The sequence below is a fragment of the Argopecten irradians genome, chromosome 8 (assembly GCF_041381155.1).
Source record: "Argopecten irradians isolate NY chromosome 8, Ai_NY, whole genome shotgun sequence".
Classification (NCBI taxonomy): domain Eukaryota; kingdom Metazoa; phylum Mollusca; class Bivalvia; order Pectinida; family Pectinidae; genus Argopecten; species Argopecten irradians.
Window position 1 is genome coordinate 8506564 of NC_091141.1, and position 144179 is coordinate 8650742.

The 144179-nt window shown below is 35.6% G+C and overlaps 5 protein-coding genes and 2 pseudogenes across 6 annotated transcripts; 4 read left to right on the plus strand and 3 right to left on the minus strand.

Moving 5' to 3' along the window:
- The first annotated feature begins 2401 nt into the window (after nt 1–2401).
- On the plus strand, nt 2402–5633 carry LOC138329274 (uncharacterized). Its single transcript, XM_069276139.1, has 2 exons — nt 2402–3114; nt 3845–5633. The coding sequence occupies exons 1-2, from the start codon at nt 2876–2878 to the stop codon at nt 4746–4748; spliced, it is 1143 nt and encodes a 380-aa protein (XP_069132240.1). The 5' UTR covers nt 2402–2875; the 3' UTR covers nt 4749–5633.
- Nucleotides 5634–7655: 2022 nt separating this feature from the next.
- LOC138329276 (nucleobindin-2-like) lies at nt 7656–42273 on the minus strand. 2 transcript variants are annotated; one of them, XM_069276142.1, is made up of 12 exons: nt 42111–42273; nt 39778–39899; nt 38873–38980; nt 31799–31925; nt 20669–20760; nt 20198–20383; nt 18273–18363; nt 16383–16441; nt 15453–15635; nt 14438–14563; nt 13528–14178; nt 7656–10390 (listed from the first exon to the last, which is right to left on the minus strand). In XM_069276142.1, the coding sequence occupies exons 2-12, from the start codon at nt 39883–39885 to the stop codon at nt 10289–10291; spliced, it is 1833 nt and encodes a 610-aa protein (XP_069132243.1). In that variant the 5' UTR covers nt 39886–39899; nt 42111–42273; the 3' UTR covers nt 7656–10288. The 2 variants fall into 2 exon arrangements, with proteins under 2 accessions (XP_069132243.1, XP_069132242.1); XM_069276141.1 differs by having other exon boundaries at nt 31763–31925.
- Nucleotides 42274–43936: 1663 nt separating this feature from the next.
- On the minus strand, nt 43937–45895 carry LOC138329278 (uncharacterized). The gene is made up of 4 exons (XM_069276144.1): nt 45757–45895; nt 44897–44990; nt 44639–44747; nt 43937–44278 (listed from the first exon to the last, which is right to left on the minus strand). Exons 1-4 carry the CDS (start codon nt 45768–45770, stop codon nt 44133–44135), a joined length of 363 nt encoding a protein of 120 aa, XP_069132245.1. The 5' UTR covers nt 45771–45895; the 3' UTR covers nt 43937–44132.
- Nucleotides 45896–45914: 19 nt separating this feature from the next.
- Nucleotides 45915–54015, plus strand: LOC138329277 (COMM domain-containing protein 9-like). The gene is made up of 6 exons (XM_069276143.1): nt 45915–46049; nt 48094–48225; nt 48872–48956; nt 49555–49644; nt 52084–52187; nt 53004–54015. Exons 1-6 carry the CDS (start codon nt 45996–45998, stop codon nt 53142–53144), a joined length of 606 nt encoding a protein of 201 aa, XP_069132244.1. The 5' UTR covers nt 45915–45995; the 3' UTR covers nt 53145–54015.
- Nucleotides 54016–54375: 360 nt separating this feature from the next.
- On the minus strand, nt 54376–91626 carry LOC138329275 (uncharacterized). The gene is given in 7 exon segments (XM_069276140.1): nt 54376–60806; nt 61667–61848; nt 63198–64071; nt 64073–64473; nt 65229–65385; nt 73638–73964; nt 91497–91626. Coding segments are annotated over 6 exon segments (2106 nt in total). The 5' UTR covers nt 73779–73964; nt 91497–91626; the 3' UTR covers nt 54376–60455.
- A 6022-nt stretch (nt 91627–97648) lies between these two features.
- Nucleotides 97649–98639, plus strand: LOC138330239 (uncharacterized protein PF3D7_1120000-like; annotated as a pseudogene).
- A 15496-nt stretch (nt 98640–114135) lies between these two features.
- On the plus strand, nt 114136–116241 carry LOC138328960 (uncharacterized; annotated as a pseudogene).
- The last annotated feature ends 27938 nt before the right edge of the window (nt 116242–144179 follow it).

Genomic DNA, 144179 nt, shown 5'->3' on the forward strand with positions numbered 1-144179 from the left:
CAAGTTAATGGATTACCTCTGTTCTTGCTCCCCTCTTTAAAATCTGTACTACCATTTCTATATTTTAATGTTTGAACACAACATTGTGGGTTGATACAGGTATGTTCAAGTGAAGCTGTTGGTAATAGATGCGGATTATAGGATAGGCAATATGTATTGAAGAAAATTCAACGCATACTCAGTTTCCAATGAGGAATTTGTTTGTTTTATATGGTATATGTTGATATATCAAGTATCAAAATAATGGTATGATCTCCATGTCAGCTCATTATTGCAAAGGTTATTCTTGAATAATATTAAGATCTTAACTTTTTCATGGTATTAAACTGTATATTAATACCTTAATCGCATTCACACAGAAGCGAAGTATGGCTTTGTTGAAAGTGGTGAATGTAAGAATTAAAATTAGATAGATTGTTGTTCATATCGAGGTTGACAATGCTGACCAGATACCGAACAGGTGTCACCATTGTACATTTGATAACTGTGACGTAGTAAGTTCTGCAGTCATAAATGTTGTCTGTGTTAAGTGTAGATTGCAAATGATGCAACAGACCGATATGGACGATGTGTTGTCTTGATTACGTCATAAGCGCCCTCCCCCGCGCGCGACAGATGGCGGGAATATGTATGCAGCAAACCGTAAAGCATGTAACAGATGGCGCCAACCACGTGTCGTTTTACTACGTTCGTAGTATTAAAAGCTTCAGAATGGACTAATCAATATTGGAGATTTGACGCGAAGTTCGATGAGCGAGGTACAGTTTTAACCAAAATGTCATGCAGGATCAACTGGACATCGAAAGAGGCAGGTTTTAAGATATGACCGTCGTTTTCATTGGATTTGAACAATATTGTTATCGAATCTTTTGATATTTACGTCATTAGATAACTAGAGTTTTGACAAGACTGACTCATTTTGGCTGCAGGAAGATCTGGAATTAAGATATCACTAACAAGTGGAACGATTCCATTTGTTTATATTTATCAAATGGAGTTAAGGTTTATTGGCGTTTTCAGGCATTGTTAAGTGACCTAGAAAAATCAGATAAAACGAGAACTCGTCTGATTTCTTTCATTAATGGCATGAAAGTCTCTGACAAAATATTGACAACTCCCTCATTTCTTAACCCCATTATCCCAGAAACAACTTAAATTTGGTATGTACCCAAAATATTCTTTAAAATCGATGATATTTTCATCATTTACTCTCTATATGCAAATGTGCAATCTACGCGGATTAATGACGTCGATCGGGTTACTGACACCCTCTCCACTTGGACGCATGAAGGATCAATCCAAGTAAAACCATTTGTTCAGGACTTCATAACTGCCTTGCCATGATGCACAAGGTCACGAACAGGCCATGCATAGAGGGTGTTCATCCGATGACAGCCTGCTCTCGAATCGCCTGTCTACAACTTCTTTTTCTCCTCTCGGCACTAGGAAGCAATGGACAAAGTGCAAAAATATTAATCCAGATGTCGATCTTTAAACGAGTTGTATTTTGTTGTCTTCAATGTAAGTCATATATGGAAGGATAACTTTTACATTTCATTTGGAATTAGACTTTTCATTTTCAGGACAAATCCTTCTCGGCTTGGAGTTTTAATTTTTGTTTTATCATGATAGCGGTATTTGTAGTTTCCCGAGGTTTAGAATCAGGTAGTTCAAAAAATCATATTGCTCAGGCGTGTATTAGTAATAAATTGATCCATTTATGCAACGCTTAAAACAGTCCTTCTATCCAAATTATTTGGACAAGTCCTGTTTTCCTCAATGCTGATACTCCCTTATGGATGAAATCGGGTCCATTGTCAACCAAGGGTTAACGTTGATTCGGCACCAATCAAGTAATGAAGGTAAGCAACAATCTATGGTAAAAAAGCCTACAAACATGACAATTGTGTATAACCGAAACATATTTAAATGACCCAGTATTAAATCATGACCATATCAATATAAAGTGTATCAGATATGAACGCCACACTATTTAATCCGACACTCGCCTCCCGTCTTGGCGTTACACGGCAGTATATAACTTCTTCAGTAATTAGATTAACGGATTTAGGATTATCGCCGGATTGTAGCGTATTAAAGTCCCTAACGAGTACCCGCTATGTGTAATACAGCATGGAACAAGTCTGTTGCTTGGGCCAGTAATCTCGTACATACATTTCTTCTCATAACGACAATATATACATGGCTTCTCCGAACGTAAGAGTTTTAATCTTTAGATATTAATATGGGTATCTGGCAACGTGAAATGTGTATACTAGTGTAATATAAGCTGATACCCCGAACTGACCTTTATTTGTACTGAGATCACAAATTCTGACCAGATCTGTGCGTCTATGGCGATTTGAATGTTTTTTTCGTTAATGTACTCCAGTACTCAGTACTTATTTTTCAAAGGATTATCGTGAAGTTTCTTCATATATTACAACTGTATCGACAGCAACAATGGAGGTGTTTTGTTTGAAATGACGTTGGTGATTTTCGATTACGGAGAAACCATTTTTGAAGGTTGTGGAAATTGGCATTCAGTATTTCGTTGTTGCCATGCATTTCAGACTGAAAAAGGAAGTTATCTTATGAGTTTTTTGCCGTGACTGGTTTTATGAAGAGGTGAATTATGTAATCTGGAGACATTCGGAACATTTTAATGCAACGCCTATTCATCAATATGTCTGAATAACAATTTGTGGCAGACAAATTTTCTTAAAGTATGGATGGAAACAAGAGAAAGCTGCGAACTTCAGGCTAAACAGAGTTTTGAATGTAATTCAATTGTCAGCAGATCTAAATTGTTCTTGCCTTTAGAAGGTGGTGATTTCGTAACTGTGCGACTGAATTTTGACATTGTGGTGCCATCATGGACGCGTCCGAATACCGAACTCTGAACGTGATTGGTCTGGGTACCTCAGGCCGTGGTCTCAAAACTCTCAACAATAAGAATAACTTGGAGGAGCTGTACCTAAAGAAGAAACTTGAACACTTTAAACGAGAACACACTTACTGTATTTCCCATCTGGATCGGGACAAATTCGATACGCATGATTTTCTCAAACATGTCTGTACGATCGAGTCGGACTCGCATCCTGCCGCTATCCAGTAAGTAGTGTGTGGTCTCTTGAACAGTTTTAAACATTCCTCTTAAACAGATGAATAGGACACAGGTGTTAATACAGGTAGATAGATACAGTTAAGTATGTATGAACTAAATAATCTACTAAAACTGCATTGTAATTGTTCAGTTTTTTTAAAATTCTTTTTCATGCCAATAGTAATTTTCATTATCTACTAAGGTGTGATACCCAAATTGTGACAGTACCCAAATTGTGACGGTTTTTGAAGAAATTGATCAGGAGATGATAAAAGCGGATATCTTGGTAACAAACGTCTAAAACATCGTGTAGGTCGTTATGAATTCGATGTCTTTGCTACAAAAAAGGTTCTAGCATACCTTGTATGGTGAATAGCTGCCTTGAGAATGGATACAAATAGTGTAATTTTGACTCCCGGCAGAAAACTGGCCTCCAACAGTAGATTTTCTAAATCAAAACCGTTGTCGATATCAGAACCAATTGACGGGAATGAAAATCTATTGCATACATGTAGCTGGTGTATCGGTAAGCAATCGTTGGTTCTTATTTTGGGGATCTTATTTAATTGAAAAGAAACGTTCCGTTTCGTTTCCTATACCAAAGTGTCGACAACTTGTAATCGACAGAGTTTCAGATGGTATCCTTTCTCCAGCCGTAGAGAATTAGTAAAATGACTTAGATATGTCGGTTTGAAGTGGACATAAATTTTAAAACGTTTCTTTTCGTTTCCTAAACAGGTACCTTGGACGCGATCCAAGCAAGTCGACGCGAGGTACAAGACGACATCGCACAGCGCCCGGTGAGTCTGAGGAAGACTCAGAAAGTGAATACCATCCATCTCCTCTCCCAGTGCGGACACCTAACTTTAATCAGGCTCGTAAATCACTAATGCTTCCACCCACAACGCAAATAGTACCACCAAAAACTCAAACGCAGAACCAAATCAAGGAAGGGCAGCCAGAGGCAGTGCAAGGGGATCAAAAGAACACTCCCAGGAAAGAGACTCTGCCTTCTCTCGACAGAAAGAAGTCTATATACCTACAAATCGCAGCAGTGACGAGCAAGACAGAGGAGAACACGTGTGCCAGTAGTGATTCCGAGTCGGAGCACGACTCCGACAGTGATCTCTTCCATGTAGCCGAAGGTAAAAGCCAGTCATTTATGGCATGGATGCAAGACCAGAAAAACGATAAAGAAAAAATCGCCCTGGCAAGGATTCAATTTAAACGTGTAGACCCAGTCATGCATAGGAGAAACGAATTTCACAAATGGTTAGCGGATAGGAAAGAGCAACGGGAGAAACTTGAACGTAAAAATGCTCATTTGTTAGATTCTAGCGGCCTTGGGGACTCAGCGCATTTACTAGTGCCTCCGAACGGTGTATCTTCCTTGGCACCAGCCGTCAGGAAATTGCCATCATTCCATAGTGTAGGCAAAATGGTTAATAAAATGGCAAAACTGAAAAAGCGGCCTATCAAAGACAGAATGAATGAATTCTGTAAAAAGTGTGATGATCTCAAATTAGAAAACGCAAATTTCGAATTGACAGATGCCCAGAAAAAGAGGCGCTGGAAAATGATGACGAAAGGCGTACGAGCCGCGCTAGCCGACTCAAGTGATGACGACGACGACGATTTTTAATTTTTAGGTGATGATAGTCATTTGTATTCAAATGGACGATTTCAACGTGAGTTGAAGACGAACCGTGAAGTGTTCAATTAAATGATTAACTTAGTCCCTACTACTAAAACCATGGTATCTACAAAAGCCTGTCGGTCGACACCTGTTCATTATGCTGATTCAAAGTACTTCTTAAAACCGTTACTGGCAAAGCTTTATCATTTTCACGTAAAGATTCAGAACTCCATACGTCAAATTGTTTTCACCCTCGGAAACACAGTGTCTCCTCAACGCTCTGTATACCTAGTGTAGACTGATATTAAGTGGGTAACCGACGATGACGTGTTTTAACTTCATTGTCTTTGATATTACGATTGTGACGATGTCTAATTTAATTAACATTCGATGTCCCTCTCTAAACTCAGCATCGCTTATTATTACCGAATTGTCATTTAAGTGAGGACATTTTTTATGATTTAACGTGGGAATAAACGTCACTAGTGCCAACAAATTATTACATTAAGATTTCATCGATTTTAAAAACTGATTTACTTCACTAGTGACGCTTGTCAACAACCATTAGACAGGCAAAAAAGTCAAATCTTTGTGAGATGACGTCATACTACAGATGCGTTTCGATCGATTTGATCCAATTCTCTATGACAATGAACACCCAACAAGTATGTTTCCAAGCTGATTTGGTTTTCTTTAGATTTGGACAGCATCTTATGTAGTCACTGAGTCCGAAAATATTCCAGGAGGGAAAGGTCAATAAATATACATCTGTACGTGATGTAACCCGGTGGGCGGCCATTAAGGTGATGCATTTAATGGTATTGTTCAATTTTGTGTTGAAAATTGTATTTGCTGACAATTAATCAATAAAATATTTTGACTGATTATTAAGTAAGATTTGCGGCTCTTTAAACCATTATCGAACGATATTTTGTGACCAAAATCACAGATCTTCATTTTATAATCAACAGGTATGTATACTCATGAACCTTATCGACCTTGACGGTTTAGGTTTAGGTCATGCAAGTATTCTCAAAGTTTACTGCAACTCTTCAGAAATTATGATTTAAATTAGTACCTTTGACCTTTGGCCTTATATTAGTATGGGGTCCAAGAGACCTAACAAGAGCACCTTACACTTTGAGGTACATAAAAACTTCAAAACAAAAACTACCAAGAGTTTTTATATCACATTTAATTTTTCAATGTTTTATACATTCCGTAATTAAAGCAAATGGAGAATGTACCAGCATATAACATGAGAAACAAGGGGAGATAATGCTTTATGGAATGTTGCCGTTTCCCATGAATATAATTTAGAAATTAAAATAACATGAAATATTTCAATAAAAATTGTAATGTATTCACCATTTACACGACAATGCTTGAAATTTTGAATTTATTTTTCATTTTTTTTTCTCCATGCTCAATAAATAATGCAACTGAAATTCAATCTAGACATCAGCTGTCATGGTTAAATAGAATACAAGTGACCAACATGCACATACACACCAAAGTTATTGATAATGTATCACCTTTAACAATCTGTCAGTAGATGTGAATTTACTCTTATACTCTGATTCGGGCTATTTCAATCTGGTAAGGAATTTAATTTATCATGATTGTATGTTAACAACATCTCTATAATAATACCAGTAGTCGATGCTTGGGTCAAAACTAATAGACAAATAAAAGTTCTATGTAACTCTGGGGTTTAATTCAAGTTTGTAATACCATTACAGGTAACAAGTAAATTTTTAAACAAAATCATAATGTGTAATTTTAATGTTATACCTCAAATCAACAAGAGCTGGAGGAATATGAAGTCAAATAAAACATTTAAAAGCAGTAATATCAACTACTGATATCAGTAACATAGGCAAAATGTATTTGGCAAAAAATTGGATATGGTTGAAACTTCCACCAAAAAAAAATTAATTATTAATGAAATACATCAAATCAACACTGTATTATATTGGTAAGATTTGTAAATAGTAGTTAATACTGCCACTTTCTAATACTTCAAATCCAGCTTTCTTATACATGTGGTTTTGAAATGAGGTAACATGGGAGATGATGAAATACAAAAGCTGCAATAGACATGTACCTGAACCGATGGCATAAAATAAAACGATAAAATTCACATATATTTATCATGGCATCTGAATGTATGTACAATTGTATAATGCATTTAAAATGCAATGTTCATATATATGGCTACTAATCAAATTTATGGTTTAAGATTTGTTCACCCTTGAAATCCCTTAATAAACACTAACAACCTTAGAACTGGTAGAGTTTAAATGTGTTTTCAAAGATGAGAGAATTGCACCATCCAGTTATTATTTAGCTATGCCAAAATTTAGAAGACAAAACTCTGGTGCCTGAGCTAAATTTATGGTGAAGGGTGTCTACTAAGTCGTGTTGAGTAATTTAACCTTATATATTTAATACAAAAAGGGAATACTTTAATAGGATACTTCAAATCATAATAAAATATCTCTTAAGTGGAGTTTTTCATTGTTTATACAGTTTCAACTGTATCAAAAATATCACACTGAATTTTAATTTTACCATCAATTTAAATTAGTAACAATTTGCAGAGGGTGGTGAACTAGTATAACAATCACTGTAAATAGTACAGATTGCAGATGTGAACTAGTATACATCACTTAGTAACAGTTTGCAGAGGTGGTGAACTAGTATAACAATCACAATGTAACCAATAGTAACAGATTGTTGCAGAGGTGGTGAACTAGTATAACAATCACTGTAAATTAGTAACAATTTGCAAGTGTTAGTAACACTTACAGATTTGCAGAGGTGGTGAACTAGTATAACAATCACTGTAAATTAGTAACAGATTTGCAGAGGTGGTGAACTATACAATCACTGTATAACAGATTGGAACTAGTATAACGGTTAGGTACAAATCTTTCCTAGATGTTTAGAATCAGATATGGTCAGTGTATACATCCAATATGTAGGCACTTTATAACGGGCAAGACAAAACAACAGTGCAACGCTCACGCTTCCACAATAACAGGAGCAGACATACAATCATATAACACAGGAGGACTGGGCAGTGGTAATATATATGTTAATAACTTTTTAATCATTTACATCTAATCTGCTAAATCATCTATATTAACATTGAATGTCTGTGTATGGTAAAAACAATGAAATAGAGTTGATATACAGACAAAAATTACCCTGTAGATTTAATATAGACTCCAATATGTTCACTTGTCATTTATCTGGGCTTTAAAAAGTAGATATTTCTAGAGTACAAGTTTTGTTTCTCTTTTTCCATGCTCACATATTTGACATCTACTATATTAAGATAAAGAATGGAATGATTTCCAAACAAATTTGTTCTATCGCTATGGAAATGTACTACAGAAGCCTTTTCTGTCATGACGTCACTATCAATACCCACCCACAAGGGCAGATAACGCTGTAATATACAATACAGAATATTGTATAGAAATGACTATTTGTCTACTGCCATAAATCAAACTATATTTTTTCATTATAAATATATATATATAGATTTAAATCGTACAAAAAAAACCCAACTCTTTCATACACACTCCACACACTCTTCAGACAATATCAATTTTACAGGACCATTCTGTACAATGATTTCCTGACATGATAATAAGTTATTCAAACTAACCATCACGTTAGTTTTGACATGTCACGTCACCTCGTCAACAGAGGTGACGTATATGTAAAACAGTACAAATGACTAGTGTATTTTAGTAATACATTTGTTCATTACTTCTACCTTATAACAATGATATATCTCTACAGAGGAGGGTTTCTAAAGTAGTTAAAATACTGGAATAGCACAAAACGGAAAATATATATAGAAATACTACCACTAGTACATTTTCAATGTCAATTCAAAAATAAAACAAACTACAAATAAAACAACATTTGATAAACTATCTATATCTCTTTTAAATAATCGCACTATCCATTAAGGTCATTCAAGCAGTTATATGTTCTTCCCCTAAATAACAAAGCCTTCTGTGGAGTTAAACGACAGTAAAAAAATGATTTCATCATGTCTATTCAAATTTGTTCAGTCATACTTGACTAGACGAATAAGAAAGAATTTCACTATACAAATTACCTCCCTTGATATGTACCAAATTCAATTTGTTACAACATTATGTTTTTTTGTCATTATTCAATAATTTTTTTTAAAATATTAGTGATATCACTCTAACAAAAATCATCAACAAGATATGAAGTCCAACAAAAATACTGCATTAATATTCTTATCAATGAAGCTTTTATAGAACAATTTCTTTCCTAAGTTTGACATGTACATATCCCAGCACTAGCACACTTCAGCTACCATAAAAAACAGCAGTACTGGTATACCACCAAGCCATTCAGTTCTCAAAACCAGAACACAATGTGTCTCTATTGTTACCATCCAAACATTAAACACTTTAAGTGTGTGACTAGAAGAGTTGTAATAGCACTTAAAATGAGCTTATTTAAGTATTTCACACTAACTGAAACTTTTCTTAATTTCATTGAAATTTTACACATTTAACACATGATTTCATTTCGATAATGCGCTAAATTGACTATGTATGTGTCCAATTGCATTCATACCGCATTTAACACTATGAAAACACTGTTCAATCCTTTTAAAATTTCTCAATCACATTTTTTAAACTGATTTACTTCACCAATTTCTGTTTACCGTGAAAATTACACAAGGATCATCAACATTCATATGTATCAGTAAAATTTTTTTGTAAAGAAGGGAACTTTTGACAACAAAACCAATATTTGACATAAAATACAACAATTTATAAGTAGCAGGAGACTCAAATATCTAGGTATTGAGAGACAAACAACAAACATACCAATAATTTTGAAAAACATACTAAAATTCTACTTATTATTAAAATAAATAACATAAATACAGCAATAAAGTTGATTTTGCTGTATATTTTGTTGGCTTTAAATTTTGAGATTTTTGACATTCTTTAAAGTAATTCTACACAACAACAGTTTTTTTATCAGTCAGATCAGCCCCCTGACTACATGATAAAGATCTCTCCCACAGTTCTTACTTCCTTTACTAGTTCACTTAAGCACATACACACATACACTCCACCTTTTAAAACCCTTAAGAACCTGAATGAACAGTTAATAACTTTATACATATCTTTAATCTTTCATACAAATTTAATTTTCTGCCATTTAGGTCGATATCTTTGGAAAATCAATCAATATAGAGGCAAAATTGACACAAATAAAAGTAAAGGATCAAGATTTTTTTAAGCCTGCAACATTTTTTAATTCCTAAACAACCTATGTATCACAATACTTTCATTATTTTTATAAGGTAGACCAATGGAGACTTTTGGTTAATTTATCTAGTACAATTCAGACCAAAACAACCTTAACAGGTCGCAAGTGTAAAGCCATTGTTTTTTTTAACCTTTTACGAAAAAATATTTCACATATTGATACATATTTCAAAGAATAATCATCCCGTTAATAACATGATCTCATCAGTGTTTCGGCTGTTGAGCTTGTGCTTGCTGTGCTTGTTGGGCCTGGGCGTGCTGTCCTGCTTGAGCTTGTTGAGCTTGTTGTGGTTGAGCTTGGTTATTCTGCAGAATAAAACAAAATCATCAAGTCAATAAATCTGACATCAAATAAGAGTTCAGAGCTAACTGAATTATATCAACATGTCTTGAGCTCTTCTCTTATGTTAAAGCGAAAATTTGGTGAAGCAATTTTCACACATAATGATAATCTTGAAGCAAAAAAATAAATTTTAGCTCTGCATTTTGAACAAAATATTATAAATTTTTTTTGATAAATTCCCCATTATTGTTAAGAAACTAAATTGGTACCATTGAAATTCTTGATCGTATAGCTATACAATTAATTAGGTGGATGTGAATGTCATTCTGTATTTCCATATTACAACAAGTTATCTACCCTTGCAGGTAGGTATTAATTGTGAGGTCATGTGTATGCAAGCGTAACATCATACCGGAGAAAACGATGTGAATTGCACTCACAAAATAATGATGCAACAATCGATACCTACCTGCAAGGGAGCAAACTCTGTTATATGCAAAGACTAAATACCCATAACCGAGTTGGACTCCTGTAAGGTTCACATATACCAAACACAGCTACCTGTGAGTTGCTGATTGTTTCTTTTGTAAAAGTAAAATACTTTTCATGCATAATCATGCATCTAAAATGGTCTATCCCTACACAACTGTAAGAGTGACTGGAGTAGTTGTAGACAGAAGTAACTTTACTCTGCTAGCACAGAATCAGTTCAGCATACAACATATCCCTAATGGCGGAGAGGGAAGCTAGCTTTCACATTGTATACACAGTTGCCCTTATCTTATGTTCAGGTAGCAGCAGCTGTTATCCCTATCCTATGTCAGAGTAGCAGGAGTTGTTTCCCCTATCATACGTTAGCCTATCAGGAGTTGTGTCCCCTATCATATGTCAGAGTAGCAGGAGTTGTGTCCCCTATCATACGTTAGCCTATCAGGAGTTGTGTCCCCTATCATATGTCAGAGTATCAGGAGTTGTGTCCCCTATCATATGTCAGAGTATCAGGAGTTGTGTCCCCCATCATATGTCAGAGTAGCAGGAGTTGTTTCCCCTATCATACGTTAGCCTATCAAGAGTTGTGTCCCCTATCATATGTCAGAGTATCAGGAGTTGTGTCCCCTATCCTATGTCAGAGTAGCAGGAGTTGTTTCCCCTATCATACGTTAGCCTATCAAGAGTTGTGTCCCCTATCCTATGTCAGAGTAGCAGGAGTTGTTTCCCCTATCATACGTTAGCCTATCAAGAGTTGTGTCCCCTATCATATGTCAGTATCTGGAGTTGTGTCCCCTATCATATGTCAGAGTAGCAGGAGTTGTTTCCCCATCATACGTTAGCCTATCAAGAGTTGTGTCCCCTATCATATGTCAGAGTATCAGGAGTTGTGTCCCCATCATACGTTAGCCTATCAGGAGTTTGTGTCCCTTATCATATGTCAGAGTATCAGGAGTTGTGTCCCCATCATACGTTAGCCTATCAGGAGTTGTGTCCCTTATCATATGTCAGAGTATCAGGAGTTGTGTCCCCTATCATATGTCAGAGTAGCAGGAGTTGTGTCCCCTATCCTATGTCAGAGTAGCAGGAGTTGTTTCCCCTATCATACGTTAGCCTATCAAGAGTTGTGTCCCCTATCCTATGTCAGAGTAGCAGGAGTTGTTTCCCCTATCATACGTTAGCCTATCAAGAGTTGTGTCCCCTATCATATGTCAGAGTATCAGGAGTTGTGTCCCCTATCATATGTCAGAGTATCAGGAGTTGTGTCCCCTATCATATGTCAGAGTATCAGGAGTTGTTTCCCCTATCATATGTCAGAGTATCAGGAGTTGTGTCCCCTATCATATGTCAGAGTATCAGGAGTTGTTTCCCCTATCATATGTCAGAGTATCAGGAGTTGTGTCCCCTATCATACGTTAGCCTATCAGGAGTTGTGTCCCCTATCATATGTCAGAGTATCAGGAGTTGTGTCCCCTATCATATGTCAGAGTATCAGGAGTTGTTTCCCCTATCATATGTCAGAGTATCAGGAGTTGTGTCCCCTATCATATGTCAGAGTATCAGGAGTTGTGTCCCTATCATACCTTAGCCTATCAGGAGTTGTGTCCCCTATCATATGTCAGAGTATCAAGAGTTGTGTCCCCTATCATATGTCAGAGTATCAGGAGTTGTGTCCCCTATCATATGTCAGAGTATCAGGAGTTGTTTCCCCTATCATATGTCAGTATCAGGAGTTGTGTCCCCTATCATATGTCAGAGTATCAGGAATTGTTTCCCCTATCCTATGTCAGAGTATCAGGAGTTGTTTCCCCTATCCTATGTCAGAGTATCAGGAGTTGTGTCCCCTATCATATGTCAGAGTATCAGGAGTTGTGTCCCCTTTCACATGTCATAGTATCAGGAGTTGTGTCCCCTATCATATGTCAGAGTATCAGGAGTTGTTTCCCCTATCATATGTCAGTATCAGGAGTTGTGTCCCCTATCATATGTCAGAGTATCAGGAATTGTTTCCCCTATCCTATGTCAGAGTATCAGGAATTGTTTCCCCTATCCTATGTCAGAGTATCAGGAGTTGTGTCCCCTATCATATGTCAGAGTATCAGGAGTTGTGTCCCCTTTCACATGTCATAGTATCAGGAGTTGTGTCCCCTATCATACGTTAGCCTATCAGGAGTTGTGTCCCCTATCATATGTCAGAGTATCAGGAGTTGTGTTCCCTGTCATATTTCAGAGTGTCAGGAGTTGTGTCCCCTTTCATATGTCAGAGTATCAGGAGTTGTTTCCCCTATCATATGTCAGAGTATCAGGAGTTGTTTCCCCTATCAATGTCAGAGTATCAGGTGCTCCCCTTGTCTTATGTCCAGGTGTGAACATTTAACTTGGATTATGTGAGGGTAACATGGCTAGCTGTTCCTCTTCCGTAACATACTATGAATGATCAATCGGTAAGAAACTATTTTTGTACTTTCATATTATTTTCTGGACAGGATGCTTGAATGCAAAGGATGTTAAATTAGGAGAACAGATGTGCATTGTCTTTCCCTGCTAGTGAAAACATCTTGTGATGATTCATATTGCTGGGCCTCCACCGAGACGCACTTCTCAGGAGCTCAAAATAAAAGTAATGATGTTATAGTGTGTATTAGATGTAAGTTCCAGTGACTGTCCTCACCTGAGCTGGTGCCTGGCCTCCCACTACCGGCTGTCCTGCTGGGGGCTGTTCTGCTTGCTGCTGTTGCTGGTTGGCCTGTCCTTGTGCTTTGTTCATCATAGCACTGGCTTGCTGCTGTAGGTCATTGATGGCTTTACTCATGTCATCTGGGATACCCTGCTGTGCTTTTTTGGAGGCTTCTAAATGACCAGCTTCTTGTTGTGACAATCCATGTTGTTGCACCCCTTGCTGTGGAACTCCCTGTTGTGGCACACCTTGCTGTGGAGCTCCCTGCTGTTGCTGCATAAACTGCTGTTGCTGATGTTGTGGCACCTGTTGTGGCATGCCCTGAGGTGGCATTCCTTGTTGTGGCATGCCCTGCATATGTTGTGGTATTCCTTGTTGTGGCATGCCCTGCATATGTTGTGGTGGTATTCCTTGTTGTGGCATGCCCTGCATATGTTGTGGTGGTATTCCTTGTGGCATGCCCTGAGGTGGCATTCCTTGCTGTGGCATTCCCTGCATGTGTTGTGGTGGTATTCCTTGCGGCATTCCCTGCAAGTGTTGTTGCTGTTGTTGTTGCTGGTGCTGCATAAATTGCTGTTGCTGGTGCTGTGGAACTTGTTGTGGCATCTGCATTTCATGGACGTTTTGTTGTTGTGGTGGGTGCATCTGTTGGAATGTAGAAACATAGAAAACATATTTTATAACTAGATGGTTAACTAATTCAACTCTGCTACCCTATGATAAGACCATAGAAACTAAATATTCGCCATCATGCTTCCATAGAAACCGATATTGAAGCATGTGACACATCAAATTACAGTTGTTCATGTTGGAGCGTAAGCTAAGTCTGTCTGTCACACATGATAAGTTATACAAATGCAAGACAAGACAGGATACAATATGTGCCACTACATTTTCCACTCACCACAACTCCTGGCTGAGCGTGCCCATCAAATGCCCCCTGTCGTCGCCTCATCTCCTCCTCTTCCTGTAGCATCTTCTCATACTCAGCAAACTCTTCATCTGTGTAGGGGTCCTGCTCATCCAAAGTCTACAACAAACAAGTGTTATACTGATAGTCCAATCCAGTGTATCGTGCACTACTTTAGTTCAAAAGTAATTTATATATACATCTTACCTTTTCCTTTTTCTGAGCTATGATTTCAATTTATAGCATTAAATCTTTGCTCTCCACCCCTTTATTGTTTCTCAGTTATATGGGAGTTGTGTACAAATGATATCTTAAAAGCCCGCTACCTTTCAGAAATTTCTAAAATGGGAATTTAAAATGAGATTGATAATTTTGTAGATTAGCAAAAGTTATAAGCTTACCGTTAATACTACACTTATAATCACCTTCTGAACAATTTAATTAAAATAAATCAAGTGTAAATTTTCCTAACATGAGTCGACTAATGTTTCCTGATGTTGTCCTTAATACCATGCATTAGTTGATTTTCACTGTGCCAGACGCTAAAACAGCGAAATGAATCTTCAATATTAACATAGATTATGGAAGAAATCTTGCCTTTGTTTGGTGTTGTACCCTCATCTTAGATCATTGATATAAGTTTTCTTATGTTATTATTGTTTTTAAGAAACTTTTAATTTTTGTTTTGGAAAGGTAGTGGGACTTGAAAGCTAAACTTTAAATTGAAATCTTTATCTTAGAATCATCAAAAGTAAGTTACCTCTCCCGTTTCCTTGTTATACTGATATTATTACCTCCGGAGAGGAGATAGACTTTAGTTACTTAGAGCCAGTGTTCGGTCGACATGGAAGGTCTAATAAACCGCTTTTAAGACATATTGGACCTTTGAAATGTGAACAAATTAACAAGTCAATCTTGATATAATTTTAGCTTTTGGTAGTATAATTGTTTCTGCTAATCATTATAATTACCACCAATCTCCATATCTATGTTAACATTGTTTGTTTACCTCCCATCCTTCGTCCTTTTTGAAGTCCTCTCCATGCGTGTATTTCATGAACTCTTCCAGAGACACCAGTTTATCCTTGTTACTATCAATCTCATTCACGACATGTTCTCTCATACGAGCCATCTCCTCATAGCGCTCGTTCATATCATCTTCTGGAGCATTTTCATCGTACACTCGGTCAAGCTGCAAATAAGTACACGGAAATCTACTTTAGTGACCACCTCTGTAAACACAATCTGCTTATTAAGACCGCTTTCTTTGGGTCCCAAACAATCATTTCTAACACAATTTGACCTGTGTGTAAAGACCACTTGGCTATACAGAACACTTCTCTCATGGCCCTTTGGTGGTCTTTATAGACAGATTGGACTACAATTATTTAAACTATGCCGTAGACACTGTGAAGCTACCATTGATGCATATAACAAGTAGAAAGGTCCTGAACATACATACGCATTCTTCCAAATGGAATTAAGACTAAACAGGTTGAGAAAAAGAAACTATATGGGGTGTAAAGACAAGAATAAGGGCCAATGTTTGTGCCCTACCCCCAATTTTATACCATTACATAACTATAAACCATAAGTGAGATGACCAGGTAAATAATATCACATATCCTGTGACCAACTGCTAAATGGAAGTATACACTCGTATTACACCGAAACGTTTTACTTGGTATTTGTATTATGTCATTTTGAAGAGGTGACCGGTTTCTTAACAGTACTTAGCCAATTTGATCTGAAAGACATTAATACTGCTTTTCCTTCATGTACAACTTATAACAAAACGGGATGGGATGTAAGTGGCAGGGACAAAACTGGAGAAAAACTATTCTCTTTACTTCATGGCAGGGGTAAGAAAAGGACATAGTTTGATAAATTACATGTATCCTAAAATTAAATCAGTTTGAAATACATGTCGTAAATCTACCTCTGACTGGAAAAGTGCTTCCACTTCGTCTTCATCCAGGAAACCATTTCCATCGATATCTGAGAACAAAACAAAGATTCACATTTACATGCACGGAATCCCAGCAAGTCTATCTGCTTAGAATCCTAAGAGAGCAGAGAGGTATGTACATGAAATAATAACAAGGAATTCCTAACCAGAACCATCCCTATGATAACCCTGGTTGTTTATTGGACATCAACATCAACAAAAATACCTGATAATGATCCTGGTGTACATTGAGTGAAGTCAAAACTTGAAATAAAGACCACTTGGTTATAATGATTTTTTAACCCCAATTTTACTAGAAACGACACTTATGCCATATCTGGTGTTTCAGTGATACGGCAATCACTATCATGAAATCGGTAATGACGAATTTTGGATGAGTTAAGAAATTTTCGATGGACCCTTGGATTTCGAGATAACAACTTTCGACTGTATTATCATTCTTTAAGTAGCTTCTCTGTCTCAACTAATAACCTCATCCATCCTCACGAAAAAGACTTTGTGACGATGTACACTCTAAACTTCTGTTATATTATTAAGTTTAGTTTTTCTGTTATTTATGAAGTCATTACAAATACACAATGGTAACACAATTTTTGGAGGCAAGATTTTATCTATTGTTCCATTGCCTTCCCTCACAAGATAGACTTTTGACTTGAAAGCATTTCCTCGTCTAGAGGCATTCATACAATTATTTTCAGTAATAGGTGTAATAAATATTCGTTTTGACATCATCAACTATTCACAGATTCAGATTAGCTGATAATACGGGTGGTTTTATTGCAAAATTTGCTGATTCCACTTTTGTATTATTGACAAACCTAGAAATATATTGAAATATTATCCTGATACTTCACCTGAAATTTATTGATTTATTATCAATTATTAATCCACCTATGTTGAAACTATAATAAAACAATTTATAATGAACCTCTGGAGACCAACCAAATCATTTTTTTTATAAATAAGTTCATCATACACATATTAAAGACAACTTGACCAATACTAACTAGAACTATCGCCAGAGTGGACGACTAATACCCCTGCTGCATAAATTTAGTATTAACGCCATTAGTAGGGGAAACTTCAGAACCTTATATAGTTTACTCAACTCCCTTTTATGTTTATGTCAGGTTCTGTGTACCAAATACCAAAAGTCTCTCAAGTAGTTTAGAAGGAGTTCGCCGCACAAAGTTGTGTCTGCGGACAGACAGACAGACGGATAAACAGACGGACAACCCAGTTCTAGTATAACCCCTCCACCTTACTTAACTTTGTTACAACCATGAATTTGTTGTGTGTTCATTATCTATTAACATGTTTTATCATAAATGTTGTAATTTGATGAAAAAAAAATCTTTGGATGTAACAGTATGCAGGTTTAACGATTATTTGACTCTATTTAGAATTTTTAGTTTTATAAAATACATTCATAACATACTAATCCAAATCGATAATTATGTGGGTGATGTCGCAGGTACGACGTCATCAACATCATGTAGCACCTGTTATATTAGTACCACTAATAACCTGCTAAAGGCATGCGGGGAATGACAGTTTTACATAATGCTAGTGTAGTAAATGTTGATAAATTGTCATGGTTTCCATCATTTTCACACATTTGTCTAAAATTTCAGTAGAAGACTTATTTTTTGGTCACTCGCTAAGTATTGGCAAAATTAAGGCATATGATACATGTAATGAGATCTGTTACACAACTAGTGAATAATTCATGTGTGACATTTTAATGACTCGTACAATGTGTACACTAGCTGTCACTTTCATTAGACATAAATTACTTTAGTACTGTTATATTGATGATAATTCCTATCAAACCTACAATACAATCACACGAGTGCTTACCATGGACTTTGAAGAAAGTTTTGGGTTCGAATGAGTCTGGGTCAAGGTGGTCAGTGTTCTCCCAAACATCCTCAAGTTGTTTCTTGCTGCCCTGAATAGGTGAAAAGCAAAATACTCTTACTCAAATTTGATATAATATACAAATAATTTGTTACCACAGCAACGGATGGATGATTACAAAGTTCTGATAACCTTATACTGTTAGGGTTTCTTTCTTTCTCCTACATATATGTAAACAGTGAACATGATTTTATACAAATAAATGTAATCAACACCTTTGCAAGGGGACAAACTCAGGACCTCTGGCTGCCTATTCCAACACTCAACTGATCAAGCTGAAGAATAGGTCTCTCAAGCTGAAGAGAAGGTCTCTCAAGCTGAACACTCAACTGATCAAGCTGAAGAATAGGTCTCTCAAGCTGAAGAGAAGGTCTCTCAAGCTGAGCGGTATATTGTGGCTAGTATTCACCAGGGTTACACAAAAAATATTTTTGATACTTTGGCATAAATGAACGTCACTACATTTATGTATCTTTACAGGTAAAATTATATATTCAAAGCTAGTTGTAACATGCATCTCTATCTCTATGCCATTAGGATATCCTGTACCATCGTCCAGCTACTATTTATAGCAATGTCCAATGCGAGTTTCATTTGTGCATTAAGATTATATTTATGTACACATACTGGCTATCTAACACCAGTTGCTTAGCAATAATAATGATCACTACCTAGTTATAATGGTGTAGCTTGAGTTGTGATAATGGGATATTTCTGTGTACTCATGTTAACAGATACACCTGAACAGCAGACTGTGGAATGATACAAAGACATTAAAATCTAGAGTGAAACAGCAACCACCTCTGTATAATGACCACCAGCTTAGTAAGAGCACTTTCTTGTCGTCTCAATAGTGAGTTTCTGCACAATTTGACCTATGTATTAAGGTATTTTCTTTGCACTTCGGTGATCTTAACTTACAGAATGGTGAAATTTTGAGCAATTTTAACCTACAGAAGTTTTGGGTGATCTTAAACTTACAAAGTTGTGAAGTTTTGATTAATCTTTAACTAACAGGGTTATGACATTTTGGGTGAGCTTTATCTTACAGGGTGATGACATTTTGGGTGAACTTTAACTTATAGGGTTATGACATTTTGGGGGAGCTTTAACTTACAGGCTGGTGAAGTTTTGGGTGATCTTTAACTTACAGGGTGATGAAGTTTTGGGTGATTATTGACTTACAAGGTGATGACGTTTTGGGGGAGCTTTAACTTACAGGGTGATGACATTTTGGATGAGCGTTAACTTACAGGCTGGTGAAGTTTTGGGTGATCATTAACTTACAGGGTGATGAAGTTTTGGGTGATCATTGACTTACAGGGTGATGACGTTTTGGATGAGCTTTAACTTACAGGCTGGTGAAGTTTTGGGTGATCATTAACTTACAGGGTGATGATGTTTTGGGGGAGCTCTAACTTACAGGGTGATGACGTTTTGGGTAATCATTAACTTACAGGGTGATGACGTTTTGGGGGAGCTCTAACTTACAGGGTGATGACGTTTTGGGGGAGCTCTAACTTACAGGGTGATGACGTTTTGGGTAATCATTAACTTACAGGGTGATGACGTTTTGGGTAATCATTAACTTACAGGGTGATGACGTTTTGGGGGAGCTCTAACTTACAGGGTGATGACGTTTTGGGTAATCATTAACTTACAGGGTGATGACGTTTTGGGGGAGCTCTAACTTACAAGGTGATGACGTTTTGGGTAATCATTAACTTACAGGGTGATGACGTTTTGGGTAATCATTAACTTACAGGGTGATGAAGTTTTGGGTGATCATTAACTTACAGGGTGGTGAAGTTTTGGGTGATCATTGACTTACAGGGCGATGAAGTTTTGGGTGATCATTGACTTACAGGGTGATGAAGTTTTGGGTGATCTTTATGCTTTTTCTGCATTTCTTCAAAATTTTGTTCCTCCTTTTTCTTTTCTTCCTCAGTCATATCCTTTAATTTTTCCTGTCGTTCATGTTCTTTTGCCATTTCATAAGTTTTGAATTCCTCTCTTCGTTGTTTATCAATAGCTTCTAAATCTTTGGTTGCCTGAAATAAAAATATGATGAAATCTGAACATCAAGCTTGTTGTTTGTCTTATAATAATAAGAACATGAAAAAAAAAAAACAAATATTGTTTTAATTCTACTCTCTCAAAAATAAAAAATTGCAAAAAAAAAAAAAAAAAAAAAAACCCCCAACAAACTATTCTACTCTGTACAATGTGTCTGCATGATTCAAGTACTATTTTAAAACTAAGGGGAGATAATCTAATGTAAGAAATTCTAAATACACTTTTGACCAGTAAGATAGAATTATACTTGGTTTACATACCTTTAATATCAGTTTTTCTAAATCTGCTACTTCAAATGAATGTTGATTATCAGTGTCTACATGATGAGCAGCACCATCCATCTTCTGGATTCCTGAAAACATCAATTGTCATGGAAACTTGAAATTTTCCATATATTTCAAAGTATCAAGATTAAGTCATTGTATAAATGTTAAAGATAAATAAAAAAAATATTTATATATATAAATATCATGTAGATCTTATATCACTTGTAACCAAATCAGGGATATAATATACTTTCTTGAAAATGCAATGTTTTATTAATTTGTAATAAATAACAGAAATATCTGATACTTTTTTAGTTAAATGGTTTGCCATCCTATTAACACCCATGGTCATTTGAGTTAAAATTCAAGTACAAATAGATCTACTGCATACAAACACCACAATTTCACATTATCTTATCCGTGAGAATGAAGTCTGCCCTTATAATATCAAACCTGTCTATGAAGACTACATACGCAACAAAGGAAAAAACCAGTCTAGTTGTGTTGAAATTGGCCTTTTGGAAACCCAATACATATGTTGTTACAAAGCAGGTGGTCTTTATACAGAGGTAGGTTATAACATAGAAAGGTCTGTATGTCTACAGTAAACCACTTCTTTTCCGCGTATTCCCCAAATAGAATATTTTGTCTTATTCTGTGAATGCCTGAATTCAAAAATTGGGCTTGGATCATTTAGAAAAGTCAGATGACTATTTGATCCCTATAAATAATGTGAATCTTGTGTTATTAAAACGAATGTGTAAGGACAACTCATTGTACATTTTCCTTAATCTTTTATGAAATAAAAATTTCTTATGAACATGATTTTTTTTTTTAAATAACAAAAAAAAAAAAAAAAAAAAATGAACATAAGGGCTTTTAGTGACAAATGAGCTGCTACATAATTGTTTTATTTGCATTCAAGCTCTCTCGCGAAAGTACGCAAAATATTGCATAATGTGAAAATTAAATGGCTTACAAAATACAGTAGTAATCTACCTGTATTTTAGAACTAATATACGTACCCGGCCTACTATACCTTTCGGCCGGGTACGAATTGGTCCCTATGTGTCGTAGTGGAGCACTGCCTCCGAAAATCACTCGGGCACAGTTTTCTATACTTTGTTGTAGGTTTCCAACTATTTTATGCGTATACATGCATTTACATATTATTTTTGTCCAAAACAAACATAACTACCATTCTTAATATCCACCGTACAGCTCACACGACGTCAAATTCACAATTTGTGGACTTGGCATATAAATTCCCTTCAGAAAGACTTTCATATGTATTATGTAAAAATATAATGCTTCGATGAGAATTTTATATGGTTCAGTTTTATTGCCTAGTAGGTTAGCAATATCAAACAAGTACAATAAAATGCAAACAAACGTTTCATAATGGTTTGCATAATCATTACTTTGCTCCATTAGCAGTAATAGGCACCAATTGTAGCTCTAAAGACCACACCATTTTCTGTCTAAAAGTCTTTTGAGCTACAATATTGCAGCTACCTGTATATATACAATATATTGTGTTATATGACTAAAAGGATAAAAATTATTACACAATTAACTGGCTGTATCATTGCCAAATCCCAAAGGATTCATGAAATATTTAAGCAACAACCTTAAAATGACCTTCAGTGTTTTCTCAGAGGGCCTGTATCGCTCACCTGGTTTGTAATGTCAAGTCATGTTCTGAATACAGGTTCATTGTTTCTTTTCTGAAGGAATTTGAATATTTACCTCTTATTTCCCTATTGGGCCCCGCCCCTCCTGCCCCCGGGGGGTCAGAGCCAAAATTTATACAAGTTCTGTTCCCCTTCCCCCAAGGATGTTTGTGGCCAAATTTGGTTACAATCCATGCAGAACTCTAGGACAAGTGGCGATTTATAGGATTTACCTCTATTTCCCCTATTGGGCCCCGCCCCTCCTGCCCCCAGGGGGTCAGAGCCAAAATTTATACAAGTCCTGTTCCCCTTCCCCCAAGGATGTTTGTGGCCAAATTTGGTTACAATCCATGCAGAACTCTAGGACAAGTAGCGATTTATAGGATTTACCTCTATTTCCCCTATTGTGCCCCGCCCCTCCTGCCCCCGGGGGGTCAGAGCCAAAATTTATACAAGTTCTGTTCCCCTTCCCCCAAGGATGTTTGTGGCCAAATTTGGTTACAATCCATGCAGAACTCTAGGACAAGTAGCGATTTATAGGATTTACCTCTATTTCCCCTATTGGGCCCCGCCCCTCCTGCCCCCGGGGGGTCAGAGCCAAAATTTATACAAGTTCTGTTCCCCTTCCCCCAAGGATGTTTGTGGCCAAATTTGGTTACAATCCATGCAGAACTCTAGGACAAGTAGCGATTTATAGGATTTACCTCTATTTCCCCTATTGGGCCCCGCCCCTCCTGCCCCCGGGGGATCAGAGCCAAAATTTATACAAGTTCTGTTCCCCTTCCCCCAAGGATGTTTGTGGCCAAATTTGGTTACAATCCATGCAGAACTCTAGGACAAGTAGCGATTTATAGGATTTACCTCTATTTCCCCTATTGGGCCCCGCCCCTCCTGCCCCCGGGGGGTCAGAGCCAAAATTTATACAAGTTCTGTTCCCCTTCCCCCAAGGATGTTTGTGGCCAAATTTGGTTACAATCCATGCAGAACTCTAGGACAAGTAGCGATTTATAGGATTTACCTCTATTTCCCCTATTGGGCCCCGCCCCTCCTGCCCCCTGGGGGTCAGAGCCAAAATTTATACAAGTTCTGTTCCCCTTCCCCCAAGGATGTTTGTGGCCAAATTTGGATACAATCCATGCAGAACTCTAGGACAAGTAGCGATTTATAGGATTTACCTCTATTTCCCCTATTGGGCCCCGCCCCTCCTGCCCCCGGGGGATCAGAGCCAAAATTTATACAAGTTCTGTTCCCCTTCCCCCAAGGATGTTTGTGGCCAAATTTGGTTACAATCCATGCAGAACTCTAGGACAAGTAGCGATTTATAGGATTTACCTCTATTTCCCCTATTGGGCCCCCACCCTTCCTGCCCCCGGGGGGTCAGAGCCAAAATTTATACAAGTTCTGTTCCCCTTCCCCCAAGGATGTTTGTGGCCAAATTTGGTTACAATCCATGCAGAACTCTATGACTAGTAGCGATTTAAAGGAAATGTTGACGGACGGACGGACGGACGGACGGACGGACGACGGACGCCGCGCCATGACATAAGCTCACCGGCCCTTCGGGCCAGGTGAGCTAAAAATGACCTTCAGTGTTTTCTCAATGTGAGTAGCGTTAGCAGCACACAGGACAGTAGTTTTGTTATCATAACACAGCTAGTTTGTTAATAAGGCACAGAAATTGGAATTCAAAAACTTCGATATTGATTTTTTTAGATCAAAATTAGATCAAGCACCATGCTGAATGATATCACAATGAAATTTGAAATTAATTTTATGTTTTTTCTATAGCTGTTTTTTTCTAATTAGTTATTATGCAAAAGCCATTAAGATATAATGATTTGACAGTCCACAGTGATTGTAGAGTAAGATATATTTGTTTTATATATATTTTATCAAAATTATAAGTGCCTCCCTATCACCCTGGAGTCCCTGTTGGGAGCCTCTATATTTCCTTCCACTCCAGTCAATCTGGGTCAGTTGTCAGTCACCCCCACAAGTCTGTCTTATCTTAAGGAGAAGGAGGGGGCCAAATACAGGGAAATCAATAAACCTAAGACCAGGACAGATGACCACAGACTGTTGTAATCTGCATGAATCACCTGGATTCATTAAAATTTACTCATCTCCAAAATGTTAAAATAGCCTGTCTGTAAACCGAGCCTGGCTACTACTGTAACTGATACAGCTCCACGTGGGACTGTAGTGCCATATAATTACTGGAGCAGTATTACTACTCACACCTTCATTTGCTGCATTTAGATTTTAAACTATTTTTGAGTATTTAAAATGCAGACATATGTAGGTAAAAGAAGTATGTGAGTCACAAAGACAAGGCATTGACAATAAACATCCCATGGTTATAATAAGTACTAATGGTTACCATAGCAATCATAATTCACGGGAATGAAGCCATGCCATAAATATTTTGCACAGAAGATGCAAACAAAAACTTCCTGCCTGAACAGCTAGTGTTGAGGGCAGATGGCTAGCTTGTAACTCCCTGAGTGTACTGAGTCAACCACAGTCTTTATTCTTTTATTTTAAACCTCAAGTGCTTTATACTTCCTTTAAAACAGGAGAGCACACCTGAACAGCAAACATATTAAAAATTATTATCAGTTTAAAATTTCAAAAAATAAATAAATATATATATATATATGCATCCTGTTAATTGATGACTCAAAAATTAAAGGACAAAAATGTCCTCCCATTTAGAGTCACACCTGAATGGGTTTTAAACGGCAGAAATTTAAATGTGCTGGATTCTCAAACAATTGGCTCATCCTGATGATGATCAATAACTGGATTCATTCCATCTAGCAGAGCTGTGTGTGTGTGAGATTTATTTGTCTTGTGTGTACCATCAAGCCTAGCATGGATAGCCTGTTCATCCAACAGAGCCACACTAAAAAAATCAATCGCACTCTAAAAATAGTTGGGTGAATGTTCTGTAACGTTCAGAGGTAGGGATACGCTATATCTCATTACCCTCCAACGTCATATACCAGTATACACGATCTTATGTCATACGACACAGTATCACAGTTTATTGTCATATAGGAATAGCCTAAATGTAGTGTGAACATTGTGTGGATGTTTTACTTATAGCCAGTATTTTATTGGTCAATGTAAGGACTGTATACTCGATCAGGTCAGGTGTATGTTCTCCAGGTGTAAACACCTTGGCATACAATAAATCTATTGTGTTATAACCGTATCAGCACAATGGAAACCAGTCATTTACCGGGATATTCAAATTGATCAAGTTTTAGTGTGATATTTACTGCATCTCATTATATATATTTAGAATGGACTTTTAATCTTTCAGACAGAATTTGTATTATTGTTTCACATATTTATAAAAAGAAAATATTCCCGCTAAAATCATATTATACAGGAACACTTGTAAGATAAATAAACTATTTACAATTCAATGTTCAGATTTTTTTCTTCTTCTAAGAAGTGGAGGGTCACAGTGTGGAGGGTATATATGACACAGTGTGGAGGGTATATATGACACAGTGTGGAGGGTATATATGACACAGTGTGGAGGGTATATATGACACAGTGTGGAGGGTATATATGACACAGTGTGGAGGGTATATATGACACAGTGTAGAGGGTATATATGACACAGTGTGGAGGGTATATATGACACAGTGTGGAGGGTATATATGACACAGTGTGGAGGGTATATATGACACAGTGTGGAGGGTATATATGACACAGTGTAGAGGGTATATATGACACAGTGTAGAGGGTATAAATGATACAGTGAAGAGGGTATATATGACACAGTGTGGAGGGTATATATGATGCAGTGTAGAGGGTATATATGACACAGTGTAGAGGGTATAAATGATACAGTGAAGAGGGTATATATGACACAGTGTGGAGGGTATATATGACACAGTGTGGAGGGTATATATGACACAGTGTGCAAGGTATATATGACAGTGTGCAAGGTATATATGACACAGTGTGGAGGGTATATATGACACAGTGTGAAGGGTATATATGACACAGTGTGGAGGGTATATATGACACAGTGTGGAGGGTATATATGACACAGTGTGCAAGGTATATATGACACAGTGTGCAAGGTATATATAACACAGTGTAGAGGGTATATATGACACAATCTGGAGGGTATATATGACACAGTGTAGAGGGTATATATGACACAGTGTAGAGGGTATATATGACACAATCTGGAGGGTATATATGACACAATCTGGAGGGTATATATGACACAGTGTGCAAGATATATATGACACAGTGTGGATGGTATATATGACACAGTGTGGAGGGCATATATGACACAGTGTGGAGGGTATATATGACACAGTGTGGAGGGTATATATGACACAGTGTGGAGGGTATATATGACACCGTGTGGAGGGTATATATGACACAGTGTAGAGGGTATATATGACACAGTGTGGAGGGTATATATGACACCGTGTGTAGGGTATATATGACACAGTGTAGAGGGTATATATAACACAGTGTGGAGGGTATATATGACACAGTGTAGAGGGTATATATGACACAGTGTGGAGGGTATATATGACACAGTGTAGAGGGTATATATGACACAGTGTGGAGGGTATATATGACACAGTGTAGAGGGTATATATGACACAGTGTGGAGGGTATATATGACACAGTGTGGAGGGTATATATGACACAGTGTAAAGGGTATATATGACACAGTGTGGAGGGTATATATGACACAGTGTAGAGGGTATATATGACAGTGTGGAGGGTATATATGACACAGTGTGGAGGGTATATATGACACAGTGTAGAGGGTATATATGACACAGTGTGGAGGGTATATATGACACAGTGTAGAGGGTATATATGACACAGTGTGGAGGGTATATATGACACAGTGTAGAGGGTATATATGACACAGTGTGGAGGGTATATATGACACAGTGTGGAGGGTATATATGACACAGTGTAGAGGGTATATATGACACAGTGTGGAGGGTATATATGACACAATCTGGAGGGTATATATGACACAGTGTGGAGGGTATATATGACACAATGTAGAGGGTATATATGACACAGTGTAGAGGGTATATATGACACAGTGTGGAGGGTATATATGACACAGTGTAGAGGGTATATATGACACAGTGTGGAGGGTATATATGACACAGTGTAGAGGGTATATATGACACAGTGTGGAGGGTATATATGACACAGTGTGGAGGGTATATATGACACAGTGTAGAGGGTATATATGACACAGTGTGGAGGGTATATATGACACAGTGTGGAGGGTATATATGACACAGTGTGCAAGGTATATATGACACAGTGTGCAAGGTATATATGACGCAATCTGGAGGGTATATATGACACAGTGTAGAGGGTATATATGACACAGTGTAGAGGGTATATATGACACAGTGTAGAGGGTATATATGACACAATCTGGAGGGTATATATGACACAGTGTGCAAGATATATATGACACAGTGTGGATGGTATAACTGACACAGTGTGGAGGGCATATATGACACAGTGTGGAGGGTATATATGACACAGTGTGGAGGGTATATATGACACAGTGTGGAGGGTATATATGACACAGTGTGGAGGGTATATATGACACAGTGTGGAGGGTATATATGACACAGTGTAGAGGGTATATATGACACAATCTGGAGGGTATATATGACACAATCTGGAGGGTGTATATGACACAGTGTGCAAGATATATATGACACAGTGTGGATGGTATAAATGACACAGTGTGGAGGGCATATATGACAGTGTGGAGGGTATATATGACACAGTGTGGAGGGTATATATGACACAGTGTAGAGGGTATATATGACACAGTGTAGAGGGTATATATGACACAGTGTAGAGGGTATATATGACACAGTGTAGAGGGTATATATGACACAATCTGGAGGGTATATATGACACAGTGTATAGGGTATATAGGACACAGTGTATAGGGTATATATGACACAATCTGGAGGGTATATATGACACAGTGTAGAGGGTATATATGACACAGTGTAGAGGGTATATATGACACAGTGTGGAGGGTATATATGACACAGTGTGGAGGGTATATATGACACAGTGTGCAAGGTATATATGACACAGTGTGCAAGGTATATATAACTCAGTGTGAAGGGTATATATAACACAGTGTGAAGGGCATATATGACACAGTGTGGAGGGTAATATATGACACAGTGTGGAGGGTATATATGACACAGTGTGGAGGGTATATATGACACAGTGTAGAGGGTATATATGACACAGTGTAGAGGGTATATATGTCACAGTGTAGAGGGTATATATGACACAGTGTAGAGGGTATATATGACACAATCTGGAGGGTATATATGACACAATCTGGAGGGTATATATGACACAGTGTGCAAGATATATATGACACAGTGTGGATGGTATATATGACACAGTGTGGAGGGTATATATGACACAGTGTGGAGGGTATATATGACACAGTGTGGAGGGTATATATGACACAGTGTGGAGGGTATATATGACACAGTGTGCAAGGTATATATCACACAGTGTGCAAGGTATATAACATAGTGTGGAGGGTATATATGACACAGAGTGCAAGGTATATAACACAGTGTAGAGGGTATATATGACACAGTGTGCAAGGTATATAACACAGTGTGGAGGGTATATATAACACAGTGTGGAGGGTATATATGACACAGTGTGCAAGGTATATATGACACAGTGTGCAAGGTATATATAACTCAGTGTGAAGGGTATATATAACACAGTGTGAAGGGCATATATGGCACAGAGTGGAGGGTATATATGAAACACTGTTCAGTCAATCTATAGCTTCATGCTAGAGGGAATAGAAGCTATAAAGGAATATTTCCCTTTAATTCAGTGAGTTGAACGATGGACCATTTAGTCTGTGGTTGCAGGTTCGATACTGCTGTCGACATACTACTGGATCTCGCCCTGTTTCATTTGGAAGGGGACTCTGACATAGGACACAGTGTAAATTCTAGTTGTGGACCAGACTCAAGCCATACCAGTCTCACAAGGATATCCACACTGTTGACCTGTTAGAGCCATCACAGTGATCATATATATATATAGCTAGTCTACATTTCAGGGGCAGTGACCTTACCCTGACCTTTTTACAGCTAAACTCATCCCAAGGAGGAAATGCAAGGAAGGGCAATAACATGAGGTCAATATCAGTGTAGGAACATGAAAGAATGAATATGGGATAAATTTCTATATGCCAGGTAAAACTAAAACTTGTTCATTACTGGTGTATATATATATGTTCATGCTTGTATAAAAAAAATAGAGAACCCAAATGTATGTCTTTCTTCTTAACCGTTAGAGAACTTTAAATTTTTTCCAAAAAGTTGTATTCGATAGAGAATTTTACTGACCACCTGTGGACAGTGATTCATTCTTTACTCTCACGTCCATAAACTTAAACTCGGTGGTCCCCATTGTATGCACTGTACAGTCCCCTTTCAGTAAAGGGCAGATGTTTTCTCCCTTACCTATTCATGCTTCTAGCTTTTGAATATGTTTGTAGTGAATAGGTTATGAATGTTGAACTTGAGCTGAAGCCATAGCCAGAAAAAAAAATCTGTAAGAGTTAATTAAGCGGTCAGTGATTCGAGTAATAAAGCTTCTTGGCATTATCTTAGAATCCAGCCAATACTGTATTGGTATAGAGGAGTCTGGCATGGGAGTAATAAGTTAATACACTGGTGTTATCATGTCTGGGACGTTTACAGTGATAGGAGGGGGCATCTTACAGAAGTGATCAGACAATGGTAAAAACAAGGACAACAATTTAATATCAAAGATTTTATGTCAGAATTCTTTTTTACTGCATTGGTATTGGTTAAATAAATGAAATATTATTCCTTTTCTTTAAATTTTGTACATTAAGTACATTAATGATAATGAACATTTTTTTTTTACCTATCAACTATCTATAACCATTTAAAAACTTGGGTCAAAGGTAAAATAACTTGTAAAAATATGTTGACTACCATATATATGTATGTCTATCATCAATTATTTCAATAACAAATCCATTAAACAATTGTGTTACTGGTAAAAAAAATCATATTGGTTTTACATGATTCTAAAGCATTTTTTACTTGACTTATTTTTTTCATATCTATTTACAGTAAGACATTCTATAAAGGACACCTCTACATAAAGGACACAAGTCTATAAAGGACACCTCTACATAAAGGACACCTGTCTATAAGGACAGACTTATCAACCCAATTTGGTGTATTGACCTCTGTGTAAAGGACACCTGTCTATGAAGGGCATTTTCCCATGTCCGTTTGATGCATTTTACAATACTGCCAAACTTCTACTCTAGTATTTTTAATAATTTATATATCTTGTATCCTAGCAACCAGACAGCAATTATGTGGACAGCACAGTTAATACCTTTATCATGACAAGAGTCGTATTTGATACCACGACTTTAATCTAAATGACTTCTAGAGTCGCAGACTACCTAATTGCAGTGTCTACATGTGGTATTACCTCGGTTCTGTCAAAAATTATATGAAAAAATGACATCAAGCAGAAAACAGCAGAGCTACTATATTAGACCCATGGTGTTTACAAATTTAAAGTATAGGCATGCTAGGATGACGAACTGTTGAAAGGAAAAATACTTTATTTGTATGATTTTCCTGAAATTTGAAAATAGAAATACTGAAAAACTAGCAAAAGAAAACAGAACTGATCACAGATTATTAAGTAAGTGATGCAGTGATCAAACACATGCAAAAAGTAGCCATAGATATAATACAAAAGCACTAGACTGCACAACATCGCCACAAAATACAGGCAAATATTATTTTTTTTTAACATTTAGCCATGACTTTCTTGTGATGAAGTCATTCAAGTTATACCATCACACTAATGATACAGCTAATTTAGAGTATGGCTACTTTTATCAAATCAGGAATAGATACACAACACTACAGTCAAGCTGTGGATACGAAAAAAGAAGAAATGTTTAGTCAGTCAGTTCAAAGCCATATTACTATCATTCTTATGTGATTCCTTTTCATATCTTGAATTATCGGGTAGGTGTTTCTTATTTTGTGAAACACAAGCCACTTATGAATAAAAAATGATAACCTTTCAATGGCAATCTTGAATTCAATACTTGTCAAATTACATTCATGCAGAGCTTTTATTTCTCAATTCATTTTGAAATAAATTTTTTTAAGTAGTTACTGAATGAGGTAACAAGGCCATGAAGTGTATGCTGAAAGTTAGACTGATCTAGATCAGGTAAAGCGGTCAAGCTCCGAGTACAGGTGTGTAGTGGAAAGGTTAGAATGCCACTACAAACTGAAAAAGACAACAAATATCATACCTCCGAACTGAGCAATGTATTTCAAAACTTGCGTACCGTGCATGGTTTTCATCTTTTCACGAGCCAATGTTTTAAGTCGGCTAATCTCCCTTCTTTTTATCTCGTCTAATTTTTCTCTTACATTGTGTGCCACCATGTTCAGATGTGTCGCAATCTTCCCACTCTGAAAAATGTAGAATTCAAAAGCTTTAAAGCTATTGTGACAGTATACACACACATATTATGTAAAGCTATTGTGACAGTATACACACTCATATTATGTAAAGCAATTGGAGAAAAAAATCTTATTATTGCACAATGCAGTACATTTTATTCTAAAATAAGATCAGAAATTCAACCTCGGTAGTTAACAACATAAAAACAATTGTCAATTATCTATTAAAATCGACATGCAATGTCATTATATTGGCTGATAAAAAATTATGGTAAAACACTTTATTTTCACAGATAGAAATTGTCATGTTTTACCACGTGAGAGCTCAAACATGAATTCAAATGTTTTGCGAATTATTCTATAAAATATAATCATAAAATGTAGTATACTTAGCAGCCCTTTATCACGAATTCATTTATTCATATATATTTTAATTCGCAAATGTGTTAATATTAACAAAGACGCAAAATATGGTATACGTAAAAATAATTTGATATACAATAATCAAAACAATTAGTGAACAGAAAATTGATTTTCTTGAATTATTTTGAACAAAGAAATTAATCAATAATATGTAAAAGTAAGAGAGCAAGAGTTGGAGGTCATAGTTGACTTAATTTTAACTTTTACTGCTAAATCTAATTATAAGCTTCTTACTCAGTTTACCAGTAGCCACTTCCATGTAAAATCTAGCATTAAACCTCATACACAGATCTTCATTGTGAACAGATGACCCTGACAGAAGATCACATTTAGATAGAATCTTTCATGGCAGTGATATTTTGTTAAGATTTCCCTTTAGTTTATTGGTATGCGGAGTGAAATCACTGAAAACCTGACAAAAGAGCCAGTAAAGTTGAAGTTTGAATGAAACCAATCACCTTGCATGCAATTTTATTTTGGTAAAAAGCAGGATATTTAACATACTCTTATCAAAGGTCAATTTTAAATTTGAAAATTATAAGTTTAAAATTCTGCTCACACTGCATGTGTTTACGGGTATAACAAGACCACATCGTATCTCCTAACACCCAAATATACCTGTACAGAGCAGACAACATGTTTACCATGTCTGCACACATGTCATGCTGTTTTTCATACACTCTAATTCAAATTTTTGATTGAAAGAATGATTATTATCAATGCTTGTCATCTCCAGAGTGTCGAGGTCTTGAAAAAGATGGAAGTGAAATCAATGTTTTTTGTTTAACCATGTAAATCGTATTTGCTAACTGACAATTTTACTGCTTAACACACATTATTGGTTAATACTTCATGTGAGCAACACACTTATGTGACTGACCACACGTGTGAACCAGTAAAAATCAAATTTGACAGTATAGTGATGGAGGACTGGCAGGGAAACTGGGTGAAGAAATCAAAGTGTTGAATATAAATTTATCTTTCAGTCTAAAGAGGTTAACATTAGGGGCTGTGGATGGCCGGGATGTGTGTAATATAATACCTCCAGGATTTCCCTTGCGGGGCCACAAGTTTGAGGGTCAAATGGGGCTGTTGCCAGGTATACATACTGGCAATAGGTTTGGGAGTTTTAGCGAGGTACTCTGTCTTTCCTTTACCACAAAATCGAGACATTGTTATATATATATAGTTATGGGCTCACAACCAAAACAATTTTGAATTTTCTAAACATTTTCTTCGGCTTTGAAAGTATCATAGGTTTATGTATTGATATTTTTATCATAGGTCCATGTATTGATATTTTTCACACAACCAGTGAATATTTTGTACATTCAAATATTCACTGGTTTTGTTGTTTACTTTCAAACACCAAATTCATAATTTGTGGAAATTTTTTTAATGAAATACCAAAAACATACAATACAATTGTACATGTATATTCAATACCTGGCATTTTTCATAGTCTCTTTGACTTTTAATTGTCATCATTCTTAATCAGAAGTTGTTACTGATAGGTCAATATTCCCGGTACCCTACTCAAAAAGATAATAGAGGAAAAGGGTAGGATGGAAAAAATATGAAAATATTAAAGAATAAACAAGGTGCGATCACATAGTAATACTTACATATTTCTGGGATACAAGAAAAATGATGTCTAAAGATCAGTTATCAGTGTATAGTTTGGACATGTATTATGTCTTATGCTCTGCTACCTATATCACAGGAAATTAATGAGAATGTCTGAACTGGTCAGGAATATCAAAACCCAATATAGATAAATAAATATGCCAGAATGATGTTTTACACAAACATTTTAAATTCTGATTCTGAAAATTAAAGTGAAATTGATAATAAATAGACAATGGACAATATTCTGACAAATACAGAGACTGACCATTCATGATTATCAAATGAGCAGACAGCAAGCAAATCAATGGACATTGAAGACAAGTGAAACTATCAAATAGACAGATATAGACAAACAGACTGATGAGCTATCCATAAAACATGGACAAATAGATGAACAATAATGTTAATCCCATAAACCAATAAATTTAATTAACCCAATCAACAGACTGACAAAGATCAATTATCCACAGGACAGATAGACAAACTGAAGACTGGCCAATGGATGACCAACTACCTGATGGACAGGTAGACCAATAGACAGATTTGTTGACCTAAAAGACTAGACTAATGTATGGACTGACCATATCCCAAGTATCAAATAGACACAAGACAACCATCAAATAGACAAACAGACTGAATAACGTCTAATGCAAACAGACAAATATACCACCCTAAAGACAGATGGACAAAATATATATATACAACCATCAAATAGACTGACCAATCACCCAAAGGAATGATGGACAATTATGACAAACTACCTGGTGGAAAGATGGACAAACAGACAGATAACCATCCAATAGACAGACTGACCAATCACCCAAAAGAACGATGGATAGATAGCTATAGACAAACAGACTGAGTAACTGCACATGTATACACATATGGATGAATATGTAAGAGATGTACATGTACACAGGTAAAAGGCCATCTAATGACGACGGCTTGTATTACCTTTAATACAGCTACATTTACATAAAATGATTGAGCATTGATCATTTGTGTTTGCTGACGATCAGTCATGAATATGGAAGAGAATAAGTTCTTAATTCACACCAACATGTGAAATTTGTGTTTGCTGACGATCAGTCATGAATATGGAAGAGAATAAGTTCTTAATTCACACCAACATGTGAAACATTCCAGAAATCTGTATACCTTTATTGAGTCTAATTACTATTGTTTACAGGACCACATTCCTTGAGCTATCAAATCCTATGTAATATGACAGGTATATTTCCCTTTTGCCATATGATGTTGATAACAAAAGCAAGTTTATGGGCCTCAGGCGCTTTACCTCTAATACAGCCCATGATGAACGACTGCATAATTAATGTATCTCGAGCCATTACTGCATTTACCTGATACAACTATATGGGAACAGTCCCAGGGACAATCAGAATCTGACTATTGATTTATATACCACCAGATCATCTATAATATCAAATATAGGTATACAGGTACTGGTGTTATTACTGATTGCGTTGTTAACTTTCACATTCAATATTTATCACTTTTCGGTGTATCTAATGGATACACAAATGTCGTAACTGGCCTAACCAGAACTGTAATTGGATTTGATTGGTCCGACAGATTTTCTGGAATAGACATGGTGATTTGTCGTGTTCTGATACCACTGGCACATGTACTTGTGCTACAAATCTACTAGGGTATATAAAATCATTGAGATAGGAAAATATGGAAATTCAGTCAGTCTCTATCCATAAAGCTGATGTAGACTTTTGTTGAAAATTTAATCTATTAGAATCAAACTAATGAATCTGCATTGAGAAAAGCCAACCCATCACTTTATTTTTTGTTTCACTATTTTACTTGGCTTCAGATGATGGAGACCTGTATACCTGTACATTTAATACATGTGTACCAGTTATTTCTAAATAAAAGTATAGGATTTCTTATCTTATGGTAAGAATACAATCTGTTAAATCTAAATATTTCCCCCTCTCCCGAACAAAATCTGGATGTGAAACCTGTCTTAGCAAACAATAAAGACCACCTGCGTATTAAACAGAAAAAAAAATCCTTGTGAATTTCTGTCCTAAATGGCCTATTAGAACACAATTTGACCTGTGTATGAAGACCACTTGGCATTAAAGACCTCGTCTTCCTTGTCTCTTGAGTGTATATAACATAAGACATGATACCTAGACAAAAATGGATACTAAAGTGGAATATCTCAACTTTGAACCTTAACTGAATTAGACTCATCAACACTACAATGATATAACTTGAACATGATGGTTATCACAAATCAGCTATCAGTCCACCATATGAATAGTTCTACAGAAGTCAGGATACATTGTTTGACCATAGCTAATTATTATGACTGACCACAACTTAGAGATTAGGACCTAATGGCCACATTGAAAACAAATTAAGGGTCAGCTATAGAAGGAAGAGACTTTGCTATCACATATCATCAATAGCCTGTCAGACATTAGGATTGGTCAACTTCACATGTCCAACTTCCTGGGTATTATCATAGAGACAGAGAAGCTGCAGGATTAACAGTATACTGTATATATACAGGTATTTCAGAGAGGTGTTGGTTTAAACCCTGACAATAGTTTAGACACCTGGTTTGTGTTACACACCCAGATCTGACTTTGTCTGTGACACAGGAAGTTATCTAATCCAGAGCCTACACTGGGGGATGGGTGTTATAAACAAATATACAGGTAACATCTACCAACATGTCTGCTTTTCTGTTCGTATGTACAACTTCCTTCACTAAATCACTTTAAAAATTAGCATTACATGAAATATATGAGTTATTCCTGTAAGTATACTAGTATAGTTCATAAAATGAAATAACTTTTACTTAAGTGTACATATCTTCTGGGTAATAATTTTATCTAAAGAGTTCTAACTACATGGTTCATATCAAGGCGAGACGTTAATAAACATGGTGGTAGTATATGAACTTTCCAGCTACGTGAGACGTGTTTAATCATTAAGTAATACGCAAACATATTTCCACACATTTTACATAAGTAGAGCCCTATGTCCACTTAAGATATTACATGTTTGAGTGTACATTCAAGTACCGTCAGACATAGACAAGTCTAAATTGTAGGATGAAAAAGTTTATATATATATGTACACATCACCAGGGCTGTAAATAATGTGTCATGTTCATGACAAGTATCATTTGTGTATATTTCTACTATTTCTACATTACAATATCAAGTCATCCACTAAAATTTGTTGAAATAAGCACTAATTATCAAGGGCATATCATTATAGAACAACTTATTTTTACACTATCAGAAATAAATATACGCTGGCTTTTACCCCCTTAATATTATTTTATCAGAACTTTTCTTTTCACCTGTAAATTATTATCAGAAGAACTTTTCTTTTCACCTGTATATATTATCAGAAGAACTTTTCTTTTCACCTGTAATATTATCAGAAGAACTTTTCTTTTCACCTTAATATTATATTATCAGAAGAACTTTTCTTTTCACCTGTAATATTACCAGAAGATTTTTTTTCACCTCTAATTATTATCAGAGAGAATTTTTTTTTCCTGTTTTCACCTCTAATATTATCAGAAGAATTTTTCTTTTCACTAATCAAGAATTTTTCACCTGTAATATATCAGAAGAACTTTGCTTTTCACTTCTAATATTATCAGAAGAACTTTTCTTTTCACCTGTAATAATATCAGAAGAACTTTGCTTTTACCCTCTAATATTTTCAGAAGAACTTTGCTTTTACCCACCCGGCTACCGCTTAGCAACAGACTTATGTCAAAGTACTGTTGAGAGCACTAGTATAGACACAATATTGGGTAATGTGTTTTATAGATAGTGACATTGCCAATTGCCTTACAAGTACATCCAAACTGATGCTGCACTTCTCATCGAAAGACTGTGAACTTTTTAAAAACATTGGCACATACCTGAGAGTTTATGTTGATCTATCACAGTTTTAGAAGTACTAGTAGATTCCTTGTATTTATAACGATTTTATTAAATGTCTACTTTGTATTCTGTGTGCAGTGTACATGTAGCATCAGTACCTATTCACCTTTGTGGTGACACTGTCTATAAATAACTCTCCAACAGCACTTTGATACAAGTTGGCTACGTATACTGAGTGGTACGGGTTTGTATACTTGTATCATGCTGATTAGTTGGGGTACCATGGCAGTAATCAGTAATTATCATTAGAACTTGTTTTACCCTCTTAGTAACAAGCATTATGCTAACACTATTGACTTAACTAAACAGAATTTGTCAAATGGCACCAAAAGTCAGCGTGTATAATAATTTGCTTTCTTTTGATGAGCATGAAGTCTTCTGTAGTGTACCACTCAGAGAAAAACATTTTTACCAGGTATGTATATACTACATTATGAATTATTGAGGGTTATTTGTGTGTGAATTTCATAATCCGGGTAGTTAAATGGGTTTGTATGTATCTGACCACTTTGCAGGATCTCTTTCCAATTAAACACCCCTGATCATGAGCCTTAGGTCTCTATTAATATAAATGCATTTACAGCTTAAACTCAGATTAATTTTAAAATGGGTTAATTACAAGTTTAAGATCTAGAGTTCTCACAACTTCTTTTTCTCAAAATTAATTGTTTATATATATTGTAACAAGAGACCAGAGTTTTACAGCCAATCTGCATTTTGCTCCATCTATTTCAACTACAAAATAATACAATGAATAACAATAACCTAGTTCTAAATACACATTACCATACAAGAACATTGTATCTATAAGCATATTAAACAACAAGAACATTGTATCTATAAGCATATTAAACATATTAAACAACAAGAACATTGTTACAATAGAAACAAGCTACAAACTTAACACATCCCTGACACATGAAACATTGTATCATTTTGTCTGGTATCACTAACCTTGATATCTGTAACATTTGCTTCCTCTAACTTCTTCCTGAACTGAGGATCTTCTTCCAGTACCATGATAATTTCCTTTAGATAACGATCATATTCTAATCCTGTATGCTGTCAAAAGATAAAACAGTACAATGTAGATTATCAGTAAAGCAAATGGAGATGGCAATATTTGGAATGTTTGAATTTATTCAACATCTAAATCAGTTTTACATGTGTAGTCTCAGAATCCTGCACCGGGGGGGGGGGGGGGGGGGGGGGGGGTAAATTTGTGTAAATTTTCACTATTTTCACCATAACATAGTGCGACAAAAAATAAACTACTATTTTCACCATAACATAGTGCGACAAAAAATAAACTGGCAAATATAAGTTGAGTAAGGGTAAGCTAGTCTGTAAAGTCGCTTAATAGGTATATGTGCGTAGTCAATCTATGTGTGGACAGATAAGACACATGTACATGTTGTCATCACTTCGATCATTTGTCACCAGAGTGGTACGTGTAAGTGTGTTGGTTCACCGGTGACTAATTTAAAAAAGGTTATATTGTAACAAAAGTAAATTTATATATAATTGAATTGTCCATGTTATTTTAGGTTATAATTACAATGACGACACATAAATGGTCAGTATCACTTGTTAATCACGTCTCTGCTACAACAATCAACGTTAGCAGGAGATACATGAATATAGAGATACACAGAAAACGGATACAACAACCTGTGTTCTTCAATGGCGAAAATATTAAGTGGGGAAAATTAAATATCCTATTTTGAGGTACAATAGCAGAATTTTGATGACGAAAATAACCTGTTATATGGTATCACAAGTCACACATAAATTTCTTATTTGTTATAATACATTTTTTGCCTGCTGTAAGTCATGCTCTTTATGAACATTGTACGTACCTCATCATCGTTCTCACTGCCTCCTTCCTCTGGCTGCTGTTGTACAGGTGGACAGATTATACCAGACAAACAGCTTAATCCAAATATCACCACCACTAATCTTCTCATCTTATAGCAGCAGTCTGAAAAAGTTACAAAATCAATTCAAAGTGATGCTAAAAAAAAGGATATTTTGTTTATTTGCCCTGGACTCAGCTGAAGTGTTTGGGACAGATTTATGTTTTACATAATTATATGAGGTAAAAAAACAATGTCTGTTTAGATTTACATTGACAAAAAAACATAGGGTCAGTTGGTTGAGAGGATTTTTTCCCCTTTTTATTTTCTTTTCACTCTAATATGATGGCCGGAACCGGAGTCTGAGATTGAAATCCTGACTTTTTAATTTTTTTCATAGAAAAGTGGGGAAAAAAATTAGGAAAGGGGGTAAAAATTAGGGTCAGTCAGGTAACCCTAAACAGACATATTCTTTTTTTTTGCTTCCTTAGAACCAAAATTTCACAGCCGGACCAATGGTTTGAGGGAAGGATAAGTTTGACCAAAGCATTAAAGGACAATTAAAGATCAAAGATTTGATAGAGTAACGTACAATGTTCGAGTCAATTTGACTCAAGGATAAAGAAGTGCAATGACCAAGGCTTGATCCAATAATCAAGGCTTGACTGAAAGACCAATTTTTGTTCATTATAATCCACAAATTAAAATGTCAATGCTGTCTTTGCATATTGAGATTACAATTTCTTCTGGATACACCATTTTATCTTTGTAGTCATAGATTTATTTTGAAAATTTTTATATGAGACATAAATTGATTCTACCTTCATCAATCCTTTCCCAATCTAGCAGGATATCTTAATTTTACAAATTTTACCTTCCGGTAAATATATTTAATTCCAAAAGGTTACATAATTACTTTCGTGCAAATACTGAAAATTAAGAACCTACTTTCCATTTCCCATGCATTTCTATAACTTGATACATACCAGTTCTAGAGGTGAAGTTATGTTTAACAGCTTCATCAGTATTGAATGATTACCAGTAGTGTATATATATATAAAATGTTTCAGCTCAAAAACATGTATGTGCTTTTTTAAATTGAATGGTATGGGAAAATTTTAATTGGACTCTTTTGGTTCATTTTATTCCAGATATTAGTAAAACAGTGTGATTAATGAAACTATCCATAATTTGGCATACTATCAGGGCTTATCATCGTCACACTTGTTAATTGTTATTTATTGAAACAGCCCTAATCTTAACTATGATTAAATGAATTCAGTTACACAATCGCAATCTATCAATAGTCTGATGTATTGTTATAACACCTATATTCTTATAAAGTCGTCACCCTAAACACTCTAAACACAACCAAAATTAGAGTATTGAATCCTTGACAAGTATATATATATTCATTTGATTTGAAGCAATGATTGGTCAATGGCACCAAATGTAAGAGGAGTACAGAAATGAACGACCAGACCAGGGCTTGAATCCAAGACCTCTGATAATATAAAGAGCTTGCATATTACTGCTCTACCGATCAAGCTACCTGACTGGTGGCAATTGAACTACCAGTACTGTAACCCCAAACTTTTGAAGATGTAGCAGGATCGAACTGGGTTGATCAGCAGTGACCAGGTAGGTCAATCGGTAGAACATCCAGCTAGTGTTCAGAAGTCCCAGGTCCAAACCCTGGTCTAGGTGTTACATTTTCTCCTCTCCTGTTATGTTGTCCAACTAAAATACCCATTGTGGTGGTATAATGTTTTCCTATGTCTGTGAGGGCGAAGACTTTGGAGAAAAAGGAGGGAGGAGTGTAGTGGGATTGGACTGGATCAACGAATTATCAATCAGCTACCAACTGTAGCTCATGCATCAATTGATCCCGCAAGTATTTCACAGTTAGATCTTCAGTGATCAAAATAATCCACCTTGATTCTGCACATGTACATATTACTTTTATGCAGAAACAGTACAATACCTGATTTCAACACATATTGCTAAACTGTTTTTTTTTTCTTTTTTCGCTTCAATAAATGTTGTAAGTGATTATTTCTAATGTAAGGATTTTCGAATAATTGTTAGACCTAACTGTTATATCCAATCCACGTTTATTTCAATGTATATAATCAAAACTGCATTAAGTTATTACTCTCTGGATAACAAACAAATTGTATTCGGCTAGAAGAAACTTCAAATCAATATCATTATTTTAAAGGCCTAATCGGCACATGATACATTGAAATGTTATCATGACATTATCACCGTGAATGCCGAAACTGAACAGCTGTCCATATTCAACATCATGCTATTGACTCGGAACTAACATTTACCTGTCTACGTCTCAACTTCTGATATCGCTTGGAGTCGCTCCTGGTTTTCGTTTTAGGTTTTCACTTTGTACAGATTTCCATACGGTTAAATAAGTGTTGACAATTTTAGTGAGACGTGTTATTCTCAACAGGATGTTGCTTTACGCAGTAGCTTTGTGAAACCTTTATATTGATTGGCAGATGGGTAACACAATCCACCAATGAGTAAGCGACTAACAAAAGTCAGCTAAGGGAAGTCACTCTGTTTTCTAATCAGTGCCCTAGGCAGTATCAGTTTTTGTTTCGATTACCCTGCGGGCTTCGCCTTCGAGGTGACATTGACAGTGATGTAAAACAGATTCGCTAATGGATATATTTAACGATGTCGATTTACCTATTTATCAACTGTTTTTCCTAGATCCGAATTTTGACAAAAGTTGACTACAGCTAGGTATTTCCTGAACATACAAGTAATTAATCGTTGATTACCGTCCGGATTGATTGCATTTAAACATTATAATATAAATTTAAAAAAAAATGTATATCATATTTAACCTCATTTATGTTGTGATATGATTATTATAAAATTTCATATTACATGGAACCACTATTATGGATTTTAGATATCAACTCAAAAGTCATAAATATTTTTTGTAGAAAATGTATATGCAGAGATTGTAGTTGACTAACTAGTTGTCACATATTGGAACTATCTTAAGGAATGGTCAGAAACGAAGACCATTTGGACTTTCAGAAAATGGTCTGTACACAGAGGTGGTGGCTAAGGCAGATTTAAAGTTTTTATCTACACCATTCCATCAATATTAAACTCTATTATTACCACTTTTTGTCAAAACTTTTTTCTATGAATTGTATAACAGGGTGTTAAGTACCAATGCTTCCCGTGTAGTCATCTAGATCCATAATTAAAACTATTATTAAATTCTTTTCTATTAAAGATTTACAAAGGAAATGATTACCGTAATTAGCACCCCTCCCCTTGTCTGGAGAAGAGTTGAAGTTTTCAATTTGACCTAATAAGTGCCCAGGATGTGTAAAAAATTGAAAAATACTATAATGACGAAGTTATTGCATATCTATAAGTTTTGTGTAGCTTTGGTCTTTATTTATTTAAGCCTGGGAAATTGAAATAGAGGCTTCAAAAATGGGGAGGGGCACTTATTTGGTCCATTACGGTAATGCCTCCAACATCATCACAATTATATCCCTTATTGCATGAACTTTTCCAAGTCTTTTATTTGTGAATCACAACATAATGGGTCTCAGATTAAAAGGCTATGCATGTTTGCCGACAGATTAATGAAAAAGTACAGAAATATTTTAAATATTGCTTACTTTTTTCATCCACAAATAAGCACTCCCTCTGTTCTTATTATTGCCCTGCCTGGGCACTATTTACAGTACATCAAATATATTATAAGCCATTGTTATTTTGATAAAACTTTCTGTACTATCGTTCACTGTTGTAGCCTGTTATTCAATAAAGCATAAATTATTTCAAGCTTCTAGCAAAATTTGCATGCAATTTAATGGTAATCTGTTGTTATAGATTAAAGATGCTCCACCGCTCCATGGTCAGTTCACTCAATGTGCGAAGAACGAGTTCATTTACATCAGATTTGAAAAGCACAGTAAAATGCGTCAATAACAAATAACCATACAAATTATCCAGTTTTTCATTTTTTAACAGTTTCTGATGCCTAAATAAGCATTTTTATGTATTACATGCAAAATTCAATTTGCTCAACACTACAAAGATTTTTGTTATTGACACCATTTAACTGTACTCGAGATATTGAAATTCACAAGAACAACCAAAATAGTAATGAAAATAAGAGACGATATTTATTACAATATAAACACCAACAATAATCACCTGAAACAATTTCTCCTCCTGATTTTTAATTTAAATAAACATAGTGTGTTTGTATGATTTGAGTTCACTATGCTACATAGAATTGTCACATGACATGATGTAGTGGTCTATACAATGAATGAATGTTACTAATGATTTGCACATTTTTATGCTGATGCAGCTTCCACTTGCTGTGCCTGATTGTCATTTGATTCAAGTTTTGTTGTTTCGTCCACTTTGACTTTCTTAGTCGGACTGGCATCTTCTGATTCTTCCTCAGTTGACCTTTTCTCAGCTGTGTTCTCGTCTGCTTCTGTAAAGGAAATGCATTCACAATATATCAGAATTTTGTCATACTGTAGTATTATCATTGCAAGATTTTTCAACCATTCTAACATATTTCTTTTTATAACCTTTTCCAGCACAAGATATTGGTGTTTATCCAATATTATTATTGATGCTGACAATAGCCTTTCACTTGTCTGAATGCAACAGGACAAAAGGCATAAGATTTGTTCAAACTAACATGATAAAAATATACTTTCTATTCAGGAAACTTTGTTTAAAATTTGAATTCAGTTTTAAGTTCAGGGATGGGTCCGATGTCAATTGTATCAACTTTTCTTCAAAAAGTTACAAATTATAAATCTAGAAAAAGGCTGAAGTCTAGTACCTTTTGTTTCAGACTCGTCTGTGTTTGCATTCTCGTTGGTATTTTCCGTTGAGTCTGCAGAGTCTTCTTTGTCTACTGCTCCATCTCCATTCTCTGCTTCTTTTGCCTCCTAAAACAATACTTTAAGATGTCAAATATTTTTCCAACAGAATATATGTAAACGATGAGAAAGAATGCTTTTTAAATATAATATTTACTGATAACTAGACAAGAACGCTCTTTAAATAAATACAAATTAATTATATTTCAATGCCTTACCGTCGACTCTGTTGTGGTTTCTGGTTCTTTTGTTACTTCTTCATCCTTCTTCTCAGTAACCTCTGGGGTTTCTACGGTCTCGGCTACGGTTTCCCTGTAAAAATCAATCAATGTCGTCAATGTTGACAATAAGAAACATTCACTCCATTCATAAAATAGTTTTGTAATACAGAGATAAGATTGGAAATGTCCAAATTCAAAAGAGCAGACGACTCTCTTAGGGTGTCCCGCCATTTCAAACCAGCAAACATTCTTTTAAACACTGAATTTCGAGAGCAAGATCGCTGGAAATGTTTCCCCATGTCGAAAATGTTTTCTTTTGTCACAAAACAATTTGTTTATTCAAACAATTAACGTATAATGTATCAACTTTTACAATGGAACCGATATTTACATATGCACATAAAATGCTACATTAGGATAAAACTCTTTTTCAAACATAAACGCCCGAGGTAAAACGAAACCGTACTCTCCATCAACCGGCATGGCCGCAAGCATGATGGCGCCATCTTTAGCAAATGGTACCGTATTCATAAATTATCGTAAGTAACCACCATTCGATTAATACAACAGAAAAGAAATAAACGCTATTCGTTTTCTTTCCTGAATTTCGACAAATTTTGATGAAAAAGTCTTATATAGACTGGCGGGTAGTACAAAACAAGGACAATGAACAAGTGGTTTTCCCGTACTTTCCTTTAGTACAGAACAAAGGCCTCATTCACTTTGTGTAAACGGAAACAGTTACGCCGACAATTGTAAGTCAATTTCTTAATGAAAACACTCCAAATACTGTCAAATACATAAATATTATAAAAATGATGATTGTTTCACACATGGTAACAATAGTTTTCACTTACTTTTCACCTGGCATGTTGCTATTTGTATATGAGATGTTCTTCCAAACTGAGAATTAGCTTCTTTGTCACCGGTACGCAGACGACTGAACTTCCCGCCGATGGGCAATCGGTACTATTTTGCACGTGACAAATAGCGAGCGATGATTGGCTGATGGAAAAATTGTCATCTGACCTCAATCTTGCCATTTGATTGGTCGAAACCTAACAGAATCGATTGGGATATAAACAGAAGTCATGTGATGAACAAAATGGCGACACACTGTGATTTTGACGCCCTTTCGGTTCTGCTTCAGGTATTGAGATTTTCGATTTCGATCCAGGGCACAATTGATATGCTTGTAATCCACACATTTAATTGTCGTTTGTTATCGTATTATTGTTTGCAAAACGTTAGAGACAGTAAGCATAAATTCAAGACTCTTCAGAAAACAGAAGGATTAACTTTTGTTAAATTAGCGGTTTTAAACAGTTAAAACATATGTAGGGGTATTTTTTACACATGTATACTATACAATATATATTGACAGAACTTGTATAGTATACATATGCAAAAATACCCCTATATAGTATATAGGGGTTGACAGAACGTCAAACTCCTGTGAACATATCGTGAAGTTTTCTAACTGTTCTAAGTAAGTTATACAGTATTATAACAAATTGTTGGAACGCACCCCAAAATGGAACACTTCTAAACTATGTGATACTGAAATTTCCGTTTACAATCAAAACTACCAATAACTGTCCTGAACAAAAAAGTAACTATGACATTTTTTAGATGTCATTTTCTTTCCAGTTGCTTATTATCTGTATTTAAAAACAAACATACTGATATTGTGAAGAAATCCGGGAAACAATGTCGTGGGACAACCCTAAAAGCACAAGATATTTTAAAACAAGAAAAACAAATGCTCAATGGGATATTTTTGACAGATCTGTGACTTAAATAAACTAAAAAATGTTTGAACCTTCCTTAAATGAATTCAAACATATTTTATGATGTGTGTAAATCTTTAACTAATCAAACTATATTTAGGAGGTGTTCCATTTTGGGTACTCGAACCTGCTGAAACATGGAGCTAGACTGGACATGCTTCAACCTCTCTATTTGAAAATATATGCACTGCTGACAAGTAAACAAATAATGAAATTAAATTTGAAGGCATCTATTTGTGGAAAGTTAAGAGACAAATCTGGATGCTTGCACATGTAAAAAAAAATTCACAATTATATTAAAACAGTGTTCCAATTTGGGTAGCATTGCGTTAGGTGTACAACATTGAGAAACTTCTGAAAGGAGTGTTAACACTAGGTAATGATTCAACTATAGTGTTTCGTTGTGCTATACCTCTAACTAGAATCATAAATATATATGTATATGTGTTTCTGCTCAAACGTTGTTGGAGAATGAGCTGTTATAACTATTTTTATTAAACTACACTATAGTACACCGGTACATAATCCTCCTGGAGACTTATATTAGGACGTTTGATTGATGTCTGTCCGACGGGAGACATCTATCAGACGGCCGAATATAAAAAGAGTTTTGACGAGGAAATTTAATAAACTCAATAAGAATTAACCTGTACAAAGCAGCAAATTCCTAAAAATGTTTTTCTTTGTTCCGTTTTGCTAAAATACCTAAAATTTAGGGAATTCCTAAGAACGACCTTATTTTTCATGCAAATTCCTGATGTTAATTAAGACTATTGCAGTATTTCAAATTTATAATTGAGTTACCTTATAGACTCAAGCTTCTAACGTGTTTTGACTTTTCTGAAACAATTTTATGAAACTTTGTAGAAACCTTTCATGGTCAATGGTAAGCTTACATATGATTAAGATAGTCTTCACTGTAATTAGAAACCCAGTCTTCACTGTAATTAGAAACCCAAAGGTAGGGGCCAAAATTGTCAGACTTACTGCAATAGTTTTATTAGCCCAAGGTACTTAAGCCCTGACACTAGATTTAGAATTTAGTTTACGGCAGATAGATGTGTGGTGTAGGGCCACAGTGTACATGTACTGCTGTATATATGAAAACATGGAATTAGCCAACACCATTTGGTATTGGCCCAGGTAATCGTATATTGAGACTGCTTGCATAACTACACAACATTACAACCGAGAAGCAGCACTTACCTTGGTTTTTCTACCAATGAATAATGTAGAAATGTGATATACTTGACCTCCCTTTGGCAATGAAAAAAATAAACACAAACACTTAGACATAATACACAAAAACTCAATTCTATATTCATAAAGTTAATCAGTAAATAAGGATAAACCTTAATCTTTGTAAAATAATATGAATAGTTTGTGTTTATCTTTGGATTACAGGCTTCCTCTAAGGATGTGGTGTGGAGGCTATGTAACGAGGCCTTTATACACAGAGATAAACAGAGATGTTCTGACAGTGTTCTGGCTACTGTAGGAGATGTCCTTTCTCTTGATGCTCTAAAAACTCAAAAGGTAAATGTTCATAATTGTGATTTTTTTTCATAACAATTAATTTCTGATTGTAGATGTATTCAGATTTTTAAATGCCATCCTTGGATCATTAAATAATCTAAAGTTGGCAGAAATTTTCAAAATTTGCTTTTTTTTTATCCTTATCACTTTCTCACAAAAGTTAAAAAAAGTTTCTTTCAAAGGTGAAAGATGCTTATGCTAAAAACATAATGTTCTAGATTCTTTTGATATGATAATATTAGCACAATCAGCGCTCTAGCTAGTAGTTCTTGTTTACAACTGTTTCTGGTGAATTTCAGTTTCATACTTGGTAAACTGTTACTCCCAATCCCATAGCAGATGTGACCTTCCATCTTCCACGAATGGTTAGAATTATATTGATGTAACAAGGTCTGGTTTCAATGTTCCTTTTCCATGTAACAAAAGTTAAAGAACGCTCCTTATTTTCAGATTTTAATTTCTGATATGCTGCTTTGTATTATTATGGAGAATTTTAAGTTAAGGAACATTGATGGAACAGCCCAGGTAAACAGGACCTTCTGTTACAGAAGTGTAAACACTGAAGCTACTAGTAACGTGACACAGCAGAATTCTGGTCTTGTTCTTTATAGAAATTGTACATTTTGTAAGTTTACATTTTTTTCAGTTGTTGGGATCACTAGGTGCTTTGTTGAAGACAGCTGTATTCCATGGAGACACAACACCATCCAGTCTCCAGGCTTTGTTCCCAAGTAAGTCCTTGACCTTCAGGCTTTAACCTTGTTGTATCCTGTATCATGCCTGTCAACTATCCTGTGCTTGAAGCAAATTTTTGTTCCAGCTCTTTTCAAGGTTTACTTATCACTCCCAGTTCTTATTTGAGTCATACATTTAGAGATAGATCATTCACAATGGTGATGAATGATGTCTTTCTAACTTAAATCACTGTGACCTTCATTTGACTTGAATTAAAAAAAAACTTGTACAAACATCTAACAATGTTGAAATGATTTGTTAAGTTGTGATCGTCGTACAAAACATTGATGTTATTTTACTTATTTAATTGGTTTGTGAAATTAGATCAGATCTGTTTGTTTTATATTATAGTATTTGATTCAGTAATAAAATGTTTAGATGAATATATTGTAATCTGTCCAAAAAGAATTAATTTCTTTGCAATCTTAAGCCCCTTTTGTTTTTCAGTAATTTCCTGTCGCATTGAAAAAAAATGTTTTAAGTGTTTAAAGCACAAATTAGATCAAATACAGTGCTTTAAAGTATTTTTTATTCATTTTCATAATGTTTATTCAAAGGTATTGTGTAAAATGCTTGTTGTTATGATTATTTCAGGTAGTTTTCACAAAAATCTGAGAGATCTATTAGTAAAGACAATGATGGAAAATATGAACAACTGGAGAAATAGTGCTCTAAATAACCAAGGTAGGTATTGTATGGAACAAATTATCTCCCTTTAATTAGACAGGATAAGTATTGTATTGAACAAATTATCTCCCTTTAATTAGACAGGATAGGTATTGTATGGAACAAATTATCTCCCTTTAATTAGACAGGATAGGTATTGTATGGAACAAATTATCTCCCTTTAATTAGACAGGATAGGTATTGTATTGAACAAATTATCTCCCTTTAATTAGACAGGATAGGTATTGTATGGAACAAATTATCTCCCTTTAAATAGGCAGGGTAGGTATTGTATTGAACAAATTATCTCCCTTTAATTAGACAGGATAGGTATTGTATGGAACAAATTATCTCACTTTAACGTAGACCGTCCCTTCTGTGACTTCATACGTTTGTAACGTCGCTTTCCTGATCCCGGCAAACATTTTTTATTTCTCCGTACCCACCTATTACAATGTATAACTCGCTTCGGATATCCGCAAATATTTCGTCTGCCAGCTTTCCGAGTATTTACTTGACGTGTACCGATCTAAAGGTGTGAACTGTGTGTTAATTGGTAAATATAGTATAATTTTGAAGATTCCTGCATGGAATAATTTCCAAGAATCATAATGGTCGCTAAACAATCACATGGAATACATGGATTGACGGGGACCCAAAACGAAAAACTTTGCATCAGTTAGCCTACCAGTAACTGAACATCAGAATGACCATCATTCTATGTACCTATGTTTTTGCAGGATAGATCTTAATTCCCAAAATATATAAATGCTGAAAGAAGTCAGTGATGTTTTAAATGCAAACATTCGAGTTTTGAGCTTCGATAGATACAAATCGTAACATACCGGTATACTAATTTTCGTCCGGAAACGGACAAACAATATACGGAATTAAATAGCTGGAACATATTTTCATTTTATTTTTTGTTAAAATCTTCACTTATGATTTGAAGGATGCTATTACGGAAAATAATCCATTTTAATATAATATCACACAGAGCAAACTATTTGTCTCACAAAAAGCTTATATATTTCCTGCTGAATTACACTCGTTTTGAAAGTTTGAGGTCATGCCTACATGTAGCTAGCAAACTATTTGTTATATTTTATATAATAGATAAATAAAATCATGAAGATATGTAATTATTATGTTATTTTGTATACTCCAATAATATAATAAATATAGAAAACTAACAAAGGCAAATGAGTAACATAAAACGTTGAAAAGTGCTACGAATTCGCCTATTTTAAACGTTTTCAGACTATAATTTAGGGGTATTAGAAAGCAAATCGGTCATATTTTGAAAAATAATTCGGTGAGGTATACTTTTTATTGGCTTTTCTTATTGCAAATAAGTCAATCTTCATAAAAATTCGAAAAAATTGATTTTTCTTGAGATAATTTTTTCAGAAAAAAGGAAAACATGACTATTTTGATGTAATTTTTCACTAAAATTGGGTCCGGAATTACTTTTAAAATAGCAATTTGTTGTTTTATTGTGGAAAACCCAGCTTATTTGATATAGTTATGAATTATATATCACCTACGGAAGGTATGAAGATGTTACGAGCATATTCTTTATATGTTAAGTGATGTTACAAGGAGAAAATATTATTTATTCAAAAATCCTTAAAATCTGGAATACTAAGTCGTTAAACCATATCTTTAACCAACCCTGGAAGAAAATTTAACCCGGTGACATATTATTTTTATGCGGTTTTTGTGATCAGGGTATACCTAAAATCAAAATATCAAAAAATGAACGAAATCCCTGAGAGGAAACTAGAAGGGACGGTCTACCTTAAACAGGCAGGGTAGGTATTGTATAGAACAAATTATCTCCCTTTAAATAGGCAGGGTATATTTGTAGTATCAAGCAAATTGTCTCCCTTCATAACCATGGTAGAATAGGGGGGATATTACATCATGACAACTGTTTGGTACAATGGGCCCTGCTGTAGATGTCACAGCGATTGTTTATGGAATGGTGGGCGTTGTATACAAATCACAGCTATTTACTTAAAGTAAATCTTGTAAGTTTGTATATCTGTAAAATATTCCATATTGTTTGGTATTGAATGAACTATTTAATATTGTATTATTACTAGTCGGCATTTAAAAGGTAACTCATAAAATAAGTCTGAAAGAATTTTCCATTCTATGTCCAAAATACTATTTTCAAGAATCTCAGAAGTGAAATGAAAGAACCACAAGTACTTTAAAACTACTCAGGGAATGTATATAAAAATTTACTCGCCTGATACACATGTTATGCAACAGTGATTCTGTTTGGTTTTTCTTTTTACTGATAAAGTGATTGTTTTTCTCAGTAACATCATAATATTCCACTAAGCATGAATTAGAAACACCACGTTAATGTATGTGGTACATTACTGATTTAGTCCTGTGATACCCTTTATAGTTAGTAGTTATAACAATATGATGATTCCTTCCCAGTATCATTACCACGCCTGGTCGACTTTGACTGGAGAGTTGATATAAAGACGTCCTCAGACACCATCACAAGAATGTCAGTTCCTACCTGTGTTCTACAGATGAAGGTAAGATGTCAATAGTGAAATTTACTTTATTACATTGATATGGAATTGATGTATTATCTTAAGTTTAAGTGTTTTCCAATAGCTCTTTATTCTGTATTTGTATATCACAGAGTTATCTGCCCTCTCGGCTAGATACTGATAATTACATGATATTTTCATGAGTGTAATGTCATATTTTCAAAGAAAGCAACATAAGTTTTGCTCTCGAAAGTAATGATGTTACAATTGATACTTGCCTGCATGGGAGACAATTGTAATATGCAAAGACAGATTTTGTTAGCAGGTATAGATATATTATAACTTTGTATGAGAAAATATTCCATCGTTTCCATGATTTTAATTTGTTCTTGAAAAGTTTTTCTCAAGAGTAAATAATTTATGTCCATCATAATAGCATAGACATCATATTTGATTTACTGCATTGACTAAGGAAAGCTTTTTCATGTAACAATTATTTAATGTGTTGTATTAACAAACAGAATCAGTTATAAGAAGGTACCAGGTTTCTGACATAGAGGTGGCCTCAGTACCAGACAACTTCTCCAATCATTGGAAACCCATAAGTCACCACTCTAAATAGGCCATGACTTATGAGTTTCCCCATGATAGACTTCTCCATGTACCTATATTAAAAACTTACAACCCATGTGGTAGAGTATTAGTGGTATTTGGATTCAGTCTTGATGTTAAGGCTTCAAACAAGTAACGACAAGATAGGAAGGTTTAGTGGTGAAATATAGGACACAGTCAACAACTCATCTATCTTGTATGCAATCGTATTTTAAATGGTTTTACACTGGTTGTTTCTCCTTCTAGGTACAAGAAAACGCTACGGAAGTCGACCAGATTGCAGAAGTGGAACATGTTAATGTAGAACTATCAAAAGAAACACTTGATACCATGTTAGATGGACTCTCTAAAATCCGAGACCAGCTGTCCTCTGTGGCGAAACGGTGACACATTACTGTTATAACTCCTAATGTGATGATGGATAGATATTCCGAAATTCATGGTGGGTTGTACATGTCCTCCATAGCAAATAGCAAAACAGTGTCGCATTTGCAGTAAGAAAGACTGCATGCCATTTGTAACAGATTATTTGATGGTCGTGGAAAGGTGACATATTATCCTAAAGTCACACTGGTTACCTGAATGGATTGTCTCTCTGAATGTATCATCAAGTGACTTCCGTAGCAGAATGGTTATCTGGTACCTATTGTGTTACATTAGGCTATGACTGATCATGAATACATACCGGTACAGGGATCATGTATCTTGGTCATTCTTAAGCTGCTCTAAACATAGTGATATGCAGAATTTCCTTAAACGTTGAAGTGTGAAGTAAATGTCAGTTTTGTTTAATTTTAACAGCAAACAATCTGAACCCTTAAGTTCTTTTTTGAATGAAAATTAAATAACTTTAGCTAGGGATAATGTATTTTTACTTTGAATGTGGTTACTTTTTACACTTTTTTTATGACTTGATAAGTTACCTGCTGCATCAATAAATGTTAAAATATTGAACAACTCCCTTATTATATCTTAGCCGTTAAAAACATTTTGTAAGAATATGGAAGTAGTATATTAAACATCAATCAATGTTAAAACATTGAACAACTCCCTTATTATATCTTAGCTGTTTAAAACAGTATGTAAGAATATCAAAGTAGACTAAAGAATTAATTTCTTGTGTCAGTATACTGCTGGACAGGCATTGTAGTCCAAGGGAGATAACTCTAAGTTTTTGACAAACATTTTGTTGTTCTGTATTTGAATATGGATAGAATATTTTGAGGAATAAAATGTAATAATATGGCTTAAAAATAAATCTCTTAATATGTTTTGTAAACTTTTTAGATAGCATTTTACACATACAATGTACAAATGACACCCCAGACCACACAGTTAAAGTACCTGGTGGGTACTGTAACTTAAAGCATTTTTTAAATCCACAATTGTAGACTTTAGAATTAGAAATACTTGTGACAATAATGTTACTATAATTCAATAAACACAGCGATCAGATCAGACAATGAATGTTGATAGTCAACAGGGATTTCTCCCGGCAGTGGATTTGTGAAATAAGAAAGTGTGGCACAGATTTTCTCGAAATAAGTTTAGGTAAAAACACAGATAATTAAGAAAATATTTACAAATTAAAGTTACATAAGGAAAAAGTAACACTGGCTCCTTATAACCTCTTTATTATTAAACATCATTTTAATGCATCACATATACAACACAAAGCTCTGTATAAACACCGATAGACAACAAGGAACTGATCAGGGCATCTTCACCGAGTCAAAACAATAATTAATCACAGGACTGGTATGTAACTGACACATAGAAATCTTACTGGTATGTAACTGACACATAGAAATCTTACTGGTATGTAACTGACACATAGAAATCTTCTTTTGTAACAACAATAAGAACTCTTCATTATACGATTCCACTAGGTATTTTATGTAAACACAAAGAATACTTATCTGGCTACAATGATAAACCATATACAGGTTATGATTCACCACATGACAACACGACTCGATATCTGCTCATCGCTGGAGACCAACGATGGATTCCAATATAATAACAGTAGTGTAGTAAAGTGCAGTACTTTGATGATTCTTAGAACCATTCAACAACAATTGATTAATAGTTGGCCAAGAAGTGAAAGATTAATAGTTGGCCAAGAAGTGAAAGATTAATAGTTGGCCAAGAAATGAAAATTGTCTCCGTAGCTATTCATAGGTTACAAAGGAACAACAAACAACTATGAGTTACAGGAAAACAACAAACAGCTGAAATTTTGTTATCAAGAACCAGAAAAAATATCGTTCAGTAATTTTAACTGTTCACATTGGTTTATTAAATATCATGAACTTTTGCCAGGCAATGGAACCCTTTTACAGTAGCTGTAAAGTATAAACAATAGTCAACAACTGTTAATGCAACATCCACCAGCCATAACTCTGCTGCTTAGCAAAACCAATTAGATATTGTATAGTTACATAGCAACAACAATCTGCCAAGGAAGTGTTTCTAAGCAACAGTCAATTGACAAAGATTGGATACTAAGCATCCTCAATCTGTCAAAGAATTGTAACTTAGCAACATTGAATGGCCAAAACAACAGTTGCTTAGTTACATGGCAACAACAATCTGCTAAACCAAAAAGTAACGTTTGGCTAACTGTATACACGTATTGTAAATCAACTTATCTTCACTTGGGCAATTCAAATTCACAAAATAAATCGCTGCTAAAAAACGATTCAACAAGTACAGAGTAGCGTTGTTCATGCAAATCGATGTAAACTGATGTAAAACTGTCTGTGGGCATGACAACGCAAAATGAAGTCGCTGCGAAAATAAGTTGGTTATAACAGTACTGTATTCTTTATCTTGACTATATATCTAGAGAATAAAAGAATGTAACACTAAATAGCACTGACCCATTCAGTTGTAACAACGTACCACTACATCAAGCACAGGATTTTGTTTCAGATAATCACATGCAGACACCACAATCACTCTGTATAGCATGTATTTAAGTGTCTATAACAAAACAAAAGCCTGTGCATCAAGAAGAAAAAAGTACTTAAAACACATGAAAATCATGTTATCATAAAATAAGAATTTGAAATATTAAAAGATATCTATATCCAGTGTATGTAATAGATTTATTAATACTAAATGTATGTACAAATAAGCAATCATTTACACCTTTACATACAAGATACTATATGTTGTACTGTACACTGCTTATTATATATTAATTTGTTACTGTACAAACCCTGCTTCCTTAGGGTACAATATCAAATACGGACATTTCCTTTGAGCAAATTGACTTCAAAATATGTAATTCTAGTTATTGCTGTACAACAATGTAAGCATATATAGTAAAGGTAGATATTTGCAAGTGATTTCACAACTTCACCCATCTGAATAGAGATTTTTGTATTGTCTTACTGGAAAATTTCCTGATTAGCTCAAATTATTAACAAATTTATTTTTCCATCAAAATTTTAAATAAATTCAACATTATGAAAGACTTGATGGATCCATTGATTGATGAGTAACAAAATTCTTATTTCTACTAAGTATTGCATGTGTAATTTGCTATCAAGAGAAAAATCTCTGAAGTGGAAAAGATGCATGCAGTCCTGTCAATCCAGTAAGTAGGTAGAAAATTGAGTTAAAAATCTTGTCAAATTTTGGCAAGTTAGTATTACAAATTTTTTTTTTATTTTGTTGAAAATTTTTGTTCAACTGTGATTAATCTAGAGAAATTTCCCTTTAGCTCAGTCAGTAGAGCGGCAGACCAGTAAATCCGGGTTCAAGTCCGCTGGCAACACTTTACCTTATAATAACCAGAATCTGGTGTTTATAGTGTGTGTCAAGCCCTAAGTAAGACAGTGAGTCAGGCCAGGTTGAATCCGACAATAATTTTGATACTTGTGAAATACTTATAGACTGTGTTCTTGTAAGTTGTAAGATATTTATTGTTGTTAGAACTAAGGTCCTTTTTCAAAAGCTTAATTGACAAGTATGAACCAAGGCCCTGTGTCAAAAGCTTATTTTACCAAATTTGTGTTGTACACCGCTACAGACTCTATAGCTACATATTATGTTGAAAAGTGATGTGGCCGTGTGAACATATAAAGCTAGATCATTTGGTCAATGGCATAAATTTACAAATGGCCTATAGTGTTTTGAACATAACATCCATATATTACTCTGTTTATATATATATTGCAAATCATTAAGATTTCAATGTAATAAAACTTGTACTGACACTAAAATCTTAAAAGAACTTGAATTCAAATATGATTGTTCTGACTAGATCTATATATGAGTTTTACTCAGCTATAAGAATGTTACCACGGCAACATATTTTGAACTTCACATATGTATCACCTTGGGCTTTGTGTATGAATTAAATGTTTTATAAATCATATATATAGGCCATAAAAAAACTTGTACAGAAACAGAATTATATGTTTTATATATCACATTATATATGGAAAAATAATAACTTGTGCAGAAACATTGGTGCCCTTATCATCACATTAAACTCATTTACATATATGAAAATAAACATGTAACTAAAGAATTAATGAAGAGTATGATGTACAAGTAAACATTACAACACATGCACCGGTGGTTTATACTCTATACATGCACACTTTCATCATTGTACAATCTTACTTCTCCAATTTCTCCCCCACAATATTAAAACAGTTTTTTCCACATTTCAATCTCCCCCCCCCCTAATATTTTCTCCCCCCCCCCTAATATTTTAAATTTCATTGCCTTTACCCAATCTACAAATAAACTGAGTGGTTTTAAATTTTGCAGAAATATTTCAGGAATGAAGCTATAAATGTTATCAAAATTGAGAACAAATATTCAGCTCATAATTGTTAAAATTACTCAAACTGTAAATTTATTTGAATGAATTTTATAAGAAAAAAATAAAGATACATCGTGTCATCAAAATATGGAAATAATGCTTCGACATGGCAAATAGATCAGTCTCTATCACATTCTATAGCACACATCAATTTTACATTGCACATAATCCCTAAAACCACAATTATCTTCTTACATTCGTCTATGTAATTGTTTATGACAGAGTTACGTCCCCTTGCAGGTATGTCACTTTCAATAGTACTTACCTTCAAGAGCAAATGCCTCTGCAGGATACCTATGTTTTGAGCTGATATTTACTCAACTTATGGCATAAAATATTAATCCAAAGCTTTTTGATGATGAATCAGCCGTTTTAAAATCTGATACAAGCCAGTTAATTGGCTTATATCAAGATGATACTGAATAACAACTGCAGAACAAAATATTTTTCTACCATCCATAACAACTATATATCACCGATTCTCACATTCACAACAATTAAAACAATTAAAAGATTTATCCAAAAGTTCATCACCTAGTGATGCTTATATAACATGGTCCATAAAATATCAAATAAAGATATTAGTTTTTAAAACTTTTAATAAAATACAAGGAAAATATCAACAATAATAATACTTATTCTAATATACAACACTAAATACAAACAATACATAAACATTTATATAAATCTTTAGAAACTAAAGACATATAATAATATGATACATTTAATATCTATCTGTAGAACCTGAAAGCAGTTTTCATTGACGAACCTAATAATCTCTAATCTAAATGTTATTTTGATTTCCTTTCCCTACTATTGTTTGAAAGTCTATTCCTCATTGCTATAAATGATGCTTCAGATATTAGTTATTAATACAAATTGTATTCTCTATAGTTCTGAAGTCTGTTTGGATGTTTACAACTCTAAGAAACCAAGACACACTAGGAATGTAGTTGATATTGAACATCAAATTTTACTGCAAACCAACAAAGTTTCCATAGCGATTGAATTTCACATTTTATAATCATATGATCCTACTATCACTAAACATACGTAATTATCAAAAAAAGTTGGTGAACAGTAATTAGATTAATGTTTAACATGCTTACCAGTAACCAGGTAACATTAAATCTTAAATTAAACTTGCATGTACTTGATACCTTGATATTGGGGCGACAGCTATTTGATTATATTAATATAAGCTCTAACACCAATGTCGTCTATTTCTTTTAACAAGGTTAATTTCAGAAGCGATTTTTGACAGCTGATAAATATAACAACTGACCAAATCACAGAAATCACAGAACAGTACTTCAGTTTTAGTTTCAGTTTAAATGGTCAAAATTTGAAGATACAATTGTATTCCTGTCACAACTACCTCCTTTCTTTAATGTAATGAAATGTAATGAGACAAACTGCCTAATTTAATTTTTATGTGATGAGACAAACTGCCCAAGTAAATTTCTATATAATTAACAGTCTGTTGTCTACACAAGAGTCAAAACTTACAAGATCATAGTTCTAATAGTGAGCTTTACAGATAACTGTATTTCTAAATTGGCCAGGAAATACTTAATTACACACAAACTCAGAGCTCAGAAAACCTTCCTGATTTGATACATGTAGTTTTCAATGAGCTCAGATCTCCTTACAAATCATACTCCTCTTAGTAAGCTCACAATACCTTACTGATTCTTTTCTATCTTTTGAGTGAGCTCACATCCTAGATACCCTGTATAGTGAGCTCAGAACAAGTCAATTCTCTCTTCTTAGTGAGCTCAAGATCGAGGATGGTGAGCTCAAAACAACACAATGGTAATGTTGACTCTACGACTGAATTCAGAAACTCTACTTTTTTGAGGTATGACACAGATAGGTAAGTGAAATAACACTTATCAGTTTGCAATCATTTCATCTGAAAGTTTAACACAGGAAATTGCATTTAATGTTTGGAGCTCAAATCGCAATTGGGTAGTACTACTGATCATATGCTAGGATTCAAACCTCACTTACTACAGGTATTGCAAACCATTTATGGTAATATCACTTCACTATACCAGACTCTTGTGCTATACACAAAGTGAAAGCACCATCGGTGTCACACACCATAGTAATTACCATGGGCAGTTCATATATCCATGTCGTCGACAAGTCCACAGAAATCCTACATTTACAGTTATTGTGATCCCTGGTCAGTACACGTCATCGACAAGTCCACAGAAATCCTACATTTACAGTGATCGTGATCCCTGGTCAGTACACGTCACCGACAAGTCCACAGAAATCCTACATATAGTGTAATAGTATTCCCTGGTCAGTACACGTCATCAACAAGTCCACAGAAATCCTACATTTACAGTTATTGTGATCCCTGGTCAGTACACGTCATCAACAAGTCCACAGAAATCCTACATTTACAGTTATTGTGATCCCTGGTCAGTACACGTCAACGACAAGTCCACAGAATTCCTACATTTACTGTAATAGTGATCCCTGGTCAGTACACGTCATAGACAAGTCCACAGAAATTCTACATTTACAGTAATCGTGATCCGTTGTCAGTACACGTCAACGACAAGTCCACAGAAATCCTACATTTACAGTAATCATGATGCCTGGTCAGTACACGTCATCGACAAGTCCACAGAAATCATACATTTACAGTAATCGTGATCCATGGTCAGTATATGTCAACGACAAGTCCACAGAAATCCTACATTTACAGTAATCATGATGCCTGGTCAGTACACGTCATCGACAAGTCCACAGAAATCATACATTTACAGTAATCGTGATCCATGGTCAGTATATGTCATCTAGAAGTCCACAGAAATTCCATTTCAGGGTTACAGTAATCATGAAGGGATGTTTGGTGACTTGGGCGACTTAGGACACTGTTCTACATAGTTACTGGCTTTCGTTTTGGTTCTTGTTTCTGGTTTGGTCAGATACCATAGTAGGTCTCTGTACTGTTTAGGCCACATATAGCACAGTCTATGATTCATGACCTTCGGAATATCCTCTGGTCGAGACCTGTCAAACATTACAGGTATAAATCGTGTATCTAGATCTGTACCGCCATTTTGAATCTCACTTTCCATAAGTTGGTAAATATATGCAGTGTGTAGGGCATTTTCATTGTTCTCAACAATACATGTAGCCTCAGTTAGATAGTTCGGAGAGACGCACACCAGCACAAAATCAGCCTGAAAATGAAGTAATATATATATATAATACTTTGGCAAGGAACGTTTGCATGTGCTTAATTGTGACATCATAAAGATCAGTGCGCTAGGCTCAAATATTCTTTTGATGTACATCGTTCTCAACGAAATTTGTGATGAGTTTATTCTTGTAACAAAACAGTAATGATGTCATGCAGATAGTCACTAAACACAAACATGTTATCGATCTTGATTGCTGAGGTCATTCTTGAAAATTAAAATGGCAAAAAGTAATTAAACAAAATCAAAATCAAAGCATTAAAATTGCCTTCAAAGGGACTATGGTGCTCTTTCCAATTTTATAGTTCTATCTCATTGAAACATATCATATTCAACCCAGTAAGCGCGTCTTTATGAAGCTACAATTTCAAATACCTCACATCAAGTTCCAACAGAAACTATGAGAACAATATAGGGTTTTGGTTTTATAAGTTTAATGTCCGATTAACGGCCAGGGTCATGTAAGGACGTGCCAGGTTTGTGTGTGGAGGAAAGCCGGAGTACCAGGAGAAAAAACCACCAAACAGCGGTCAGTACCTGGCAACTGCCCCACTTGGGATTGGAACCCGGATCCCAGAGGTGGAGGGCTTGTGGTAATATGTTGGGACATCTTAACAACTCGGCCACCGCGGCCCCCCTATATAGGGTTCTCCACAGGTGATTTATTTATTTAATAAAGAGATTAATATCTTACTTTGTACAATAATTTTGTGAAACATTAGTCCAAATGGTCCTTATAAGCACCCTGGGAATTTATTGGGTTGAAAACAGTACTATAAAAGACATTGAAGAGTACTGAAACCTGTCTGGAGTTACCACTTCAACAGAAGGTTTGTACTGACCTCGGCAAAGCGTTGATTACACCACTCCAGTTTGTCGTGACTGTCCATCATCTTGTGGTCATACACGTCCATGCAGCATGTGAAGCCATTCTTCTCCAGACATCGACACAGGTTGAGAACCCGCTGTATGTGGCGTTTACTGTCGTTAGAGTACGTCACAAACACCTTGATATGCCAGAAGTCTAAAAATAAATAAACAAATCTTTCTTACACTTATCCACAATGTACAAAGAATGCTGTGTAAGTATGTTTCATTCAATTTGCTTTCAAAACAAAAGCTCAGAAAATCAAACTAACATGTGAAGTTTTCAAATCTACTAAAATCAGACTCTCTCCCCCACCTTTGTTTTATAAGACTCTGACTATTTTCATTGATATATAATATAGTTTTACTCGTACAAAATGTACCATATTTGACCTAAAAAAAGGCACCCTTGCAGTTTTTCCACTGAAATGTCAATGTTGAGACTATTTTCTTAGTTCACAAATCACCATAAACAAAGCATTTGTAATACTTATGTAATGTTCTGAATACAGGTTCATTATTTCTTTTCTCAAGAAATTTTACCTCTAATATTTCTATTGGGTCCCACGCACTCTTTCTGTTCCAGAGGGTCAGAGTCAAAATTTATACAAACTCTGTTCCCCTTCCGCAGAGGATGTTTCTGACTAAATTTAGTCACAGTCCATTCAGAACTCAAAAAGTAGAGATATAAAGGATTTACCTCTATTTCCCCTTTTGGGCCACCCCCCTCCTGCCCCCAAGGGGTGAGAGCCAAAATCCAAATTCTGTTCCCCCTCCCCCAAGGATGTTTATGGCCAAATTTGGTTACAATCCATGTAGAACTCTATGACTAGTAGTGATTTAAAGAAAATGTTGATAGACGGACAATGGACAGACGGACGACAGACAACGCACCATGACATATCTCAAAACGTTACTGTATCTGTCATGAGGAGAGGATTGATAGTAATAAAATGTATAAGATGAATAATCGTAAATATTAGATGAATTATTCATGTGTTTAAACTAATTGGTTGCAAGTTGTTTACTTTTACTTTTCTAGAATCATGAAACAGTCTTAGACTTAAAGTTTTGCTTAGTTCAAAAAGACTTTTTGAAATGTTATTTGCAATTGGCTAAGTCTAAACTTAAAGCCGTTTGAAACATAGACTTTATATCATCTGCGAGACTTTACATCATACGTAGTCTGTGATTGGCTAAGCCTGAACTTAAGGCCGTTTAAGACATAGACTTTACGTCATCGGCGAGACTTTACATCATACGTCATCTGTGATTGGTTAAGTCTGAACTTAAGGCTGTTAAAACATAGACTTTACGTCATCTGTGAGACTTTACATCATACGTCATCTGTGATTGGCTAAGTCTGAACTTAAGGCCATTTAATACATAGACTTTACGTCATCTGCGAGACTTTACATCATACGTCATCTGTGATTGGCTAAGTCTAAACTTAAGACTGTATTATGATCCTATGGCTGGGATACAACCATTTTATGACAGACTTACTTTTCTTCTGGTACTCCACAGGCTTCATATCGTCTGGCATGGACTTGGACTTGGTGAGCCCAGACAAACTTTCCCCAGCTTGGCTGCCTTGTGCTCCTCCAGCTGCCAATGCACCATGTGTCGAAGATTTGGCACGTGGGAATGTTTTGGGTGGTTCCTTATTTGATTTATCCTTGGCCATGTGCTGATTGTGAAGTTGTTGTTGTTGTTCTAGCATAACACGAGGATTACCAAATCCTCTGTTAAAGTTAAATATCCTACGGAAATTCTCATCAGCATATTGGTCTCTATGAGGTCCACCCGGAGGTTCACCTCCGCCACGGAGGCGACACTGAACATCATCCAAGTTTCCACGATTGTACAACATCTCCTCGCGGTTTTTGGCAGCCATGATAGAATTGTATTCTTCGTTAGGCATGTAAGATTCAGAGTTTGTAAACTGTTGGAGCTTAGCTAGCGGATTACCTGGAGTAGTTGGACTCGGACTACAGAAATTCTTTTTGTCAGCTGGAGCTGGTTGTGCCTTCCTTGGTCGGACTTGTAAATTCAGACCAAGGTTAGCATTCTGTCGTGTAGGCATTCCCTGAGGGTCAACTAAAGGTTGATTTGCATTCATTTCCTCCGACACTTGCCGACCGAATGGACCAGGAGCGTGTCCTACCATACGCTCTGATGTCTCGACAACCTCTTCATTTCCTACATGCATGTCGTTGTAGTTCACTAAGGGTGGTACTCGACTGAGAGAGGGAAGGTGGTTTGAACCCTTGAATATGGTACCGGGTAAGGGGGCCTTATCAGTGTGGGGCCAATGCCCTGAATTGGAGTCTGAATCACTGTCCATGTGGAGGCTATCGTGTAGATAGCGATCAGCCCCCATCAACATTCACCTCCATACTCTCCTCTAGGACACTCGAGACACTTGACACGCTTGAACGACTGTAAATTACGTAGTCCGACGAGTTACTGGACATATGAGAGGGAGGCCCAGTGTCTGCTGAACTACTAAACGAATGATAATTATGGGGAATGGTGTTGAGTTCCTTTGTGACGTGTATCGCGTGCGGTGACATGCTGGGACAACGCTGAGCGTTGTAGTGGCCATACTGATTAGGACACACATTCATGTGGTGGTGCTGACTGATCCGTGAATTTGGCACAGAGGAGCCCCCACAACTCCCTGTACAACAGCCACTGGAAAAGTTGTAGGAGTTTTCTCCAGGCTCTATCTTCACTCGATTTCTGTTTCTTGTGGCCGCAGCATATTTTCTCTCAATGTCTGTTGGGAAAGAGCAGAAACAAATTACATAAGTCAACAAGCTAAGAAAACAAATGTGTACCATAAAGTTGTATTCCCTTTAATTCATCTACATGAATGCATATACAAAGTACAACAATTGAGATAAACTCCACTACATTCCATTTATACCCTGGGTCACAAGATGAGGGAATCAGTCTATCAGCAGGGCCATTAGCTCTGTTATACATGACATATTTGACTTTTGTTACAGTTGTATTATCGTACAACTTTACACGATGTGCCCACAAAGTCCGCACCAATTGATGTGTGTATGATGTTTGAATGAAACAGTCCCTGTGCAATAGCGATGATTGTTCATATATAATGTAATAAGAAATCTTCTGATATAAAACATATGGAGTATTTTGATAATTACATATATTTTGTATGAATAAATGTATAAATACAAAGGATGACCATTTTTTAAGAAAAATAAAATCTTTGGTACTGCATGCAAAAATATCAGCAAATCTTTATTTTACAATATAACATTACAACAGCATTCTTAATATTAATCAATCCTTTCAAATTGCACATATCTACAATCTGTATCATAAATATCACACAATTGTATGATGTGCACATACTGGTTTCGGTATATCGTGTGAACCCACAACAGTATATAAACATCCCAACACTTGCATGTTGGAAATTTGTCGACTGGATATAACCGTGGGAAAATTGAGTTACACCCAGAAGTGTGATCCTACTTTCATGTACAATGTTAAACATACCCGGTATCGCATCCAAAAGTACATCCAGTGCGTCTGGTCGCTCCATACTCTCTAAAGACTTTTTCAGTTTATTCACAGAGTTTCCGGGCTTCTTCACGTAGTCCTCAAATAGCTTCAAAGTGTTGCGTCCATGACGTGTTTGACGACATTCAATATTCTGCAGAAAAGAAACCCAAATGAAAGAATTTCTGAATGTTTTAAACATTTAAAAAACTTGGTTCATCTTTCTAAAGCATTTTAGAAAGATAAATCAGCAGTATGAAGAAGTAAATTTTAATTTTAATTTAATGTATTGTGTACCAAGGCCACTCATAGACGCTGTGAATGAAGGACTCAAACAAAGGAATAAAAGAATTGGTTTATCATTTATATTAAATTTAGTTAACATGTTGTAGAACATTGTATTTATTTAATGTACAATGCTGAATTTTGGAGTTAAACAAAAGAAATTGATTATTTTATTATAATTAAAGTTGGTTCAACCACCATAATTAAATAGGTTTTTTGAAATGACTGAAATTTATTTCATATATTAAAATTTCTTATTTCTGAAATAAGTAGATTTATTAAACCAATGAATCTGGTAAAAATCTAAGTGCTATTTTCGTTTAATGCATGTAAGTAATCTATATACACATATTAATTACTGAAATTATCAATTTCATCAATGTCTCTTTAAAAGAAAAGAAAATCAGTTAATTAATATCCATTTAATAACAACTGAAATATTGCATTTTCTGGATTATGTAGTGATTTCCTTGTTAGAAAGACTAACATGGCTGCTTACATAGCCGACTTTTGACTTATAAATCATGGCCAGATACTTTTGTCAAATAAAAAGTCATAATTTGGTTACCTATTACAACAATCCTTTCATGTTATGAAACATTGTTGCAAATATGTTTGCTTAAACACGGCTTGAACAAGTTGAACAGCAAGTGCTATGCATTGCTCTTTCACTACGGTAATATAGTAATGAGGTTTAAAGGGAGGAACTCAAGCTTTTACATCTCTAGATGGAAGAGAGCGTAGTAATTTCATCAGATATATAGTTCGGTTTACTACGTTAATTGTTTTCAGAAAAAAGAAAGATGGAATTAATGTTGACTAAAGATTGACACCTCATGTATCATTTCTATATGGATTTGTTTGATTTGATCTTAGTTAAATAATTTAAAGGTAGCTATAAATAATAAATTCCTGCAATGAAAGGCCTAATAGCAATGACATTCAAAAGGAGGCAACTCGAGATTTCACATCTCTAGATGGAAGAGAGCGTAGTAATTTCAACAGATATAGTATGCAATGTCAACCAAATAGAAGACTTTTGCAAACACATTTAAATTTTATTTTTTGTATAAGTCATTAAAACAAATATAATTTATCATCATTTATAGCATCAATTTTGTACCATTCAACTAGATAGATAAACCAAGAAAATCTACTGTGGAGGGATAAATTAAGAAGGCGTTTTGTGTGATTTTCAGGAATACACAAGATCTGAACCAAGATCAAAACGAAATAGTTCCAAGTAAACATCGGAATACATCACTGATTGCGTAATTGTGTACATCGATTATCGTTGTGATAGTTATTGTACATCTGTGTTTTATTATTTCATACCTTGAATTAGGGTGTGAAAGTAACAAAACAGCATTTAATTTTCAATTGCAGATTCTGATTATTGTTTTGATGTGCTCAGGCTTGCTTAGCGTACCTATGATTGCTGTTTCACAGCATCAAAAATTCAGAACGGTATAAGAAAAGCATTAGTTAATTCCCATTTAATAACCATTCATTATTTTTCATCATAGACAGTCTTTAGCAAGATCATTAAAACATTGATGTCACTATTTTTTAACTTAGTGGTATGAAAGAAATTTTGTTTGCAAACACTTGCATAGAAGTATGAAGAAAAAGAATCTGCCAATCTGAAAGTCGGATTTAGCATTAAAACCTATAAAATCAATTATAATCAATTGGTTATTGATTAAAATTGAAAATTGGTTCAACGTTGTAGCTTACTGACCGTGAAATCACAAAAAATAATAAGATTTATAGTATTTTTTTTAACCCTTTATACCTTGTTCACAGGATTTTGTAAAACCCAAATAGCCAGTTTAATGGGAAGTATCTTGTAGGGATTCATCAAGCTTTTCACCATATATTCAAGTCTAAGTGAATATTGTTACTATAGTCACGCCAACATTGAGTTTAAAAAATTTCGATGAACATGGGTATATATATATCAACATCCAGGGTTAATTCAGATTGAGGGGGCGGAGGATAGCTGGAGTACCCACATAAAAACTAATTAGTGGAATGTGGAAACATATGAACCACTGGACGCCATTGAACATACTTCACAGACCAATAGAATGCATCTGACCACTAAAAGTACCACTGCGATTCTGGTAATGTAAAACAATGTAATAAAAGCATATTTCTATTGATTTGCTGGTGCGACTTTTGTTGGATATTATGTAATGGCCAAAATCGATAACACGACAAACCATGAAGAATCATGAAGAATGTCACAGATTATGTTCTAGTCCTTAACTTATTATTTATTATCTGTTCTTCACATGAGATGACACTAGAGACATTTGTAATGTATGTACATTTAAATGGGGCCGCGGTGGCCGAGTGGTTAAGATGTCCCGACATATTACCACAAGCCCTCCACCTCTGGGATGCGGGTTCGAATCCCATGTGGGGCAGTTGCCAGGTACTGACCGCTGGCCGGTGGTTTTTCTCCGGGTACTCCGGCTTTCCTCCACCAACAAACCTGGCACGTCCTTACATGACCCTGGCTGTTAATAGGACGTAAAACTAAACAAACCAAACCAAAGTACATTTAAAAAATGTGCCAATGATGAGTGCATCTTACAGCATGTGTTTTAATGTTCATTTGCATACCAATATATTTCATTTTACTGTTGATATACTAACATTTCATATCATGGCATACTTAAATGAAGAAATTAGTGAACAAATCAAGCATGTTTAATATTATATATGACCTTTAATGAAGATCAAGGTCATTATTAAGCACAGACCAGCAGATCGACCATACAAAAGCATGCTTCAGATCCAATACCATGCACTCTCTTGTACACCAATCTAATCAAATCACTGTGATGTTGAGTGAAGAGTCACTATTTACACAAAATCTGATTCCCAATTTGGTATAAACCTATCAAGGACTTTTTGACTAGTAGTAATTTTAAGGAATTTGAACCCCAAATGTCCTCTATTTCTTACTGAACTCTGTCCATTCAGCTCACATCTTTCTCGCCTTCTTTTTAACATTTTTATAATCGAAACAACATGGCTTCAAAATTTTGGTATCAAAATAAATAATCAGTCTATCAAAATTTTTAAATCAATTTAAACTTTTATCTTAATTTGAGTCAATAATTATCACCTTCATCAAAATTCTAGTCACAATAATTATCCTTAATTATTGAATTTGAAAAAAAATTGTTTTCATTTCTTTAATGAACAAAGCATTTTTTTAATACAAAAAAACATTCACATTTAACAAAAAAATCTTGACAGAAAACAGCATCAGTAACCAATGAACTGGTCATTTCTACCAAACTTTCAACCAGAAACTTTCATCCTTTTTTCAAACATTGTGTCAGAAATAATTACCATGCTTAAAATTTGAGCAGCAGATCACTACATGTACTTCCTTGATGTTAACCAACTTTCGTGATAAAATAAATAGCATCAATTAATATGCCTGACCTATATTGAAAGGTAATTCAATTCAATTTTCCAATCTGTGAAATTAGTTTGAAAGCAAAATCGCAAAATAATGTAGCTGCAAAAGGAAACTGTTTAACAGGTACAGTGTAATATGCGATTTCCATGGTGTAGAAATATCCGTGTTCATGGTTGCTATGTATCATTTATTATTATCATTGTTTCATCAGCGAACTATGAATATTTCTATCTACAAAATCACTTGAAAACTCCAAACCATGAAAGAAATGTAGCCACAAACAATTTATGTTCAACTTAAAGCACAATGTTTGATTCTAAAATTCAAATTCTAATCAAAGTCATACTCATTAATGGCCCTTACCCAAATCATCAAGTTTGAAATCCAGCTTTATGAATCCCTCTGTGACAAATATGTACACTATACAAATCCCTTGAGACAAAAGTTCCTAGGACTTCCTTGTATTTTCAGAACAATAATGCACCACTGTCGGGGATGTCCATCAGAGTAGCCCAAGGCCAGTAATTGGTCAATCGGTGTGTGCATCACGATACATGGTAGGGAAAATGTTTAGTCATCGCAGCACTTCCATACGACACTCAGTGATACACAATGTGTGAAAGTTTTACATAAATGGACAAGTACTTGGAATTGATTAATTGGAGCCCATCTTGTGACAAGCCATCTCGTAAAGCAACGCTCAGTCAGGATATTATCTTAAAAAGGTGCAATTGTTTTACTTCATAAAACAACCTCACAGATAAATTACCTTTTGAAACCAGGATATGCTGACACAAATCCAGGCAGTCATGTATAGAGGTGAAATTTTTATGATTAAAATACATCAATGTCTGAAAGCTAATGATGATTAAAAATTCAACGAGTGACAGTGTATTGGTTGAGCTTCTATGATATTAATCTGTCTGTTACAGTAGCTTCCTATGATTTATATGCTGATTGGGCCAGGTCACAATATTAATCTATGGAGAAATGTTATTATTAACCTGTCAATGTCCTGTAAACTTTAATGGTAACTTTAAATTCACAAATCAATTTCACCATTCAATAAAGGCAACAGTTGTGTCATGAGTGGTATAATAATCATGTAATTATAGGGAATAAACAGTACTACTGATATCTAAATAATGCCTACCTACCATGATGTTACATTTTTACCTAGCTAATGCCTCGATATAAACTTTAATTCCATCACTATATCATCAAATACACAAATCTGTTAAGAAGGTCATAGTATCATTTTAGCTAGGGCAGGTCACAGCTTTAAGGTCAAAGTAGATGTCAGCAAAGCCCCAGAGAAAATAACTCTTTCCAGGGAGACAATATTAAAAGGTATCTCAAATCACAAGGACATAATTATTTTATTATACCGACTGAAGAACATAAATTTGCTATAAGCTTAAGGGAAACAAGAGTGAAGACTCGGTGATGTAAGCCATTTTATGACTGTGCGGAACATTTCGTAAATTTTGTTTGCTGCATATTGAATTTTAGAAACATTGCCATTTTTGTACATTGAAGTTGCAGATAATAATTCATGTTCCACTGTTAGTACCTCTGTATATAACACTTCTACTACACCAGATCAAACTTAGAGTTTAATCTAATGTTTATTTGGAGCCTACACATTCTTCATTCCTGCAGTTGTCTGGTTGCTATTACCATTATGTAACGTGACCTCTACATTATAACCCATGGTCCCAACCCTGACATCCCTATATATTTAGCTAGCTCTCAATCTGCTGGGTAATAAAAGAAATGAAGAGCTCAGCTAGTGTTTGATATTAGTTGTGCTTTTCCTCACTTTTTTATATGAATTTACAGTATTTGTTTTATGATTTTACTTTTTTTTCCCCTCAACAATGTCAGTCCTTAGCAAGAAAATTTGAATCTATCTAACATCATGTTAGTGTATTTTTTTTAAAGTTAATCAAAGCAAAATGGCAATTGTTTTTTAATCAAAGCTGACTCAACCTGCATGTCTGATGAGTGATTCATATATAACACATTAAGACAATGTACCTCGACAATTAATTCTACATCAAGCATTGTGATTGGCTGATGCTGGAGATGGGGATTCCCCAGCTAGGGACTTCCTGGTCTGTAAAATTGGATACAGAAACATATTGTATAGGGGATTGTGTATAAAAGTGGTGGTTTCCTTCTGTAACAGGTGATGTTGGGCAGATATATAGGGATGGGGGAGGGGGGAGTCTCATCTATAAACTATGGCAAAGTAGCTTGTTTTTTCCTGTGTCTAGTTATATGATTAGCGTAAGCACCGTAATGCCTATCAAAATTTTAACTACTATCTTTTCCCCAATGTACAATGCATTTATTTTTCTTGTGAGAAATGCTCATTGTTTGCTTTTATTATCAGTCTAAGACAGGAAAACTCAACCGAGCAACCTTCAATGATTTCATTTGCTGCAATTATTCACTCTTGAATCTGTAGTTATGAATATTTAACGTAAAATTGTGAATTGTTTACGAATACATACTCTGGCTGGTATAAAGGACTATACTTAATTCTGTAAACAAATTTTCTTTCGTGTGCGATCAATTGTCATGAATTTCGGGATCAAGCTTAATTAAGTAAGCGAATGTTTAAATAATGCAAAATAATATCTTAGACCATTCTTGCATAATTAAATCCAAGATATCTCAATTCAATTTCAATAGGCCAAACTTAATCTCCACGAAAATTTTTGAGAAGAAAACCGCGAAATAAAGTTGGTTTACAGTATTCTTTAAAGTGAAAGCTAAGATTTTCCAGAACTGACACAAGTAATATTAGATCATATCTCTAGAAACACCTTGGCCTGCTTCACGAATAAAATTAACAAATCAATATGTATGGCATGCATTCATAATTACTGCTCTATAACCTAGCTAATTATATGTATATATTTTTCAATTAAATATTACGAAACATATAGCTGGTTCTGCTGATATTTTCAAGCCTTCATACTGGCTATCATCATGATATCCTTATATATTGTTCTATAGATGTGTAATAGCAATTAATATGTAACACTAAATGATATAATGTTCATATATTCTATACATAAAACATATGATATTTTGATCTCATATATATATACACTCTGTATTCATCCCAATAAATTGAAATTATATAAACAATATTTAAGTCTGCTACTGTAATACATTTTAAAAATAATATTGACCCCATTATCGTCATATACTAATTTTAGAGAAATCAATATATGATTGAAAGTTGCCTGCAATATTGTATAAGGAGCCATTTATCAATGAATCTACTTACTGTATATCATAGAAGTTGTAGGTAGATAACTCCACACACCACGTACTAGACACACGTCCAAGACTCACGACAACCAGTATCAATATAATGATCCATTAAATTCTGACACTAAACCCTTCATATAAACAAAATTAACCTCAGGCGATATCTTTTTATCATATTTAAATATTTATCTCATTTATTGCCCACAACACCATTTTAATGTAAATGTCCACGTAAGAAATGGTCGCCCGAGGCTCTGAGCCATCAAACACCTATGAGACTTCTAACAAATCATAACTGCAGGCATAATTCATATACACATACAATTGTAAATGAGAAGAGTCTCTCGTTAGAACACAACATACAACTAATCCTTTGTAGTATATGGCAGGAGATGGGAGATATACAGTTACTGGCAGTGTTTTTTCCTTTATTTCCGACCACTCAGAAGTCCTGAAGGCTTGTTTCACTGCATCATGATGGCTTGCATATCATTAGGTTTTAATGTGTCTGACACCTTATATTATTACTAGAAAACTGACCTCCATTAACAACCCTATAAGGCCCCGCCCCTCCTGCCCCCAGGGGGTCAGTGTCAAAATTTATACAAGTTCTGTTCCCCTTTCCCCAACGATGTTGGTGGCCAAATTTGGTTACAATTCCATGCAGAACTTGAGGACAAGTAGCGATTTATAGGATTTACCTCTATTTCCCCATTGGGACCCACCACTCCTACCCCCAGGGGGTTTGAGCAAAACTTTATACAAGTTCTGTTCCCCAAGCTTCCCCAAACGATATTTGTGGCCAAATTTGGTTACAATCCATGCAGAACTCTAGGACAAGTAGCCATTAATAGGATTTACCTCTATTTCCCCTATTGGGCCCTGCTCCTCCTGCCCCAGGGGGGTCAGAGCCAAAATTTATACAAGTTCTGTTCCCCTTCCCCAAACGATATTTGTGGCCAAATTTGGTTACAATCCATGCAGAACTCTAGGACAAGTAGCGATTTATAGGATTTACCTCAATTTTCCTTACTGGGCCCCACCCCTTCTGCCCCTTTGGGGTCAGAGCCAAACATCAAAAAAGTTCTGTTATCCTTCCCCCAAGGATGTTTGTGGCCAAATTTGGTTACAATCCATTCTGAACTCTAGGACAAGTAGCGATTTATAGGATTTACCTCTATTTCCCCTACTGGGCCCCATGCCTTCTGCCCCCAGGCGGTCAGAGCCAAAATTTATACAAGTTCTGTTCCTCTTCCCCAAATGATATCGATGTTTGTGGCCAAATTTGGTTACAATCCATGCAGAACTCTAGGACAAGTAGCGATTTATAGGATTTACCTCTAGCTTTTCATTTAACTGCACACTAAACTAAATATAAATATTCAATTTACCAAGATGTCCTCCACTTCATATCCCAACTTTTCTGCCAGCATCTTCCAGTTGTTTCCCATCATTGTTTCAAAGTCCAATTTGTTAGCGAGCTGGATCCAGGTGTCCTGGCTCACATACTTAAAGGGGATTCCTTCCAACATGGCGGCAGGTTATGATTGAAACCTTCAGTCAAGACCTGGTTAACCTGGTGGTCAGTTAACCTTCAGATGACCACAGGTCAGCTGGATTAAGATGGTGGCAATGACTCTCGTCTTGAATTTCTAATCCTAAATGATCTCTCTTTTTACAGAGAATGGAAGTCGTAAATCAATCTTGATCTCCATTTTCTGAAAGTAGAAATTAGAAAAATAATTATAGTATAAAAGTTCATGCATGTAAAATGTGAGAAATTGATCATAAAGTATACCTCAGGTCATATACATGTACACTAATTTTTTTTGGAGCCATGCAATAATGATACGTATTCCAAAACAAAAGCAACTACAAAAAGTTAAATAGGGAAATTCTCTTTAATTTTCCAATCTGCAGATTTCATTCAAACACCATAATGAGGCAAAACCACTTTTCCAATTATGGTGTGGAGGGGGAAGTCATATACATCTATTCATAAAAACAAATCTATATGCTTGTCTCTGCTGCTAACTTCATAAGAGAGTTGGTATCATTTTTAGACATGCTAAATGAGGATAAGTTCAATTTGATTTGGTTTATTAAACTTAGTATCATATGTACAGCTAGGGATTAATTATGGACATTCTCCCCTGTATGTGATGGCTGCATATGTAAATGTCTATACAAAATATATATGTTTTTGGAGGATGCAGTATATATCTTTGAGTTGTGTCTCTTTGTAATAGTGGAACTCTTGGCCTTTTTATAGTGCTATCTCATGATCACTGAACATGTAACCACAAACACCAAACAACACACCACATCTGGTCACATCCGATTCTAGCATTTACTGACAACAGGCGAACCAGACGTCCCACTCCCTTTATGCTGAGAACTGAGCAGGAACTGAAATAGTGCATTTATAGATTATGGTGTATCTCAGCCAGGGGAAAGTATCCAGAGCCTTCCTAACAGGGGCAAAATGCTCAACTCAAGGTCAGTGTCAAGGGATAGGTAAGGAAGAACACAAAAGATAAACTCAAGGTCAGTGTCAAGGGATAGGTAAGGAAGAACACAAAAGATAAGATTATAATTTTAGTCAACTTTTACCGTCATGCAATGGGTCAACATACAGGTATAATTTTTACAACACCCTACCGACTGGACAAATAATAATTTTAGATATTTTAGTTGTAGAAAAACCAATGTTTGTTACTCCAGCATATGAAACTACAATACAGAGATCCTGCTTTTCACAATTCTTCAGATGAGTAGCCATGCAGTCAAGAGGAATTTTAATTGACTTTAAATTTTCATGTAATGATCGAGGGAGGTAAATCTGAACTTAACATGTATCTGACACTCTTTTAAGGATCATCTATTACCCTTTTACCTAAATTGTTCCAGACAAATCTTTTACATTTGAACAAAGATAATAAGTAAGCTTGGCTTTAGTACTAGAGGTTGTAACTTAAAGTGTATAGAATCAATGTAAAGTGATGGGAATTGGTTCAAAATTGATAATTCTAAAAGGAATGACAAAATCAATCAATCAATAATCGGTTTTCAAATTCAGGAAATGATGACACTTTTTATAGGAATTTAACACTTTTCCACGAATATTGTTATGTATAACTATGCTTTACTGTCGAGTAATACCTACGAAAACCACTTGAATCTGGAGGTAATTTAAAAGTATGGTGGATCAAACTAACAAGAGGCCAAAGGGCCTTAACAGTCATCTGATTACCTTGGCAACAGTCATATAGGAAATTAATTAGATATGGTGTCATGGTAGCCATCTTGGATTTCAGATCATTTCAGGCAAGTTTCAGCCAAATCGCACTGGTAGAACTTGACAAGAAGTTCAAAATGTGTTTTCAAGATGGCGGCTGTGACAGCCATATTGGATTTCGGATTGACCCAAAAATAACAACACTATGTCAAGACCATGTTAGGATAATTTCAGAAACCAATCCAGATGATAGTGGGCTAAACATGTGACAATTAAACACAAACCTTACGAGGACGAGGTGCCATAGACATCCTGTCACCAAATAATGTCAAGAACCCTTTACAGGGTACATTATACAAATATTGACTTTTTGTAGGTTAATACGAGGAATTGTTAAACCTGAGAAAGGTAATATTCCCCCGAGGCCGAAGGCCGAGGGAAATATCACCTTTCAAAGGTTTAACAATTCCTCGTATTAACCTATAAAAAGTCAATAATTGTTTTGTTATATGAAATGATACTATGATACTTGTAAGTTTTGTTACTTGGAACACTATTTTGAAGCAAGGACAGTGCAATGACTAATTTAACAAAAAGACAAGAAATTTTTATCCACGTATCCTCAGAAGGTACTTTAAGTACTTCTGCTGTACTTCTTCACAATATAACTTTCGAGCATATAGCTACATTTAAAATGTGCCTAACATTTTTCCTAATCCTACCTCACTGTTGTCTGCCATGTTGGATCTGACTATTGCCCGATGATCGGCAATGCTCTATTTTGATTCGTCAAAAATGTGGAAGAGACAGGGAATTCCCTGTGTCTATTTATAGCCAGGTTACCTGATTTGCAATGTCAACCTCTGAACAGGTGTTCATCGTTCTCAGGTTGACATTGCATTTTGTCAAGACCTGTCCGAGCGGTCTAGACCAATCAGCCCAAAGGCCCTAACAGTCATCTGACTACCTTCGCAATAATCATATAGGAAATTAGTTAGATGTAGTGTCATGTTAGCCATCTTCGATTTGGGATCAACCTGAGATGTAACAACACTTTGTCGGGACCATGTCAGGATCATTTCATGCAAGTTTCAGCCAAATCGCACAGGTAGAACTTGAGAAGAAGTTCAAAATGTGTTTTCAAGATGGCAGCTGTGGTGGCCATCTTGGATTTCAGATCGACCCGAAAAATAACAACACTTTGTCGGGACCATATCAGGATCATTTCATGCAAGTTTAAGCCAAATCGCACAGGTAGACCTTGAGAAGAATTTCAATATGTGTTTTCAAGATGGCGGCCATCTTGGATTTCAGATCATCTCGAAAAATAACAACACTTTGTTGGGACCATGTCAGTATCATTTCATGCAAGTTTCAGCCAAATGGCACTGGTAGAACTTGAGAAGTTCAAAATGTGTTTTCAAGATGGCGGTTTGCAATCTTGGATTTCAGATCATCTCGAAAAATAACAACACTTTGTTGGGACCATGTCAGTATCATTTCATGCAAGTTTCAGCCAAATGGCACTGGTAGAACTTGAGAAGTTCAAAATGTGTTTTCAAGATGGCGGTTGTGGCGGCAATCTTGGATTTTGGATCGACCCGAAAAATAACAACACTTTGTCAGGACCATATCAGGATCATTTCATGCAAGTTTCAGCCAAATCACACTGGTAGAACTTGAGAAGAAGTTCAAAATGTGTTTTCAAGATGGTGGCTGTGGTGGCCATCTTTGATTTTGGATCGACCTGAAAAATAACAACACTTTGTCGGGACCATGTCAGGATCATTTCATGCAAGTGTTAGCCAAATCGTACTGGTTGAACTTGAGAAGAAGTTAAAATGTGAAAAGTTAACGCACGGCGGACGACGACGGACAAAACATGACGGCTATACCCTTCGGGTCAGATGACCTAAAAATATGGTTCCATCGTTCTTCCACGACATCAAAATACTTAAATCAAATCAAACCACTACTTCGCTATTGTCAAAAAATAATATTTAGAGTTGATTATGTATAAAGTTTCGTCCATATTGCAAATATTGATCACTGAGATGTGATATTACTTTTTAAATGAACTACCAATGATCAAGCTCGTTGTTTCAGTTTTTTCATGTAAGACGTACATGCAATGTAGCGGTGAGTTACTTCCTGCATTGCTGCTATGGCACAGACCAATTAATCACAACAATACATAACGGTCCTCTGTGTATTCATGGACATACTCTATAATATGTCACAAAGCATTTCGTGAGACGACATTGACATTTGTTGATTTTGTTCATTCTTAATGACTATTGCACAAGATACATGATCTCTGGTGACCTCAGACGTTGGCCCTTAAATCCCCTTGTCATTGTCGTTTGCGTTCATAATAATCTATATTCCGTCTAGGCCTATTGAAGAGTTATCTCCCTTGCGGGTAGGTGTCGATTATGACGCCATTCCTTTGTGTGCGAAACAGTAGTTTGAAATTTATGACATGACACTAATAAAAATATGACGTAACAATCCATAACACTGCAAATGTAGACGCTTTTGTAATATGCTAACAAAAACAGCTTTGTGTGAATTGGAACAAATGATAATATGTCAGCATCTTCATATTGTTTGAAATCATTACTTTGGATATTATTTCCCGAAAATTCTCATTACACATCAGAATGGTCTCTCTAGAAACCATATTATTGTGTTTGTGTATTTGTTTAGATAAACTCTCTTTCTTTCAAACTGTCCTCAATTTTTAGTGACAGTTTAATCAAGTAGTAACACATTCCATTTAAGCTTATTTTGTTTCGCAAAATCAGCATAAGTTGCACCACACTGTTATCACAAAACTGTTGATTAAGGAGGTTACTGTTATACAAATATTGACTTTTTGTAGGTTAATACGAGGAATTGTTAAACCTGAGAAAGGTGATATTCCCCGAGGCCGAAGGCCGAGGGAAATATCACCTTTCAAGGGTTTAAAGGGACATGAACCTTAATAAATCATGTAAATTTGAGTAAAATACAAATTTAAGATGTGTCAGATACCTTACTAAATAATATATATCAGTTATTGTGCAAATGTGTCAAATAAAATAATTATAATGGAAATTCCATCTTTCTGTATTTTGAACCGGCCCGGTCAAATTTTTTAACGATAGTATAGTAGTGTTGAACTTCAGTGACCTCCCACAATGCACTGCATATGTAAACAAAATGGTCGGTCAAAAACTTGGGTGAAGCGAACACAAACGAATTCCGATAGAAAACCGTACGTCAAGAGTCAGTCACGTGCACGATTGGGAAAGTAGGTAAATATAAATGGATCACTGAAATGCATGAGACGGGAACAACTCCCCACTTTATACTTGCGTGATGTACATATGTGCAATAAGTCAGGAACCTCCCTTCCCAGTGCCCTGTCGAATGAAAAGTCTTGTTTGACTTTTGACTTATCATTCTTACGCTAAATACAAATTGTTTTTATAACAAATATGGCTTAAACTTCATTTGTCAACCATCATAAATTAGAAAATAATCTGAAAATGTGGAAAACTAATATTCCTTATCATTTCAGCAAGTTTTTTGTTCATTATAACCTCGCTTTCGGCCAGCTTTCGTTTTGTGTTCCAAAAATAGAATATGTCGGCCTATTTTTATCATTTTTGAGGTAGGTATTCAACACGTTTTCCTGTCGTTTTAGATAACCAATCATTGTAATAAAATATTCAATAAACATCTGAAAACCATATCTAAGCATACAGAACAAATTATTTAAGGTTCATGTCCCTTTAACAATTCATCGTATTAACCTACAAACAGTCAATAATCCTCAGTAGGTACTTTTAGTACATGCACTTCTGCTGTAATTATTCACAATATAACTTTCGAACATATAGCTACATCTAAAATGTGTTAAAATATCTTTCCTAATCCTACCTCACTGTTATCTGCCATGTTGGATCTGACTGTTGCCCGATGATCGGCAATGCTCTATTTTGACTCATCAAAAATGTAAAAGAGACAAGGAATTCCCTGTGTCTATTTATAGCCAGGTTACCAGATTTGCAATGTCAACCTCTGAACAGGTGTTCTTCGGTTGACATTGCATTTTGTCAAGACCTGTTCGTGCGGTCTAGACCAATCAGAAAACGGCAAAACTCACAGTCATAGAACAAAAATAATTGCCACCAGATTTCGTTAACATCTTCACCCTCTCAGTAGATTAACACAGATAATAACAGTAGATCAACACAGATAATAACAGTAGATTAACACAGATAATAACAGTAGATGAACACAGATAATAACAGTAGATTAACACAGATAATAACAGTAGATAATAACAGTAGATTAACACAGATAATAACAGTAGATTAACACAGATAATAACAGTAGATTAACACAGATAATAACAGTAGATTAACACAGATAATAACAGTAGATTAACACAGATAATAACAGTAGATTAACACAGATAATAACAGTAGATTAACACAGATAATAACAGTAGATTAACACAGATAATAACAGTAGATTAACAGATAATAACAGTAGATTAACACAGATAATAACAGTAGATTAACACAGATAATAACAGTAGATTAACACAGATAATAACAGTAGATTAACACAGATAATAACAGTAGATTAACACAGATAATAACAGTAGATTAACACAGATAATAACAGTAGATTAAACAGATAATAACAGTAGATTAACACAGATAATAACAGTGTAGATTAACACAGATAATAACAGTAGATTAACACAGATAATAACAGTAGATTAATTAACACAGATAATAACAGTAGATTAACACAGATAATAACAGTAGATTAACACAGATAATAACAGTAGATTAACACAGATAATAACAGTAGATTAACACAGATAATAACAGTAGATTAACACAGATAATAACAGTAGATTAACACAGATAATAACAGTAGATTAACACAGATAATAACAGTAGATTAACACAGATAATAACAGTAGATTAACACAGATAATAACAGTAGATAACACAGATAATAACAGTAGATTAACACAGATAATAACAGTAGATTAACACAGATAATAACAGTAGATTAACACAGATAATAACAGTAGATTAACACAGATAATAACAGTAGATTAACACAGATAATAACAGTAGATAACACAGATAATAAGTAGATTAACACAGATAATAACAGTAGATTAACACAGATAATAACAGTAGATTAAACAGATAATAACAGTAGATTAACACAGATAATAACAGTAGATTAACACAGATAATAACAGTAGATTAACACAGATAATAACAGTAGATTAACACAGATAATAACAGTAGATTAACACAGATAATAACAGTAGATTAACACAGATAATAACAGTAGATAACAGAAATAAAGATTAACACAGATAATAACAGTAGATTAACACAGATAATAACAGTAGATTAACACAGATAATAACAGTAGATTAACACAGATAATAACAGTAGATTAACACAGATAAATAACAGATAATAACAGTAGATTAACACAGATAATAACAGTAGATTAACACAGATAATAACTAATAAACAGATAATAACAGTAGATTACACGATAATAACAGTAGATTAACACAGATAATAACAGTAGATTAACACAGATAATAACAGTAGATAGATAAACAGATAATAACAGTAGATTAACACAGATAATAACAGTAGATTAACACGATAATAACAGTAGATTAACACAGATAATAACAGTAGATTAACACAGATAATAACAGTAGATTAACACATAGATAATAACAGTAGATTAACACAGATAATAACAGTAGATTAACACAGATAATAACAGTAGATTAATTAACACAGATAATAACAGTAGATTAACACAGATAATAACAGTAGATTAACACAGATAATAACAGTAGATTAACACAGATAATAACAGTAGATTAACACAGATAATAACAGTAGATTAACACAGATAATAACAGTAGATTAACACAGATAATAACAGTAGATTAACACAGATAATAACAGTAGATTAACACAGATAATAACAGTAGATTAACACAGATAATAACAGTAGATTAACACTGATAATAACAGTAGATTAACACAGATAATAACAGTAGATTAACACAGATAATAACAGTAGATTAACACAGATAATAACAGTAGATTAACACAGATAATAACAGTAGATTAACACAGATAATAACAGTAGATTAACACAGATAATAACAGTAGATTAACACAGATAATAACAGTAGATTAACACAGATAATAACAGTAGATTAACACAGATAATAACAGTAGATTAACATAGATAATAACAGTAGATTAACACAGATAATAACAGTAGATTAACACAGATAATAACAGATTAACACAGATAATAACAGTAGATTAACACAGATAATAACAGTAGATTAACACAGATAATAACAGTAGATTAACACAGATAATAACAGTAGATTAACACAGATAATAACAGTAGATTAACACACAGATAATAACAGTAGATTAACACAGATAATAACAGTAGATTAACACAGATAATAACAGTAGATTAACACAGATAATAACAGTAGATTAACACAGATAATAACAGTAGATTAACACAGATAATAACAGTAGATTAACACAGATAATAACAGTAGATTAACACAGATAATAACAGTAGATTAACACAGATAATAACAGTAGATTAACACAGATAATAACAGTAGATTAACACAGATAATAACAGTAGATTAACACAGATAATAACAGTAGATTAACACAGATAATAACAGTAGATTAACACAGATAATAACAGTAGATTAACACAGATAATAACAGTAGATTAACACAGATAATAACAGTAGATTAACACAGATAATAACAGTAGATTAACACAGATAATAACAGTAGATTAACACAGATAATAACAGTAGTAACACAGATATAACAGTAATTAACACGATAATAACAGTAGATTAACACAGATAATAACAGTAGATTAACACAGATAATAACAGTAGATTAACACAGATAATAACAGTAGATTAACACAGATAATAACAGTAGATTAACACAGATAATAACAGTAGATTAACACAGATAATAACAGTAGATTAACACAGATAATAACAGTAGATTAACACAGATAATAACAGTAGATTAACACAGATAATAACAGTAGATTAACACAGATAATAACAGATAGATTAACACAGATAATAACAGTAGATTAACACAGATAATAACAGTAGATTAACACAGATAATAACAGTAGATTAACACAGATAATAACAGTAGATTAACACTGATAATAACAGTAGATTAACACAGATAATAACAGTAGATTAACACAGATAATAACAGTAGATTAACACAGATAATAACAGTAGATTAACACAGATAATAACAGTAGATTAACACAGATAATAACAGTAGAATTAATTACTGAGGTCCAAGTCAAAGTTACCATGTGAATGTCATTATGTGTAGAATAATCACTATCTAAATTCTTTTGAAAATTAAATATTGTGTATTACAAAAACTAACAATTCCCACAATATTAAATTCATATTGTGACAAAGCTTTAGAATGTAAAATATAATGTGTAATACAAAGTCCTGTCCTGTCCAGGAATTTTTTTCTGTTTGAATTGATAATAACAGATAATAACAGTAGATTAACACTGATAATAACAGTAGATTAACACTGATAATAACAGTAGATTAACATAGATAATAACAGTAGATTAACACAGAAAATAACAGTAGATTAACACAGATAATAACAGTAGATTAACACTGATAATAACAGTAGATTAACATAGATAATAACAGTAGATTAACACAGAAAATAACAGTAGATTAACACAGATAATAACAGTAGATTAACACAGATAATAACAGTAGATTAACACAGATAATAACAGTAGATTAACACAGATAATAACAGTAGATTAACACAGATAATAACAGTAGATTAACACAGATAATAACAGTAGATTAACACAGATAATAACAGTAGATTAACACAGATAATAAACAGTAGATTAACACAGATAATAACAGAAGATTAACACAGATAATAACAGTAGATTAACACAGATAATAACAGTAGATTAACACAGATAATAACAGTAGATTAACACAGATAATAACAGTAGATTAACACAGATAATAACAGTAGATTAACACAGATAATAACAGTAGATTAACACAGATAATAACAGTAGATTAACACAGATAATAACAGTAGATTAACACAGATAATAACAGTAGATTAACACAGATAATAACAGTAGATTAACACAGATAATAACAGTAGATTAACACAGATAATAACAGTAGATTAACACAGATAATAACAGTAAAGTTACCATGTGATAATAACAGTAGATTAACACAGATAATAACAGTAGATTAACACAGATAATAACAGTAGATTAATTAACACAGATAATAACAGTAGATTAACACAGATAATAACAGTAGATTAACACAGATAATAACAGTAGATTAACACAGATAATAACAGTAGATTAACACAGATAATAACAGTAGATTAACACAGATAATAACAGTAGATTAACACAGATAATAACAGTAGATTAACACAGATAATAACAGTAGATTAACACAGATAATAACAGTAGATTAATTAACACAGATAATAACAGTAGATTAACACAGATAATAACAGTAAACAGATGTAGATTAAACACAGATAATAACAGTAGATAACAGATAATAACAGTAGATTAACACAGATAATAACAGTAGATTAACACAGATAATAACAGTAGATTAACACAGATAATAACAGTAGATTAACACAGATAATAACAGTAGATTAACACAGATAATAACAGTAGATTAACACAGATAATAACAGTAGATTAACACAGATAATAACAGTAGATTAACACAAGATAATAACAGTAGATTAACACAGATAATAACAGTAGATTAACACAGATAATAACAGTAGATAAACAGATAATAACAGTAGATTAACACAGATAATAACAGTAGATTAACACAGATAATAACAGTAGATTAACACAGATAATAACAGTAGATTAACACAGATAATAACAGTAGATTAACACAGATAATAACAGTAGATTAACACAGATAATAACAGTAGATTAACACAGATAATAACAGTAGATTAACACAGATAATAACAGTAGAATTAATTACTGAGGTCCAAGTCAAAGTTACCATGTGAATGTCATTATGTGTAGAATAATCACTATCTAAATTCTTTTGAAAATTAAATATTGTGTATAACAACAAGAGGCCCAAAGGGCCTTAACGGTCATCTGACTACCTTGGCAATAGTAAAATTAATTATATATGGTGTCACTTTGTCAGGACCATGTCAGGATCATTTTCAATTTCTTTCAACAAATCTTATTTCTTACAAGAGGCCCAAGGGCCTTAACGTATATAGGAAATTAATTAGATATAGTGTCATGGTAGCCATCTTCGATTTGGGATCAACCAAAGATGTAACAATACTTTGTCAGGACCATGTCAGGATCATTTCATGCAAGTTTCAGCTAAATCGCAACGGTAGAACTTGAGAAGAAGTTCAAAATGTGTTTTCAAGATGGCGGCTGTGGCGGCCATCTTGGATTTCTGATCGACTCGAAAAATAACAACACATGGTCGGGACCATGTCAGGATCATTTCATGCAAGTTTCAGCCAAATCGCACCGGTAGAACTTGAGAAGAAGTTCAAAATGTGTTTTCAAGATGGCGGCTGTGGCGGCCATCTTGGATTTCGGATCAACCCGGGACATGTCGGGACCATGTCAGGATCATTTCGTGTAAGTTTCAGCTAAATCGCACTGGTAGAACTTGAGAAGAAGTTCAAAATGTGTTTTCAAGATGGCGGCTGTGGCGGCCATCTTGGATTTCGGATCAACCCGAAAAATAACAACACTTTGTCGGGACCATGTCAGGATCATTTCGTGTAAGTTTCAGCTAAATCGCACTGGTAGAACTTGAGAAGAAGTTCAAAATGTGAAAAGTTAACGCACGGCGCACGGCGCACGGCGCACGGCGGACGGCGGACGGCGGACGGCGCACGACGACACGGACGGAAACATGACGACTATAGGTCATCCTGACCCTTCGGGTCAGATGACCTAAAAACTAACAATTCCCACAATATTAAATTCATATTGTGACAAAGCTTTAGAATGTAAAATATAATGTGTAATACAAAGTCCTGTCCAGGAAATTTTTTCTGTTTGATTTGGAAAGGAGCCTTTTTACCTCATTTTATATGGAAAATCTAGTAAATTGGGAAAGACAATTTCCAGTAAAATATTTTTGGGAAGTTAAACAATGTGTCAGGTTATGTAATTTCAATTAGGCATGTACCTCAATAAGCCCTGAGAAGAAACTTACAAGTACATTAATATGATCATAGCTTCACCTTTAATTACCTATCAAATTTTCATTTTTTTTTTAATATTTTGGTGGACCTTGTAATAAAACTTACCTGTGAAATAAAAGGCTCTGGGGATCTCAGTTAAATATTAAAATTACATCAAAGACTCTCTGGTCAACTTCAAAGAACTAATTACCACAGTTTTTTTTATATTCAGTGTCCCAAAACTAAGTTACATAATGTTAATGTTTAATTCCTCCCCTAGCTAGAGGGACCCATTTAACAGTGCCACATAGTAAAGAGGATCAAGAAAGCTCAAAGTCAACAAGTATTTTCCTAAATTGAAGTCAAATATCAGTGTCCTATAACACCTGTTCTGGTATGTGATATGGTACGTCGCCTATATGGACTCATATGGTTAATACATACATCAACCATGAAGTTTCACTACGTTATTTTGAATCCAGATACAATGTATATTGCCTGGACCAATTTGATGACGTCATAGGTGGGACACATCGTGTACATGTTATAAAAAATTATGTTTTGATGAATAGCAAGTATGAGAGTATTTATTGATATGAAATTGATGGGGATCAGAGTTAATTTTTTTCGGCCTGAAAAATTAAGGCCAAATACTGGTCCTATCATATCTACTCCTTTCAGTAAATCTTACCTCACAAGTACAACATTAGTCAGATGGGGGAGGGGGGTATATTATATCGACTTCATTCTAAGCTTAATACGGTAATCCTGCTTCATATATTTTATTGTCTCCTTCGAATTCTTGTGACGACAGACAACAGCATCCAAAAAACAAAAGTCCAAACAAGAGGCCCAGAGGGCCTGTATCGCTCACCTGGTTTGTAATGCCAAGTAATGTTCTGAATACAGGTTCATTGTTTCTTTTCTGAAGGAATTTTAATATTAACCTCTAAGTCCCCTATTGGGCCCCACCCCTCCTGCCCCGAGGGGGTCAGAGCCAAAGTTCTGTTCTCCTTCCCCCAAGGATGTTTATGGCCAAATTTGGTCACAATCCAATTTGCAGCAAAACTCTAGGACTAGTAGCGATTTATAGGATTTACCTCTATTTCCCCTATTGGGCCCCACCCGTCCTGCCCCCGGGGGGCCAGAGCAAACATTTATACAATTTCTGTTCCCCTTCCACCCAGGGTGTTTGTGGCCCAATTTGGTTACAATACGTGCAGAACTCTATGACTAGTAGCGATTTAAAGGATTTACCTCTATTTCCCCCATTGGGCCCTGCCCCTCCTGCCCCCGGGCGATCCGAGCCAAAATTCATACAAGTTCTGTTTCTCTTCCCCCAAGGATGTTTGTGGACAAATTTGGTTACAATACGTGCAGAACTTTATGACTAGAAGCGATTTAAAGGATTTACCTCTATTTCCCCTATTGGGCCCCGCCCCTCCTGAACCCGGGGGATCAGAGCCAAAATTTATACAAGTTCTGTTCCCCTTCCCCCAAGGATGTTTGTTGCCAAATTTGGTTACAATCCATGCAGATCTCTAGGACAAGTACCGATTTGTAGGATTTACTTATAATTCCCCTATTGGGCCCCGCCCCTCCTGCCCCCCGGGACCAGTGCCAAAATTTATACAAACTCAGGTTCTTATTCTCCCAAGGATATTTCTGGCCAAATTTGGTTACATTCCATGCAGAACTCTATGACTAGTAGCAATTTAAAGGATTTACCTCTATTTCCCCTATTGGGCCCCACCCCTCCAGCCCCCGGGGGGCCAGAGCCAAAATTTATACAAGTTCTGTTTCCCTTCCCCCAAGGATGTTTGTGGCCAAATTTGGTTACAATCCATGCAGAACTCTAGGACAAGTAGCAATATATAGAATTTACCTCTATTTCCCCTATTGGGCCCCACCCCCTCCTGCCCCCAGGGGGTCAGAGCCAAAATTTATTTACAAGTTCTTTCCCCCTTCCCCCAAGGATGTTTGTGGCCAAATTTGGTTACAATCCATGCAGAACTCTAGGACAAGTAGCGATTTATAGGATTTACCTCTATTTCCCCTATTGGGCCCCGCCCCTCCTGCCCCCGGGGGGTCAGAGCCAAAATTTATACAAGTTCTGTTCCCCTTCCCCCAAGGATGTTTGTGGCCAAATTTGGTTACAATCCATGCAGAACTCTAGGACAAGTAGCGATTTATAGGATTTACCTCTATTTCCCCTATTGGGCCCCGCCCCTCCTGCCCCCAGGGGTCAGAGCCAAAATTTATACAGTTCTTTCCCCCTTCCCCCAAGGATTTTGTGGCCAAATTTGGTTACAATCCATGTAGAACTCTAGGACAAGTAGCGATTTATAGGATTTACCTCTATTTCCCCTATTGGGCCCCGCCCCTCCTGCCCCCGGGGGGTCAGAGCCAAAATTTATACAAGTTCTGTTCCTCTTCCCTCAAGGATGTTTGTGGCCAAATTTGGTTACAATCCATGCAGAACTCTAGGACAAGTAGCGTTTTATAGAATTTACCTTTATTTTCCCTATTGGGCCACGCCCCTCCTGCCCCGGGGGACCAGAGCCAAAATTTATACAAGTTCTGTTCCCCTTCCCCAAAGGATGTTTGTGGCCAAATTTAGTTACATTCCATTCAGAGCTCTATGACAAGTAGCGATTTAAAGGATTTACCTCTATAACCCCTATTGGGCCCCGCCCCTCCTGCCCCCGGGGGGTCAGAGCCAAAATTTATACAAGTTCTGTTCCCCTTCCCCCAAGGATGTTTGTGGCCAAATTTGGTTACAATCCATGCAGAACTCTATGACTAGTAGCGATTTAAAGGAAATGTTGACGACGGACGGACGGACGGACGGACGGACGGACGGACGGACGGACGGACGGACGGACGGACGGACGACGGACGCCGCGCCATGACATAAGCTCACCGGCCCTTCGGGCCAGGTGAGCTAATAAATGGGTTCTATACAACATTGACGGATATCTTACCTTAAAGAGAAATAATTTACCTTCCCATTGAGTGCTTGATGAACCAAATTGGCCAAGTATTGACAAAGTTATGGCTTGATGAATCGGGAAATTTACGAAAAATATGCTAGGTAGACATTTCCCTGTCCGGTCGAAATGTCGTCTCGGCTCTAATGGATACCTCAAAAACCAAGCCAAAATCACAAAATCTACGCTTGTGGTGGTAAACAGTACCCATAACTGTGTTCATCTACAATTTCCTTTGGAGGTGTTATGACCCGTACTTTGTAGAAACTACATTAAAACATTGTGTAGCTCACTTACTTTAACCGTCACCGCCATGTTCACCAATCGGTCTCAAAATGCAATATGCACAATAAGGTCCCTAGGGAAACCTACATATGAAATTTGAGACAGATCCCTTCAGTACTTTGTGAGAATTAGCGATAACAAACTTTAACTATCAAAATCCAAGATGGCTGCCTGGCGGCCATCTTGTTGACCGATTGGTCCCAAAATGCTTTATGCACAACTAGGGTCCTAGGGGAACCTACAAATAAAATTTAAGTCAGATCTCTTCAGTATACTTTCCGAGAAATAGCGATAACAAACTTAAAATATCAAAATCCAAGATGGCTGCCTGGCGGCCATCTTGTTGATCGATTGGTCCCAAAATGCAATATGCACAACTAGGGCCCTAGGGGAACCTACATATGAAATTTGAGACAGATCCCTTCAGTACTTTCTGAGAAATAGCGATAACAAACTTTGAATATCAAAATCCAAGATGGCTGCCTGGCGGCCATTTTGTTGACCGATCGGTCCCAAAACGAAATATGCACAACAAGGGCCCTAGGGGAACCTACATATGAAATTTGAGACAGATCCCTTCAGTACTTTGTGAGAAATAGCGATAACAAGAATTGTTAACGGACGGACGGACGGACAGACGGAAGGACGGACCACAGACCACGGACAAAAAGCGATTTGAATAGCCCACCATCTGTTGATGATGGGCTAAAAATATAAATATAAATACGTTTTGAAAAAAATAGAGAAAAATCACCATTTTTTCAGGATATGTCGCCGGCCAGTAAGTTTTTTTGACTTGTAACTATCACGCCAAGTTGGGTCCTATGCAATTAATTTATTAGGTTCTAGTGTTTTAATTATAGTATATAGGAGACAGCTGGAGCTCTTACAAAGTTTACCGTAATTAAACTGACATATTAAATGGTCAAAATATAGGTCACATTGACATGGTTTTTGGTAGGAAACAGGTGGACCAATACACCGAATATGAAGTTACTATATATATGCTTCTAGTATAGGAGATAGAGCCAACAAACTTTTCCTTAATCTGAAAACTTAGGTCAAAATATAGATCATGCAGTGACCTGGTTTTGGTATAACACACTGCTAGTTGGATCTACTGATACAAAGTATGAAGTTCCAAAACAGCTGCAAGCTTGCTTAAGATTTAATGGTCAAATGATCATGCCTTGTCCTAATGTTTATGAAGTGAAGCCTGGAGGCAAGCCAAAGAACCTGGTAAAAATTAATCCATTGACCATGACATACAGTCCGTACCCGGCAGTTGCCCCTCTTTAACAGGATTCAAACTCAAAACCCAGAGGTAGAGGTTTAGATGTAATAACATGTCATCTAAATCTGTCACCTGGAAGTAAGAAATAGAGTCTTGCACACAGATGTTCCATATTAATTGCATGGCCCGCATTTCGATCCAGGTATACATAGTAATATGGTTGTCTTCTAGGTTCTCTATTTCCCTTTAGCCGCTAGAGCGCATGTGGTGGACCATGAAGTCCAGGGTCATGGATTTGAGCCCAGCTGGCAGCCCACACAAAACTCTTGGCCTGTTTCATATTACATAATCTTGATTTTGACAGTCCGCTAAATATCACCAATAATATATTTCACAACTGCAAATATTTCACAACATTATAAATATGGTATAAAATAAGGACCAAGGAACTGTAAATAGACATGCGGGGATTTGTGTAAATAGAAAAGTGGATCCTGCCATTAAACCATAACATATAAGGATTAAGATAAAGTAACATTAAGGAAAAGGCGCAACTAAGCATCAATGATTACGAACTATTCAAGGTGGTCAAGAGACGAAATCGTCTAACTAACAGACCGAAGCCAGGTAGACCAGGTAGGTAGAACTGACCTGCAGGTTTTACAACCATAATGAAAAATATGCCCTTAATTCCTCAAGTTACATCATGAAAAAACTTCATTTTATCCCATCTTCCACCTAAAATAGTTCTTGGATTGTGTTTGTTAAGTCATAAAATTATATAGAGACATTTGGTACAGCATCTGAACACGAGTACTGTGACACCATCTGACCATTCTGTTCATCAAAAATGAACTTCGAATGCTTCATGAAGCGTGTGCCTATTGAAGATCTGTGTTTAATCAGATTGTTTTTAGATGTTTAGATGCACACAATGTCACCTTACCACCGAAATCTGGACAAACTATTCACACAGTCTGGAATAAACATTCTGACATAAGTTACACAAACCGCAGATAGACACAACTGTAAATTGTAGGCCAAATGCTAACTCGATATTCCATGACATTATATAGAATCGCACCTGGAATACATGCGTTTCAAATTCTCACGTGGAAAATAGTCAGATCACTTGCCTGCTGGCCTTGTCGGTGTTTCAGTTCGTTGGGAATAAGGGGCCTGACGGCTCGAAATCTGCACCCCAAACTTCCTCCATTGAATTACAGCAGCGCCGTCTGGTGGTGTTGTTAGGAGCGAGCATATTGCAAATTGGAACGCCAGTCGGAGCACATTGTGAGTTTTCATAATCACAGCTGTAGACGAGGTGCTCCGATTGCTTGGACAGTGCGAGTTTCGCGGAAAAGTAAGGAGGTGGAGGTAGCTTCTCAGAATATTGTTGTTAAATAGCCTACTTACGCACATGGCTTCCGACCATCACCGGCAATTTCGTCATGCTATTATATATATTGTCCTAGTTTTAATTAATCGTTGTTAATATAAATAATATCAATACACTGAAAATATTATTGTTATACCAAGGACGCAGATCTACATGTATTTCGATAGCATTATAACTCAAAAATACGTAGATAATCTATTGAATGTTGCAACTGCCTATGAATAGTCTCAATATTTACTTTTAAAATATCCTGTGAATAAATATTTCCTATATTGTATATCGAATAAATATTTCCTATATTGTATATCGATTACTGACTAAAATAGCACAAGCATTTTGTATATCGATTACTGACTAAAATAGCACAAGCATTACCGATGTCACCAAATTACATATGTACATGTATTTATGGTACCTATACAAGTACGTGCTGTACATATATAAGATAAGATTTATTCTGATTCAGGACTATATTATGTCCTCTATACCAGACTCGTATAAATACATATTACATAGGTAAAAATTAATCATTAACACCTTTAACAAAATTATGGTTTTCCATGATATATGTGTTGCTTCGTAATTGAAAAAAAGTTCATGATTTTTCCAATGATTATCTAACTTCTTCTAATACGAGTTTACACTAATCGCCGATACTACATGTTCTGACAGTTCATTCCAAATAGATACAGTTCTGGTCGAGAAATAGTTCTTTCTCAGTCAAGTTGTTGACCTTTTAAGGAATATTTTTTTCTTATGTCCTCTACCGCTATGGCGATCTGATACGTCTCTCCAAAGTAATATGGCATTAAAGAATTCTTCATCATAAATGTGACTCGTTATTTTATATAAGAAGACTGCACAGAGAAACTCTGCGTGAGGGCATCATCCATGAAGACTGCATGGAAGCTTGCCCGAGTATGCGCCATACTTAAAAAAAAGGTAGCAGGAAACTACAGGCCAGTTAGCCTTACATCCGTTATATGTAAGGTTATGGAAACTATTGTTCGCGAGTACATCAATATATATATGCGTTCAAATGAACTGTTTTCTTCGAGACAATATGGATTTATATCCGGTCGACCTACTTTACTGCAACTATTGGAGGTGCTAGATAAATGTACGGCAGCTATGGATAATGGACATGTAAAAGCTTTTGATACAGTGCCACACAGAAGATTGATAAGTAAAATAAGATCATATAACATTTCGGACCAAATCATCAACTGGATATCAAGTTTTTTAGAAGGGAGAAAACAACAAGTAACAATAAACTCCACAAAATCTGAATGGAAAGAGGTTACATCGGGTATCTCACAAGGGTCAGTCTTGGGACCATTATTATTTGTAATATTCGTAAACGATCTACCAGACATTGTAAAATCTGATACGTATCTTTTTGCTGATGATACGAAAATTTTTAGAATAATTGAAAATATTGAAGACAAATCAATATTACAAGATGATCTGAATACCATGGGAAGTTGGAGCGCCAAATGGCTATTGAAGATGCACCCAGAGAAATGTAAATATATGTCAGTTGGTCGAAAAACAAAACAAAGAAATGGAACAGAAGAAACCTATCATTTACTCGGAAAGGATTTACAACTCACAGAAAAAGGTATTGGAGTAATCATTGATCCGGAATTAACTTTTGATAATCACAAAAGCGAAAAAGTAAACAAAACAAACCAGATTTTTGGACTTTTAAGGAGAACATTTCACTTCAGAAGCCACAAAACTTTTCTTCCATTATATAAAAGCTTAGTAAGAACACATCTTGATTATGCAAGCTCTGTGTGGTCACCAACTAGAATAAAATATATCGATAAAATTGAATCTGTACAGGGAAGAGCCACGAAAAGTCTACCAGGCATTAAAGAACTACCATATCAAGAAAGACTACAGAAGCTGATACTACCTACTTTAACATACAGAAGGATTCGAGGAGACATGTTTGAACTTTTTGAAATAACAAACAATATTTATGACAAGGAGTCTTGTAAATGCTTAAAACTTTGGAAAGATGTAGGATACAGACAGGGTAGTCGAGGTCACACCAAAATGATCTTCCCACAACAGTTGAAGACAAACAAAAGAGGAAACAGGTTTCCGAACAACTAATGGTGGAATAGTCCTACAGAGGAAATTGTATCAGCTCCAAACAATAAACTCTTTTAAAAACAGACTTGATAAATTCTTAAGTAAACATGATATTATTTATAACTATAGGATTATAGATTTTTATAATGTGATAGGAGGGATGCGCACTATACATGTATATACATGACAAATCATGCAAATTCTTGTCACTGTAGAATTGGAATTTCGAGACATCTAGATCTGTACAGTTTGATATATAGGGTATACAATTGTATATGATATAATTAATATATTAGATACAAGTACAAACGTACATGTATATGCATTTGTATATATATCTTCATGTACATGTATATTGTTACATGTATCATCCTATAGATCATTTATATCCTTTATATCGATCTGTAGCTATATAGCTACATTGTACACAAGTGCACATGCCACTGTCTTTAACTAATTCTTGAAATTGCAACAGTTTGTAAAAAAAAATTCTGACATTTAATTCTCCTAAAACTTGGATGAAATTTTGTTCTTTAATACACCATTCCAATGGTGAAATTTATAAAGATGTAACATAAAATATCATTTATATTTGTCTGTCAAAACGCACAAAATATTATATAGTACTGTATTGTATACAGATATATCGATATCTCTCTATCTATTTCCCCACTTTTGATAAACTAGAGGTAGCTCAGGTAAACGAACACAGGTAAGCACAGGTAAAAATTATTATGGAACTGACTATAATTGGTTTTCCATTGTTCTCCTATACCAACACTTTTCTTTGTTCTCTAAAAAGTGGGCAAATGGAGAACACACCTATAGGGCTACCATGCCATAACCGGAGAATGAAATGTAATGTAATTAACTTTTATCATTAATTTGAGTCCAGTTTAGAGGAACATAATGTGTTCCTGTACTGGAAAACTACTATACTATACTATAGTTCAATCATATCGCCTCTGATTCCTCTGAAGGCCAGCGTAGGTAGCTTTAGCTTCTTCAATATTTCTTGGTAGGCCATTTTTCCTTTCTGCGAGACACCTGGTTGCTCTTCTTTGGACACCTTGAAATGTTGATGTTCTGTACGCTTTGTTGTTATTTCTGAGTCTATAATCACTCCTATGTCTTTTTCCTGGAAGGTTTTCTGCATGCACTTACCGTTGAGATAGTACACTTGTTCGACTTCATTATGATTCTTGCTACTTCTTCTGCCTATCCTCATATATATCCTTACACTTTTCTGGGTGCATTTTTAGCAGACATGTGTCGCTCCACTATAACATAGTGTCAAGGTCTTTCTGAAGACGTACATTTGTAGGTTACCTTGATTGCTTTTAATTATTCGAAATATTTTTGTGCATGCACTTACCGTTGAGATAGTACACTTGTTCGACTTCATTATGATTCTTGCTACTTCTTCTGCCTATCCTCATATATATCCTTACACTTTTCTGGGTGCATTTTTAGCAGACATGTGTCGCTCCACTATAACATAGTGTCAAGGTCTTTCTGAAGACGTACATTTGTAGGTTACCTTGATTGCTTTTAATTATTCGAAATATTTTTGTATCGTCTGCCAATAAGTACATTTCCCGAGTCTACTGCTTCAGGGAGGTCATTCACATGAATAACAAACATCATAGGTCCTCATACTGAACCTTGTGGAACTACTGATGTAACATTGGTCCAGTCGGAATCTGCATCGTCCACAGATATTTTTTGCTGCCGACCAATTAAAAACGATGATATCCAAGAGATGATTTGACTTGAAAAAATTATAAGAATGTAATTTGTTGACTAATCTGCTGTGAAGGACCGTATCGAACGCTTTCTGATAATCCATATAAATGCAATCTATAAAGTGTCCTTTATCCATAGCTTCCGTCCATTTATCCATTACTTATAGTAGCTGTAAACACGTTGAACGCCCAGATATAAAACCATATTGCTTATCCGAGAAGTAGTTATTTGACCTCATGAATCCCTATGAATTTAGTTATATGTTCTTTCATGATTGACTTCAGTACCTTACATACTACTGATGTTAATGAAACTGGTCTGTAGTTGCCTACAGCAGAGACTCGTGCATTCTTCCAATCTTCCGGTAGTGTTCCTGTTGATAGTGATTGGTTGAATTTTGTGGTCAGAGGATCTGATATTGACTCGACAATATTTTTTGGAAACATTGGATGTAGCTCGTCTAATCCTGGTGATTTTTCTGGTTTGAGCTTAGTTAGCAGTTTAAATACCAGTTCGTTATCGACAGTAAACCTTGCCATTTCCTCGGTGACTTTCTAAGGTTTTAGTTGTAGTGTTTCCCCCGAATCTTCTTTTACACACTGTTGGAGAATGTTGGTTGAACCTTAGCTTTTCCTATCTTTGTTGATACTTTAATCGAGTTTTTGTCTTTTGAGTTCGAATAAAGATCTCCCATGTCCGACTTTTATGTTGATTTAGAATTAATATACTTCCAAACAGCTTTGGGGTCAGTTTTGGCTTTTTTGGCTATGTGGAGCTCATACTCTTTTCTTAATTTTCTTGTTAGTTTTCTCACTTTGTTCCCTTTTATAATGAGTTCTTACTTCCGAGTCTTTACTTCTTGAAGCTTTCCTAAATAATTCTTTTTGATTGCCTCCAACATGACTTGATCTGCTGGGAAGCTATGCTTGTTGTTCCTGTCGACTGTAATTAATTTGGTTGGTATACATCTATCTTCTATTTCCTTTAATGATCTTTTGAAAATGATATTGACTCCGAAGGAATTGTTTATCTTTTCGTTTAAACTTATTTTATTCAATTCAAGATACAGATACAAGAACTTTTATTTAGTGTCGTATACATACAATGAAATAACATTAGCTCTCTAGAGCTATGCTTACGACAAACAAAGGTATAAACATTTTATAACAAAAAAGGAGATTGTATTAATGTAAAAGATAGGATAGCAATAATAATGTCAAGTTATAAATAGTTTAAATTTATCACAGCATTCGGCGTTGATTATTCCGTTCCTTATTACCGCCTCACTTTTGGCCTTGCGTTGAGCGTTCGCCCCTGTGAGGAAGGCTCTGGGTTCTGTCCCCTGGCCGAGACACACCAAAGTCTATAAAAGTGGTAGTTTCTGCTCCTGCTTAGCGCTCAGCAAACGGGGAGTGGGACGACTGGTTCGCCCGTTGTCAGTGTAATGTGACCGGGTGGGGTGTGTTGCGTGGTGTCTTCGGCGGCATGCTTCAGTGATATAGCACTATAAAAAGGGCAATAGTTCCACTATACAAGAAGACATAACATGAATTTACCGCAGTCTCCCAAAACACGCACCTCGCACAACATACACGCAACACACCGCATACATGGGAGGCCGTCCTTACATGACCATAGCTGTTAATAGGACGTTAATTAATCAAACAAACAAACAAACGTAGTCAGCCTTGTTGTAACACGTTTTCTGTTAAGTGCGTAGATTAATCTTTACATCACATATAACTTCGAATATTAGGACACAATGATCACCTTTTCCGAGTGAAATCTTATATTCTTCTTCAGACAGCGAATGTTCATTCCTTGCTATCACAAGATTCAGGATATGAAAACATTACTTCAATGGCGACAGTCGCTATTGTTTATCGCACCGAGTGAGCGAGGGTATTTTTTCACTTCTAAACCATTGGAATTGTACAAGTTTTATGATATTTGTTGTTGAATAGGTTACTAGAACCATTTACTAGTCCCACACAAAACAAAGTAGAGATATACAACGTGAATCATCCAAAATTCGCGATCATGCCTACTGGACCAGATGTAAACAAATCGGACGTCGCGGACAACGGATTGCGGAAGAGCATTCGAACGTCAAATACAAGGAGAGCAAAGGAAAAATCTATATCATCTGGGGGAACTTTCACTGTTCCATGAACAGAAGAGCCATGGACCTGTTCAGTTTGCAAAAAACTGTACACAGATAAGGATTATAAACTATTAGAATGTCAGCGCTGCGAAGGCCATTTCTGCACTATATGCTTGGACAAGGGAGACAATGAGTACGCTGTACTCTCACAGTGCTATGTGGTTCTGCGCTCCATGTAGATTCCATCTAGAAAAGAATATTAACAATGAAAAAATGATTGAACAGAATAGAAATGCAAGGAAATAAGAACGAGTTTGAACTCGAAAACAAATGCGATGAAAACAAAGTGAGGGACATTGTAAAGGAGGAGATGGCAATTGGAGTAAATAGAGGAACACAGTCTCTATCGACAGAAGCCCCGAAAATCACCACCAACATCAAAGAAGTTCTATCAGAACTAGAAGATAGAAAGAAAAGGGGAAATAACATCATCTGTTTTGGAATTAAAGAACAAACAAGCAATAAAGGAAGCGAAAGAAAAAGAAAGGATGAGAAAACGATAGAGATATCTTGTCAGCTTGTAAACTTAACAAGGAACTGCTTGACAGTATCACTAAAGTGGTATGTCTAGGGAAAATTAAGAAGCCTGAAAGCAATGCCAAAGAAAATGAAGATGCAAAACCAAGGCCAATATTGGTTTCATTTGGATCAACAGAGGATAAAAAGCTCTTCGTAAAACAAAAGGGAGCAACAACTAAGGAATATAAATCAGTTAGGATCAGCAACGACCTAACGAAAACAGAAAGGGAAAATGAAGCACGATGCAAATCAGATGAACACAGAAAAATCTCGGGGAAATATGAATTTCGAGTAAGGGGTCCACCTTGGGACAAAAAAATCGTCCGGCAAATAAAGAAAGGAAACTAAAATCAGGCAACAAATACAACACAAACTCTCAGGACCGCTTAAAAGTATTCTATACAAATGCTGATAGTCTAGTAAGTCTACCATATAAATTTGAGGAATAAAAGCTTAGGCAATTAGGAATCAAAGCCGGACACAGGAGTTACCGAGAAAAACTGCAGATATCTACCTAATTTCACATCCCAGGGTATGACTTATTTATGAGTGAAAATGCACTACAATGTCATAGAGGGGTTGGTATATACACAAAGGAAACACTGAAAGGAGTAGAAGCAAACATAGGAAATGCATTCAAGAAAAGTGTATGGGTGAAAATCAATCTTGCTGATAAAAACTGCTTACTGATAGGATGTCTGTATAAAAGTCCGAATTCGAGTCCTGAAAACGTAGAGGAGCTAAACAAGCTCATCACATCTCTGTATCATATGACACAGAGTATAGTCATCTATTTTAGTTGGCGATATCAACATGCCAAAAATTAATTAGAATGCCTGGTCGTCAAACCACGACATTTGAGAGACAACTACCTCTATCAGCATGTCAAAGAATATACAAGAGAAAGAAAGGGAACAGAACCGAGTATCTTAGATCTTGTTATAACTAACGAAGATGAAATGATAAGAGACATTCAGGTCGACTGAATTACCATATAGGGAACAGACAAAAGTCATGTGAGAGTTATTCCCCTTGTATTTTTAAAATATTTTTTTATAATTTATTTTTTATTTCATTTTCATGTGCAATATACTACATAATAAATAGATTCTTGCATTCTTATTCACATTCAATATCCCTATCACACTCATTCTCAGAGATTCAAAACATCTTATCATCATCATCATCATCATCATCATCATCATCACATCATCAATCGTCACCATCATCACAACCAACATCGTTCCAGACTTTCATCATCATCATCATCATCATCATCATCATCATCATCATCATCATCATCATCATCATTCCCCTTGTATCTCATCATCATCATAACATCATCTTCATCATCACCACCATCATCTTTATCATCATCAACTTAATTATTATCATCATCTTCATCATCAACATTCATCATCACATCGTCTTTATTATCTCATCATACTGTCAATTATCACACTTCATACTTTCATCTTATATTAATCATTCAAGAACAATCACACTATTCCGTCCACACATAAAAAGAAGCATACATAATCATATATTCTCTTCTCTCATACTATCTTTCACTCATGAAGGCGGTTATTAGTAAGGTGATAATAGTAAATTAGATGTAAGTTAGGCCATATAGTATATATATATTGATAGAGGTATATTGCACTTATAAGTAGAGCAGAAAGAAAAGAAAGGAAAGTATAGCAAGGAGGTAAGATAAAGATTTAGAAAGGAGGAAGGTAGGCTAGCAGAATTGTGGTATTCGGCCATGTCAAAAACAACCTTAAATACTTAATAATATATATATGTCTTTAAAAAATCATAATAAGTCAGCAGAATATAGAACGCTGAAACAGGCTTTAAGAGAAATCAATAAGTTTTTTCAACTTACTCCACTGTGTATCAAATTTTTCCTTTTCCAATAGCAATATAATTTTGAACATTATAATGGTCTTTTATTGTATTAATTAAAGAATTTTAATGTAGTGAATTATGAAAGCATCTCATCCTATAAATATATTGTTTAATAATTTCATTATCAACCCTATTGAATGATGATTATCGGAGATCAACCCAAATAGAAATGACCTTTTATTTACAGCACAGGGAATTAATACAGCCTGTAAGAATGTTTCAAAACTTTGTAGTAATGACTGTACCTCAATACATTCCCATAAAATATGAATAATAGTTTCTCTTTCAAAATTACACAGTATACAAAGAGGGGAGGTAACCAGACCGATTTTGAATAAAAAAGAATTTGTTGTTAAAATATGATGAGCCACTCGGAACTGAAACCACTGAAGCTTTGTATTTTTTGTGAACTGGAAAGGGATTTTATATATATTTGTCCAATCAGTATCATTCAAATCATCAAATATCAAGTTCCATTTTCTTTTACTAGATGGTGTTGTGTTATTTTTCATAAGCTTTTTGTAAAATATCTTTGAGCCTTTCATTTTAGGACACTCGAAAAATGATTTTAAATTTGATGGTATAAAGGGACAGACAATTATATTATTACTAAAATCCAAACCTGAAATCACCTTCTTAATGGCTGATGTAAAGCCGTGATATTGCAAAAAGTTTGTCACAATCTGGCATTTCTGTGAGAATTCATTTAAAGAATAAAAAAATCCTGTGGATATATCTTTCATTACATCAAAAACATTAACAACGCCATTTTTATACCAATGTTTATAAAAATAGTTTTCCCCCAATCCATATCTTTTTGCTATACCAGAGTGGTATTTACCAAACTGACTCATTGTTCTCCATCTTTTCCTGTTGTTGGTTTAGTCTATGCCATGATCTTAAGACATCCCTCCAAAACTGGTTTTTACATTTGTTAATACATCAGTAAATATATTCGCTACCACAGTTGGCCAATAAATCAATATCAATATAAGTTTTCAAAATAGATTGCCATTTTTCATTCTGCCTATTGGGGTCAAAGATTTATCATTTTCAAGCCTCCATTCATGTAATCTTGAACCACAACATCTCTCTTGATTTTATCTGACCCACCATTCCATAAGAAATGAAACAGAATTGAGTTTAGATTCTTCAGAAAAAGTTCGTTTGGATTTGGAAGCGAAATAAAAAGATGATTAAGTTGCGATACAAGCAATGACTTAATTATATGAATTCTGCCTATTGGGGTCAAAGACCTTCTACTCCAAGTTTTGATCAGAGACTTAAGTTAAATTAATTTTTTTATCAAAGTTCAACTTTGGAATTTCATGGAGGTTCACGCTGAACTCAATTCCTAACAAAGTGAATTTGTTTCTATCCCACTGTAAATTTAGATGTGGTAAAAATGAGTCCTGGTTATACTTTTTGCGACCTATCCAAACTACTTGAGTTTTTTTCTATGTTAATTTTCAAACCTGAAATTTTTGAATATTCGTCCAATTCATTAATTTCCCCAGCCAAAGATTTTTCGGATCCATCTAATATAAGTGATGTGTCGTCTGCATACTGTGATACTAGTTTTGGACAATTATTAAAATCAATACCTGTAATATTATCATTATTTCTTAATCTAATGGGCACATAGTATAAACAAGTAAGGAGCGATTGGATCTCCTTGACGACAGCCTCGTTTAATATTAAGAGAAGACGACAAATTACCACCTTGATTAACTACTGAGAAAGCATTCCTATGTAGAGTTTTAACCCAAGACAAAATACTGTTACCAAAACAAACAAAAAAATAAAAATAAAATAAAAACTATTTCAATAAAATCCCATGATACAGAATCGAAAGCTTTTTCAAAGTCTATCATTAATAACATCCTAGGAATATCGTGTTCTTCTGCATTATGCATTAAATCATAAATCAACCTAGTATTTACCCCTATGTATCTACCCGAAAGAAATCCTGTTTGATCGCTATCTATCAGTTTATACATAACACTTCTAATTTCATAAGCTACAGTACCTGATGCAATTTTGTAAACAATATTCAATAATGATATAGGCCTCCAATTTTTTATGAAATGTTTCGGTTTGTTAGCTTTTGGAATACATGTAATAACTCCATTCTCTTTGAGTTATAGACAATTCTCCTATTCTATACCCATAATTAATAGATCTGACAACAAAATGACCTATCTGCCTCAAAAAATTTTTAAAAAATTCAGCTGTGAATCCGCCAGACCCTGGACTTTTGTTATTCTTCATGTGTTTTAAAGTTTTACCTGCTTCTTTAAAAGTTATCTCCCCTTCTAATCTATTTGATTCAATTTGAGATAATTTTGATACTTCACAATTTTGGAGAAAAGGTTCTAAATTTATATTTTCCGGTGAATCCCAAGGTAAATCATATAATTTCCTATAAAAACTGCTTACTTCTTCTAAAATGTCATCCTGTTTTGTTATAACACCGTTATCTGTAATCAACTTAGGTATAATTTTGGACCTAACATTTTTACGATACATTCACCGCATATGTTTTTTTGAAATATGACGTTTTGGGAAAGGTATTAGAATTAAGAGTTTGTGATAATCAGAAACATAAATTAGAGAGGCATATGTACCTTTCTATGTGCTTAAAGGGATTCGGTTTAGATTGACTAATAATAAAACAGGAGAAAAACTTTGATCATTCGTTACAAAAGTTACGATAATTTTCAGAAAGAAAATTTTTTTTTTAACTATATTACTAATAAAAAAATTCACTTCTGGTTATGATTATCTCTACATGTACCTAACCTATATACTTACAAGATATTAAACTGTAAAAAAAAATCATTAAATATACATTAAAATTAATCTACGACACTTACACTTTCAGGATCCGGTCGACTATTTCATGTAGTTGTAGTAGGGTCTACTTTAAGGTTCTGTATATAATATTGTATATAAGACTATACGCAGAAAGGTTCCAATGAGCAGAGTTCATTACTCTCTAAAATACCATCTTCATAGATGAAGAGGCTTATGAAGATGTCTCGACTGCCGGAAACATCCGTACTTCCTGTACGACTCGTGTATAAGACGATAGTAATCGAACAGATCGATATAAGATGCGCTCTAGATCTACATATTTATATATGTATATATTTATCTCTTGACGACATGTTTTCATGCAACACATAAGCATATAAATTACTGCAATTCTTCGTGTATTCAGAACGTCAATGGTTTATCGTAAGAGATTGAATAACTTTCTCGTACGATATAAAATATGTGATGTGAAATTTAAAAAATGCCAGAAAAGAAAACTTAGAGAGAAATTTTTAATGATTTGAGAGATTTTGTTATGTATTTGTATATTACTAAATATTTGGGCATTTCGATATAATGCATATTAAGCTACATGTAGTAGTCAAGCAGATACGTGAAGTATAAAAGATTAATGGTCTTTATTCGCGATTAAAATTGAATAGTTAAACACGTATTGGTTGTTTTGTTAGCTGTATTACAGATAAATGTTGATTAAAATCACTATTGCATTTCCCGAAATCGGCGTGAGGTGAAAATGTTTATAATTTATTAATACACACGATGGATTTAAATTACAAATTATATCATCAAAATTGTGGTTCGCAGGGGAAATCAAAGACAGTGCCCCCTGAAATTACTACGCGTTGCTATGCGTAGTAAACGAATTCCATTCATAAATCACTCTTTCCATTAACCAATTTGCGTACAAATCGCGTGCATGACTACAAGGGGAATAACTCTCACATGATTTTTGTCTGTTCAATATATGGTAATTCAGTCGACCTGATATTGCTTATGAAAGTCCAATTGGAAGCAGTGATCATTTGGTACTTGTCTTCATTTTTTTCTGTAAAACTCTACAGACTCTAAATCAAAAGCCACGCCTAAACTATAGTAAAGGCGATTATACCAGTATGGAAGAAGATATGCCAGAGGACTGGTCAGACATGCTCCACGGAGACATTTCTGAAGTGTACAAATGCATTGTACATTTTATAATATACAGACATCACCGTTTAGCGGGAAATGACACATGAATACAAATGTATCGTTTGAACCTGGTTTGGCTACAGACAACATTTAATTCTGAAGGTTTTTTTTATCAATCGGCGAGTTCAAATTGAGCCATATTGACACAGTCGTGAGCATGCTCATTATTTGGAGTAGATTTAAAATATATTGTAATTTTATCTTGATTGATGGAGTCATACGATTGGTATAGGAATATCTACGACAGAAACATTTATATGTGTCTATGAGGTTTCGTGGAAATATCTCTGCTGGTTTTAGAGTTATGCTCCGGAAATGAACCTGCTACAAAAATATGATATTTTCAGCAATGTTTCCATGGTTACGGAAAAAATCCAAAAAATGAAAACCTAAAAATAGCAAAAGGCACTACTAGACCATAAGACCAAAGTGTGTATGAAGTTTCGTGGAAATATCTTTCGTGGTTTTAGAGTTATGCTCCGGAAACAATTCGTACGGACGGACGGACAGACAGACGGACGGACGGACGGAACCCATTTGTATATCCCCGCCAACTTCGTTGGGCGGGGGATAATAAACTACGTAAGTAGAAGTTGGATAAAACAATGAAGTACTTAAGTAGACATGTTAAACTACTTAAGTAAAGTACTTAATAAAACAATGAAGTACTTAAGTAGACATGTTAAACTACTTAAGTAAATATGTTAAACTGCTTAAGTATATATGTTAAACTTCTCAAGTAGAAGTTGGTTTGAAACTACTTAAGTAGAAGTTGGTTTGAGACTACTAAATTAAAAGTTGGTTTGAAACACGTAAGCAAAAATGTTAAACTTGGAACGAAATGGCAGAGAATATTTGCAATTAAGTGATGTACAATATTTCTCATTATGTTGACATGGTACAATAATGGACAAAGGCGAACACATAATGAATATCATTATGTGTATGTTTTACTTTAGTGCTTATATTCAATACGTAAGTGCGAAAATAACTTGACCATTATGTACATAATTGACATTATGTAAGTATTTTAGCACTTAAGTGCGAAAATGATGTACTTAAGTGTGAAAAGAGACACTTTAGTGGGCATAAAAGTTACTTACGTTGTTAAAGTTATGTACTTAAGTAGTTTTGGTATTTTATCCTGAAACGGCCTTCCATACATTATAGGTGTAATATAGACATATACTCTGTAAAATGAAGATATATATCTATTAAACAGGTATGAATGAGATCTTACAAGTAGAATAAGAACAAATATCACCTATACCGCCTTCAATAAACATAAAAATAAAGAAAGGAATTATTATTCTTACAGCAGTAAATGAATACTAATATTACAATAACATATACCAAATATTAGGCAGTCTCTGGATCAGTTATACGCACTGAGTGGACAAAAGTACGTCCGTCGCCGTCGATATCAAAAGCCTAGCGTCTATATACCAAAAAGGCGGTAAAACGTCCGTAAAAGACAAAGCATACAACCCAAAAACGAGGCATCCATACATATCCCATACTTAGGTACATGAATATCACGTGACATAGAAACATACATTACGAACACGTGACAGACTTCACTATACAGGTAAACTCTCTCTTACGGACATAATACAAACATATATACGGCAAGGTAACAATACTAATAGACGAACACACAATAATAACAACGCACGCGCGACGCGCTATATCACACGCATACAAAGTTAAAATAAAACATAAAATCATTAATAATCTTTCAATTAAAACTGCTACATTCTCCCCTCAGTAAGAGAATGGCGTCCTCGTCATTGCCATAGCAACTAAGTCTGTAAAGAAACAAAAAGATTAATCATATTATTCTCTCCAATAATCATAGTAAAACAAACGGGATGGCTCAGCACATGTAATTTATTCTGGAATAAAGCAAATATTTGAAATTAGTAGGAGAAACTATTTAAATACAGATAATAAAATTGTGGTGGACACTTCCGGTGCATTGCAGTCCTCACGCCTTTGTTGGCAAGAGTCTCGACACTTGGCCTTGACTGCCCAGGACTGTGGTTGCTGATGTGACATTACGTAGAAATCACCTCTTGTCATTCAATCAATGCTGTAGTTTTGGCAGTCTGATTCTTGGTCGGAATAACTTGCGCATACCTGGTGAAGTAATCGGTGATAACTAAGACGCTTTGGTATCCACCCTTTGATGCTTCCAAAGACAGGTAGTCGATGCAAACTAGCTCGAGGGGATGCGATGTCTCGATGTTTACAAGTGGAGCTCTCACATAAGTTGGTGTCTTAGCTCTGATACACCGAGGGCAGTCTCGTATCCATTCCTCCACATGTCGTGTCATACATGGCCAGTAGAACCTATCTTTCAATAGTGACATCAATCGGTCGCGTCCGGGGTGTCCTATGTCGTCATAGATTCCTTTCAAAGCTCGTTTTATGTGTGAGGCTGCTAATACCAACTGCAGTCTAGGTTTATCTTCTATGGTAAAGCATCTAAAAAGAATTCCACGTTTCACAACAAGGCTTCCACATATCTTAAAAAGCTGGGTGTGTTCCTTAGTCAGTGGCAGCTGACTTCGTTTCGGTTGACTCTGGTGGGTAACAATATCCATCCAATGTCTCAATACTGGATCTTCTCTATGTGCTCTACGCCAATCCCGAGGTGTCATATCCTCCAGCTGACTCACTCCAAGATCATCTAGGACATCTACGACCGTAGAGGACAAGCACAACGTCTCTACATAGGGATATGGTGCTGCCGTCTGGCAAACAGCATGTATTGCTTCCATTGGGACGTGACGTAGTGGTGCAGCTGCAGTATCGTCATCGTAGAATTCCTCTGTCACAGCCCACCTCAAGGTGAGGAATTCAAGTTTATGCACCGGGTAGTTCTTCTCGAACTTGCTTAAACAACGGATGGCGTAGCTGATGACTCCAAGTTCCTCGTCCTGACGCTGGTACAGTACAGCCCCGAGTCCTCTACCACATGCGTCTGTGTGTAATTCGAAAGGTACGTTGTTTCGGGCATAGCCTAAGATAGGAGGTGATGAGAGTAATTCCTTCAGCCGCTGGAATGCTGCTTCTTGATTATCACCCCAGTGCCACGGTATCTTCTCAGTTACGCGCTTCTTCTCCTGTCTCTTCTTAGTGCAGGCAGGGAGTAGTTCATTCAAAGGCTTGTCTATTTTTTTTTAAATCCTGGATGAACCTGCAGTAGTATCCGACGAATCCTAGAAATGAACGTATATCCTCAGAATTCGTCGGGGTTGACCAATTGCGTATTTTCTCAATCTTGGATGGATTCGGAGAGGTCAATTCGGCTAATACTAGATGTCCAAGGTAGATCACCTGGTCTTAAAGAAATCTTCACTTCTTTGGAAACAATTTCAGGCCACTTTCCCTGGAGCGTTGGAGTACTTTCTCTAACCGACGAAGGTGTTCCTCATAGGTATCAGAGTATACAATCAGGTCGTCCAGGTATATGGCTGGTGCATTGGATAGTCCGACCCAACACAATGGGTTATGCCCAAGGACTACGGGAAGGGCGAATAATCCCTGCCTCTGTCAGCCGGTGTAGGTGATTACGCAGCTCTTCATACATAGATGGTGGTATTCGCCGATGTCGTTGCTTCACTGGGTTGCTGTCACTAAGCTCAATCTGGTGTTTCACGGCTCCTGAAAACCCAATGTCGTCATCATGGTGTGAAAATACATCCTCAAATTGCCCTAGCATGGATTTCAGCTGGTTGATCTGAACTGGTGTTGTGGATGTGGTCCCGATATCCATCTCTTCCATAATATTCTCTAACTAGTTATCATTTTCCTCCAAGTCATGGTCATCCTTAGTCTCAATGTTTACTGGGCTGACCTCGCACAGCATGGCTCTAGGTGCTATCACCATACTGCGACATGACATATTGGCGAGTTGGATATTCAAAGATCTGTTTCCTTTATAATGATAGTTTATGAGACCAGGGGTTAGGTCTAGGTCTGTGAACGTGATACAATCCTTGGCTGGCTGGAGGATAGCACAAGTTGGATGGTACGGCATATCCTTATCAACATAGGCTTTTACTGTTACCTGTGTGTTAGGACTAACTGTAATCGCTTTCTCTTCCGCACACCTTACAATTCCAAGTTTGAAGTTGTTCTTGGCCAAGTGTTTCTCTCGAAGAGATATGCATCTGAATGCAAGATACAAGGGTGTAAACGGATTAGCTTCCTGCAAATATCTTTCTCCATACTTACGCTTACAATCCTCCAACAGCACCGACAGGATATTGGTGCCAAGCAATACTGGTATCCTGCTGTTGTATTGGCTGTCGGGTACAACAAGTAATATACAATCCTGTGTATTGTTTCCTGATATTCCAGTAACTTCTATACTAGTCTCCATATGGTAAAAAATATGGTAATGATTCCTCATCAGCAGTATCTATATTAAGAACACAAGTAAATGGGTGAATAGGTAAATGGGATAGATGGAATTCGTAGTACGATTTGACCACAGTCGAAACTGTAGATCCTGTGTCCAACAGTGATAATATATCATGGCCCTCCATTCTTACCTTTACTTCATTAGCTGAACGAACTAATTTATAGCTTTACATGTCACAGCTATCACATCTGATGTGTCCCTGGGGTACTGAGTGTTGAAACCTATGGCCGAAGACACCAAACAACACACCCCACCCGGTCACATTATACGGACAACGGGCAAACCAGTCGTCCCAATTCCTTTTTGCCGAGCGCTAAATGTGAGCAAAACTACCATTTCTATAGACTTTGGTGTGTCTCGCCAGGGGACAGAACCCAGAGCCTACCTCACAGGGGTGAACGCACAAATCAAGGGCAAAAGTAAGGCGGTGCCAAGGGAGGCATTAGGAAACATAGTCAGTTTGAAAGAGAAAAGATAAGATCCTAAATTAAGTCGCCTTTTACGATTATGGAATAAGGACAGCAGGTACAACTCTAACGCCCTACCTGCAGGGCACCGAACCAGGAGAGGGATGCTGGGCATCTTGCTCATTTTTTTTTTCATGCTAAGGGCTCAGCATACAGGGAGTGGGACGACTGGTTCGCCCATTGTCAGTATGTGTTGCTTGGTGTCTTCGGCGGCATGCTTCACTGATTTAGCAAAAGGACACAACACGAATATACCACAGTCTCCACTCATGTTATGTTTGTTTGTTTGTTTGTTTGATTAATTTACGTCCAATTAACAGCTATGGTCATGAAAGGACGGCCTCCAATGTATGCGGTGTGTTGCGTGTATGTTGTGCGAGGTGCGTGTTTGGGGAGACTGCGGTATATTCGTATTGTGTCTTCTTGTATAGTGACGGCCTCCCATGTATACGGTGTGTAGTGTGTGAATCTATTCGAGTTCACTGTCTATGGTATAAGATATAAAGTCTACTGCATATGTCATTAACACGTGTGTGACGTTGTGCACGATGTTAGACGTGAACGGACGCCTGGTTGTTACACACGACTGTAAGTCAGAAAGTAAAAGTAAAAAGTAAAAACTTGTGGAAACGGCCAATAAAAACACACAATATACAAAATAACAATCATGAGCTCATAAAATGTTCACAACTATAAATTATCATAGTTTTGATTCCAAGAACGTAGATGATATTGATTCTTGGTTAGGCATTTTGAAACATAATTTGCCGTACAGATCAAGCGTGGGATACGTAGCTATATGCAAACATAGTACACAATTGTAGGTAAACATTATAGAGGTTAGGTTGAACCTTGGTTGAAACATGAAAAAATGAGCTGAAGGCTTATTCGGAAGTAAAATGTGTAAAATAATGTCCGCTGACATTAGTGACTATTAAACTTGGCTGAGCTCTTAAGGCATTTAACTCGGTTTACATTTGTTACAAATATTGCATAGGGAATGGCAGAAAATCACGTTTTTAGTACATCAAAGGTTCATAGCTCCACTACATAATGTCGGCCAAAATTGGCAATCGAACTTTGTTTGTTTGTTTGTTTGTTTGATTAATTAACGTCCTATTAACAGGCTTAAGGCATTTGACCTTGTTACAAAGTTTTAAGAAAATCGGTTAATACTTATTAGAGTTATTGAGGGAAATGGCAGAAAATGATTTTTTTTTCTTCCATTAAATCAAAGGGCCATAACTCTGCTAAAAACGGGTCCGTCGCAAGTGGCGCTTCAACTTGGCCAAGCCCTTAAGACATTTAAGTTTGTTACCAAGTTTGAAGAAATCGGTTAAAATTTATTACAGTAATTTTACGGAAGTGGCAGAAAATGACTTTTTTAATATTAAATCAAAGGGCCATAAACTTTGCTACTTAAGATCTGCCAAAAGTGGCAATCGCACTTAAATAAGCCCTTAAGGCATTTAACTTTGTTCCAGGTTTTTACATTATTAGTTTTAACATTTGTTAGTTATTACAGAGAAACTTCAGAAAAATGACATTTGTAGTAAATTAAACGGCCATATCTCTGATAAATACATCCGTTGAAAGAGTTGATCGAACCTGGCCAGGTAGCTACGGCATTTAACCTTGTTACCAAGTTTGAAGAAAATCGGTTAATATTTATCAGTTATTGTACGGAAGTGGCAGAAACTGACTTTTTTATTTAAGCAAAGGGCCATAACTCCGCTTAATAAGGTCCGTTGGAAAACGCGATCGAACTTGGCCGAGTCCTAAAGGCATTTAACCTTGTTACTAAGTTTGAAGAAAATCGGTTTACATTTGTTACACTTATTGCACGGAAATGGCAAAAAAAGACGTTTGTAGTAATTCCAAGGACCATAACTCGAAAGCGGTGAATAACAAACGATATATTTATTATAAATACACGTATATTTCATAAAAGCCTATCATCAATTACAGGGTAAAGGAGAGTAACTCGTACGTGACAATTTAACTGACTAAGAACAGGGAATTCGGCAGTCCGGAAAACTCGTAATCCGGACGGTTTAGGCTGGGAAAGAAGGTGTCCGGATTATCGAGGGCCCACTATGTGCAGCGTGAGATGTGTTCTCGGAGACTGTGGTAAATTCTTGTAGTGGAATACCACGTGGTCACATTATACTGACAACAGGCGAACCAGTTTTCAACTACCACTTTTATAGACTTTGGTAGTGTCTCGACCAGGGAGCAGAACCCAGAGCCTACCTCACAGGGGCAAACGCTCACCAGAAGGCCAGAAGCCAGGCGGTATACAGACAGACATTAGGAAGAAGAGAAAACATTATATTCTAAATTTAGTCGCCTTTTAAGATATTGCAATAGGGGCAGCAGGTCCAATTCTTACACCCTACCTGCAGGGCAGCGTTTGATAGATGGCTTTACTTGTATGAATAGATACACTAGTACTACCTAATGATACGAGTTCAACGCAGACCAGAACTGAGAACAAGAGAAAGAGAGATGAAACTGGATGTTGACCATGATACAAAACTCAGGGAGGATTTGAAAAGTGAAGTTATGGCAGATGTTAAGAAATACATTGACTCGAAAAAATTATAAACCGCTGAAGTTTAGAAACAGATGTTGGGGACCTCAGAGGAAGTTAATAAACAAGATGACACTGCAGCGGAGATGAAAACCATACATGTTAATCAACAGCAGAGAATCGACAAGACTCGCAATGAACAATATTTAAGAAAATACAATGTACGCATATGTACGCAATGTACGGTACAAATAATGAGTGACAAAAATAAGCATTTGCTGAAGATGTCCCCAGATACACCACCCTCCATGTGGCTGTGGAAGATGTTCCGAGCCCCTTAACCACAAGACCTAATAAGTGTCTGTAACGTCAATATGAACCCGAAAGACCAAAGGCTATAAACAAACTGCAAATTTCTAACAGGCCTCCATCACCAGACTTGATGAGGCTCTGGAGGATGTCCCAAGATCCTTTGCCCTGCAAGTAGGGCGTTAGAATTGTACATACCTGCAGTCCCTACTGCATGATCGTAAAAGGCGACTAAATTTAGGATATTATATTTTCTCTTCTTCCAAACTGAATTTGTTTCCTTATGCCTCCCTTGGCACCGCCTAACTTTTGGCCTCTCACACACTTTCTTTCAGCCATTTTGTTTACTTTTATGCGAAAAACTTCGACACCACAATCCATCGCAGCTTCATTTGCATACTATCCTGTCACATCGTAATAAATCAAGGATTGCCTTCAATTTTGTTTACTTTTAAACATATTTGTTCAATCCTGCATGATGACCATAGGTCAGATGACCTAACAAGAGGCCAAATGGTCTTATCGGTTATCTGACTATCTTGGCAATAGTCAAATAGAAAATTAATTACATATGGTGTCATGGTAGTCATCTTCGATTTGGGATCAACCAGCTATGTAACAACACTTTATCAAGATCATATTAGTACCATTTCAGGCCAGTTTCAGCCCAATCGCAACGGTAGAACTGCTGTAGAAGTTCAAGGTTTACCACACATACGGTCAATTTGTAACGGGACATCTTCTAGTTACACTCATAAGCAAGGCCTAATTGTTGCAGAATTGGCAAACATCTTTGTTCCAATCATCTCCAATCACGTAAAATAAAAAAAAGCAAAATTGACCCGAGGATTTTTAATTCCAACTATATAATGATGCTATCAATAACACATGACTATGAATGTTAGTCAATGCTAAGTTTCAGACTAGCTGTTTATTTGAAAAGTCGCCATATTGAACACTTTTAGCCCCGCCCCTCAGGCTTCCCGGGGGGTCAACCCCTTAACTTGTACAATTTTGAATCCCCAACTTATAAGGATGCTAACATTGCACGAGTGCTATCCCATGTTGCTTAGTTTCATAGAAGTCGTTTATATGAAAATAGCCAAATGGACTTTTTTGGCCCCGCCCCTCAGCCCATTTGTACAACTTAAAATCCCTACATTAGGATGCTACCATTATATTATGAGTGCTATCCCATGCTCAGTTTCAGAGAAGTCGTTTACACAAGTATGAAAATGCCAATTTGACTGACCCCTTTTGGCCCTGCCCCTCAGTCCCCTGGGTCCCATCATACTACCAGTCAACTTTTGTTGAAATTCCGGCCTTCAATCTTGTTTACAATTTTTATTGATTGTAACATTTATTGAATCTCTATACTCAACTTTTTGATCTGCAGAGCGACAATGAGCTTGCAGCAGAGGAATTCACATGTCCTGTGTGCAATATCAGAGGACGTGTAAATGATGAAGAAAAAGGAATCCTTTGGGTTGGATGTGATGCTGTTAGCTAGTCGGTGGTTCCATAGGGACTGCCTTACATAAGGAACAAACTTATGTATATCTGAATTTATTGTTGCCTCAGATTGGTTGTACCAATTTAGCTCCTCTGGTGAAATCATACAAACACCTTGTGGCGCTTCAAATATTGATATTGAGCTTTTTGACCAAGAACTTGACAAAGTCACTTCAAGGGACCAGGGCATGCTTATATGCCAAGTACTTATGGCTCATGAATATATTTCGCCAAACGAACAAGAAGTGGGCTATTTGTGATTTCTGCGAAAAAGTCCTTTTAAGTCATCTGTTTACCTCAAAATGTGTACAGAGATTTGAATTGAGCAAGGCATCCGATGATTTGCCTTGGTGTTGCAAGATTTGTCCTTCTGACTTAAGAGAAATCACAATAAAAAAATATATGGAACATATTACACACATTTAAGTCGCAGATTATATAAGGTGTGAGATGAGTACATGTATGTAGAAAATTGACAGGTAGAAAGTGAGAGTATTTAATTTAATATGCAAGGTGTAAATGTTATATATTCACTTATATATTCCCGCTGTGCATATTACAGAGTTGTCTCCCATTTGACAAGAGTTGCGGTTCTTGCGGGTAGGTAACCGTGACTTCCGGTATAAACAAATGACTATCTAGTATCAGCTGAAGATGGGTAAAAACTACTGCTGCATGCCAGAGTGCACAAATTTTCAAGGAAGATGGGTAACTTCGGTAAACCAGTAAGCTTACACAAGCTTCCATTTAAAACATCAACACGTAGAGCCTGCATTAATGCTATCAGTACTAAAAAATGGTCACCAACCAGTTACACCCGAGTGTGTTCTGATCACTTCGAAAACGGAATTTGGCCAAACGTTTTTGACAGAACAAAATTCCAACCGAGTACCTTGCACAAAAATACTATTCTTGTGAAGCGACAACATTTAAACCTAAACGTCCACGTAGACGGACAGTGCAGGCGAGTGTAAGTGTCAGCGTTCCTGCTCCTGAGATTTGTTTGTTTGATTAATTAACGTCCTATTAACAGCTATGGTCATGTAAGGACGGCCTCCCATGTATGCGGTGTGTTGCGTGTATTTTGTGCGAGGTGCGTGTTTTGGGAGACTGGCAACAGTTCCACTATACAAGAAGACACAACATGAATATACCAAAACACACACCTAGCACAGTATACACGCAACACAACGCATACATGGGATGCCGTCCTTACATGATCATAGCTGTTAATTGGACGTTAATTTATCAAACAAACAAAATTGGGAGACTGTGGTATATTCATGTTGTGTCTTCTTGTATAGTGGAACTGGTGCCCTTTTTATAGTGCTATATCATTGAAACATGCCGCTGAAGACACCAAGCAACACACCCCACCCGGTCGCATGTCAGTGAGGTTAAAGTTACTGTCGAAAGTGATCAACAGACTAACAGACTGGTCGACGATGAAGGATCTGCAGTGGAACCAGATCTACACAACGCATCAGATGACGACATTAAATCTCACTTTGGGAAAGTCATTGAAATTTCAAAAATAGATCCAAAATAAATATATAATGTTACACTGTTTATTACTCTTTTGGCTCATTTTCATATAACAGTAATGTTTTAAATGAGTCGTAAAGTGATACGTTGATAAGCCTTAGATTTTACATAAGTCTCAATATTAAGTTTATGTGTTTGTTTGATGGCATTTTAAATATGATGTAGTTGATAATTTTGCATTTTATTTGCATTGCTTATACTTAGAATGACAGTACATTTGTTACATATATACATGGATGGCTAATGATCAAGATTTACTGTATGGTAAAAAGATTATTGAATTTTTAAAACTACCTTTTTCTTTAAAGATAATCCAAAGATGATACTCTGCAGTCAGATGTTCCTGTCGTGGACTCTGCGGGCGATCAGGGAACCCAAACAGACACGACACGATTATGCGTCTTTTAAGTGCCTTTTTGACACATCAGTAGATTTTGGTGTTGGTGAAGAAACGTGTGGGCCGAATAAAAGACTTAGATTGATAGATAAGTTCTTCCTAGTTATGATGAGACTTCGTTTGGGCCTACTTGCAAATGATCTACGACATCGATTTAAGGTAGACGCATCTACTGTTACAAGAATATTTTCCAAATGGATGAAATTTATGAGTGAAGCTATGCAATCTCTTGTTTATTTCCCTAAACTGAAAGTTATGCAGTCTAGTGAACCCTAAAGTTTCAGGCCTTTTAGTGACAGTAGAATTATCTTAGATTGTACAGAGATTTTTATTCAAACACCTTCTTCACTGGAGAATAAAAGTACTACTTACTCTAATTACAAGTCACACAACACATTCAAAAGCCTAGTTGATGTAAGCATGACAGGGGCTGTTGTATTTCTCTCTAAGCTGTTTGGTGAATGTGCCTCTGATGTAGAAATTACCAGAGAAAAGGTTTACTTCAACTTTTAGATGCGGGTGATGCAGTAATGGTAGATAAAGGTTTCATCCATTTAAAATCTGATCTGACACCAGTGAGGGTGAAACTATATTGTCCGCCTTTCAAAACAAAAGAACAGTTCAATAAGGAAGAAGTTGAGACAACCAAAAGGATAGCATCTGCTCGAATTTATATTGAGAGGAAAATGGAGCAGATAAAAAATTTCAGGCTCTTACAAGGTATTATGCCAATAGCACTAGCTCCAATGACTGATGATATTGTTTTTGTTTGTGCAGCCATGACCAGTTTACTGCCACCTCTTGTCAAATCAAAATGAACATTATTACTGAGGGTTATAACTATGTGCCATATAACTGGTTATAAAGCTGTATCTTCTTCAGTATAATTATTGAAGACCACAAGTTCTGTTGAATATTGAACATGAATTCGAGTAGATGGAATGAAATTGTAGTAAAGATAAAAAAACTCAACACAATGTAAAAATCAAAGTGAATTATGTATATTTTAACACCATTTAACAGTTGTACTGTACATATTTGAAATGAAGTTGTTGACCACTGTTAGGCTTCTCAGTTTGACAAAATATTTAACTGCATATAGTACTGTATATAATACATGTAGATCTATGTGAATGTCATACATTTTATCAGTACTATGTATATGTACGAATAGAAATTAATTTTTGACCTCTGATTTGTCTTGTGTAAAATTAACCTGCTTAGGATAAAAGTAGGGCATTTAGATGTATTTTAGGGACATGGGCATTATTTGAGTCGAATACTGTAGGTAAAATTGCCCAGGCCTTTATTTTTATTAAGTGGAAAGCCCCTGTTTTGAATGGACTATGCATAAAAAAATTGAAAATCAAATATATTCTAACATTGGTACATCCAATATGGAGGACTTGATTTAGGTTTAAATTAAAACAAGGGATCCCAGAGGGATCATGGCGCCCACCAAAGAATGATCTACGTCTGACAATAGAAAGAGGGATCTTTTCTCTGCTTTCAAACTTTTACTACATATTACTACGTATGAAATTTGAGAAAGACCTTTTCAGTACTTTCTGAGATATATAACACTAACAAACGTCAATTGTCAAATACCTGTTGCCCATCTTGTTAACCGATCGGTCCCAAAATGCAATATGAAGGTCCTAGGAGAACCTACATATAAAATTTGAGACAGATCACTTTAGTACTTTCTGAGAAAAAGCGAACTTCAATTATCAAAATTCAAGATGGCGGCCTGACCGATCCGTCCCAAAATGCAATATGCACAACTAGGGCCCTAGGGAAGCATACACGTGAAATTTGAGAGAGGTCCCTTCAGTACTTTCTGAGAAATAGCGGTAACAAACTTTAACTATCAAAATCCAAGATGGCGGCCATCTTGTTAACCTATCGGTCCTAAAATGCAATATGCACAACTAGGGCCCTAGGGGAACCTACAAATGAAATTTGAGAAAGATCCCTTCAGCCCTTTCCGAGAAATAGCGGTAACAAGAAATGTTAACGGACGGAAGGACGGACGACGGACCACGGACAAAAAGCGATTTGAATAGCCCACCATCTGATGATAGTGGGCTAAACAATAAATATTAATGAAATGAGTTAATATTAAAGATTACAATTTTGGGCTCCTCTGGAGTGTCATGACTGTAAATGCTAGCTTTACTTACAAAGTGTAAAACAAAATCTATGGCGCGGATTCAGGCAAAATTATTGAATTATCTGCAGGATTTACTGCAATTTTGGGTATAATAATGGTATTTTGCAAATTTTCAGGTAATGCTTTATAGTTACCATGGCATTCACTTATTGCATTCACTTGCAAGTATAAGCGCAGAACCTGGCCAAATATTTATCTAAATGTCATTGCTATTTCAAATGTTTTGTAGATTATTTTTTGCAGGTATTCTTATAGTTACATGTAAATGACTATTTGAGAGTCATGGGCATTAGTATTGTCAAATACTGTAGGTGTAATTTCCTTTGAATGTTGTAACTGATGTTCTTGTTTGTAAATTGTCATCAAGTTATAAGAGTGATTTTTATAAGTTTTGGAATTGTTATATAAGTGAACACTTTTATATACATTTACATCAAAATGCTCAGGTCGCATTTGAACTTCTTATGTCTTTTATAAGATACATGTAAGTGAATAATTCTGTACATGTAGTCAAATATACTTTGTGTTAAATTTATTGACTGATATCAGACAAACAAATGTATAATCAGTCATAAAACTGTACACAATTTCATAATCTGTGGATATCTATAATTAATATGGAAGTACAGGCTTATTCACTTAATTGTGATATTGTTCAATACATGTACATGTATTAAAAGTTATTTCATATTAAAAAACTTGTACATGTATTTTACAAGTACCTCACCATAGTCAGTAAGAGGATAAAATGAGGTAAAAATGTATGTTGGTTTTTGTTTTGAAATTACTGATCATTATTGTTTTTTTTGGGGGTTAAAATTGCAGGGACAATATATTTCAGGTAGAATTTTTTCAATTTTGTAAACAAAGTATTACAGAATTCAACATCAAATGATACCTGAATTATCTTAAGATCTTTGGTTGTGTAAATTACAAGTTCACATTTCTCAAAACCACAAACTGAAAGCTGAATTTCTATTTGTGTATAATATATATGGTCCGATTTCACTTTTATTTCACCATTTTCATCAAGGAAGCAGAAACATGTTTTGGATTCGCTAGCTTCCAACACAGTAGAATTTCTCCATTTATATGAACACTTCACTTCTATTAAGAACTCTTTGTTTTCTGACTTTACAACACTGTCTGGACGTGCACCAAATATACACAGGTCTTGCAGAGAAAAAGACGGACTTTTTCGGACACAGACACATTTTTTTTAATTCATTTTTTTTTGGTTGCTTAATAACGCCTTTTTGCAATAGGTTTATTTTTTTATCCTCCACTTTAAAGCATTTATTTCAGGTAATTCTTTGCAACTTCCAAGAATTTTTGCCACTAACTTGTCACTAGGTGTCGTTTCCCTGCGAGTCTTAATATCATGGAAATTTGAAGCAGTTATTCTGCCGTTTCTGCACTCTTTCCACAAAATATTATCTTTCTGTCCTCTGGTTCTATGTTCGATTTTATCAAAAACTGTACATGGAGTATTTGTAGCTAAATTAATTAATTCATTTTCTGTAAACGATTCATTTTTAACAGTTTCAATTATATTTATAAATCTATCTGAAGGATGTGTAATATGTTCACTAGTTTCAACTTCTTCAAATCCTACCACATTTAAGTCGCTGATTATGTCTTGTTCCGTCTGGTTGGTTGGGGGTTCCTGTAAGTCAAAGATGACTGCATTTCGTTTTGTAAGTTTGCTGCACTATCGTTCACGGAAATTCTTCTGATTTACAGTATTTTTTTGGTTTCATTACTTTCCTTCGCAAAACGGGTGAGCCACTTGAGGTACATGTATCATCATATCTATGCCGTTTGAAAACGATGTTCTTGATTTCTTTACTAGCTCTTTTTCGTTTACTTGGGTTTATTTAATTCACATGGTTTGGAAGTACAAGTAGGCTAGTGTCGCCTGTAGGCATTTCATCAGTCTTTGAACCTCCGTTCTCTAAGGCAAATAATAATCCTGCCACGTGTGTGCACCCTTCTCCGAGACTACAATATAAATTAACAATTATCTTTTAATATATGATAATCATTCAATACCAATTACACTGTCTGATGCAAATTGTAAATCTACTAAATCTAGTAGTAAAACATCCTTCGCGAGAGTCGTAAGGAATCAGCATGGCGCCTTATAATACCTATGTGCATCTACATTTTGTATATATATGCCCGCAAAAACCTAATGACGAAACGGGATTAATACCGAAAACATACCTGAAGACGATCCATTACCTATGGTCATCGTTTAGTGTTTGATATACGATGTACACAGGACTCACCATATACATCTAAAATTCAAACACCCTTAAACTAGTATTTACGTCACTAATTGCGAAGTTATGATATATATTAACAACCATTTCTTGGAGAAATCCTTTTATCTCCTCTTGCGGATGCTTATTTTTAAACGTTCCACTTTTTTTTAGATAATTACATTTTAGCTGGCTGGAAGTACATGAATATCCATTTCTTAGTTACTGATATCCCACATGTAGTATGTTTAAACCACTGACGTAAAAGTACGAAGTTCGCTGACAACAACAGTGATAATTAATAGGATTTTTTTAAATAAAGTATATCTTACTCACCCTGCATGGTAGGTACAGTTGGCTTTCAACAACCGAATCGGAGCTTCCTTTGTCAGTAACACCCACTGTACAAAGATACCTTTTTCATCGAAGGAAAACATTTTGAACGTATATAAACGAGGTTACTATTTTCGTCAATCGTGTTGCACATGATTTTATAAATCAGAATGTAATTTTCTTTGTAAAAATATATCCACGTATATACTGTCGATAATACTTCATACGATCTTGATCTATTGTCCGATGGCGACTGTTTATTACGTAATGTTCTTTGTGAGAAGGCACTGGAAAAAGAGAACTGTCACTTGTCCACCCTGTAGTGAGCGTGTCATAGTCAGGCACAGACTTTTTAAAGTTATCACAATCAAAGTGTAAGTCGATAGACTTACTTTTGGCTGTATCACGGACATGATCAAGAACTTTTCTGATTAAAATATACATATTTCCAGTAGTTTTCAATTGATGAGCGCGTAAAAACAACTGAATGTCAGGTTTTTTTTTTTGAGGTTTAAAGGGTTTATGACACAAAAAGTGATAAGTTGTCTATAGGTTGGGCCCCCTTTAAGTTCACCGAAATAGCCTACTCCATGGGGGGTGCAAATACACACACTGAGATACCAGGCTATACATAGAGCCATCTGGGCAGCTGACCGATATGCAATAATTTATTGCGATAACGAGCCTGTCTGCCAGCACACGTCACTGGTTCACCGACTGGCTCACCGCTGCTGACGAGACAGACACGAATAGAGCTAAACACCTAAACTTACAGTTGTCTTATCATGTGTTTCACATGAAATAATTACAGGCTGTCATTATAAATTCAGTGTGGTGCAATGTGCTGCTTATGGCTGCTATAACAATCACATAAATAAAATTATATTAATTAAAATGAAATAAGTTTTTTAAAACAAGTTCTTTCGCTTTCCAAAGAAGAAGAGTATTCAAAATACATAGTCGCATTACATAAGTGTCAAGTTTGAGCTCACAGAAAATCATCATTTGTGTGAACGGGGTTTTATATGGATCGAGGCACTGAATTACTTCAGGGTCAATTTAATTCATGTTTGAAAAGGTGACCTATTATCTGACCTGATAATGGTATTTGTTGTACATTTATGTTATACTTATTCAGTCCTGTTATACTTATTCAGTCCTGTTTTTAAGTAAACATTATACATGGAATGTGCGTGTTTCAAATGTGTGTTTGCTTGTAACAACTTAAGGACAATTTATCATCACCATTGCCTGCTACTTAATTACTCATACGAATGCTACAGTACACATTATTAAATAGATAATTGCATAATATCAGTAAGAGTATCTGGTTGTATAGTCGTATAAATACATTATATCGAGAACAGGATTGATGTAATGTATATAAATATTGCAACAAAAGTAACATTTCTTTAATAATAAATATATCAATAGGTAAAATTAATAACAATATAAACAATTTACAGAGATGATTTTTTTTATTGAAAACTATAGAATTGATGTCATTTATCTCACGACAGCAGACCGTAGATTCCGAGTCCGTAACCATTGGATCATAGAAACCACATGAACACCTGTTGAAAATAAAAAATACCAGTATAACTAAATATGTATCCACAACATAAAATGGAAAAATTGACTTTTGGTAATTGAACCATGTAATTAGCTTTGTCTCACAGTAGTAACCAATGTCAATATTATACATTCCTCGTTAAGAATACAATCATCATTTACTGAATTCTTCAATTTATTGACATAGTAATAAAGTGTATTACACATTGTTGTCATTGATGTTAATTAAAGAGATATTATTGAGATACATGTATATGTCTGTTATGTAGGTATGTAAAATTAGTGTTGTAATTATATAAGTCGTAAGTCACTGATATCAGTCATACACAATGCATTTAGGTTAATACATTTATAAAGTAATAAAAGGAGAAATTAATTGTTATCAATGGATGATTTTAATGTAAAAAATAATTATGTAAGATATATTACAGATTATATTCACTTATTAAAAAGAAATTATCTGATGAATACATCCACATCTATATTCAATGCCAATAAATTAAAATAATAATAGGTGTATTTTTTAAGTAGGCTAAATTTTGATAATCATTAAGTATTTTACCCAATTATTCCAATTTCTCTAGCCCAGTCTCTTTCTCTTTTATCTCTGTTCTCTTCCTTTCTCTCTCAATCTATTGTTTACTACTTTATTTCTCTTTTTCCTTTTCTTGTTTCTTCTAATGTGTATGTATGTGTGTAAAGATGAATATGTCAGTGAGGACTTTTCTTGTTTGTGAGAAAAATATAAAATATATATGTGCGTGTATGTGGTGTAAGTGGTATGAATGCTGTGTGATGCCCTTATTTATACCAACAGCTCAATTATGTTTAGTTAATTAATTATGATCATTAATATTACTAAGGAAAATTTGAAAGGACTTATGATAATGATGAGTGATTATGAAAATGAGGATGAGTTATATATGATGATGCTGATGAATAATAATGATGATATGAATGATTAGGATCATGAATGATAAGGATGATGAATGATAATGATGATGAATGATAATGATGATGAGATGATAATAAAGATGATGAGGATGATGATGAATGATTACAGCATTGATGATGGGTGGCCATGATGATGAGGATGAGTGATGAAAATGATGAATTACTGTAAAAATTATGAGTAAATGTAAATGATGAAAGGATTTGATTGGTGAAAGTGATGATGAATGACTATGACTTATGAGAATGATAATTTTGAGTGTGTTGATGAGGATCAATTGTGACTGATGAGGATGAACTTTTAAATGTGAATGAAAATGTGGTGAGAATGATAATGATGATAAGAAATAATGTGCATGATTAGAAGGAATATCATTATGATAAGCTATGTAATTTAAAAATAGTTAATTAAACTGTTTTTGTCTGTATATATTACTGCTGTTGGAAAAAATAAAACAATTACAAAAAAAAAAAAAAAAAAAAATAGGTGTAATACAAATCATGCTGTGTTTGTCAATCGATCCTCTTGATTACCTTCTTGGTTTTCTTGATCAGCATTTGAAACATCTGGCGATGTTATCCCTTTCTCCGTAGAAAGAGAATTATCAGTGTTCATCAAAGGGTCAAACTGGTATGGGATAATGTCCGGAACAAATCTCAAAGCAGGGATATCACTGTCATTGTTTTCCACTGCAGATATTTAAATTTTATTTGGTGAAACGGATGACGCGTTGGTACCACTTGACTGGCTAGCTCATTAAAGTTTTCTCAGCCGCAGCAATTTACCCTTACTGCCCTTAAAGTAGATAAACAGCTTTGCGGAGTGCTGTGAAACGTGTGTCAGCCAACATTGATGGGGTCAAACTATCAGAAAATTTATAAAAAGGATTTTGTGACACAAACCCTTTAAATCTTCCTCACTTTTTTGTTTGTTTGATTAATTAACGTCCTATTAACAGCTATGGTCATGTAAGGACGGCCTCCCATGTATGCGGTGTGTTGCGTGTATGTTGTGCGAGGTGCGTGTTTTGGGAGACTGCGGTATATTCGTGTTGTGTCTCCTTGTATAGTGGAACTGTTGCCCTTTTTATAGTGCTATATCACTGAAGCAGGCCGCCGAAGACACCAGGCACCCCACCCCACCCGGTCACATTATACTGACAACGGGCAAACCAGTCGTCCCACTCCCGTTATGCTGAGCGCTAAGCAGGAGCAGAAACTACCACTTTTATAGACTTTGGTGTGTCCCGGCCAGGGGACAGAACCCAAAGCCTTCCTCACAGGGGCGAACGCTCTACTCAAGGCCAAAAGTGAAGGGGTGCCCTGCAGGTAGGGAGTAAGAATTGTACCTACTGCCCCTATTGCATGATCGTAAAAGGCGACTAAATTTGGGATCTTATATTTTCTCTTCTTCCTAACTAACTTTATCCTTCCTAATGCCTCCCTTGGCACCGCCTCACTTTTGGCCTCGAGTTGAGCGTTCGCCCCTGTGAGGAAGGCTCTGGGTTCTGTCCCCTGGCCGAGACACACCAAAGTCTATAAAAGTGGTTGATTCTTCTCCTGCTTAACGCTCAGCATACAAGGAGTTGGACGACTGGTTCGCCCGTTGTCAGTATAATGTGACTGGGTGGGGTGTGTTGCTTGGTGTCTTCGGCGGCATGCTTCAGTGATATAGCACTATAAAAAGGGCAACAGTTCCACTATACAAGAAGACACAACATGAATATACCGCAGTCTCCCAAAACACGCACCTCGCACAACATACACGCAACACACCGCATACATGGGGAGGCCGTCCTTACATGACCATAGCTGTTAATAGGACGTGAATTAATCAAACAAACAAAAAGCCAAGGGAGGCATTAGGAAAGATAAAAGTCCGTTAGAAAGAAGAGAAAAGATAACATTCTAAATTTAGTCGCCTTTTACGATCATGATTTAGGGGCAGCAGGTACAATTCTAACACCCTACCTGCAGGGCCAAGTTGTAAACCAGTATAAAGTTAATAACATGTGTTAATATACAAAACCTATATTGTAATTAAAATAAACTGAATAAAATATTGATTGATTATCATTTAGCTCACTCGCTGAATATTGAATCAGGAAAATAGACATTTTTAGAAATTAGCGTTTTTGCAGAATCTGGAACTCCAGTGATGTGGAAGATGAATACCATTTTTATTTATATGCTCAATTTTCCGAGATATTCGCTTAAAACTGAATTAAATTATATTATTGGGAAAACAACCATCTGTGTTTAAAAATGATGCAATTATAAAACACAACTAAATTGATAGATTTGACTATGTTAAGTGAATACATTGATGAGGCTAAGCAAACAGGTGTCGGTAAAGTCTAGGTTGTAATGACTATTTTTGTTTGTTTGATTAATTAACGTCCTATTAACAGCCTAGGGTCATGTAAGGACGGCCTCCCATGTATGCGGTGTGTAGCGTGTATGTTGTGCGAGGTGCGTGTTTTGACTTTTGGGAGACTGCGGTATATGTTGTTGTGTCTTCTTGTATATTGGAACTGTTGCCCTTTTTATAGTGCTATATTACTGAAGCATGTCGCCGAAGACACCAAGCAGCACTCCTACCCGGTCGCATAATACTGACAACGGGCGAACCAATCGGCCAAAGAATAGCAACAAAGAATCATGTATGTAGTCAAAATTTATTTCGGAACCAATATGTAATAGTCATAACAGTTGTGTATTTTACAAACTGTTCAGAAGTCGGCATTATGAATTCAGTTCGAAAGTGAGATGGTCTTCATTTGTGTACCGGTATACAATCCATGCAACACTGCCACAAAAAGCCAGGTAAAGTATTAAGAAATGTTCTAGTAACAAAGTACAAATGGTTAACTGAGTTAACATATATGTAATTACTATACGAGTGAAAACGTTTAAATTCAGATGTGAATAAAAACAGGAAATAACGGACATTCCTTGTCAGTAAAAAGACCACCTGCTAATAAAACCAATTATCAGTTTCGAAACAATGCCCAATGTGTTAAGACCATTTCATTTTTGGCTATACACAACATTTTTCTTGGTGCCAGAGGGTAGTCTTTTTATAGACAGGCATGAGTACATTTGAAATGGATGAAAGGGAAATCTTAAAGAGAAAACAGTGACTCAATAGTCTCGAGTAGAAGATTGTGCTAATGCTATACAGCAATTTAGACACAATAATGTTTGCATTGCATTGTAAGTAAGCCTTATTTTAAAGACCTTTCCCAAGCAGATTTTCTTTCTTAAAATGGGAATGTAAAACGGGATAATTTTGTGGAGTCGGAAAAGTTATTGGTAGTTAATACTTCACCTACACTTATACCTTCTCAGCAACGTATTTAAAATCATAAAACAGTCTGGTGTTGTTTTAAAGAAACTTTTAATTTTTCGGAAAGAAAGTCGACCTTTAATTGTAAAATTACGAGAGAAAAAGACAATTACAAGAATGTAAAGTAACGTAAAAACCAACACAACAAAGTGTTATCTATAATAGAAGTTACCTCCCTTTGTACATAGCACGGTATTATAGAGAAAAAATTACCGTTTTGTTACCGTCGCAATTAAAACAAATTAATTGTAATTAAACAATATTATATGTGGGGTGTTTTTATAACTAGACCTTGTTTGTAATGTCAAGTAAAGTTTTGGTCAGAGCCAAAATTTATATAAACGTTTCCCTTCCCTAGATGATATTTCTGACCAAATTTGGTTGCCCTTCAGGTACACCGGGGCTAATCGTACAAACCGGGCTACACGCACCTCGCACAACATACACGCAACACACCGCATACATGGGAGGCCGTCCTTACATGACCATAGCTGTTAATAGGACGTTAATTAATCAAACAAACAAACAAACAAACAAACCGGGCTATGCTATTCAATCTCGTGGAAGCACTTTTATCGCATAGAAAATGTAGTCTGGGGGAGCGTACGTGATAAATATTTGCTCGATATTCAACTCACGGCCAAGAATCAACATATACAAGTTGCCCACGGAACAGTAGAGTGTATCACCAATGCGTAGAAGCAAAATTGATGTTTTATTGTATTATACTTTGCCCTGTATTTTCCACACAGTATAAGCTGGTATGTCATATTATGGTTGAAAAGTGTGATTTTTGTTATATATTCAAACAGATATACATATAAACGAGAAACAGAGCTAAAACCGGATTCAGTTCATGAAATTATCGCAGATTTCAATGATTAGGTGACTTTTTCTTGTTGAATGTTACTATTATAACTATATTTTCTATATTACGCGCGCGAAAACGCTTACCTGCATAATTAACAACATACAAGGCAGTGGATACAAATTAGTTCCTAAATCATTGTTTCATTTTTCAGTAGAATAGCACGAGCTGCCCCTATCGCAGAATCGAACAACTAAATGTAGGTTCTTATCTTACGTCTCCCTTGACACCGCCTGACACGAGGTATGATTAAGGCTCTTAGCGCTCAGCACAAAAGGAGTGAGACGACTGGTCGCCCGTTGTCAGTATATAGTCTAGCTATAGTTCGCTAAACCTGCTTATATAATAAGGCCTTTTCCCCCTAATATATATAAGACAAAAAATAACCCTGTTAATATATAGGCAGATATAGCGGACTAAATGTGACCGAGTAGGGTGTGTTGTCTTCGGTAATATACTTATATCACTTTAAAAAGGACAAGAGTTTCATTATACAAGAAGATACAACTCGAATATACCACAGCCTTCCAAAACACGCACTATGCACTTCACACACAACACACCGCACACATGGGAGGCCGTCCTTATATTAACCAAACAAACAAAATCAAAAGTCATTTTTTATGTTAAACAGATATATATATGCGCGCGATATTTTGCTGATAACATAACGTAGATTCTAAAGTATAGTTTTCTCTTGGTTTGATATCGCAGAAACTATTTTTTTATTCCAAGCATTTTCATACATGTATGTTTAAATCCCATAAGGTATTAGACAATCTTCAAATCATCTGAGATTTACTATACCATATATGATTATCATATGTTTTGAATTAAAATACAGTGTAAAAAGAATAAATTCAGTCACGTTTTCGCATTGTAACCCAACCTATTCTGACTTTTTAGCCAACTGAAAACAGTAGTTCAACGCTTCATCTGTGAACAGCGAAATCAAAATTTTGGGGAACATTCTCGTTTATTCTTTTTGAACCAATCACATTTGGACATATGTTGCTAGTTCAATTCTTGGGACTATCAAAATTAAACGAACTTGATCTGTTTCCACAAGAAAAAAAAACCTAAATTCGAAAAATTAAACAAATAAAATATCACGTGTATATATACATATCTGTTGTCATGGAAATGACTTTCGATTGAAGAAATTATATTTCAAGAACTAATATCCGCTGCGTTGTATTATTAATTTTATTAGTGTCCTAGCGTTTTCGCATGCGTAATTTAGAAAATGTAGTTATAATAGTTACATTCAACAAGAAAAAGTCACCTAATCATTGAAATGTGTGATAATTTAATGAACTGAATCCAATTTTAACTCGGTCTCTCGTTCAGATGTATATATGTTTGAATATATAACAAAAATTAATACTTTTCAACCATGATATGACATACCCGTCTATACTGTTTGAGAAATACAGGACAAAGTATAATGCAATAAATCATCAATTTTGCTTCCACCCATTGATGAAACACTCTACTGTTCCGTGGGCAACTTGTATATTTGGATTCTTGACCAAGAATTGAACACCAAGCACATATTTATTATATACGCCCCCCGACGACTGTTTTCTATTTAAAGGAAAAGTTTCCACGAGCGTAAATAGCGTAGCTCGGTTTGTACGATTAGCCCCGGTGAGGTAGGGCGTTAAAATTGTACCTACTGCCCCTATTGCATGATCGTAAAAGGCGACTAAATTTAGGATTTTATCTTCTCTCTTATTTCTATTACGTCTCCCTTGACACCGCCCCAGTTTTGGCCTTTTGTTGAGCGTTTCGCCCCCCCCCTGAGGCAGGGTATGGGTTCTGTCCCCTGGCCGAGACACAGCAAAGTCTATTAAAGTGTTCCTGCTTAGCGCTCAGCAAATCTTCAGGCACATCCTCTTCAGCTCTACCAACAAAAGACCGAGAGTGAGGCAGTGTCAAGGGAAATGTTAGTTAGATGTTCTAACAGTCAGTTAAGAAGATGAGAAAAAATAGATCCTAAATTTAGTCGCGTTTTATGATCATGCAATAGGGCAGCAGGTACTACCGGGAGTGGAACGACTGGTTCGCCCGTTGTCAGTATAATTGACCGGGTGGGGTTTGTTGCCTAGTGTCTTCGGCGGGGTGCGTTGCCTTGTGTCTTAAGTGGCATACTTCAGTGATATAGCACTATAAAAACCTAAACCCCTTCAGGTCTGCCCTTGCCAATTATTACCACCCTTAAAAGAACAATTTTTGTTATCAATTTTTTTTTAAGATTTACATTTATTTCCCTTATTGTTTGTTTATTTGATTATTTTAACGTCCTATTAACAGGACGGCCTCCCATGGGCACCGTCCCTAATGCCCCCGGGGGGGGGGGGGGGGGGGGGTTAATATATGTAGCATCAGAGGAGAAAGTTTTGGGACCAGACCGATATCTGGAAAGTAAATCCCCGATGTCCAATCGGCTTCAACTATATATGTTACAGACATAGAACGGTCACCTACCGGCTCAACAGAAGTGAGGAGGTGACAAGGAAGGGGGATGTTATAAAGATAGTTGGTAAGGAGGAAGAGAAAAGATAATATCCTAAATTTAATCGCCGTTAACGATCATGCAGTAGTAGTGGGGCAGATAAGTGCATATTTCGTGCACATTATGATAAAAGCATAAAACTTGGCACAAATGAAGTTCAGGCCAAAAGAAAAATTTTTGGCCTCTGGGCCATCGCGAATTAGCCATATGACGTCACTGGCGGCCATTTTCCAATATGGCCGCCAAAAACACTTTAAAACTCCATTTCAGATTAATTGTAGGTCTTTTTTATGATTTTTTTTGCCCTTAATCCTTCTCAAACAATGTTTATTTGATTGAATGAATTATTGACTTTATTATTTTTTAAAGATATTATTTATCGACATTTTCTGATGATGTCAATGGCGGCCATTTTCCAAGATGGCCGCCAACATTGATTAAAACCCCGTAATAGATTGATTTTTAGAGGATTTATTCATTTTTTAAACTTGTTCCTTCGTTAATGATAGGTTTGTTTGTTTGTTTGTTTGATTAATTAACGTCCTATTAACAGCTATGGTCATGTAAGGACGGCCTCCCATGTATGCGGTGTGTTGCGTGAATGTTGTGCGAGGTGCGTGTTTTGGGAGACTGCGGTATATTCATGTTGTGTCTTCTTGTATAGTGGAACTTTTGCCCTTTTTATAGTGCTATATCACTGATGCATGCCGCCGAAGACACCAAGCAACACTAAAATGTTGAAAATGAATTAATAACACTTAAGTTTCTAAAGAAAAAGAATTTACAGACATTAATACGCCGTCACTGGCGGCCATTTTTCAAGATGGCCGCTAAAAACACTTAAAAACCCCATTTCAGATTAATTGTAAAACCCCATTTCAGATTTATTGTAACCGTTTTTTCTAAAATGCTTCGCCCTTAAACCTTCTCCACCAATGTTTAAATGACTGAATGGATTTTTGACTTTATTATTTTTTAAATGTAGTATTAAGCGACATTTTCTGATGACGTCAACAGCGTCCATTTTCAAAGATGGCCGTCAACAGTGATTAAAACCCCGTAATAGATTGATTTTTTTAGAGGATTTACTCATTTTTAAACATTTGTTCCTCCGTAAATGATACTAAAATGTTGAAAATAAATTAATAAACATTTTGTTTCTAAATTAAAAGAATTTACAGACATAAATACGCCGTCACTGGCGGCCATTTTCCAAGATGGCCACCAAAAACACTTAAATAGCCCATTTCACAATGTAATTGTAAGTCTTTTTTTCTCCGTTTCACCGTTGATCCTTCTCAAATAATGTTTATATGATTAAATTAATTATTGACTTTATTATTTAAAAGGTAGTATTTAGCGACAATTTCTGATGACGTCAATGAAAGTCATTTTCCAAGATGGCCGCCAACATAAATTTAAAGCCCTTGATTGATTTTTAGAGAATTTGCAGGTTTTTTTCTTACTAAAATGTTAAAAATAAATTATTTTAGATAAGTTTTTATCAATATATATATAATTTAAAGACGTTAATATGAGGTCAATAAACTTCTCAAACACGTTTTGTAGATTGGCCATATAAAAACTCCTATCGTCGTTACCAATAAAAATAAAAACAATTGTTAGGGCTTCGGGTGAAAGACCTATATTTTTTTATTCTTCTGCATCTAAAGTTGTATAAAATTAAACAATCTCCGAAATGGTAAAATATATGTAAATGAACGTGTTACCATTGTGTATGGCATGAGTTGAAGGCGTGATAGCAGCCATTTTATCTTGGTCAAAAATCCAATATGGCCGCTCTGAACTCACTTCCTGTTTTTAACTTGCATTTGTCAATAACGGCTTAACGGATTTCTTTCTTTTTGGGATCTGTTATCTAGAGTAAAAATATGCTAGCAACACAATGTAATGGTATTCTTTAAAAGGGCAACTTCCGGTTGGAAATAATGGTCAAAGTTCTAAAGTGGAATTCTTCGAAAAATTAATTAAAAATCTTCTTGTCAAGTTCTGGAACGCCAATATACCTGTTATTGCATGAAGAGCAATAATAATGATATAAAGGACTACTAAGTTTGTTAACATAAATGACTTTGACCTTCATTCAATGTCACTGGGCCCTAAACACCTACAACTTTCAAATGACATCTTGTCAAGTTCTGGAATGTCTAGAGATCTGATAGGGGGTCTACAGCATGCTGAAATAAATGAAGGTCTACTTCAAATCAATATGTTAATATGAATGACCTTTGTTTAAGGTCACATATGCTTTGGCATCACCTTAAATCTTTAAACCACTTCTTGTCAAGTTCTGGAAAGCCTAGAGAAATGTTATCGGGCCTGTAACATACTGATATAATGGGCTACCAGGATTCTTAATATGGATGACCTTGACCTATTTGTCAGTTTTAAATTCAGGGCTGCGGAAAAATTTTGAAATGTACTCGTCCGTCGGACAAGTGCTTCATCACAATCTACTCGTCCGAATGACAATTTTACTTGTCCGCAATATTTGTCAGATAAATAAGTAGATGTGACTGTATATATTAGCCTACAGCGGTTTTAGATATATCCATTTGATTGTTAGAACTGTATTGATGCCGATTCGGGATAACATGACTAACAGACAGTTTTACAAGAAGACCGACAAAACATTTATTTCCCAAACAATTTTGTATGCAAGTGTTATAAAAAAGATATCTTTTTAAAGGGTCGATATTTTAACTTACTTTCCAATGTAGTAGGTATATATTATTTTTAACTCCATTAGCTTACTGGTAAGATTTTTTTGAGGCGAATGTCGCTAAAAACTGAAGCAAATTTCGCTGTGACATCTTGTTTTTCGATACACCTCTAGACTCTTGATTACGATATCAATAGACCTCGGATTTATTCATGTTACAATGCTGTACATGCGCATGCGCATTGAAAACGAAAGTCGGGAATTCCTAGAATGATGCAGAAAACGAAAGCTTATCATTGCTTCGTCGTATTTTTAAGAAACCGTTACGAATGTCAGACCCTATATAAATTTACCGAGAAACGATATAATTAATAAGGTGTAGGTCATATAGTCATTGTCAGAATTTTTCCCTCGTCCGACGGACAAGCGTGATGTCAACATTCACTCGTCCGATGGCCAAATCCACTCGTCTAGACGAGCGGACGAGTACTTTTCCCCAGCCCTGAAATTTCAGACGTTATTCTGAAATATAGAATTAAAATGTTATGATAATTATATCTAATTTTCAAAGAAAACTACAAAATATATATTCAGAACTCTTTAATTTTCTTAATTTGATGCCAAAATTGTTTGTGATTTCTACGTAGATAAATAGGTACTAGATTTGAATGTGATTATATCGACCAACCTTGATAGCATTAGTATAAAGCTTAGCATGATAAAAAATAGATGGTTATGATTATTTTGAAAATAATGTATGTTTTCATCCTTAAAATGTTAACCTAATACTGTACCAGAGTTTAATAGTGTACATTCATGTACATGTATGTGCTTTAAACAGATCATAATTTTCATTGGCATGTAATTCATAAATAAAGGATTAAAAAAACATTCAAAGTACATAGTCACTGCTATCTATTGGAATAAAACATCAATGCAAATAATTATACTTGAGGTCAACTTGTTTTAGAATTTGTTTTAGGTAACAGAAAATTTGCGTTTGCATTCCATTAGTATACAATCTGATTAAAATACAGATCCTTCTAACAACTCCGATCCGTTGACAACATACCTTAAGGGGTCATGTTCAAATGACCTTATACCACCTGTACTTTAAATCAAATGCATTTCTGTAACTTGATACATTGATTAAAAACGCTATTTCGTCCCATTATACATACAACGGACAGTTAGCTTTGTTAAGCTCATTGGGCGAGATGACTATTCGTATATTTACGCGAAAAAATAATTATGACAGCTTTTTCAAACAGTTTCGTCTCCAGTCAAGATTCTGGCAGGCGAGATGACTACTTGTACATACACGAAAAAATAATTATGACAGCCTTTTCAAACAATGTCGTCTCCAGTCAAGATTTTGGCGGCAGCAATGTATTGGCCATTTCCAAAGGTCACCTGGACGTGACCCCTAATGGGATGTTGTCAAATCCTCTTACAAAACGTTGTGATGATAAAGGATCTGTATTTTAATCGGATCGATTAGTATATATCACAGTTTGATTTCTTTGGGTTCCAGAACATTTCTTGAATTGTTCTGGAGTTAATTATTTCCCCACCCTTTTTAGTTATTAGAGTCACATGACTTCCATTGTATTGCCTAGACAATACTTTTTCATCTACATTGTAATATTATATTGATGTGAAGAGTGAGAGAACTATTCTTTGCAAAATGCAATTTGCAGTTTGGTGAAAGGATTACAAAGACGTGTATGCTATTTTGACTTAGTCCTATTGGCATACATGAAATACAACTGAATAGAAAATATACGGCCAATTTGCCCTTAAATGCGACAAATGATTTAGACGGTAAATGCTCGATAATTTGGAAAACCAAATCGGCCAAAAAAATCAATCATGGCAATTTCAGCGGCATATTGTAAAATAGCAGTCAATGCCTTCATATTAAATTTCATTAAGTACTTCAAAATGATTATTTGAAATGTATTTAATTATTTATTAAATGTTCAAACATCATTTGAGAAAGAAATAAGTTCGATAGACTTCAAAGAAAAAAGGAAAACGGTCAGTACTTTGGGCAGCCATCTTAGAAAAAGGCAGCAATGACGTCATATAACATCCCATAGTACATGTGCTGATATTACAAACTTCAATTATTTTCATCAGCGGCCATCTTGGAAAAGGACACCCAATGACGACTAACTTTTAAAAAATTTCTTTAAATGATATTATTTTTTTAAAATTTGTATCGCAAACATTTTCTTTTTCAATGATACATCAATTAGGAATTAATAAAGTAAAAAAAAAATATCAAATTATTGCTTACTACTGAGCTTAAATGAAGTTTAAAAAAAAAAAAAATGGCGGCCATCTTGGAAAATGACAACTATTGACGTCAAATTGATATAGAATTTCTTAAAATTATACTAATTTTAAAAAAAATTAGTGTCGTAAATGTTTTATTTTCAATTTATACATGAAATTGGAATTAATAAAATGAAAATATCAGAAGAACTGCTAACCATTGATCTATAATGAGGTTTTTGAAAAGTTTTGTCGGCCATCTTGGAAAATGACACCTAATGACGTCAAATTGATATAAAATTTCTTAATATTATGTAAATTTTACAAAATGAGTATCGCAAATATTTTATTTTTAATTCATACATGAAATTTGAATTAATAAAATGAAAAAAAAATCAGAAATATGACTTACCATTGATCTATAATGAAGTTTTTGAAAAGTTTTGTCGGCCATCTTGGAAAATGACACCTATTGATGTCAAATTGATATAAAATTTCTTTAAATCTATTAATTTTAAAAAAATTAGTGTCGCAAATGTTTTATTTTTCATTCCTACATGAAATTGGAATTAATAAAATGAAAATATCCGAAAAATTGCTTACCATTGATCTATAATGAAGTTTTTGAAAAGTTTTGTCGGCCATCTTGGAAAATGACACCTAATGACGTCAAATAGATATAATATTTTTTAAGAATCCTATTACTTTTTTAATTAGTGTCGCAAATATTTCATTTTTTATTCATACTTCAATTAGGGATGTATAAAATGAAAAAATGAATAAAAATCGCTTGCCATTGATCTATACTGAGGTTTTTGAAAAAACTTGGCGGCCATCTTGGAAAATGGCGCCCAATGACGTCAGATTGATAAAGAATTTCTTTAACTTCTATCAATTTTAAAAAATTAATGTCGCAAATGTTTTATTTTTCATTCATACATCATTTAGGAATGAATAAAGGGGAAAAAATCAGAAACATTGCTTATTATTGATCTAAATTGAGGTTTTTGAAAAATTTGGCCGCCATCTTGGAAAATGGCCGCCAGTGACGTCATAAGGCTAATTCGCGATGGCCCAGAGGCCAAAAAGTTTTCTTTTGGCCTAAACTTCATTTGTGCCAAGTTTCATGCTTTTATCATAATGAGCACAATTTGGCCATATTTCTGCCCCACTATAGGGACATGTAAGAACGGTGAGTGTATTTAGGGTTTTGGGAGACTGCGGCATTCGTGTTGCGTTTTCTTGTATAGGCTGTTGCCCTCTTTATAGTGCTCTTATAACTGAAGCATGTTGCAAAAAACACCAAGGTACAGGTAAACCAGTCGTCGCACTCCTTTAATACTGAGCGCTAAACTTTGTTCGGTTTGTTTGTTTGTTTGATTTATTAACGTCCGATTAACAGCTATGGTGATGTAAGGACGGCCTCCCATGTATGCGGTGTGATGCGTGTATGTAGTGCGAGATGAGTGTTTTGGGAGACTGTGGTATATTCGTGTTGTGTCTTCTTGTATAGTGGAACTGTTGCCCTTTTTATAGTGCTATATCACTGAAGCATTTCGCCGAAGACACCAAGCAACACACCCCACCCGGTCACATTATATATTGTTTGGTTGATTAGATTAAATTAACATCATATTAACTGCCAGGATCATGTAAGGACAGCCTCCCATATACGAGATGCGTGTTCTGTGAGACTGGTATAACTCTTGTCCATTTTATAGTACACTGAAGCATGCCGCCGGGCTACTTACATTATATTGCTAACGGGCGAACCAGTCGTACCACTCCTGGTATGCTGAGCGTTAAGCAGGGAAAAAACTACCACTTTTAAAGAATATGGTGTGTATGTGGCACGGGACAGAACCTAGAGGGGCGAGTGCTCAACCGAAGGCCAAAAAATGAAGTGGTGTCAAAGGAGACTTTAGGAAGAAGAAAGTAAAAATACTAAATTTAGTCGCCTTTTATGATTACTACGCTCAACCAGAGATCTCTATAGCATATGAGAAATAGGACAAGAGCTGTTAACGTGCGGAAGGACGGACGACTGACGAAACCCACCATTGATCTTAAACTACAACTGAAACAGTCTAAATGGAAAATGACAGTAATTCGATATTATAGGTGATGGTGATTTTTTTATCTCTATGTGATTTGGAGTCGAACCACACTTGTCCGTCCTTTATACGTTAGAGCTACAATATCAAATGACGGATGTGACATTTCCTTCAAATCTGCAAGTCATTTGTACCCAACATATGGATATTGAACAAACCAAAGAAGATGTTGTTCCCTCCAGCAGAGAACACAATCCAGTTGGATAGTTATACCATCTTCTCTCATCACAGTGCTTTCATCAGAAAATCGAATTAAAGAGGTACAATTATTCATGTAATCTAATATTAAAATCAGAAATAGAAATGAAATATTTTCAATAATTGGTTCAATGTAATTTGTATCATTATCGTTACCTCCCCAGGAAAACTAATTTTCGGTCCCTATCCGATAATTATATCATATCACTTTGCCTCAGCAGCAGGAAAAGCAAAACCTAAATAAGATTTATCAAGGAAAACAACTTCTCCGCGATCTGCTTTAGTTATCTCCCCTTCAGGCGTGATAGGCTTCATCAAAAACGTGAACTTATAGAAAAAAGTCGTTTGTTTTTGTTTGATTTATTAACGTCCTATTAACAGCCAAAATCATGATTAATTAACGTCCTATTAACAGCCAGAGTCATGTAAGGAAGGCCTCCCGTGTATGAGGTGTGTGGCGTGTTTTCAGTGTGCGGAGATGTTTTGGAAGACTGTTTAAATGTCAAAGGACATGAACTTGTAACGAAACAAATCACAAATGACCAAGAATGGATGAGAAGCAGTTTTTGCAAAGACCATTTATCATTCATTTCATTCCAGTGGTATCATCAAAATGAATTGCCATAAATAGGTATTGTTTGGTTTATTAACGTCCTATTAACAGCTATGGTCATGTAAGGACGGCCTCCCATGTATGCGGTGTGTTGCGTGTATGTTGTGCGAGGTGAGTGTACTGGGAGACTGCGGCATGTTCGTGTTGTGTCTTTTTGTATAGTGGAACTGTTGCCCTTTTTTATAGTGCTATATCACTGAAGCATGCCGCCGAAGACACCAAGCACACACCCCACCCGGTCACATTATACTGACAACGGGCGAACCAGTCGTCCCACTCCCTGTATGCTGAACGCTAAGCAGGAGCAGAAACTACTACCACTTTTATAGACTTTGGTGTGTCTCGGCCAGGGGACAGAACCCAGAGCCTTCCTCACAGGGACGAACGCTCAACTCAAGGCCAAAAGTGAGGCGGTGCCAAGGGAGGCATTAGGAAGGATAAAGTCGGTTAGGAAGAATTGCCATAAATAGGTATCCCAGTTTGGTACATTTCCATATAATGGTTAATTATAAAACATTTCTAGTTTATTGATATTTGACAGAGTTACCAGGGACAAATACGTCCTTGGTGTTACTAACGAAACAAAATCGTCCCTTTGGTTTCCAAGTGTTCTTTGTAATAAATTTTTATTTGACTGTTCTCCAAATTTTTAGTCATTAGTACACGAAGGTCTAGCCACCATAGCCCGCTGCAGTCATGTCTAAGTATGTTATCAGGTTAAGGCAACCAGTCTAGAATACAATACGGACCTTCACCTTTTTCAGCGGAAGTGAGTATGAGGAGCGACAACTCTCGATTGTTGCTTAGGAAATCTATTCCCATCGTAATTTGAACAACGGCACAAAGTTAACGTTGAAAAGTTGTGAAATGAAGAGACTGAAATTTTCCCTGAGATCATCATATCTTATACCCTATCAAGAACGCCGACAATAATGAACCGGAAACGGAAATGGCTATATCGACTCCCCGACAAACTAGGAGCCATGTGGTGTCAATTAAACACGCCAGAATGTAATGTGATTTATTAGAGAGCTGACCAGAAAAGTGTTGGAAGTTTTATAGACTATGTCCGATCTAACGCTCCTAATGAGGTGATCAGACGGAAGCGACAGCTAGTCAACAGCCAAATGGCCACGGTTATATATGGTAATGTCGGCCGAAGTTGAGCTCGCTGACCGGACATCTGACCGTTTCCTGGCACAGTCCAATGCCACAGAGCTAATCACCCGGGGCAACATCAGGTCAAAAGATTAACGAATACATTGCGCGGCATTCTGTGGACAGTAAATAGCGCAATTGACCGGATTATCAAAAAGCGTCCATCGGTATTTGTATTGACCTTCACGGTCACCAAGTAATTCATATTCGCATATATCATGTATCAATAATTCCTCTGGTGGCTAATAAGCTAAAAGCTTTCAAATATCTCTGTGGGACCGAGCAGCCTTCAATGATTTTTCCAAAGTTGGCAATTCTGAATACGATTCCATTTTTCTATTTGATATTCGCACAATTGTTTAATGTTCTGGATACAATATTGAACCATATACATATATGGCTAATAGAGCAATGGAACTTAGGAAGTGTTCTCAAGGTTCTAGTTGGATGTTTGCTTATTTTCATGACTGCTTACTATATATCACGTCAATAATTCGCCACAAAACAGTTAATGAAGTCCCAAAACAAATTTATAGTAATTTTATTATGAAACTGATTACTGATGGAAAGAACGGATTTCACCCCAATATATAATGGCAATAGGAGATCGTCTGGCATAAAACACTCTAGTGAGAATAATGATCATATCTAGACATGGAACCAGATTCACAGCAATATTTCGGATAGTATACACATACTTCATTTGGTGCTATAATCTTCAGAAAGTAGGATTCCTTCGGGAATTCCATAAAAATAGATAAATAAAATAAGGATATTTAGGTAGACAGCTGCTTTATTTTACTATACTGTGACATTTAGAACTCTGAACTTCCTAATTTTATTTTCAGTGGTAACTGTTTTTTGAAGGGAATACAACACAAATTAAATCAAACAAACATGCTGAAGGGCACCAGATAATGAAAGGCCAAATTTCTATTACTTTAGCGTTTCCTGCGGACTTTAATAGTTTCAGTAATTTGTGAAAGGTTCCGAAAACAATTGGTGAAATTGCCTAAATGCTTCAAATGACCCCATATTATTCAGCTACTGAATTATTGACCAGAAATGGACGATGTGCCCGAGAACCGGAAACTGCTTAAGGTTCTACTTCCGCTCTGTTGGATGCCTAAGATAATTGACGTTTGACAACACGAAGAAGATTTGACTCTCTTTTTCGTGAAATATTCATACAATGATGAAGATGGCGGTCCCTAATGCGATTACAATTTTTATATGTACGGCTGTATCAGTGTAAAAGGTTAATGTGGTGACACCGTGTTCTATTCGAATCTTAAGTACAATGCTAATGTAATTAGGATGTCGCGAGCATGGTTTCCATAGTAACGTACATATTTACCTTTGTCAACAATGATAGAATTTCCTTTGAAATTATGACGCCATACAATTAGGGTCATCTTTTTTTCTTCCCCGTGTTAACATGACTTTTGTGATCTTTATTTTGAAAAAAGCGAGTCTACTTTTTTATCGAGACAATATCACGCATGACAAACCAAATAAACATTTAGAAATGAAATTCTTTACAAAACAGTAATGATAATTCTTAATCTATTTGACAATGCTTTAGAGTATAATGGGTACTGTCTTGGGACTTTCTGCCAATCAGCGTGCTTGTTGGATAGATCGTTCATAATTTTGGGATGCTTTTCCTTCTCTTGTTTATTTTATACAATTTAATAAATTTGGATCACCGCAGCACGAAGTGATGTTATACAATACCAAGTCCGGGTAGCTGGAAAGCTTAATTTATACCACAAAGCCTTTTCAATGAACACTCAACCTGAAAAAAAGGCAATAGATTTGATTTGAATCAAAACATTCAATGTTACTATACAAATTGACGGGACAGCCTGTTACAGGATGACATTTGATGGCTTCATTGGTCGATTCAACGAGGATTAGCCGGACCACATTTCAGAATTAAGTGATGAAAATCTTTCCAGTAGCTCCTAGGCTCGATCACATGAGAATGACTAAGGCCCAAAGTTTATAGTGGAACTGGTATTTGTTGTTTGCAATAATGTCAGATGACAGCTGCATTTTACAATATTTGCGGGTGCGCCAATTCCACGGACCTCCTGAATGATTTACTGATTGATTAAAAAAAAGATAATTTCCTTGTCGCTAGGCAATAACAATACATAAGTTAAGACATTTTTATGAAAAAATAATTGTTGGCCGCCTATCAGTAATATGTGAGAATGACCAGCACAATTAACACGCTAACTACATTTTAATATGAATCTAAAACAATATGGCTGACAGACTGACACTTACCTAGCTAGGACGTGTCCATTGACGTTTGTTATTGCTATTTCTCAGCAACATTATATTGATAATTCTAAAATCGTATATGTAATTGCATATATCATACCTTTATGCAGAAAACGGAAAGTTCTACTGGAGCAGTCACTGCCCTGCAGATAGGGCGTTATAATTGTACCTGCTGCCCCTATTGTATGATCGTAAAAGGCGACTAAATTTAGGATATTATCTCTTTCCTGACTTTTGGCCTTGAGTTGAGCGTTCGCCCCTGTGAGGAAGGCTCTGGGTTCTGTCCCCTGGCCGTGACACACCAAAGTCTATAAAAGTGGTAGTTACTGCTCCTGCTTGGCGCACAGTATACAGGGAGTGTGACGACTGGTTCGCACGTTGTCAGTATAATGTGACCGAGTGGGGTGTGTTGCTTGGTGTCTTCAGCGGCATGCTTCAGAGATATAGCACTATAAAAAGGGCAACAGTTCCACTATACAAGAAGACACAACATGAATATACCGCAGTCTCCCACAACACGCACCTCGCACAACATACACGCAACACACATGGGAGGCCGTCCTTACATGACCATAGCTGTTAATAGGACGTTAATTAATCAAACAGCAAACAAACAAAACATTAGCAACGTCACGAAGACGCTTGAAATCGCATGTCTTCCGTTCACCTAATCACCGACTGGATCATAAAAACCAACATATAGCGCTTTGACAGTAAGCGAAATGACGTGAACGGAAAGCTCCGTAATTAATATGATTTTTTTTATTGATAAACAGACTAATTTGGCAAAACTATTACTAAATAGCTCCAGATAAATTTTGAAGCGACGCTTCAAAAAACAAAGATGGCGCCGAAAAAAGAAACGAGTGCGCATCTTTTTCGAGCGGTTAATATTTTGCACTGTCAAAAATAAACTATCACCCGTTGCTAGGGGGTTTCTACGAACGTGTCTATTGTTTCCTATTGTTCTAATGTTACCCGCCGTGTGATAGTGTAAAATACCAAATATCTCTCGACCAATCAGAATGCAGGATTCTCACTTGAGGTATAATAAACTAAAATATTAACTGCGTGCAGTATGCCATACAACAGCGCCAAAATGGATGTGTTGACTTCTCTGCATAAACGTTTGATACATGTAAACAAGTTTATGTTCAATATTTTGACACATAATCATCAGTATATGATCAGGTGATGTTCAAAAAAAATATTCAATTCGGATGTCTCAAAGTTAAGATGGTCAGTATTCACCAGTTCTAGGACGCATATTTTAAACGACTTATCACTAAATACGCCTAAAATGGATTTTTCATGAGTATTGTAAAATCATCAGGCAACATTAATAAGAAATTGATTCATATTATACTAAGTTAAAAGTGGATTGAAATATGCGTGATAATTACCCTGTATCCTGCCTCGTCAGTCATTTTATCGCTTCGCCTAGTACCTATATCCGGTTTTGATCATATATAGTATTAACTCTGGCTTAGCGTAGTGCAATCAACCGTGGGTTTCATATGGTTGTTCCACCTCTTAGTTTGTTTGATTAATTGACGTCTTACTAACAGTTGTCAGTATATTGTGACCTGGTGGTATGTGTTGCTATAAAAAAGGCAACAGTTCCATTATACAAGAAAACACAACACGAACATACCGCAGTATCCCAAAACACGCATATCGCATAAATGCAGCATTGAATTATATTACAGGTAAGCTAATACTGGCCATTAATCGAAACAGTGCTTACATAAGTAGATCATGGTCTTCAAACGAACCTATTTAACTATATACACAAAATAACTTAATTGTCGGCAAATAATTTCTGTCACAATCAGTTATCAAGAAGAGAAAAAATAGGTCCCAAATTTAATCTCGTTTTTAATCTGATGGAATCACCCAATATTCTCAAAGCAATGACAGTTAAATTTCATTAATATTTGAAAATAGGCCTCAGATATGCTAGCGACAAATTTGTATCGACTCTATCACACGCAATATTCAATGACAATGTATTAAAAGAATTGCCTGCAGACGAAGTATTATACTATTTCATACGTGGATATGAAGGATAAGGATAGGGATATATTCTACCCTGGGTCACAAAATGTAGTAAAACCCGAGGCTTGCCGAGTGTTTTACAACCTTTAGTGATAAAGAGGGAAGAATATGAGACTCTTTCATAAGTGGATATGAAGGATAGGGATATTCTGCCCGAGTGTTACAAAATGTAGTAAAACCCGAGGCTTGCCGAGGATTTTGCAACATTTTGTGATCCCGAGGGAAAGAGTATTTTCTTTCATACGTCGACGTTTTATTGCAATTATTACAACTATAATATCCCGCCATTTTGAAATAAATTAGAAGAAATCCACGACTGAAAGTGAATTTTCCATACATGAAAAAGTAACTCAGATTTCATTGTTTGCATCTTTTATGATAAAACCAGTCAAATTTGTGAAAAAAATGTTAAAATTTTACCGAGGTAATTGAAATTTTGTTGACGCCGTGATGTCACGGGGCTTTATTGCATGGGTAGCCATGCAATACAGCCTCAGGCGACATGAGTTTATTGCCCTAGACCAGCCAGTATTTCACCCGTAGGTATGAAAGAAAATCTCTATCCTTCATATTCACATATAAAAGAGCATTTTTCTCTAATACTCGACGTTTTATTGCAATTTCATCATTATGATATCCCACCATTTTGATAAAAAAAAGTTAAAAAAAAAAACCCGCAAAAGCAAGTCAATTATCCGTACATGAAAATTGCGTGGAACCTTGAACACCAACCCGTTGTTTGCGTTAATTATTGTAAAATCAACTAATTTACCGAGACAATAGTTTGTTGACGCGATGAAAATGGTGTCAATGGTGATAAATGCGACGGAAGTCATCAATAAAGCGGAAAACACAGTCGACCACGACCACCATACGTTCACTGCCTGTAATCTTATCCTGTAGGAAGAACCATACCTCCCAAAGCATGATGGTAATAGGCGACTCAATTTTGTATATTGTCATTTCTATTCTTCTTATCTGACTTATCTCCCTTGACACCGTGTCACTAGTCACATTTGGCCTGGAGGAGAGCGTTATTATATGTAAGGAAGACTTGAAAATTAAAATGTGTTGTTACCACACCAACGCACATCAACGTAAAATCAGTTTAAGGTCATGTTTAGTACTCAGTGGGAGTTGTCGGTGTTACGGGAATGTGCGATGTCACGGACAGAGACAGCTTGGTTTTAAAAAGATAACGTATTTGAGGCATTGATAATTCTCTGTTCCGTAGTATTACAAAGACAGCTGTCTGATCATGTTTTTATAATGCAAGTACTCCTGGGTGGAGCGAACTGTTCACTGTGTGCAGTATGCATCAGTGATGTAACA

Excerpts from the sequence above, each read along its gene's own strand:
- LOC138329274 (XM_069276139.1), top strand. The coding sequence starts at position 2,876 with ATGGACGCGTCCGAATACCGAACTCTGAACGTGATTGGTCTGGGTACC. Across the intron at positions 3,115-3,844 it reads TCGCATCCTGCCGCTATCCA|GTACCTTGGACGCGATCCAA; the intron begins GTAAGTAGTGTG and ends TTTCCTAAACAG.
- LOC138329277 (XM_069276143.1), top strand. The coding sequence starts at position 45,996 with ATGAACAAAATGGCGACACACTGTGATTTTGACGCCCTTTCGGTTCTG. Across the intron at positions 49,645-52,083 it reads TAGTGCTCTAAATAACCAAG|TATCATTACCACGCCTGGTC; the intron begins GTAGGTATTGTA and ends ATTCCTTCCCAG. Across the intron at positions 52,188-53,003 it reads CCTGTGTTCTACAGATGAAG|GTACAAGAAAACGCTACGGA; the intron begins GTAAGATGTCAA and ends TTCTCCTTCTAG.
- LOC138329278 (XM_069276144.1), bottom strand. Across the intron at positions 44,748-44,896 it reads AAACCACAACAGAGTCGACG|GAGGCAAAAGAAGCAGAGAA; the intron begins GTAAGGCATTGA and ends GTATTGTTTTAG. Across the intron at positions 44,279-44,638 it reads AGACGAGTCTGAAACAAAAG|AAGCAGACGAGAACACAGCT; the intron begins GTACTAGACTTC and ends TTTCCTTTACAG.
- LOC138329276 (XM_069276141.1), bottom strand. The coding sequence starts at position 39,885 with ATGAGAAGATTAGTGGTGGTGATATTTGGATTAAGCTGTTTGTCTGGT. Across the intron at positions 31,926-38,872 it reads CAAATGTTACAGATATCAAG|AGTGGGAAGATTGCGACACA; the intron begins GTTAGTGATACC and ends TACATTTTTCAG. Across the intron at positions 18,364-20,197 it reads ACCCAAAACTTCATCACCCT|GGCAGCAAGAAACAACTTGA; the intron begins GTAAGTCAATGA and ends TCACCTATTCAG.